At 35.1% G+C, this 121,941-nt stretch overlaps 6 protein-coding genes and 2 pseudogenes across 9 annotated transcripts; 6 read left to right on the forward strand and 2 right to left on the reverse strand.

Moving 5' to 3' along the window:
* Nucleotides 1-31,098: 31,098 nt before the first annotated feature.
* Nucleotides 31,099-35,646, reverse strand: LOC111409956 (common plant regulatory factor 1-like). 4 transcript variants are annotated; one of them, XM_023040091.1, is made up of 12 exons: nucleotides 35,498-35,646; nucleotides 34,108-34,240; nucleotides 33,950-33,994; nucleotides 33,744-33,839; nucleotides 33,550-33,630; nucleotides 33,279-33,445; nucleotides 33,089-33,137; nucleotides 32,920-32,968; nucleotides 32,402-32,565; nucleotides 32,088-32,165; nucleotides 31,781-31,906; nucleotides 31,099-31,694 (listed from the first exon to the last, which is right to left on the reverse strand). In XM_023040091.1, the coding sequence occupies exons 2-12, from the start codon at nucleotides 34,165-34,167 to the stop codon at nucleotides 31,476-31,478; spliced, it is 1,134 nt and encodes a 377-aa protein (XP_022895859.1). In that variant the 5' UTR covers nucleotides 34,168-34,240; nucleotides 35,498-35,646; the 3' UTR covers nucleotides 31,099-31,475. The 4 variants fall into 4 exon arrangements, with proteins under 4 accessions (XP_022895859.1, XP_022895857.1, XP_022895858.1 ...); XM_023040089.1 differs by having other exon boundaries at nucleotides 32,402-32,571; XM_023040090.1 differs by lacking the exon at nucleotides 35,498-35,646 and adding an exon at nucleotides 35,429-35,445 and having other exon boundaries at nucleotides 32,402-32,571.
* A 28,542-nt stretch (nucleotides 35,647-64,188) lies between these two features.
* On the forward strand, nucleotides 64,189-65,084 carry LOC111410951 (WW domain-binding protein 11-like). The gene has a single exon (XM_023041540.1). The coding sequence runs from the start codon at nucleotides 64,219-64,221 to the stop codon at nucleotides 64,957-64,959; it is 741 nt and encodes a 246-aa protein (XP_022897308.1). The 5' UTR covers nucleotides 64,189-64,218; the 3' UTR covers nucleotides 64,960-65,084.
* Nucleotides 65,085-76,202: 11,118 nt separating this feature from the next.
* Nucleotides 76,203-80,465, forward strand: LOC111411146 (annotated as a pseudogene).
* Nucleotides 80,466-88,158: 7,693 nt separating this feature from the next.
* LOC111411147 (protein FAR-RED IMPAIRED RESPONSE 1-like) lies at nucleotides 88,159-90,189 on the forward strand. The gene is made up of 4 exons (XM_023041707.1): nucleotides 88,159-88,335; nucleotides 88,456-89,160; nucleotides 89,290-89,431; nucleotides 89,993-90,189. The coding sequence occupies exons 1-4, from the start codon at nucleotides 88,159-88,161 to the stop codon at nucleotides 90,187-90,189; spliced, it is 1,221 nt and encodes a 406-aa protein (XP_022897475.1).
* A 2,404-nt stretch (nucleotides 90,190-92,593) lies between these two features.
* Nucleotides 92,594-96,569, forward strand: LOC111409959 (protein CURVATURE THYLAKOID 1A, chloroplastic-like). The gene is made up of 5 exons (XM_023040095.1): nucleotides 92,594-93,709; nucleotides 94,972-95,069; nucleotides 95,197-95,304; nucleotides 95,415-95,486; nucleotides 96,346-96,569. Exons 1-5 carry the CDS (start codon nucleotides 93,559-93,561, stop codon nucleotides 96,409-96,411), a joined length of 495 nt encoding a protein of 164 aa, XP_022895863.1. The 5' UTR covers nucleotides 92,594-93,558; the 3' UTR covers nucleotides 96,412-96,569.
* A 2,182-nt stretch (nucleotides 96,570-98,751) lies between these two features.
* On the forward strand, nucleotides 98,752-101,185 carry LOC111409957 (receptor homology region, transmembrane domain- and RING domain-containing protein 3-like). The gene is made up of 4 exons (XM_023040094.1): nucleotides 98,752-98,868; nucleotides 99,099-99,251; nucleotides 99,953-100,315; nucleotides 100,575-101,185. The coding sequence occupies exons 2-4, from the start codon at nucleotides 99,125-99,127 to the stop codon at nucleotides 101,093-101,095; spliced, it is 1,011 nt and encodes a 336-aa protein (XP_022895862.1). The 5' UTR covers nucleotides 98,752-98,868; nucleotides 99,099-99,124; the 3' UTR covers nucleotides 101,096-101,185.
* A 13,993-nt stretch (nucleotides 101,186-115,178) lies between these two features.
* Nucleotides 115,179-119,817, forward strand: LOC111409958 (annotated as a pseudogene).
* Nucleotides 119,818-120,329: 512 nt separating this feature from the next.
* LOC111409960 (eukaryotic translation initiation factor 1A-like) lies at nucleotides 120,330-121,853 on the reverse strand. Its single transcript, XM_023040096.1, has 2 exons — nucleotides 121,523-121,853; nucleotides 120,330-120,693 (listed from the first exon to the last, which is right to left on the reverse strand). Exons 1-2 carry the CDS (start codon nucleotides 121,775-121,777, stop codon nucleotides 120,511-120,513), a joined length of 438 nt encoding a protein of 145 aa, XP_022895864.1. The 5' UTR covers nucleotides 121,778-121,853; the 3' UTR covers nucleotides 120,330-120,510.
* Between the last annotated feature and the right edge of the window lie 88 nt (nucleotides 121,854-121,941).

Consider the following 121,941-nt stretch of genomic DNA (forward strand, 5'->3'; position numbering starts at 1 on the left):
CACAAGTTTTCATGCGGAGAATGGTTACACCTATTTTCCACGCCAGGAGAAAATCTAATATTGACCACAAAGGTTATTTAATTTATCCCAATGACAAAGTTGTGCATATCTAAATCTCAACTATAAAATAAATCAAGCAAGTGCAAAAATAGTCAATGTTATTAAAATCCGTGGTTGTCCAAATTTCCAAATATACGACATACTTTATTTACATATACTATCTATTTCGCCTTTCCCCAGAGGCGGATCCAGGATTGAATCCAAGATCGGGCAACAAAATTTCAAACCAGACTACTATGTTGAAAAAAAATTTTACACTTAAAAAACTGGTTTTTTTACCAAAAAAATAAAAAAAAAATACCTTAAAAAAAAGCTATTGAACCTGAGATGGGGGGGACTACAGCCTAGCCCAACCCAGCCCCCCAAATCCGCCTCTGCCTTTCCCTCGTTCAACAGTTGCACATAAGAAATCTCCTACCCCAACCCCAAAGGAAAAAAATAAATAAATAAAAAATCATACCTTTTCCATGGTTATAGTAATTATTTCTTTTGATTATATGTCAAACCTCAAATAATATCCAAGAAATCTAACAATCAACATTAAGCAAAACAAAAGAAGTCGTCTCTATCAAAATGGAAAATCCCACCTTACGCTTGTGGAATAGATGCACTTCACCCCATCATTCCCCACAAGATAGCTTGCTCACTGAGCAAAATAATCTAGATCATTATTCGACAATTCAATTTAAACAACTCGATATCATACCATTTGTTGAAATTCCCTTAAATTAATCAAAGAAACCAGAGGAAATCATAATGGCAAGTTAATACATGCAAAATATTACATAGATAGGATAAATCGTGGGATCTTACTCAAATTAATGCCCCTTCAGGTTTTTGAAGATTTCAAGTTTTTCTTGGAGGTTCAAAAGTCGGCCAGCAATGTTTGGCAGGTTCTTGGGAAAATTTAAATTGTTAGTTTTTATGAATCTCAAATTTCTTGAAGGTTGAAGAACAGCCAGCAACATATTTTCTTGAAGTTTCGGGCAGATTCAAAAGGGTTGTAAACCGGCAAGAAAAGGTGTTGCAATGTCCTTTAAGGAAGACTCAAGGCAGCTTCTTGGTTCAATCAAGTGCCAGCAGGTTGCTTTCTTGCAATGGTTGAGCTGCTTCATGGGATTACTTGGTTCCATGTTCAGTCAGCTATATTTATACTGTGAGTTTGGCCTGTTTATGTGCCATTCTAGTCAGTTTGTGGGCAGATTCTGGGTGTTTATCTGGCCAGCTGGGTGTTAGCTCTTGAAGATTTGAAATGGTTCTTGAAGTTCATAAGTAGGTAAATTAACAGGGTGGCAAGTTTTGATAAACCATTGGAATTTCAAGTTATTGTTAGGTTGTTTTTTACTTAATTGGGCAATAAATTTAAATTTTGAATTTTCTCAAACTGCCCTTGCATTAATGCAGCAAGGTTGATTGTTTTATGCAGTATTTTGTTGCCCAAATTGGCAAAAAACTTCATAAATGGGCAATGTTCTTCCCGCCAGCAGGCTGCTTGGTTTGATAGCTTTCAATATTTAAAACCTTTTTGAAGATTTGGAATCCGATCAACAGGCAAGTAGCTTGTGTAAAGGTCCAGATCGAATTAGCTTGTGTAAAGGTCCAGATCGAATTATTTTGTGGCTTTGTCGATTTAAAAATAAATTGCAGAAACAATAAAAGAACAACACGATATTTTTCGCTCCAAAGAGGGGCCCGGATGTTCAGCCTTTCGACCTAATCACCCGTTGAGCATCTGTAGACAGATATAGCTCAAGATCCACTAAGAAGAACTAAGAAAATGTTATAACATGTACGAAGAAACAGAAAGTTTCTTCAATATATCTCTCTAGCCTCTTTACTATAGGAAATCACAAAGATCGGCCTCTACAATGAAAGCACTCAACTCTCATTTACACGACATACAAAAGATTCACCACTAAGATGAATTTTTGGATTTACAAAGAAAGAAATCAGCAAACCCTAACTACACTCAGAGAAAGGGAAAAGGCAGAGAGAGGGAGTCACGAAGCATCTAGAGAATGATGGGCCAAACCAAGTTAAATATCTGGTCAACAAAGAATCAAGATACAAGGGATGAGTATTAGCCACGTGTACGGCTGATACTCAATCCTTAAGAGGTAGATAAAAAACGTGTTTGCATAAGGACGTTTTCTTTAAAATCTTCAACAGTTGAAAACTAATCAGCCCAAATACAAATGACCCGGTCCATGCTAAAAAATATGGCCCAAAAGTTGTGAGGCAGCCCAAAATTCAGTTTAACATTCTCCACCTTGCTGAACAATTCTTTTGGCGCTAGATAGTGGATCTTGTAATCTACATATGATTACTTCCTTTGCTCTAAGTTCCTTAAAAAAAAAAATAAAAAAATAAAAAAATCAGTTAGTACATATACTACAAAGTTGTACTTGAAAATCTGAATATCACTACTTCAAGTGATATTTAGGATCTTCAATCAATTTTTAAATTTATTCAAAGGTAATACCTTTGTCTCCAAATATGAAGGATTATATTTTGAAAGTATTTTTATTAGTTTAATCATACTCTTTTCTGCCATATTTCTTACATAATGATACTTTATATCTATATGCTTGGTCCTATCATGATATACAGGATTCCTACTTAAATGTATGGCACTCTGAATATCAGTATAAATCCTTACAGAATTATTATGAAACCTATTTCATTTAATAAGCCTCTTAGCCAAATGTCTTCTTTCACAGCATCACGTGCAGCTATATATTCAGCTTTAGTAGAGGACAAGGCAATCAATTTTTGTAACTGTGACTTCCAACTAATGCAGCCATCACACAAAGTGAAAATGTATGCAAATGTGGATCTTCTTTTATCTAAGTCACCAGCAAAATCAGAATCAGTGTAACCCTTTAATATTACCCCTTCTTTGCACCTTTTAAACACTAAAGCAAGATCAGTTGAGCCGTTTAAATATCTCAACATCCATTTCATGGCTAACCAATGTGTCTCACTTGGATTTGCCATGAATCTACGAAGTATACTAATTTCATGTGCTAGATCAGGTCTAGTGCAGACCATAAGGTACATTATTGATCCCATAGCATTAGCATAAGGAATTTTCTCCATTCTTTTAAATTCTTCATCTATTTTTGGTGAAAATTCATTTGAAAGTTTGAAATGATTTGCAATGGTTAAAGTAGCAGGTTTGCACTCAAGCATAGAAAATTTTTCAAGAATTTTCTTCACATAAGAGTTTTGTTTCAAAAACAAGATACAGTTATGCCTATCTCTTTCTATTTCCATTCCAAGTATCCTTTTAGCTTGCCCTAAGTCTTTCATCTCAAATTCAGACTTCAATTTTGACTTAATAATGTCAATTTTAGATTTATCATAATAGGCAAGTAACATATCATCAACATATAATAGCAGATAAATGGATTCAGGCCCTTCAGAGCCTTTATAAAATAGGCAGGTATCATAATTGCTTTTTAAAAACCCCAATGTCTGCACATAGGAATTAAATTTCATGTACCATTGCCTACGGGCTTGTTTCAACCCATAAAGCGATTTTTTCAACAGACACACCTTTTCAGTTTTTTATCTTACTCCAAACCCCATGGGTTGCTTCATATATATAATCTCATCAATGTCACCATTTAGAAATGCTGTTTTGACATCAAGTTGTTCCGATTCCCAATTAAAATGGGCAATAAGAGCAAGTAGTATTCTGATTGAAGTATATTTTGCCACAGGTGAAAATATTTCATTATAATTAATCCCTTCTTTTTGAGTAAAACATTTGGCCACTAATCTGGCCTTATATCTTTTATCTTCAGAATTTATATCCCCTTGTTTAATTTTGAAAATCCATTTACAATCTGTTATCTTATGATTTTTTGGTTTATTAACAAGAATCCAGGTTCTATTTTTAATAAGGAGTTCCATTTCTTCATTCATAATCTTTTTCCACAAATCAGAATCTGGATGACTAATAGTTTCATCATAAGTAGTAGGTTCAGAATTTAAAGAATCAAGGGCAGAATATAGAGTAACGAACTCATCATTGTTAAATTTGGAAGAGGGAATTATTGTTCTCCTTTCTCCGTCTTTAGTTAACTGATAGTCATCTAGAGTAGGACCAGTAATTTCGTTTTCATTTTCATATTCATCTTGCTCATCATTATTATCAGATTGAGTGGACTCCACCTCAATTTGATCATCTTGATTATCAGCATTTTCAGTTTGACTTTGTAAAATGGTTTTCCTTATAGGTGCATTTTTAGTAACTTTTTCATCAGGTGATTCTTTACAAGGCATGTCTTCCTAATTAAAAATGACATTTCCACTAATAATCACCTTAAAACCACTCTGACTATTGACCCACAATCTGTACCCTTTAGTTTCCTCCATAGCCCAGAAAAACACATTTTAAGGACCTTGGTTCAAGTTTGCCTTCACTTTGATGTGAGTAGGCAGAACAGCCAAAAACTTTAAGTTTATTGTAATCAGGTGTATGTCTAGACCACAATTTCTCAGGGACTTGAAAATCAATAGCACTAGATGAACTTCTATCTATTAGATAGATTGCTGTTTTTATGGCTTTACCCCAGATAAACTTTGGAAGACCAGAACTGTATAACATACATTTCACCTTTTCCAATAGATATCTATTCATTCTCTCAGCAACTCCATTTTGCTGAGGAGTATGTGTAATAGTTCTATGTCTTAGAATACCAAATTCTTTGCAAAATGTGTCAAATTCATGGTTTCAAAATTCAAGTCCATTATCAGTTCTTAGTGCTTTAATTTTCTTATTGGTTTGACTTTCAATCATGAGTTTCCATTGTTTGAAGGTATGAAAGGTATCAGATTTTTGTTTTAATAAGAAAGTCCAGATTTTTCTTGAAAAATCATCAACAATGGGCAAGTAGTATTTAAATCCACTTAAAGTGCTTATTGATACTGGACCCCAAAGGTCAGCATGTAAATGTACCAGAATTGAAGTGGATTTATGGACTTCTGTTTTGAAAGGTAATCTTTTATGTTTTCCTAGAATACAGCTTTTACAAAATTCCAACCCTCCAATTTTATCATTTCCAAAACAACCTAGTCTTTTCAAAATAGTCAGTCTCTTCTCAGAAATATGGCCAAATCTTTTATGCCAAATTAAGGACTTATTTGTTTAAGAGTTTAAGGCTGCACTACAATAACTTGCAACAGGTTCTGCAAGAATGGTATATATACCATTTGTTTTTGGGGAGGATAACACACCTTTATTTCCTTGTTGCAGTTTTAAGAGGCCTTTATTAGTCATAATGCTGTATTTATCATCAAGCTCCCCCAAGGAAATAAGGTTTCTTTTAAGTTCAGGCACATATTTGGTGTTCTGTAATTCAAGTATATAGTTATTCTCTAACTTCAACTCATCCTTCCCAATACCCTTTATTTGACAACTCATATCATTTTCCATCCGAATTTACCCTCCACTAAGTTCAGAAAATTCAGAAAAACATTCTCTTTTGGGACACATGTGAAATGTACATCCAAAATCCAGAACCCACTTTTTTGGGTCTCCAGTGGTGGTGCTAACAAGAACTACACCCTGAATGTTAGGTTCATTTCTACAAACAACAGTTGCAGAACCATCAGGATTGTTTCTTTCTTTCGTATCAAAAATTTTCTTAAAACAGTTTTTTATAACATGTTCAGTCTTCCCACAGTAATAACACTTTCTAATATGATTCTTTTTCTTCACATGATTTTTATTCTTTTCTTTGGGTTTGGGATTTGGAGATTTCCAATTCTTATGGAAATTGGAGCTATGTTGATTTTGTTTCTTGATTTGATTCACCCTTTCTTTTATGTGCAACCCTTCACCATACTTAAAATCTTTTGATTCAACATTTAGTTCAAGTTCTCTATTTCTTAAGACTACAGTTATCTTATCTATGGTGAGTCCTTGGCCCTCATATTCCAGAGAATTTCTGATGTCTTTATACTTATCACTTAGAGAGTTTAATAGAGCAACAACTTGTTGATCATCAGAAATTTCCTCATCACACTTATCTAAGTTCTGAATCAATTTATTAAATCTGTCAAGGTGTTCTTTCAAATTGGATGAGGGGTCAAATCTAAAGTTATAGAATTGCCTTAGAAGATAACATTTATTAGGCATGGTTTTGGTGAGATACAATGTTTCTAGTTTAGTCCATAATGCAGTAGCAGAGATGGTTTTACCTACTTTTCTAATGACACTGTCAGATAAGTGCAAGAAAATTGTACTCCATGCAATATCATCTAATTCTTATCTCTTATAAGCACTTATTTATGCAGCCCATTGACCATCAAGGGCTGCAGCACATGTTTGTTGTAAAAGTAATGTCCTCATCTTCTGGCGCCAGAGATTGAAGTCTCCAGTGCCATTCCAAGTTTCAAGTTCAAATTTATGAGTAGTGGACATAATGACAGATACAAGCACATAGCTGTTATCATACAATACTCAGAGTATAATGATTCAAGCAAGTTATTATACTTAGGAAAAATGAACAGATAATAAGGCAGGATATAATAGAATTTATGCCTACTAATTATACAGTTCATGTAGTCAATATATGATGTTTCGAGAAAGGTTTAAGGACTGTTAATCCTTAATTCCACTACTCCCTCAGATTCCCAGATTCTCTCAAGAGATCTTGGACAAAGGAAAGTAATGGAGAATTACTTACCTTAACAACCAATCCCAAACACACCAAAAGAGTGATAGTTTATGAAGGGGGGTTTCAAGAAAAAATACCAAAGCCTGAAACTCGACAGTTTCAGATTAAGGGAAGCACCAAGAATATGCTAGATACGGATCAAGTTTAGGAATGCAGGTTCAAGAAACCAACGAGTCACCAAGACTCAGTAGTGACTTAGCAAGAAAGTGAAGAACTCAGTACAACACGAGGTGAGTTAGCACAACTCGTCAAACTCAGCACGAGTTGCCATGTCAAAGGTAGAAGAAAAGTCAATAACTCAAAAGAAGCTTCAGAAACTTAGTAAAAACAGTAAATCGGAACGAGTTCAAAATCGAGTTATAAGAGTTTCAAAGAAAGCAGTTTATGTTTTTTAAAAATAACTTCGATTTGTACCAAAAAAAATTTATTCTTGAAAAAATATATTCGAAATTTTTAAGATCTGCAATAAACAAAAAAATTTCAGAAACAAAAAAAAAATTCCACACAATAACTCGCTTTGATACCACTTGTAAAGGTGCAGATCGAATTATTTTGTGGCTTTGTCGACTTAAAAATAAATTGCAGAAACAATAAAAGAACAACACGATATTTTTCGCCCCAAAGAGGGGCTCGAATGTTCAGCCTTTCGACCTAATCAGCCGTTGAGCATCTATAGACAGATATAGCTCAAGATCCACTAAGAAGAACCAAGAAAATGTTACAACATGTACGAAGAAATAGAAAGTTTCTTTGATATATCGTTCTAGCCTCTTTACTATAGGAAATCACCAAGATCAGCCTCTACAATGAAAGCACTCAACTCTCATTTACACGACCTACAAAAGATTCCCCGCTAAGATGAATTTTTGGATTTACAGAGAAAGAAATCAGCAAACCCTAACTACACTTCGAGAAAGGGAAAAGGCAGAGAGAGCGAGTCATGAAGCATCTAGAGAATGATGGGCCAAACCAAGTTAAATATGTGGTCAACAAAGAGTCAGGATATAAGGAATGAGTATGAGCCACGTGTACGGCTAATACTTAATCCTTAAGAGGCAGATAAAAAAACGTGTTTGCATAAGGACCTTTTCTTTAAAATCTTCAACAATTGAAAACTAATAAGTTTTTTTTTTTTAGTTTGAGGTCAAACATAGTATCACTAAAAATGCACATATTCCTTCTCAACTTCTACTTTGATCATGGAAACCACAGAAACCATGTCATCTAATGTTTGAGACTTTTAGTATGACCACCCCATAGTAAATTCTGGCTCCACCATCCTAGACTACAGTTTTCTGAGGTAGAAATCTCGACTTGGCAATAAATGGTCCAATGAATACTTCAAACAGATGCGGAATAAAAAAAAAATGCCACATAGGAAACTGCATACCTTGTGTCTGAAACAGAAACATGTATAATATACAAATATGAAGCTTCAAATTTTCCCGTTTGTGTTCCTGAAGTGAGATGTCAAAGTCAGGTTTCCATCCAGTGCAAGAGAGACACAAAGGTGAAATTCATAACTGATAAAGCAGAAAAATTCTTGTTAAATGCAGAACATCGAGCTTTAAAAATCTTAAATATTTTGACAGGCAAGGGTGGATCCAAACAATTCGAACTGTGAGGTCAAATTATTTTTCAAACAACGTATCATGAAAAAAAAAGAAAAATCGATTGTTTGTTGTTCATATTTGGTGTTTGCACTTTGGGAAGAAATCGGTGGATTATATGATATATCTACGGACTAAATAATGGATATGGAACATGTGATATGGATATAGATTTAAAATTTGGACCTTTTGGGGCAGAAAATTAAGTTTTCAGCAAACACACACACAAAAAAAAAAAAAAAAAATTCCAGAAAGCTGTGGGGTCATTTGACCCCACATGACCCCAAGTGGGTCTGTCCCTGTTGACAGATACTTGTCAATAAAATATTCGATAAATTGAAGGAGACTTTTCAAGAGAAATTGAATGTGCAATCAATCAACTTTTCGATTTCAAATATACACATATTTTCTACTTTTTTATGAAACAGTTAAAACGTATAATGCAACCAAGTGTAACAAACTCAATTTTCAAATCCATCGAACAAAGAATTTAAGTCTTCTACTTATCAAACAAACCAGTAATTTCAAGAAGTCAATTTCCATGAATCCACTCTATCATCCATCATGCTAAATATTTAGTAAAAAATATAAAATAATTAAGTATTTAAAACTCAACTCAAGATTTCACTTATTAGAAAAGGACAGACCTCCAAACTGACCCAACTTGACCAAAGAGACGACATGAAAGCCCATGAACATATATGTACATGTATTTGTATGTATGTGTCTGAATTTTGAATATACACTTTTAATGAAAAAATGTTCCACCTCCCTAACATCTCAACCTTTTCGATGAGGTGGTTCTATATACTGGGGTTTAACTCTCACTCTCACCAATGTATAAAAATTCTGAACTTGTCCAATTCACGTGAGTGCGCATGTTGAAGACATCATTAACTAAATAAATATACAACAAGCTTTTAAATCACGTGTTTCAACATACACATACACATGCATAACTGCAAGCTGAATCTGCAATTTTTGACAAAGCGTGGAGGTGCAGCCACAAAAAAATTACACTTCATAGCATAGTTTCTACATTCCAGAGTAATTAAAAAGAAGCGGAATCTTAAAGCTCCATGGCATACGAGTCCATCCCCATGAGGCCAGTACTTCAGATCTTCTTCGGCTGGTTTAAGTAGTAAGTCAATGAATGAGTTGCCATGTCAATCATTTGGGGTGAAAAGGTGGAGGATTGTCTTCAACTGTCCAAATATTTTTTGTTCTTTGCAAATCCATTTTCTCGGGTGAAAAAACATTTTTTCAAATTGAAGCATCTCTAATATACATCAACAAAATTTGAATTATTAGTAGAATATTTTAAATTGTAATGAAATAATCAATCTCGTACTGGGGGGAAAACAGATAGAGACTCCTCCACACATTGCCTTCAGAGGCTTAAAGTTTAAAGAGTGAGGATCAATATAAAGGATTTCGTTTCCAAAAATAAGAAGGCAAATGAAGAATTCTCCACAAATAATAGCCGACATATATACAAAACATGCAAAGGACATGAGTTTCTAACTTTACCAAAATTAAAACATGCAGAGGATTAAATTGTACACAACACTATTAATAAAGAAATTTAAAATATTGTGTATTTTATTGTTGTTCATTATCTAGTATGCATACCAAACAAGCACTTATCAATTTGTCTATCTAGTAGTATGCACCAAATATGCACGAAGCGAGTCTTGCATATCTTAAAAGGCAATTTTCTAGAGCGCCTCAAACCGTGACTTTAGTTCAATGCCTGAAGGAGCTATTTTTAAAGCATTTATAATGTGGCACACGCCTCAAGGCACGCAAGATGGGCACTTAGTATTGCTGTCGAAGTACAAGTTTAAAAAGGCAATTTTTAGGAGCACCTCAAATCAAGGCGTTAGGTCACGCCTTAAGGCACTAATTTTAAAGCTTTTATATTAGGCCCCGTTTGGTACCTATTTTTGTAAGAATGAAAATGAAAAATATAGCCGTTACAGAACTCATACAAGAGATAGAAAGTCATACATAGTGATTTGATGTGATGGATAACGGTCATATTTTTTCATTTTTATAGTCAAAGAATGGAAATCAAATGGGGCTAAGGAAAATGCCTCAATACACGTGAGACGTGCGATTAGAATTGCCGTCAATTTATTTTTTATTTTTTTTGGTCCAAAATAGGGTTAAATGGTTATTCTAACAATGGAAAGTAGATTTTTAAGCGCACCCAATACGACCTTTTTCTTGTTTACAATAAAAAAGCTTCTTCAATCTTGCTGCTTCCTGCCTTGACTCGATCCCAAGGTAGAAACAAGATCTTTCCCACTCCAAGATCCTGGCAACTAGAGGTGTATATCAAACTCCAACATGCAAACTTTTGGTTTTACCTTTTTATTTTATTTTTCTGCAGTTCGTCTTATTTTTGGTTTTCATTTTTAAAATTTGTTTTATTTTATAATTTTTTGACTTAGGTTTTCAGTTCGTAGTGGTGAGGCCTCACAAAAGAAAAACGCATCAGTCACAGCTTACACCTTTTTAGACATTACCAAAATATATAGGATTTTGCCCCCTCATATTTGCACAGCACCACACTTCATCTATTAGTCATGCACAAAATCGCCTCGGATTCTGAAAATTTCTAGAATTACATTAGACACATTGAAGACAGTAAAAAAAGGTAATACACAATGTTCAAATAGATTTATTACTCCAATCACTTACATTTTCTAATTGAAGAATGCATTGACTACCAATTTTACTTTTTTGGTTACTCATCATATTTTCAATTTCTAACCACCGTTGAACATTCTTCTTTATTTATGTATTGTTTAATTTCATAAATGAGTATACGGTCACACATTTGCTATACAACTTTTCCTTCCAAACATCTATTTGCTTATAAGGCAATCCTGTCCAACTAATAAGTGAGGAATAGTCGAAGCCAAGAAATCATGAAGGCTCAACATCGTTCATTTTTGTGGTAACACACTGGAATAATAAGCAAATGACATTGCTTAATTTACATGTGTAGTTCAAGGCGTAAGAAATAAAGCTTTATGATAAGTTGAATTATGTGCAAGCATTGTGCACTCCACGTGCTACGAAAACATACAATGTGATGTTTAGACTCTTCAAAATAGGTGAAGTATCCAATTCAAAAAGACACGACATGGGTACAGTACAAGATAGGATCCGGCTCAGATACTTCAATGTGAAGGTGATGTGGCATGAAAATGGAAGTCATGTATGGAAGAGAAGTCAGAGGAAGAGAACCAGTAAATGATGCAGACAAATGAAGCCATAATTGCATTAGCTAATAATTGGTACAAAGTATAAGAAGTGGCTTTTAAACAAACTTGGCCCGCATTTTTTAAGTGCTATTTTAAAAGAAACCGGGCCATATGTGTGCGTGTATAATTCAATAGATAAAATTTAATTTTTATTTTTAGTCTACTCCATCTTTTATGCAGCATACCAAACATCCCATCAAAGTTTAGAATTTTAGGACATCTTTTCTCATTTTTATTTGGAATAATGTGATGCACATTGTTAAGAATCGAAGAATGAGGTTATATGGCTCGATATGAAGTATTGATCACAACAAGAAGAAAACAAAAAACAAGAATCTAATTTGACAAAATGAATTGGAGATTTTTATTCAACTATAATGAAGAGAGAAATTACAACAATATTGTGTTCCCACACTAATTTAACTTGTAGTAATAAATTAACTAGTAAAGAAGAGTACTATTTATAGGGGTATGTGTCAAATCTTAATAATAGCCCTAAAGATGGAAATTAGGTCAAAAAACGTGTGGAATAAACAAAATAAGAAAAACCCGGACAACAGAGCGCCGCTCAAGCGCCAATTGAGTGGTAGGCGGGAGGCACATGTCCTATTAAAAATTTCGTCTTGTTGCTTGAGCGTCCGGCTAACGATAGACTAGCGCCATCAATCCATTTTTCCTTCACAGAAATTATTTAGACGTCTTCAAGGTCCAATACACTAAATCACGCAACCCTAGATGAATTTGGATCACAAAACCCAACACACATAATCACCAAAATATGATACAATCTTCGGCAAGTGATGTTCGGGACTTATAGTATGACCACCCAACAGCAAATCCTGGCTCCACAATCCTAGACTATGAATTTTAGAAATAGAAATCTCGAGTTGGCAATATATGGTCAAATGAAAATCTCATACAGATGCAGGATCACAAAAATGCTGCATAGGAGACTGTGTACCTTATGTCTGAAACAGACAAATACTTATGAGCATATCATATGAAGCTGAAAGGTTTCCATTTGATGTTCCATAAGTGAGATGTCAGCCAGCCTTTCAAGAGAGACACCAAGGCGGAATTCAAAACTGATAAAAGAAGAACAACTCTTGGAAGATGCAGAATACGAAGCTTCAAAATAAATAAATAAATGAATTAGTATTTTGACAGAAACTTATCAATAAAATATTCAACAAATTGAAGGAGACTTTCAAGCAAATTGGATGTGGAACCAATCAATTTTTCGGTTACAAATTTACATTTTTTTTTCGAGCTTTCTTATGAAACAATTACAACATATCTTGGAACCAAGAGTAACGAACTTATTTTTCATATCGATTGAACAAAGAATCAAAGTTCTCTACTTACCAATGAAACCACTAATTCAAGAAATCAATTTTGAACAATTCTATTCTATTATCCATCATGCTAAATAGTTAATTAAAAATACAAAATAATTATTTGAAACACCACGACTCAAGATTTCCCTTATTAGTAAAAGACAACAGCAGCAGACCTCAGAACTTGACCGAATAGACGACACGAAAGCCTTACACACACGTGTATTTGTGTGCCTTTGTCTCTTTGTGTGTGTGTGTGTGTGCATTTTAAGACTGTTAATCAAAGAAGTCATTCACGATTAAACCAAAATTTACTCAAACCATTCAAAATTGAATTTTAAATGCAGAAAGTAAAGTGTAAACACAAGGATTTTTCGGCCGAAGCCCCAGAGGTTCAGCTTAAAGCCTAATCCCCTGTTGAGCATCCATTATAAAATGGATCTAGCTCGGTTGCACTAAAAACTCAAAATATGGAAGTCAAAATACAGAAGTACAGATCACAAGATAGTCACAGAGACTTATCTTTCTACACGAAGATGATTGAACTATGCTTCTCACAAGAATCACTCAGATCACTTAGATCTGTTACAAAGCACTACTGAACTCAAGAATCACTCAGATTCTAATCACTAATTACCGAACTCAAGAATCACTCAGATTCTTGTCACTAATCACTCAGAAAAGTTAAGCATTCATACAATCAGTAGTATTACAGTGAGATTACTGTATTTTCTCACTATTATCTCTCAAGAAACCATATCACAGAAGAGAAAACACGAAGAGTTTTCAAAGGGAGCGTATGAACTCAAACCGGCAGAGAGAAAACCCTAGAAGAAAAATGACGATTCAGCCGAGTGAAATGAGTCCAACCAGAGTAAATAATATCAGAAGCATCCAAAAGCCTGATCCAACGGCCACCATCATCACACGTGTCATGATCCAGTATAATGTTGTTATTTAAAAATGAAAGAAGTGTCAAACTTATTAAACACGATTTCAGCTTTAAAACTGTGGAAGCAATATGACCAAAGGTCCAGGGTTCAAACCCAACAATCTCCACCTTGCTTCCAACAGTTTTGAGTATAGTGCAACCAGGAGCTTAACCAACATTTTACAATTTCATTTGCTCTAGTTCCTGCACAGTTAGTGAAAAGAATCAATAGATAATATCTTTAAACAGTTCTGAAACTTATTTAAAGGTATTACTTTTGTTCCCATATTAGATGGATTATGTAAAGTAGCAACGTTTGCAATATTTAACAATCCTTTTGATATTACATCTCTTATAAAATGATATTTAACATCTATATGCTTAGTTCTATCATGAAACATGGGATTTTTACTCAAATGTATTGCACTTTGATTATCAGAATATAAAGTAGGACTAGTGTTCACAAAACCAAGCTCATTTAAAAGACCATTTAACCATATTCCTTCTTTGATTGCATCAGTAGCAGCAATGTATTCTGCTTCAGTAGAGGATAAAGCAACAATTTTTTGTAACTGAGATTTTCAACTAACAACAGTACCACAGAAGGTAAAAAAGTAAGATGAAGTGGATCTCTTGTTGTCTCTATCTCCAGCAAAATCAGAATCAGTAAATCCTTTTAGTATTACCCCTTCTTTATTCATTTTAAATATTAATCCTATATCAGATGTTCCCTTTAAGTATTTCATCAACCATTTTACAGCTTCCCAGTGACTTTCACCAGGGTTGGCCATAAATCTACTCAAGACACTGATACTGTAGGCTAAGTTAGGTCTAGTACATATCATCAAATACATTATTGATCCTATAGCATTAGCATAAGGAATTCTTGACATTCTAGACAATTCATCTTCAGTTTTAGGACAAGCATATGATGTAAGAATAAAACGATTTGCAAGAGGCAAAGATACTGATCTACATTCAAACATGTTAAATTTTTTCAAAACTTTATTCACATAGTTTTGTTGATTTAAGAACAGCAACCCTTTTTCTTTATTTCTAACAATTTGCTTACCAAGAATCTTCTTGGCAGGGCCAAGATCTTTCATCTCAAATTCAGATTTAAGCTTTTGTTTAATATTTTCAATTTCAGATTTGCAGCTACTGGCAAGAAGCATATCATCAACATAGAGAATCAAGTAAAGAGAATTATTATTATCATTACCTTTATGATACAAACATGTGTCATAGCTACTTCTATTAAAGCCAAGTTTTAACACAAATGAGTCAAAACGTTTAGACCACTGTCTAGGAGTTTGTTTTAGCCCATACAAAGACCTTTTTAATAAACACACAGTTTTATTTGGATCACCCTTTTCAAAACCTACAGGTTGTCTCATATAGATCAATTCATCTAAATCACCATACAAGAAGGCAGTTTTAACATCTAATTGATCTAATTCCCACTCAAATTGAGCAACCAAAGCAAGAATACATCTAATAGTGGTATATTTAGCTACTGGGGAAAAAATCTCATCATAGTCAACTCCTTGTTTTTGGGTAAACCCTTTGGCAACAAGTCTGGCCTTGTACCTAACATTATTGTTGCCCTCCTTCCCATCTTTAATTTTATATATCCACTTGCAATCAACTAATTTCTTTTCCTTAGGTTTGTCAACCAGATCCCAAGTCTTATTCTTATATAAGGAGTCCATTTCCTTCTCCATGGCAGCTAACCATTTCTTACTATCATTCGATTTTATAGCTTCATAATAAGAGTAAGGTTCAGTCTCAGTTTCATCTTGATAGGTGAAATAGGAAGCAAATTCATCAGTATTGTATCTAGCAGGTGGCCTAATTTGTCTCCTTTCCCTATCCCGAGATAATTGGTATCTATCAGGAGGTAAATCTGTGATATTAACAGGTTCAGTCTCACTCTGCTCAATATCATTTTCATTCAGATTTGAATCAGCATTTTCAGCTTCTAATGGTACATCATTGTTATTTCCAAATTTAATAGGCTCCATCTCAATCTGAGCATTATTATCAGAAACATTTTCTAAACATGGCATGCAAGACTCATTAAAGACAGCATCTCTTCTTATAATGACCCTATAACCTTTCTCACTATGTACCCACAGTCTATATCCCTTGACATTTTCAGCATATCCCAAAAACACACATTTTAGAGACCTAGGCTCAAGTTTCCCTATATTTTGATGTGCATATGCAGCACAACCAAAAGTTTTCAAATATGAGTAAATCACAGGTTTTTGAGACCACACAAATTCGGGCACATTATAATTCAAAGAACTTGTAGGACACTTATTAATTAAATAAGCAGCAGTTTTTACAGCCTCCCCCCACAATAATTTTGGTAGTCCTGAGCTTAAAAGCATGCATTTGACCTTATTTAATAATGTCCCATTCATCCTTTCAGCAGTGCCATTTTGTTAAGGTGTATAGGTGACAGTTTTATGCCTTAAAATGCCATGTTCTTTACAGAAATTATCAAAGTCATAATTGCAGAACTCTAGCCCATTGTCTGTTCTTAATGTTTTGATTTTTAAATCAGTCTGATTTTCAATTTGGGTTTTCCAATCTCTAAAAACAATAAAAGTTTCATCTTTAGTTTTCAAAAGAAAAACCCATATTTTCTTTGAAAAATCATCCACAATCAGCAAGTAATATTTAAACCCAGACAAGCTAGGTGTAGAAGCAGGCCCCCACAAATTAGCATTAACATACTCAAGAATTTTCTTTGATTTAAAGGTACTAAGTGAAAATGAGAGTTTAGTTTGTTTGCCAATCAAACACTCTTCACAATTTGAAACTTCACCAATGTTTGATTTTCCAAAAACACTTTAAGTTTTAAGAGCATTCAGACCTTTTGTACCAATGTGACCAAGTCTACCATGCCATAACTTTGCTAGATTAAAATCATCATTTAAAACTGCATTAGACAGACCCCTTTAACTTTGCAAGTCATGTTGTTCCCCATGACAACTTGTCCTCCATTAGACTTTCAAAATTTAGAAAGTAGTTTTTCTTAGGACACATGTGGAAAGAACATCCTGAATCTAGGATCCACTCTTGATTTAAGTTTCTTTCAACATTAACAAGGACTAAACCATTGTCAGATTGAAGTGTGTCACATGACATAACAGTATTTCCCTCACTGACTTTCTTCTCTTTAGAATCATTCTGTTTTTTATAGCAATCCTTAGCAAAGTGGCCTAGTTTACCACAATAATAGCACTTTTTACCTTTTGCCTTATTATGAGATCTTGTTTTATCAAAAAATTTCTTTTTAGGTTCATTAGAAAATTTTGAATGAAAGTTTGATCTACCAACAATTTTACTTTTTATCAGTAAATTTTCACCATATTGTTTATTGGTAGACTCAGATTTCAGTTCAAGTACCCTATTTCTTAAAGCAGTTATTATAATATCAGTGGTAAGTTTATCCCTACCATACTCTAAGGCATTTTTAAGGTCTTTGTGTTTGTCACTAATGGAGTTCAACAATACCACAACCAACTGATCTTCTGATAATTCTTCATCACAGTTGGTGAGGTCTTGGGTCAGTTTGGTAAACCTATCAAGATTTTCTTCCAAATCTACTGAAGGATCCATTTTAAATGAGAAAAATTGTTTTAGTAAAAAACATTTGTTTGTGACAGTTTTTGGTTCATATTTAGCCTTCAACTTAGTCCATAAGTCTTCTGCAGTTTTAGTTTCTCCTATAGACCTGATCACATTGTCAGAAAGGTATAAGAAGATAGTACTCCAGGCTATTTCTTCCAATTCAGTTTTCTTATCTTCTTCAATACCAGTAGGCCATGAATTATCAAGAGCTTTGGCACATTTTAATTGCATCAATATAACTCTCATTTTCTGACTCCACATACTAAAGTCTCCCCTCCCGTCATACAGTTTCAATTCAAACTTAGCAGTAGCCATACTGAGTATAACACTTAGTTAATACACAATATACAGTACTAAGTTCAAGAAACGCACAGGAACATACACAGTTGGAGACAACAGCAAACTCAAACTCCTTTTAGTGCCAATTTAATAATACACTTTAAACAAATTTCTCAAGACAGTAAACAGTTGATACTTATTACAGGAGGCAATATTATAACTGAACAGAGATTTCAAAAACACTGTGCCTCAACTGACTTCTCCTACAAGATCTTCCAATTGTACTACTCACAGAGTTGTTATCTCAGATTCCCAAGACTTCAAGAGTCTTTGGACAAAGACCAATCACTGGAGTTTTAATAGTACAAGGTACATCAAGGGAAAAATTCAGGAGTCAAGCAATATGAAATTACTAATTTCAAGATACAGGAAAGATCTCACCAAAGAGTTCGTTAGAACTCAGATTCCTCCATCAACTGAGTTGACTGTCATTTGAAGCAGGTTTCAGAAATCCAGATTAATCGAGAAGTAACAATGCTCTGATACCACTGTTAATCAAAGAAGTCATTCACGGTTAAACCAAAATTTACTCAAACCATTCAAAACTGAAATTTAAATGTAGAAAGTAAAGTGTAAACACAAGGATTTTTCGGCCGAAGCCTCAGAGGTTCAGCTTAAAGCCTAATCCCCTGTTGAGCATCCATTATAAAACGGATCTAGCTCGGTTGCACTAAAAACTCAAAATATAGAAGTCAAAATACAGAAGTACAGATCACAAGATAGTCACAGAGACTTATCTTTCTACACGAAGATGATTGAACTATGCTTCTCACAGGAATCACTCAGATCACTCAGATCTATTACAAAGCACTACTGAACTCAAGAATCACTTAGATTCTTGTCACTAATCACTCAGAAAAGTTAAGCATTCATACAATCAGTAGTATTACAGTGAGATTACTGTATTTTCTCACTATTATCTCTCAAGAAACCATATCACAGAAGAGAAAACACGAAGAGTTTTCAAAGGGAGCGTATGAACTCAAACCGGCAGAGAGAAAACCCTAGAAGAAAAATGACGATTCAGCTGAGTGAAATGAGTCCAACCAGAGTAAATAATATCAGAAGCATCCAGAAGCCTGATCCAACGACCACCATCATCACACGTGTCATGATCCAGTATAATGTTGTTATTTAAAAATGAAAGAAGTGTCAAACTTATTAAACACAATTTCAGCTTTAAAACTGTGGAAGCAATATGACCAAAGGTCCAGGGTTCGAACCCAACAAAGACAAACTATAAATAAATATAAAATGTCATCTCCCTAACGTCTTAAACTTTTAAAAGAGGTGGTTCGACATATTGAGGATTAAATCTCACTGTCACCAGTTTATAAATTTCTGCCCTTGACCTGCACGAGATGGTACATGTTGAAGACAGTCTTTAACTATATAAATATACAACAAACTTTTAGACCAGGTGTTTCGACATACACAACACAGGCTATAATCCAAGGATTGCTAACACTTCATGTAGCATAGTTTCATACACTCCAGAGTAATTAAAAAGAAGCATAATTTTAAAGCTCCACGGCACACGAGTTCATTACCATGAGGCCAGTGTTTTAGATCTTCTTCAGTTGGTTTAAGTAGTAAGTTAATGAAAAATTTACCATGCGAAATGTTTGAGGTGAAAAGGTGGAAGATTGTCTTCAACTATCCAAATTTTGTTCTTTGAAAATCCATTTTCTCGTGTGAACAACTTTTTTTAAAATTGAAGCATCACTAACACATAAATCAACAGAACTTGAATCATCGTGAGAATATTTTAAATTGTAACGAAATAATCAATCTCGAAGCTGGGGGGAAAACAAATAGCGATTCCTGCATGCATTGCCCTCAAAGGCTTAAAGATGGCCTTCAACTTTCCAAAAATAAGCCCACAAACGAAGAATTCTCCACCAAGTAATAGCTGACATATATACAAAACATGCAAAGGACATGTAGTTTCTTACTTTAACAAAATAAAAAACTTGCGAAGGATTGAATTGTACAGGACATTATGAAAGAAGAAAGTTAAAACATGCACTTAGCAATCTGTCTATCCAATAGTGTGCACCAAATATTCACAAAGCGATTCGTTCATATTTTAAAAGGTAATTTTCAGGATTGCCTCAAACCGAGGCCCTAGATCTGTGCCTCAAGGTGCAATTTTTAGAGCTTTTATATTGAGGCACGCTTCAAACAACGTGAGATGGGATATGGCTTAAAAAGGCAATTTTCAATAGCGCCTCAAATCGAGGTGTTAGGTCCATGCCTTAAGGTGCTATTATTAAAGCTTTTATATTGGGGCACATGCCTCAAGTAACATGGGATGTGAAATTAGAATTGTGATTTTTTATTTTTTATTTTTTGGTTGTAAACAGGGTTAAATGGTAATTCTAAACCTCAGAAAGTGGATTTTTAAGTGGACCCAATACTTCCTTTTTCTTGTTTACAATAAAAGATCTTCATGAACTTTGCTGCTTCATGCCTCAACCCAATCCCAAGGCAGATACAAGCTGCACCTCACCCCAAGATCCCGGCAACTAGCAGTGTATCTAACTCCAAAATGCAACTTTTGATTTTAGTTTTTCATTTTATATTTCTATAGTTAGTTTTATTTTTGGTTTTCATTTTTAAAATTTTTGTGTTATTTTGTGAGCCTCATGCCTCAAATGCCTCAAGGTTTATGCCTCCCCTCACCAAGGAAAAATGCATCAGTTGCCTTTTACACCTTTTTAACATTACCAAAATATATAGAATTTTGTCCCCTCATACTTGCAAAGTACCACACTTCATCTATATGTCATACACACAAAATCACCTCCCATTCTACTTTGACATTTTCTATAATTACAGTAGACGCACTGAAGATGGTAAAAAAGCTAATGCGCAATGTTCAAATAGATTTATTACTCCAATCTCTTACTTTTTCTAATTGAAGAGTGCATTGTCTACCTACTTTACTTTTTCGGTTACTCATCATATTTTCAATTTCTATCCACCGTTCAACATTTTTTTATTTGTCTATTGGTCAAATTCATAAATGAGTATACGGTCACACATTTGCTATACAACTTTTCCTTCTAAACATCTGTTTGCTTTATAAGGCAATCCTATCCAACTAATAAGTGAGGAAAAGTCGAAGCCAAGAAATCATGAAGGCTCAACATCGTTCATTTTCGTGGTAGCACACTGGAATAATAAGTAAATGACATTGGTTAATTTACATGTGTAGTTCAAGGCGAAGAACTAAAGCTTTAGGATAAGTTGAATTATGTGCAAGCATTGTGCACTTCACGTGCTACGTGAACTTACAATGTGATGTTTAGACTCTTCAAAATGGGTAAAGTACCCAATTCAAAAAAGACACGACACAGGTAAAGTACAAGATGTTCATACTCTACAAAATGCGTGATGTACACATTTCAAAAAGACACGACACGGGTACAATACAAGATAGGATCCGGCTTGTATACTTCAAATATGAAGGTGATGTGGCATGAAAAATGAAGTCATGTAAGAAGTTGGAGGAAGAGAACTAGTAAACAATGCAGACAAGTGAAGCCTTAATTGCATGAGCTAATAATTAATAAAAGTATAAGAAGTGGCTTTTAAAGAAGCCTGGCCTGCATTTTTTGAAGTGCTATTCTAAAAGAAACTGGACCATGATAATTCAAAGCATATCGATTTCTTAAGCCAAGAAACCTGCCCATTAATGGTACCACTAATGAATTCAATTAACACTTAATAGAATTCAATCAGCCAACAAGTAGCAACTTGCCAAAAAAATTACGCAATTCTATAATCTATCATGCAACTGAAGTATATATAGCTTCTTCACTTCTAGTTTGATAAGGAAAATCACATAAACTAAATCATCAAATGAAGGTTACAAATTCATTCAAGAGGAGGAAACTCATAAAATCGTAGTTTCTTATAGTTATTTTTGCCAATTAATCTTTAATATGCCAGTTTATGTGCATATATGGTATTCATTATTGGAAATTACTATAAAATACAAGATAAAATTTAATTTTTTTTCTTAAAGTTTAACCCATCTTTAATCCTTCATACTAAACATCCCATCAAAGTTTAGAATTTTAGGACGTTGTTGGACATATTGTTGTCAAATGACCTCCCGGGCGATGATGTAAACCGTTTATTAATTATGAGTCGACGATTGCGATATGACTAAGCCATAAATCAATACCAAATTGTAACGATTCGACACAAGAAGAGATTGGACCATTTGAAGCAACCAATTGAATTGTGTTGCTCATGAGCCATGTTTTAACATACTTGGATGGCTAGCTAGTTTTGAGGCCCACACTATTGTCCACTTATATGTTATTGGACCTTGATCCATTATCTAAAACCTAACTTACCATATTTTGTGAGTTGGCCCAATATATATTCTTTGGTCTCCATGCCACTTTGATAGAATAAGACTTGGTGTCTCTTTTCTCCTCCATGTGTGATCTCTCTCGGCCTCACCACCTCCATCTTCTGTCATTTTCTTTAGTGCATATATCTTGGTGATATTTCTCCCCTTTGTGGTGTTCTCTAAGTGACAAAAGGCTTAGCAACCATAGGTGAAACCTTTGTGGTGTTCTTGGGTCGTTTGCTTTGGTATTGATTCAGATTTTGGTAAACTGAGCCTGTATATCGCCTTGGTCGTTGATGATTTCTCTCCCTTACATCTAGTATCAGAGCCTAGGGCTTTAATTTCTATTAAAATAGTCCAAAATTGAGAGAGAGGTGGCATTTTTCCAAATTGACTAAACCATAAATCCTTCAATTACTCCCAAATTGGATCTCTTTTGGACAAACGGATTTCCAACCCATAACTAGCAGGTTGAGGAGCCCCCTGTGAGGTGGCGCGTGGTGGTGACAGCAGCAGCTAGCGGCGTCGCCCGATAGCGTGATTTTTTCTGCCATTTCGTTTATTTCATTCTTCTGAACGTTTTGATGTGTTTGGTTTAGTGTTTCAGGTTGCACAAGAAAAATTGGACAATTTTGCCCCGCCTTCAATCTGCATTTATTGCTAATCAGACTTGTTATATTTGCTAAATCTTTAGGGCGAATAGTGGTGGCCCTAAAGCAGTAAATTTGCATCTCTCCACGTTACGGATTCAGATAGGTCTGCTCTGGTAAATTGGCTGAAACCTTTTATATTTTTGCACTAGTAGATAGTTGTGTGGGGTGATCATTAGGTTTGGGGGTTGCCATTGCTTGTGTTAGAAATTAGGGTTACGTGCTCTTAATTATTTGATTGAGTATTTGTTTTTTAGTTAAATCAGTATTTAATTCTTAGTGATATAATTGCCGTGAAACTAATATCTGTTAGACGTAGTTTTCTGTTGCATCGTTATTTCCGCTGCTTATTAATTCCGTTAGAATTACCATGACCTTACCCTTTAGAATTTCAATTATCGTTTTTTGTTTTATTTAAGTTTTACTCTCTGATGCCAATCATATCCTTCTCAACATTATTACCCAGCATTGTGCATCCACTGATTTCTTACCTTCGTAGTTGCTTCATTCCAGAGTAGCCTCGAACAGACATGATATTAGTTTGTTATATCCATATTGTCTAGTGTTGTATATTTCATCTTATCGAACTTGCAATCATAATACCTTGTGAGCAAAACTATCATATTCAAAATTTGTTCATGAATACAACACAAATGGTTATTAAAGAAACGTTGAGACTATACCCTCCTGTCCTTTGTTAGGCCCCAAAATAAGCAAGGAAAAATGCACGATTGGTGGATATGATATCCTGAATAATACAATAGCTGTAATAAATGGTTGGGCAATAGGAAGAGATACAGAATTCTGGGATAATCCTGATGTTTTTGAACCTGAGAGATTTAGCAATATTTCGACTAGTTAATGACTGAATGTGCTCGATATATGTTTCATCCAACTATTGTTATGTTTCATTATGTAGCATATTTTTAATAGTTGCTCGATATATTTTTAACATGTACTTAATGATTGAATGTGCTCTTTCTACCTTGTTTTTCCAAGGAAAAAGATAGACTCGAGGATAATCCAGAAAAGGAATCTTCACAAGCTGGATGTGAACATGATTCTGAAGCCAAGCAAATTGAGAATTGGTGGAGCAGATTCTAAGGGTAATCAGCCTGGTGATCTTTATGTTATAATCAAGGTTACTTGATTTGTCCCTTCGTCTCCACTGCCAATGTTTCAGTGCAATTTGTAGTTTGGATAGTTTATTGTAGTTTCGAGCTTTATAGAGGATGCAACAGAAACTCTTCAATCCCTACTCCTTTTTATTTAGATGGTATTGTATCACATTCTAACATTCAAGTGTATTGATTCAAAAATTTGTAATGAAATTATCAATTTTCATGCAATTCCAAAATTTGTTCACAGAGTGTCATTTTCAATTTTTCCTGTAAATTTACATAAATTGTTGTAAAAAAAAAGGAAAAAAAAAGAAAGAAGAAGAAGAATGTATCTATAGCAACGGTAAAAAAAAAAAAAAAAACGTTGCAAAAGCCACTTTACGCACATTTTTTAGATATTGCCAAAAGTCACTTGCAACGTTTAGAAAACGTTGTGAAAAATGGCCTTTGCAACAAGTAAACGTAGCGAAACTTGGCATTTTACAACACTTTTTGCAACGTTTTTTAGACATTACGAAAATCTAAAAAACTCTGCAAAAAGTGACTTTTGCAACGGTGAAAAAATGTTGCCATATCTCTTCCCTCAACGACAACATCAACACTCGTAACACACACTAAAACACTGCAAATAACATTTTGCAGCATTTTTTGAACGCTACAAAAACCTTTTTTTGGTGTAGTAACTTAGCAATTGGTCTATCCAATATTGTACAACAAATATGCACGGAGTGATTCATGCATATTTTTTAAGGCAATTTTTAAGAGTGCCTCAAACCGAGGCTTTAGGTCTGTGCCTCAAGACTATTTTTAAAGTTTTTATATAGAGGCAAATGCCTCAATGAACATGAGATGTGCGATTTATTTATTTTATTTGGAAACAAGGTTTGATGGTTATCTAAACGTCAAAAAGTGGATTTTAAGTGGCCCAATACTTCCTTTTTCTTGTTTTCAATTAAAAAGCTTCTTCAACCTTGCTGCTTCATGCCTCGACCCAATCCTAAGGTAGAAACAAACTCTCACCCCTCAAGATCCCGACAACCAGCGGTATATCAAACTCCAACACGCAACTTTTGATTTTACGTTTCTATTTTATACTTCTGTAGTTTGTCTTATTCCTGGTTTACATTTTCAAAATTTTGATGTTATTTTGAGAGGCTTAAGCCTCAACTTGTCTCAAGCTTTATTCCTTCCCTCACGAAGGAAAGATGCATCAGTTGCCGTTTACACCCTTCTAAACATTACCAAAATATATAAAATTTTGTCCCCTCGTGTTTGCAAAGCACCACACTTGAACTATGTTTCATACACACAAAATCACCTTGGATTCTACTTAGAAAATTTCTAGAGTTACAGCAGACACATTGAAGATGGTGAAAAAGCTAACGCGCAATCTTCAAATAGATTTATTGCTCAAATTACTTGCCTTTTCAAATTGAAGAATACATGGTCTACCAATTTTTCTTTTTCGGTTACACATCCTATTTTCAATTTCTAACCTCCGTTCAACATTCTTTTTAAATTTTCTGTTGGTCAGTTTCATAAATGAGTATATGGTCACACATTTGCTATGGAATTTTTCCTTCTAAACATCTATTTGCTTTATAAGGCAATTCTGTCCGACTAATAAGTAATGAATAGTTGAGGCCATGTAATCATGAAGGCTCAACATCGTTCATGGTAGCACACTGGAATAATATGTAAATGAAATTGCTTAAATTACATTTGTAGTTCTAGGCATAAGAACTAAAGCTTTAGGATAAGTTGAATTATGTGCAAGCATTGTGCACTCCCCATGCTACGTGTAATTACAATATGTTCAGACTCTTCAAAATTAGCGAAGTACCCATGTCAAAAAAGGACGATATGGGTACAGGATAAGATCCGGTTCGGATACCTCAAATATGAAGGTTATCTGGCATGAAAATGGAAGTCATGTATAGAAGAGAAAGTTGGAGGAACGGAACCAGTAAACGGTGCAAACAAGTGTAGCTTTAATCGCATGAGCTAATAATTGATAACAGTACAAGAAGTGACTTTTAAAGAAGCCTGACCCGAATATTTTAAAGGCTATTTTAAAATAAACTAGACCGTGATATTTCAAGGGAAAACATCACAAATACCCCACACATATATAAATATTCAATTTTTACTACTTTACTAAAATGAAAATTGGAATTACTACATTACTACAAAAGAACACCACAATTACTGTAATCAAATCTTTCTATATTTTCAACCGTAACTGTAACCACAATTACGCTGCACAATAGAAATGGATGGTTCTATTTGAGAAAGCTGAAAACGTGGAAATTTATATTCAAACCAGGAAAGTAATGGTGCAGTAAGGGCGTCAATGGTGACAGTGACGAATCCATCTTCGCAAATGTGGAAAATTCGCCTCTGGTCGATATTCATCCTCTGTTAAATCTAGATTAGGTACTTCAATAGAACTGATTCATTAGTTTTTGCTTCATAACGAGAAAGAAATTTAGTTTTTTGTTTCGGATGGATGCAGGTATGAAAAGCTTGAATGTCTTCATAACATGCAATGCAATGACGTTTGGTATTCTATTACCAAGTGGATGCAAGTACAGGATCTAGTTCTCATGATATCCGTCGAGATGAAAGTAGATAAAAGGAGTTATTGCTTGAAGATAGATTACGATGTAGGTGATAACATGGCCCCAGTGAGTATAACAAATGACAATTCACTCTTGTTCTATATGGAGATAAAGAAGGATCGTCGAATAAACGTGTGTGCACTACGTGTTGTAGTATGTAGAACCAAAATGCAGTTGATTTATGAAGAAGTACAGAATTCGATTTCAGCAGACTATCCTCAATCGAAACCTTTTCAACTGTGTATATATAAGTATCATTCATCTACCACAGTTCCAAAAATGAAGGACTTTGCAACACCAATGTAGATTTCAAATCAAACACCAGTTGAAGAAGATTTTAAGGATAATAACGTTCTGATTACGAGACCTAGTGGAAGCACAAGTATCTTACATTTTCATAATCAGATGCCAATGAAACAAGCACAAGTAATTTTTGCCAAAAAATTTCCTAGTTTACCCGTATTTATATTTGTCAATATCAAGATTAAGTGAGAAAAATGGTTATAACAAGGCAAATTAAATGAGGGTATAATAGTAAACAAACAAAATAAAACATTCTTAATAAAGAAACAGGACTATATAATTGAGACAAGAAAATAATGAAAGTCAACCTATAGAAATGGGACGGAGGAGTATATATTTTTTCACAATTCTGAAATCTAGTATCCAAATTAAGTATATATAACTTCTTAACTTAGTTTGACAAGGGAAATCACTTAAACTAAATCCTCAAATGGAGGTTACAAATTCAGTTCAAGAGGGTCTTAGTGCTCATGGTTATTTTTGCCAATTAATCTTCCAATGTGACAGTTTGTACGCATGTTTGGTATACATTATTGAAAAATATTATTCCTACAAAATCATTCCTAGCAGCCCGGCACTTATTTTTTTTTATTGAAACTTGACATAGATGCTCTAGCGGCAAAGAAGATATCCTACATGCTTTGAGAGATTGCCAACGATTGAAGGATATTTGAAGCAGACTGCTACCTAGCAACAGAGGTAACTTCTTTATATTGCCTTTGAATGCTTGGCTAATGATAAATATCACAAGCTATGCAAATTTAAATGGCGTCCCTTGGTCCATTATATTTATGATTACCATCTGGCTATTAGGGTATTGGCGCAATCGTGATATTCATGAGGACAACTTTTAGCGGCCACTTAGCCCGACAAAAATTGTAATAGGGAAAGCTAAGGAAGCATGGGATGTGATGGGGAAGTTTCAAACAAGACTCAAGTTTGAAGCCCTTATTGGTTGGACTAGACCTCGTGTACATTTTGCGAAGGTTAATGTGGATGGAAGTGCAAGGGGTCAACCAGGTCAAGCAGCTACCAGAGGTGTCTTAAGGGATGATGGTGGTTCATGGATTAATGGTTTTACTTTTAGAGTTGGAATATTATGCATCTTATCAGCAGAGCTTTGGATCATGGTTTCGTACTTTGTTGGGAGCAGGGTTACAAATTGGTTGAGCTAGAGACAGATTCTCTAGTTACGATTCAAAAGATCAATCATCATACATTTGGTCAAATCCTCATTTACATTTGATCGATGTAATTAAAGACCTTCAACATCGTAATTGGTCTACACCATAAGACATATTCATAGGGAGGCAAACTACTGCGCGGATGGGATGGCCAATTAATCTTTCAATGTGCCAGTTTATGTGCATATTTGGTATTCATTATTGGAAACTACTACAAAATACAATAGCTAAAATTTAATTATTTTTTTCTTAAAGTCTACCCCATCTTTAATCCTGCATACCAAACATCCCATCGAAGTTTAGAATTTTAGGATGTGTTTTCTCATTTTTATTTGGAATAATGTAATGCGCATAATCACCAAAATATGTTAGAATCTTCTGCAAGTGATGTTCAAGACTTGTAGTACGACCACCCAACATCGAATCCTGGCTCCACAATCCTAGACTACAAGTTTTAGAAGTAGAAATTTCAAACTGGGAATAAATGGTCAAATATATACCTCATACAGATGCAGAATCACAAAAATGTTGTAGAGACTGTGTTCCTTGTGTTCGAAGCAGACAAATGCGTGTGAGCATAACCTATGAAGCAAAAAGGTTTCCCTCTTATGTTCCAAAAGCAAGATGTTAACATTAAGTTGCCAACCAGTGCAAGAGAGACACCACGGCGAAATTCAAAACTGATAAAAGAAGAATAATTCTTCTAAGATGCGAAGCTTCAAAATTTAAAGTAAAAATCTTAGTATTTTGACAGACATTTGTCAATAAAATATTCAACAAATTGAAGGAGGCTTTCAAGCAAGAAGGATGTGGAACCAATCTAATTTTCCGTTTCAAATATACGTTTCTTTTCTAGCATTTTTATGAAACAATTACACAAATCTTGTAACCAAGAGTAACAAACCTAATTATCATATCCATTGAGCAGAGAATCAAAGTCCTCTACTTATCAAATAAATCACTAATTTCAAGAAAACAATTTTGAACAATTCTATTCTATTATCCATAATGCTAAATAGTTAGTAAAATATATAAAATAATTATTTAAAACTCCACGACTCAAGATTTCACTTATTAGTAAAAAACAAAAGCAGAGACCTCCAAACTCACCAAGGATTGCTAACACTTACACAGCATCTTTCATACACTCCAGAGTAATTAGAAAGAAGTAGAATTATAAAGCTCCATGGCACATGAGTGTAAAATACACTCAATGATATTTAATAAGACTCGATAATGTTCTATCATTATGTAAAATCAAAATCACAACTAAATATGGTATCTATCAATTACAATATTCATTAATAATAATCTATTAAATATGGTAGCTTTCCTTATATTCCACTGCCATTCTCTCAAATTGATGATGGTAAAAATATGTCCTCTCGATAACCATCTGGTCGCGATGGGTACTGTTGCCATTATGACCAACATGACCGTCAGTCTCTTTGCAGATAGAAGCGACAACCTCACTATAATCATCCAAAGAAATCTCCAAAGATTTTAAAGTTCGTGTGAGGTAAGGTTTAAGCTTGACTGAACACTTCTCAAATACTCACACTTCTCAATTGCTCTCTCCCCCAATTTCATTGCAACTGGCAGAAGCTTCTCGTTGTTCCTTTTCGCTCTAGCCAAAATGACGGAAAGCGGTTCTGGAGAAATATCTTCACTCTCTTCTAATACGAGAGTCATATTAGACTCCATGGAAGAGAAGATATTTCTGGATGATACTCTCTTATGGCACTAAAAAATAATATTTCACTCAAATCGAAAACATTTCATTTTTTTATAATCATCTATTTTTCACAAAAAAAAAAAAAAAAAAAACCTATTTGCCCACCATTATAAATCTAAATATTGGGGGCCAAACGAGGGCTAATAATTTGAAACTTTCTTGTTTAAAATTTTAAATTTATCATGCTCTGAAATTGTATTGTAAACTGCTCCCCCGTCCCAATTATATAGGTCGAGTTTTCTTTTTTTCTTGTCCCAAATAAATAGGTCTGTTTTCTAATTTAGAATAATTAGTTTTATTTTTCTTTACCAATATACTCATTACTCTTATTCAATTTTCTCCACTTAATATGCCAACTTCTTACACATTCCCACTTCTTGGAAACATGGAACAACTCTCATTTCTTTTTCTTAAAATTAAATCATTCAAATTTTTTGTCAATTTCAACAATAATTTACTATTACATACTAAAAGTTCAAAGGGATTTGATTAAATACATAGTAATAATTTTTTGTCCCCTAATAATGAACATAGATGATGGTTCTAGATCTAGAATGTGAACTTCGATCTAATAGTTCTTTTTTGACAAATTATTATTAATACTTTTAACTAATAAAAAAATCATTAGCTATTATACGTGAAGTTTGCTACATGTACATAATATTTTGTACATAATTGGTGCCTCCACTCACATGGTGGGGGCCATATTCATGTGAGCCCCCCACCATGTGAGTGGAGGCACCCATTATGTACAACAAGTTTAATCCTTTCAACAAAAGTCCACACAAATTACAAGAAGATCGATGGTGACAGACCTCGTACTTTCTTGTTCAGATTTTTTACTCGAAATCAAAATCTTGTTAACATTTGAAGCTTAAAGTAGACATAGCGATAGAGGAAGGAGACTTCTTCTTTGGCGTCGGATTAATCTGCGGAAATCTCAAAGGTGTTACGTTTGCTGCCCTTTCCAAATCCATTGCTGATTGCATTGATTCGCATGCGGGCGAATTCTTGGCTATTTGGAAAGTGTGAAATTTGTACCGCGTACGGCCTTGTCATCACGATAAATTATCGTAATGCAAGTGTAGTTGGATAGACGACATTCGATCCTTTACCATCTCGTCCTATCCATTCCAGCAAAAACTGGGAAAAATGTACCAATATGTACGTTTATGCCGTTGAGGCACATAACAAATGCTGCACACAATAACAGCCAAGAAAAACCCGAAAGAAATTAACCTTAACCTACTTCCACACTTTAAAATGGTCAAAGTACAACAAACGCCCGGCTACTAGATTGCCGTGGATGTAACATGGTACAGTAGTATAAGCTGCTTGTACAATTACACAATCCACACACTAAATACAGTTCCTATGTTACTCCCGTATACATTTAACTATCCGTAGCATCCCGACACGCTGAACTTAAAAATGCATTTCAGGTTCATCGAGGTGTACAGATAATGAGAGTGAAATCAGACTCGTGAGTTTTTTTAAGTACTTTGCGATCAAGATCAAAGACACTACTGTTGCACGTAATTTTGGACATAATTACACCAAAATTACATGATTAACTAGTCGAGGATTATTCGGTATACAGATTCTATCAGCTTGCAGCCACAGCATCAGTCCTGGGGCTAGTATCAAGAAGCTGACGAAGCTTTGTTCCCGAGCCTTTATTCTTGCAAGTATCATCTTCATTCTCCCCGTCGCGGTTATTAACTCTTGCGAGTAAATTAGCCGTGCCAATTGGTTTCAGCCTTGGATCATCAATTTCGTGTAGACTTATCTCTGTTTGGCCTAGTTGTCCATCTTTAAGTTTCTCCTGGGAATTTTAAGCCTTTTTATTATGCGAAAGCTATTAAACATAAGACAAAAGAAAGAAGAGATGAACAAGTGAAATATCAGTACCATTAACGTAGTGTTCTCGATCTTCAGTTTATCCGAGTTTTCCATTAATTTAGTAATCTCGGATTTGAGCATAAAATTCTCATTAGTTAGCGTTTGAACCTTCATAGCTAGTTCCCCAGCCTCAGCCTGAGCAAGGAAGAGTAAGCTACGGATTAGAGAAAAATAAGCCGAAGGAAAAATGCAAATAAAGTCGTCTATTTTCAACTTTGACCATTAAAAGTATTACATTTATTTAAAACTAATTAATTTATTTATAAGCTAATATTTTAAGCTTAGCCAAACATGATTACACGGATACTACTCATACCTGCTTCCTCAACCTTGATCTTCTAGCAGATTCTCGATTAGACTGTTTCCTTCGCTCTCGCTTCAGATCCCGGTCATTCTGCACAGGCAAATTGAAAAGGCATGTCAAGAATCAAGATTAAAATTCTATATCCATTTTGAAACTAATTATTCAGGCACCCCTAACTGAGAGATTACAGTATGTACATCACAAAGCCAAATCAACTCTAGCCAGGTTTTTGAGCAGAGCCAGCAAATGACCTCCTTTGGTTTGCCAAAAATCTACTGATCGCGCACATAATGGAAACAGAGTAATGAGAGATATTCAGAACTTACATGCAGCCAGGCTTCATTAGTCTTGAGTGGTTGTGGCAATTTAGTTGCAACAGACTTCACTTTTGTGTTAGAAAGATCTTTGAGTTCTAGTGCCATGGAGACGTTTTCTGTAGCCTTTTTAGGCACCATGTCCATTGTACTGTTATGTGAATGAGAATTGCCCTCTACAGCTATCAGAAGGTTAAAACACAAGACTAAATTAGCACACACGTGTGGGAATGTGAGTAACATCTCCGTTTTTTTGAGAACTTCAAATAACAGGTCACAAATCAAGGCGACGAGTGCATTTAGATTGATCTTATCTTCAATAGATCATCAACTATGGTAGCATACAACCTGACTTAGACAAAATCAAATCTAGCTGTGAGGACTAACAAACTAAGAAATTTTTTAAAGGAAAACCAAAATTGTAAGGTAAGTTCACCACAAAAAACACACAACACAATTTCAGAAGTAATGATCATAATTTGGCATGAAAGTTTTCTAATTATGATTCTCAGACAAGAAAGAAAGCTTACCATTGTTAGGAGTTCCCTCCCGACTTCTTTTCTTCCCTTTCTGACCAACCTAGGAAATGATACAAGAATAATGGTATAGTTAAATATCTTTGAACTAGTACAAACACAAACACAAACCAAAATGAGAACTCATTTACCAGATGATTTAGTACATCAAAGAGATCCTTACCCCTGCAGTAATCCCATTACTTCCATCACTAGAATCTTCAGTTTCCCCGCTGTTCATAAGCAATAAAATCGACAATCAGTCAATAACATCGAAAAAAGCATGAACCAGGAGGAGTTCGTTTCTTCTACTAAAAGGACAGACGATCAGTTAATCATGAAAGCAATTGCCAAGTCAATACATATCAACAAACCTTTTGGAAAATCTAGGGTTAGATACACCTTCAGCACCGTCAGAGTCAGCATTGCTATTGCCTATTGACATTGCAAGCCCATTAAATTCTTTCAACTTCTTTACCATACTTCCATCTGTATTCTCAGATGACTTGGCTTGTGCAGCCATGCTCAAAGGAGTGCCACACTATAGAAGAACATAACTGTCGATGAGATCTTGTTCTTAAGAATGATACTGCCTGAGTTAAAATATCAAGGAACTGATTGAAGTTTGATAAAGGTGGAACTTACTAGAGGAACTCCAGGATGTGGATAAATGCTGCCATGTGCATAGAATGCCGCATATGGAGGCCCGTAAGTTGGCATCATAGCCTGGAAAAGATGGCTTTTTCTATGATTAAACATTTCGAAATTGGGCAGCCTATTTATCCAGGATGAAGAATCAAACAGAAACCCAGATGCTACCATAACAGATTGGGTAATACCTGTGGTGGTCCCCACATATAGGGGGGAGGGGAGTGACCAGGAGTAACGGCTGAGTTTAGATACGGCGGTACAGCAAGTCGAGGACCATAGTAAGCCTGGATATTAAACTAGCCAATAATTAGTATCGACGAGCCGTGAATATTAATGAGAACTCTATTTTCACTTCTTGACTATAGGAAGAAAGCATTGAAACAGAGTGAATAACCTGCATCTTTGCCCAATCAGGGAATGCGTGTATATTATGCTGGTCCTATCAAAGAGATAAGCATTTTACACCAACTCAGAAAAGACCTTATAAATTATTTTTGCAAACTATGTGCTCAAATTACTGTGCAGTTTTTTTATTTTTTATTTTTTGCCTACCATTACAGGCGGGGATGATTTCTCAGGCTCGGAAGGCTTCCCATCTTTACTGTTTCCCATTATAATGTACAAAGTGCAGTCCTTTATTCAATTAGTAACTCAAAAAAGATCTTTTGACCTTCCACTCAAAACACTGCATAAAAAAAATGTCAATGTAGCCTAGATCAAATATTTGGAATATGTAGAAACATTTTTGCACGCATCGATAACTAAAGACGAAGTACAAGAAAGCCAAAGTGGGAAAAGACGCAGGCTGATAATGAAATAGCTACGTGAGTTGTAAACGAAAAAAATTCCGCAAGTAGCCACTTCAAACCAACTTAAAATTGATCATGTTGAAAATTCGATACGATGAGATAAACAAAACTTCAGCTATTACGTTCAATCCACTATAAATTATATGTTCAGTCCTTCATTATGATTTTTCTCTCAAAAAACAAAATATGGTTCTTCATGTGAAAGTCTTGTAAGTATAAAGGAAAAGAGACAATCTTGATATTAAACATCGGACACACCCATTATTAACTGCTATATCCATTTCCGGCCCATCCCAAGAGCAAGGATTGTTATTAGAAAAAATATCAAATATAGTTGCTCTAAACAACAGACAACAACCAGAAACATTAAGATCAACAATCCATAGAGGATTAAAATCAAATTTTTTGTATATTTTAATAAAAGTTAATGAAATGTGTGGTTAAAAGTTGTGGACCCAAAAAATATGTGGTTCAAATTAGTTGTTGCCTTTAACTTAGATTACAATCTAATTTTAACTTCTACCAAACTGGGGCTAAGTCTTATTCTTGTTAAATTCAAGATCAGCCATCTAAATTAAGCCTTATTCTGGAAAAATTCTAGATCAGCTACGTAATTAAATATGATTAACTTCATTTACATTTAATTTCAAGATAAGTTAAAATTAATTCCACCTTTCATCCACCAAATCAAAAGGGCACAGAAGGATGAGGGCACTTTAATCTTTTCACATCCCCCCCCCAACACCGAAGAATGTAATACCCAACTACTTTTACTGTAGTAAATCAAGACATCCTAGTATGAAATGACAGAATAATCCTTTTTACAATCTAAAATTCCAAAACTAAACAGACATAAAAACAAACGAAGAAATTTTAAATCAACCAAAAATAACGTTAAATGTAAACTTAAAAAACAAGAAAATTTACAGTGATAAAAATAAATAAAATAAAAAATAAAAATTCACTCATTTAAATAAGAAAAAACCCAGAAAAGTTTAACCACAATTCAGAATTCAGCAAGAAAATATGAAACAGAATGTAAAACTAGTCAAATTTCATCGTACCTTAAATAATTCGAAGCCCAAAAACCTAATTATGAAGAAAAGTTAATAAGTCCAGAATTCAGAAAGTACCTTTACTTCTAAACTCGCATTTCTCTCTCAGAAAATAACAGAAAACGAGAGAGCTTTTTTTCCCAGTTTTCAGACTGTGATTTGAGGGAGAAGGGAGTAACGATCCTAGTCATAGAACACGTGGTCGTATAAATAAGGGCTCACATGATCGGTGTAAACATGTTGAAATTTATGACCTGTTTGTTATTAATTTTTTTAAGAATTTATAATTTGGTAATTTTGGAGCGATTTTATGAAAATTATTTTCTTTTAAAATATGTAATTTAAGGTAAACGAAAAGTTATAAATTCTCATAGAAATTTATTTTATTAGAAGAATGCACGAATAAAAAATAAATTTGAGAAAAAATAAGTCTAAAAAAAAAAATCAAACCAAGGCGACGATACTAATACGCAACTAAGATTCCTTAATAACATACATTACTCAACTAAAGTAATTCAAGACATCATAGTTAATTTTGATAGTGGGTCTTGTAAGTGACAAGGGTTTCATTATAATATTCTCTCTTCGTTCATAAAGATGGATTTACTAGTTTAATTGTAACAAATTATAGGTCAATTTCCTTATTAGGAATATAATTGATTTCTTAGTATATATCCTACGCCCCTGTTTGATCCCCATAAAATTAAATTACATTACATTTTATTTTTCTCTTTCCCATTTTCAACCACACAATCTTCCATAAAATAATATTACACGTAAATCGAAAACTTTTCCTTCTTTTTCAACCATTTATTTTTTAAAAAAATACTATTCCCTCCATTTCATTTTCAGGTAATGTGGGTCAAACGAGAGCTACATATAGAATGAAATCTGTCGAGCTTCAATAGCGACACCTTCAATTAAAGAACTAAAGACCTTATTCTTTTGATGTTGTCTTGTTATATTTATGAATTACTCCCATTTAAAAATATATATATTCAATATAGGGGTATCTTAGAAAAAATATAAATAAAAATTCAATTTTATTGATTATATTTTTAATTTGTATGAAAATAAAGACAAATATATTTTTATGGGACAGATAAAATATTAAATTATTAAGGGTTAAGGCAATAGCCAATAGGTAAGCTGGCTCATGAAATGCGTAACAGATATATTTATTTATTTATTCGTATGCAAACCCTTTACCGTACACGTGTCTGTTGATGGCTCGATCTACGCGGATTCTTGTTGGCCAACTAATAGACCAGTGCGTCATGTGGCTGACGTGTTCTTTGTTTTGAAAATTAAATGGAATTGATTAGTCTTTCAAATCCAGAATGGACCCACGGTTCTGCTCTTTTAAAGGTCTGTTTGGTGAGTCAGTTTGCAAAAAAATTTGCAATCAATCACACGATACGGTCAAGCTTAAAAAATTAGCAAATATATACTTTTTAAAATATGTTTAAATAGGTTAAAGTAAGGAGTGGAGGGTTTGGTTTGGGTCTATTCTACGAGTTAAGATTTATTGTTGAAAATTGACTGTTCAACTTGCTGTCATCATTGACAAATTAACACATTATTGAACACCTATTTTTAAGAACAAGTTGTGGTGAGAAAAAAGTTGGACAAATTAATTTAAAGTGATGGATCAATTAATTATTGGGTGAATGGCAAGTTGAATAGCAAATCTCAATTCCTGATCTACTGAAGTTTTAATCGATTTTTAGTACTAGAGCCTAGAAACATAGGGTGCATTTGATTTCCCGTTTTCAAGCCATTTTCTGTTTTTAGTTTTCGAAAATGTCTAAAACGTGTTTAGTCTGTTGTTTTTGAAAATGTATTCCGAAAATAAGGAAAAATTTATAAATAAAAATTCAAAAAGATTTTTTTCCGTTTTAAGTGTTTTCAGTTAAAAAACTCAAAACGCGGAAAATACTCAAAACATGTCAATTTTTTTTTTTTTTTTTAACTCAGGGAATGTATAGCAGTACTTTTAAAAATAAAATGTTGTAATCTGATACAATTTAGTGAAGCATAATAATTTTAAAATCCACAAAACATTTTTCAATTTCCATTATTGTTTTTTGTTGTTGATCAAAATTTGAAAGAACTATTATTTCTTTTTTTATTGTTCAAGTAACGGCAAAATACATCTAGAAGGATGAAAAGACGGACTAGCTATTTTCTTTACAACGATTCTTATTTTTGATCTATAAATTTATTATTTTATTTTTATAGCAAGAAAAAATAGTAAATTAACCAAGTTTAAAATATATATTATCCAGTAATATATTAGCATAAAATTATTATTAGATTAATTGTATAAATGTCAGAAAACAATTTCTAAAAATTTTAAACCAAACATATTTTCTGTAATTCGAAAATAGTCTCTAAAAAAAAAAAAAAATACGAATTCAAAACTGAAAATAGAAAATGGAAACGCAAATCAAACGCACCCTTAGTTTCTTAATCAGTTCTCAATATTGGCACCAAAATTAAAAACGAATAACCAAAATGACCCGATCAATTCCTTCTTTCTTTTTTCCTTCTCTTTATTTTTTTGGAACACATTAAGGTAGGTGCATTCATGCATTTAATCCATTTTCTTACGAAACATTTAAACCATTTTAAAATGTTTTAATTTGCATCACTACTTTGAAAATTTTAGATATGAAATCGACCTAAACCAAGTCGAAACAATTCGACTCGATTCAGGCTCGGTTGCATAATACAAATAGGTCATTTATAAGATACATATTAGTTCTAGATTTGGCTTTGAATTGAACTGTATCCACCCATACTTTGATGTAAATATTACTTATTTTGAAATTACGTAAACTCAAGATTTAATTTCAACTTTTTATTGATCAAAAAACTAATTATTTTAAGTTTTTTTATTTAGAGATGTTTGAGTAAGCTAAAAAGCATCTTAGCTAATGTAAATTTTTTAACTGATGGTTGAATGGCAGCAGACACGCCTAAGTTAATAACCTAATCAATTTTCTACCATTCTAATCGCTATGAATTAAGTATAATTTAGAAAAGTAATGATTTTTTATTTTATTTTTTTAATTAGACATAAGGTAAATAAATTGGGCCAAAAGATATTAGAATATTTTACTTGATAGGTTAATCTTTTTGAAATGAAACTCTAAATACAAAGAAATGGTATCCAGCTCCAAAGTGACACTGAGCCCCTGTTTGGTTCTCATTCTTTTCTCATTAGAATGAAAAATATGACCGTTATCCATCACATCAAGCCTCCAAATTTGAATTTATATTTCTTATATATGGTCCGTAATGACTATATTTTTCATCCTCATTCTTCAAAAAATGAAAAACAAACGAGAACTGAATGAATTTGAAGTTACAATGGAAAAAAGTTGGTGCGGCTCGAGTTGAATGACTATGAGTGGGAAAAAAAGTCGTAGTTGACTTTCACGACATTTGTACCATGTAATGAATGGTCCATGATACAATAGTAGAGTTAGACCTTAACTGAAGCCCATCAAACAATTAAACGTGTATCGAAATGACGTCTAACTTTAATTACACATAGGTTCATTATATTCACATTACTATTGTTATTTCTTGCATCAAATTTTAATTATAATAATTCTTCTTAATCTTTATTCGTTATAATATATATGTTCCTATTGATATTTCATAGCATTCTTACATTCAAACTTTTTATTAGTTAACATATTTTGTATTTAATAATAATTTATATTCAAAAAATTTGTTGAAATTTTCAATAACAACTTATTTTCTCATCATATTTGTTTAAAAAAATAAATAAATTTACAAAAATATTTTCCCCTCATTTCAAAGTATGGAAAAAAAAATATTTTAACATAAATCATCATCGGGACGAGATGTACTAATTAATGGATGGTTGAAGATAAAAAAAATTGACTAATTTCGAGCAAAGATCAAAGAATTTAACTGCAGTTAAAATATGACGTAACAAATAAAATTTGTGCTACTAATATAATCACCCTTTTCAGTTTTCACATGTATGGTAGATGATATTTTGTAAGAAACTAACATACTTAGTCTATCCTTTTCACCTTTTGAGGTAAAAATACCAAACATTAAAAATAAGGTTTTTACATTGTTACGCATCGAATCGATTGGTGAAACTCAAAGTATAAATCTATTTAGTTTATGTTCGTCAAGCTAAAAAATTAATTAAAATTTAATTCAAAATTAAAATTAATTTTAATTATACATTTCAAAATATTCAGAACTTTTCAATCTTTTATTTAATTATTTTTAATATTATTAAAATCAATTGTCAAGAAACTATAATTGTAGCATAATTGAATTTAAAAAGCATTTCAAGACATTTTCAAATCCCTTAAAGTAATCACCCCACAGATTCAACGACTTTGATGCATTTTGAAGTTTTCGCCAACGCTTTCTGACGCGGAAAAGCACACTCTCTATCCTCGCCACGTCATTTCTCCACCCTTTCTTGTCTACTCCTTGTTTTCAAACATTTTCCTATTCGCTCTTACCCAATAGGACACGTGTCCTCTTAGGGCCTACTCACTCTAACTAAAAGATATGCTAAACTAATCAAACCCGGGGCCACTTCTGACTCGATGATAAGGAGCTGTTTAATAAGAAGGACCAGCCTTATGAGGAATAGCAAAAACAACAAATAGAGATATGTTAAATTTGTGATTGCTTTATTATCAAACGGTTTCAACACTTAAATAGAACTGGGTACTGTTTTTACATCCAATAAAGTAGGAAATTGATAACAAACTAACCGATCAACTTATTCAATTTGAGAAAGAACATAAAATATTTTCATAGATACTCCACAATTGCCTTGACTTGAAGTCGTATCAAATCCCTCCTCAAGCAACACCCTTGTCCTCAAGAGTGAGTTCTGGAAAATGTTCTTGGATAACTTGAGGATCCTCCCAAGTTGCTTCTGCTGGCAATAGTCCTTGCCATACAACTAACACTTCAGATTTTTCCTTCCCGACTCTAGAGTTAATTACTGATTGAGGATGATGTTCGAAAATTTCTCCTACTGATGGTATATCTTTAAAAATTGTATGTTGTTCCCCAACCTTCAATTATGAAAGGTTGAAAAATCCGAAAGAGATAGCACTGGAGTTTGTGTCATGGCGATTTTCAGTTTCTCAAATGCATATTCTGATTAAGCAATCCACCTAAAAGAATCCTCTTTGAGCATGTTAGTAAGAGGAGCTGCAATTATTTCGATACCTCTTTTTGATGCACAACTGGAGAGGCTACAATTTCTTCAAGTTTTGTCAATCTTCTTGAAGATCCATCCTGGGCTCTGATATAAAAAATGATAGGAGCTCAAGAATTAACCATTACGAATAGCAAAAACAACAAATAATTTTGGCTTATATGAGGAACCAACACCTCCCAGATTCTCTCAAGAGATGTGCTAAATTTGTGCATCTTTATTATCAAACAGCTCCAATACCTAAATAAAATTGGGCACAATGTTTACATCATATAGAGTAGAAAATTGATAACAAACTAACTTATTCAATTTGAGAAAGAACAGAAAGTATATTACCAGATACTCCACAACTACCTTGACTTGAAGTCGCATCATAAACATTATTTGGACTACATTTTCATTTTAATACATTTTTGTCTTTCTTTTTTTCAATAATACATTCTCCAATAAAATAATATTACACATAAAATCCAAAATCTTTCATTTTTTCTTAACCACACATTCTTCGAAAAATCATTATTTTAAAATACATTTTTTCTCTAAAACCTTATCAAATGGAGCTCAAACAAGGGCTTAATTTTCAATGTGCTGTTCACACGCATAAATGACAGTGCTACCACTCTTTATTATTGTTATAAATGTATGAATAAAGCCCCCTGTCCCAGCTTGAGGATAGGATTGAAAACCGGGGACGGGGGAGGGATAAGGAGCAGGGTTGTATTGCCATTCAACTTACTCTTAATTATGTATTTTAAGCACGAAACATAGTGAGACAAATTATCATTTTGTCTGTCAAAACATTCTTATAGTTAAATTTATTTTCATTTTAATTTTGACCAATCAGTAGATATCTTCATTAGAGCTCTTTCTACCGAACATTTTTGAGATCATACTTGCGACTCCAGGTTGTCTCTACTGCTTCCTCTTGAGTTTGAGGAGAATGTTATGATTCAAGAGATATTTTGCAATATTTCATTTCCATATTTTCGATATTGATATTTGCTACATAATAATTATGCCCTTGTTTGTCATCCATTTTCTCACATTATTTCCCATTATTTTTTCTATAATACTCATTTTCAAACACACATTTTTCATTAAAGTAATATTACAAGTAAAAAAAATTTCCGTATTTTTTAACCACACATTTCAACATCGATCACTATTCCATAATATATTCTTCCCAAATAATGGGTGACAAACACACCCAATTTTCAATACATGTACTAGTGATTCGATGGAATATACACAAAATTCATTCTTCCTTCACGTTTTATCAAAAACAACACAAGTTTCTAATACAAAAGTTGGTCGAAAAATTAATCCTCATTCATAGTAGAGATTCAAATTGTGTTCAAACTAAATTAGTGGAAAAATATAAAATTTAAGGTTTGTTTGAGCTCCATTTTTTGGCATAATAGATTTTGTAATAATGATTTTTTGAATAATGTATATTTAAACAATAGTAAAAAATTTTGAGTTTACGTTTATTAAAAAATGTGTGGTCAAAAATAATTTTATAAAAAACTAAACTTTTACCTATTGGATCTCAAATATGGGCTTAATTGACTAAATGCAAGTTGTGGTTGTAAGAGTAATGTTATTAATAATCACTTATTGAGATAGTCACTCATTACAATAATCGCTCTACGTGACATTGTACGTGACGATTTGTGATCTGATGTATTAATGTGATCATTTTTTTATTATTTTATATATCAAATCATTAATCGTCACATGTATGATACGAGAACAAATGGAAAAGTGCATTATTTGTGATTGTAGTGAACAAATGGACACTAATTTTGCCACCAAAGACGGGATTCAACACGAACCTCAAAAGCGGACCCCATATCGGCCTTTTATTATCACGCCACTAGAATGATTCCGCACATGTGGGCCTCATTGTATTTGGTGAACCGACCTTCTAGAAGAAATAATTGCAATATTGCCATCCAAAATAATTGCTTTAGTAGTATGTTAGTCCTCAAACTTCAGAAATATCAAATTAATCTCCAAATTTTCATTATTATTTAAAAATCAGTCCCTACTTATGAATAAAATCTGTATCCATGTTAAATTTATAAATTGTCCTATGGTCCTAAATATGACAAACTTTATGAAGCTTTTAACGCAGACTTTGAAGTTTAAAAGGTCAAAGCGAAAAAGTTTTGATAGGGTCACATTGCAATTCAACGAAAGTGTGAACAATTTTTGTAATTGGACAATGATTTTACAACTATTTGCTTCCTTTTAAAGAATTAAGAGTCAATTTGCTAATACCATGGATTCTGGTACCCATAAATTTGAAATGGTATGAGATCTTATGAGGGTCATGTGACAAATTTAGTAAGAGCTAAGGATGTCAAACGGACGAAACGGCTCGTCGCCTTGTTGAAACTCGGTTTGTGGGCAGCTATTTGACGAGCTCGAGCTGAGCAGAGCAAGGGGCTCAATCCCACCTCATGGGCACACCCAAAGTACAGCTCGTGGGCTCTTAAAAAATGTGCAAATTTACAAAAAAAAAAAAAAAAAAAAAAAATTTAAAAATCACAAATTCAAGTGTGGCTTATGGGCTCGGCTTGACCCACGAGCTAGTGGGCCGAGCCGAGCTCACCCCCGAGCAACGAGCTTAGCTCGAGCTTGTGGATTAAAGGGTCAAGCATGCTCGACTCGGCCCATTGTCATCCTAGTAAGAGCACTAACAATTAATAAAATATATGGTTGAAAATTTATAAAAATTATGAATCCTATAAAATATATGATTAAAATGAGTTTGCAAGCAAATAAATTTTTAAAAAATGAAGTTCAAACGAGAACTAAACATCAAGAACTCTTTCCTAATATAACAACAGGTTAGAAGTAATATACAAATTTTCCCTTTATTTTTTTGTAAAACCCAATTTTATTCTTTTTAGAATCTATACATAGGGTAATTACATTCACACCACAATTTTTATTTCTTGCACTACATTTTAATTGCACTTAAGGTTCTTAATCTTTGTTCATTATATCACTAGCGTTTTTTATGTCATTCTTATCTTCAGACTTTTTATTAATTTACACATTTTATATTTGATAACAATTTTATGTTCAAAAGTTTGTTGAACGAGCATAAAGCAACTTATTTTTTTATCATATTTTAAAAAAATAAAAAGTGCGAAAAAAAATTTCCCCCTCGTTTCAAATCATGAAAAATAAAATATTTTAATATAAATTATCACCAAGGATGAGACATACTAATTAATAGAAAGTTAAAGATAAGAATTCAACGAAAAAATTAAGAAAATAATTCCTACAACGAATAAAAATTGAAAAATTTAGCTGATGTATTAGATAAAATTATGGCGGTAATCTAACCACCTATATGCATATTGGAGCAGCCCACCTGACATCAATGTGGATCACAGAACGTGTTAATCATTTATTGGCTATATTGAGGATTGAAGCTTTGCCTCTGCACGTGACAAGTGATGCATGACGTCAGACTAAGAATTTTCCCCGTTGTTTTGATTTTTAGCCGTGGGTTGTGCTATACGTACGCAACACCTGTATACACACTCTTTACAAGAGGGGGAGTCCGCACATTTTTTATTAGGAATGGGCCTCTCTCATGTGAGGGGAGAATACACAGACGTGTCAATCATTTCGTGTACAAATAGCAAAATTCAATTGGGATTAATTGATTGAATTGATGGAGTTGCTGTACACAGAGAAAGTGCATAGTGACATTGTATGTGGTTACAGACAAGGGTGAAGTGTCTTGTAAGCTCATGGTTTTACTATATAATTTTCGAGGTGATATTATATGTACATTAAGGTGTTCATCTCTTCACATGGAATGAGCAATAGAAGTGGACCTCTCTCCATGTAAAAGTGATGTACACTACATTATGTATAAGTAGGATATTCTAATTTTGGTTCCCACTTGGTGTGTACTACAAGGGAACGTTATGATTGGATCTAGATATTTTTCTTTCTTCTATTTTATTTTTTTCTTGTAAATGGAGTCATGTTTGCGAGCTTGAATCTAGTTCTTTCAACTTATTTTTAAATAGATAAAATATATATTACTAGTTGATCTTTATATTTGAAGTTTTATCCATTTAAATTTTACATTCACGAAATTTTTATTAAGCCAATCAAATTTGAAATTATTTTTCAAATTAAGAAGTGAACTAGCTCGAAAATCGAGAACCCATATGTGTGTTGTGTTTATTGAGGTACTGATAACACATCTCAATTAACGGTTATCTGTTATTCGTTTACAATCTTTAACTCTGTTAAATATCCAACAATTCAATAATATGCTAAATGAAGGAAAATTAGCGAAGATAAATTAAAATAGGGAAAATTTCCTAAGTAAGAGATTAAGTATGACATATTTTAAAATTAAGAAAACAAGTTTCAAATTTCAAAAATTAAATTTTTATTAAAATATATTTATGATTTAATTAATTAATTAATTAATTTATTAATTAAATATATTCAGGTCACATATCTATAAAATGTGGTCACAAATTAATAATTTAATTAGTCACTTATTATTCTTTGGTCACAAATCAGAAATTTTATGTCACAAATTATTTTACGATCACAATTCAAAAAGTTTGTATGTCACAATTTGTTCATTAGTCATAAATCAAAAAATTAATTAGTGACAGATTAATTTTTAGTCACAACTTATCAAATAATTGATAACAACTTATTTTTCGATCACAAATCGAAAATTTTATAGGCCACATTATTTTTCGGTCACGAATAAAAAAATTTATGGGTCACAGATCACAAATATTATATATCACAACCTATTAGACAGTTACAAATTATTAATTTTTTAGGTAACACATTATTTATTGGTCATAATTTATTTTTGTCATTGGTCACATACAGTTTATTGGTTACAGATTAACCAATTCTGGTCACAATCAACCAAATAATCTATGACCATCACCAACACTTACAACCACCACTTCAATGCTGCCTCCAACAGCACCACTACCATTGTCACCGCCAAAACCACCACCACATTGGTCTCAAATTAACCAATTTGTTGATCACAACTTTCAGTCTCCCAATAAAATGGTCACATACACCCACACCCACCACCAACAACGTTGCCTACAGCCACCGCCGTCCACATCACCACCACTACAACACCAATAGCATCCAAGCCTCATCCCACCACTCCAAAGCACCGCATTACTACCAACAACCACCAGCGACGCCGTCCACCATCACCATCACCACGACCACCACCGTCGATATAACCACCACTACAACACCAACAGTAAAACCAACACCATCGCAACGAGTGTCGCATCAGTGACCAATAAGCAGTGGAACTGAGGCACCACCATCACACACTAAACTCCAAAAACCATCGTCTCTTATGCACCACATGTGACCACCACCCTTACCACCACAAAACCACAAAAATACCACAAGAACCACCACAAACCCATCACAAAAAAAGGCCACAAACCATAAATCTATCTTCATCGCCTCCATCTAGGCTCATCGCTGCACACAGTCGAATTTTTGATCGTCTGTGTATGCAACAAACTTAAGCGTTGTAAGTGATGGGTTCGCCGTTCACAGTGATTGATAGCGACGATGGATAACAGCACCTTCAGTCCGGTGGCTTTGAGTAGCTTCAGTTTGGCGGCGACGCTCTCAGGTTGAGAGGTGAGGGATAGGGAGAGATGAGCGACGGAGAGGGATGAGATGCGGTTGTCGTCGTCGGAGAGTGAAGGATAGAGAGAGATGAGCGAAGGAGAGGGAATATATGGGGGTTGCGTTTGGGTTGTGGGTAGGGTTTTTTTATTTAGGTAATTAGTTTATTTAAATAATTTAAAAAAAATCTGAGTTTTGAAATGTCAAACTTCCCATCTAATTTAGGAATTTTGGATAGTTAAAATATGGTTTTGTGTAATTTCCACATTAAAATATATGCAACTTAGTCTTGTTGGATTGCAATCTTCTTTGTTAAAGTGCATTTGGTCTGAGCCCATACTAGACATGTTATCAGTTATTAACTGGCATTTAAAATTTTAAAGTGGTGGTTCTGTCGAAAGATCTTGAGAATTGAATAGAAACATTTTGACAGAGAATTGTGATAAATAGAAATATTGGTTCTGTGGAATTAAATTGAGAAGGCTGAATATGTGGGAATTTGAATTCAAATTCAAATCGAGAAATTGATGATATGGTAAAAGCAACAATGGTGAAATTGACAAATTCAACTTTGTGTCTGTGATAAAATTGATACCTGTAGATTTTCATCTTGTGTTACATCTATATTGGTGATTCTCTCTACCCATTTCTCATACTGAAATTATTTGAGAAAATTAGTATCCAATAAGCATAGGTAATTTCTTCAAACTTCAAATCCCTACATTGTGTTTGTCTTTGTTTATGTAATCTTTTCCAATGACTTGTTTTAATTGATGTTGTTGAATTCCTCATCAGTCAATTTTAGTTTACAAAGATGTTTTATCTTTTCGAGGTTGGCTTCCTAAACAAAAGAAAAATTTAGCTTTATGTTGATGATGAATGGATATTCTGGAAATACGAAATCTATATTATTAATTATTAGCCAGTTATATAAAATTATGTGATCTTGTACCTCTTCCAAGAAATATAATCCTCCTCGCCCCCTGGGGCATAGCCTAGTGGTGCAAATGACAAGAGTGAGGTTATCATACGCCTTGCTGGCAGCCGCAGTGTGGGAGTTCGATTCCTGAGACATGAAATTGGACTCCTTGTAGGCGCAGTGTACATACAGCTCTTGTTCCTTGGCCTGTTGGGCACATCCCGCGATTTACCTCCCTCACAAAACTCTAGGGGCAGGACAGTGGGAGCCCTCAAGGTTGGGGTTCAACCTTTATAATCCTCCATGAAAAGTTCTTCGGAACTTACATATGAACTTCCAAAATCACAATCGTCAGAGTAGTGATTGATGTCTCAACTTTGTGGAATTTTTTATTTTTATTTTTGTATCATTACATGCTTGAATTTGCAACTAGATCAAAGTAACACACATTGAATCATGTTCAATACTGTATACATAATATAAGAAATATTTCTATTACAAGATGATGATGGTTTCATAGATTATATAAGAAATACGTCTAAAATCACAATTTTCATAGAATGATTGATATCTCAAATAAAATATTTCTATTACAGGATGGCGATGGTTTCAAAATTTTGTTAGGATTTATATAGATGCAAAATAATTCTCAAAATGTCTATATTGGAGATTGTAAAATGGATTTTCGAACCTAAATTGTGGAGAAAAGAGGAGAATGTAGTATCAAGAAGTCCGATCTAAAAATGGACGATGATTTCTTGAGATCGATTTGGTGGGGTTTGGATATCTTTGGTGTTGAAATATAAATCAATTGAGCACACGTCAGAATCAACAATTTGATAGCTATACATGGACACTCCTATTGTGATTCAAATCAACAGTAGAGAGTCCATCTCTTGGCATGAGTTGCAATTTGTACTTATGACCTATGAAAGCAAGATTGAACATCTTAATGCTGTGAAAAACAACATGGCCTCAGTAAATTTGAGCTAAGTCTCAGCATGGCCTCAGTAAATTTGAGCTAAATCTTAGCAAACTTTGTGCACAAGTCGAACACAAGTAGAGAAGGTAGATCTAACTTTGGTGATAGAAATAGCAACTACTGGGTAAGAAGCAGAGACAGAGGAGGTAGGCAAACTGGAGAAAAAGGCCATTGTCAAATCTGTGGAATGAGTAATTGTTCAACAGAAAGATACTTCAATTGCTATGATGAAAGGTCCATGGGTACCAAACTTGACCGCTAATATCAGAACAATCTCTTAGGACCAGCTGCCTTTGTGGCTTTACCAAGCACTATTATGGATCAAACCTTTTATGCTGATTCAAGAGCAAATAATCATGTTATTGCTGAGAAAGAAAATCTAACTGAAGCACGTGAGTATGGTGGTAAGGAAAGTCTTATGTTGGTAATGGAAATGAACTTCTCATCTCACATATTGGCACCAAACACTAGAAAACATTAAATGACAAGCCATTAATTCCTAGTAACACATTGCTGGTGCCATCAATTAAGAAAAATCTGGTTAGCGTTTCACAGTTAACTTCTGATAATAGTGTTTATATGGAATTTTACTCTGGTTCTTGTGTTGTCAAGGACAAACAAACCCAGGAAATATTGCTGCGATGAAAGCTTAAGGATGGAATGTATCAGATTGAGCACCAAAATGATCAAGCAAAAAAGGCCTTCCTACCAAATGTCAATCTATCCAAATAAGTCAAGTTTTTCAGCTTTTGTAGCTACATCTAAAGTGTCTGATGTTCCCAAAAGTTCCAAAGAGTATGAGTCTAGTTTTAAATTGTGGCATATGAGACTTGGACATCCTACCAATCATGTGATGTCACAAGTGCTCAAGTATTGTAATACAATATTTCATGACAATGAGATTGATAATTTATGTGATGTTTGCCAGTTTGGCAAATCACATTCTCTGCCATTTAAATTGTCTACCTCATGTGCCTTAGCTCCATTGGACTTAATACATATAGATGTCTGGGTCCCACACCCCTAAATTCTGTAAGTGGTTTTAAATACTATATCCTTTTCATTGATGACTACAATAGGTATACCTGGGTATAGCCTATGAGAAACAAATCAGATGCCCTAAGTGTGTTCACCAAATTCAAAAACTTATTCGAAAATAAGCTTGACAGGAATATAAAGGCACTTCAATCAGATTGGGGAGGTGAGTTTAGAGCATTTACTGACATAGCTCTCCAATCTGGTGTTGACATGAGACTTTTATATCATCACACCTTAGCCCAAAATGGTAAAGTAGAAAGAAAACACAAACATATAACATAAATTGGACGGACACTTCTTGCCCAGGCTAGTATGCCTTTACACTATTGGTGGGAGTCTTTTCAAACTACTACTTATTTAATTAACAGATTGCCAACACTAGTTCTCAAAATGAAATCACCTTGTTAAGTGCTATACAATGAGCAAGTTGACTATAATTTCCTAAAAAATTTTGGATGTGCATGTTTTTCCTGCCTTAGACCATACCAAAAACACAAATTCAGTTTTCATTTCGTAAAATGTGTATTTCTTGGATTTAGTAACTCACATAAAAGGTACAAGTTTCTCGGTCCAACAGGTAGAATCTACCTATCTAGACATGTAGTCTTCAATGAAAAGGAATTTCCATTCAAATCTGGCTTTCTCAACAAAACTGAAAATTCTCAAAAGTCTGAAACCATAATTTAGTATCTGCCTTTCATACTTCCTTGAACAACAACACAATATACTCAACTGATGCAGCTCATCTTGGACCAACCTCTGCAGCAACAACTTACAACACTAATCAGTTAGAAAAATCTGATGATATGGTACCATAAGTTAATGAAAATGGAGGTTTAGAAATATGTGATGAGCAGGCTCCTAGTGAACATCGAGATAAAATGGAAAATGGTGAGGCAGATGATGATTTGAGAATGGTAGAATTGGGTAAACAAATCGTAGAACATCCTATGAATACCAGAGGTAAAGTTGGTATCTTCAAGCCAAAAGTCTACTCTACTCAATGTAAAGAATATCAACTGAACAAAGAAGAACACAACAATGTATCTGAAGCTTTGTTAAGTAAAAATTGGAGAGGAGCAATGGAGGATGAATACAAGGTATTAATGAGAAATGGGACTTGGAAACTAGTACCACCACTAGCTAATCAAAAGGTGATAAGAAACAAATGGGTACTTAGAACCAAAAAAGACATTGAACGGAAGGTAATGAAGTACAAAGCCAGACTTTTGGAAAGAGGATTATTGCAAACCCCAAGTGTTGATATTTATGAGACTTTTAGCCCAGTAATCAAAGCTTTTAGTTTAACAATAATACTTGCATTGGCAATTTGAAAAGGATGGAGTATTAGATAAGTTGACATAAATAATACTTTTCTAAATGGGAAGTTAGAAGAAGAAATATACATGAGCCAACCAGAAGGCTTTGTTGACAAGGCAAATCCCACGTTTCTGTATATACTTGAGAAAACTCTTTATAGGCTCAAACAAGTACCTAGAGCATGGTATGAGAAACTAAAGAAAACACTTCTAGAATGGAAGTTTATGAAGTCTAATGATAAGTGTGTTTTTGCATACTTACTTAGGTCACAAACATAACTGAATAAGGAGCAAAATGATTGAATTGTGACTTAATATTGTTACATTTGTGAATTGTGAACATGGTGAAATTCAGGAGAAAAAAGTGAAAAAGGACTAAAATGACACAAAATGAAAGTTCAGGGACCAAGGTGCAATTATCCAAAAGTTGACCCGATGAACAAATCGAGAAATTGATTAAGCCAATTGCCAATTGATGATATCTTGGGATGATGGAATGGAAAGAATGAAGAAAAGATGCCAAGAAGTGAAGGATTCAAGTAGAATGACCAAAATGAACATCTTCCATAGTTGATAGCAACCGCATAGTGCTACCCTCTATGCGGTCACATAGAGGCAAACGGAAAGTAAAATGTCACAAAAAAATTGCTCTATGCGACCGCATAGAGATGCTCTATGCGGTCGCATAGAGCATTTCTGGGCCAAAACAAGTTTCCTTTTTCCGTCGAAACTCTTATAAAAACAATATTTTTAGGGTCCTATATAAATAAAAACTAGACCAGAACGAGAGGGATCCCATTTTTACAAGTTTTTGAGAGATTTTGAAGGAGAAACGAAGAGAGAATAAAAGGAAAATATCGCACCAAGTGAAGATTCGATTGAAGCTTGATTCGGGTGATGATGTTTCTTCAACTATTTTTATATTTTCTTCTTTTTAACATGTTAGGCTAGATTTTTCATTGCTAGGAGATCAATGAACCCTGTAATACTATGTTTGATTTTTGATTTGGATATTTGACATATTTAAACGCATGTTCCGGAATTGAATGATTTATTACGTTTTTATTTCCATATGATTATTGTGCACTTAATTATATGATTGTAGTGGTTTGTTTTATGCATTCGAAAGAAGGAAAATAGGTTCGACATAGTATAAATCATCATAGGGTTCGATAGGGGATAAAAATATACCTCTATGCCTTGTGTGAATTATTGGATATTCATGAATTTATAATGCATTTTGGTATATTAGTATTCGTCATAGAAATATAGTCGAATCATATATTGGGATAAGTTTGGCATTGCTCGAGAGAGATTGCTAAATTAAAATAGGAATATTGATTCATCTTTTGTGGAACTGCGTGTCAAATTTGCACGATTAAAAATTGAACGGGTATTGCTTGGGGATTCGTGATCCTAATGCGTTAGTAAATTCATTAATTCCATAAATTCTAATAAATTATGACCAAGTTATTTTGCATTTAATATAATTTTTCATTCGTAATTGCATCATAGTTTACATCTTCTTAGCTAAATTACAATATATCAATTTTACTTTCGTGTTTCGATTAAGGTCATAATAGGTTGATTTGAACTAATTCAATCCTTGTGTGATCGATACTTGGACTCATAGTCCATTTTACTACTTGTTAACGAACCGTACACTTGTGATGAATTTTAAATCGAAACAAATAATTTCGTGAACAAGTTTTTGGCGCCGTTGCCGGGGATTTAAATTTAGTTTAATTTTACCCATTGTGACACTAATTCGGACTTATCTAGATTAGTAGTAGTTAGCTTACTAGGTTTTGTTTATTATTTACTTTAATTTAATTTTGTGTTAATTTTGCTATCTCAGGGCTTGTATGCAAGGAGCACCTAATCGATACTTCGTTCCCGTAGATCCAGAGATCAAACGCACATTTCGTCACAGGCAAAGAGAGGCAAGAGCAACACAACGATGGCTAACGAACAAAATCGACCGGTAATTTCCCTCAACGAAGGCGTGGCGATTGAAGATGACAGGAATACGGTACTTGGGGACTTTATGGCACCGTTGGTGGTCCAAAGTTAATTTAGCATTATGTATCCTCCATTTGGGGAACTGAACTTTCAGCTGAAAACAAATGTGATTCAACTGTTTCAGAATGGGCATCAATACCACGGGATGGCTAGTGAGAACCCACGTATACACATATCCGATTTCTGGACATGTACCAACACTTCAGGTACAGGGTATCTCAGACGATGCTATAAGACTGCATTTGTTTCCACACACTTTGCGGGATAAAGCACTTGAATGGCTGAATTCACTTCCCGTCGCAAGCATCACCACTTGAAACGAGCTAGCCCACAAATTCTGCACCAAGTTCTTCTCACTAGCTAAGGTAGCCAAAATGCGGCATGACATCTCTATATTCAACCAAGGCGAATCCGAATCATTTGAAGAGGCATGGAATCATTTCAAAAATATGTTAAGGAAGTGTCCTCAACATGGCTTTGATAAGAAGACAGATCTAATTTTTCTACACTGGACTACTTCCATCCTTTAAGAGTATGGTGGACTCATCATCCGACGGGTCTATCTCCACAAGAACAATTGACGAAGCATGGGAACTGTTTGAGAGAATGGCTACAACTTCAGCCATGTGGTCTACAGATCGAGTGGTTCAGAAGAGAACGCTGGGGGTTTATAAAGTAGATACTTACTCTGCATTGTCCGCAAAAATAGACTCCTTGTTCCATAAGGTTGAGAGCATTTCACAAACCGCCACTGCAAAACAAGTCAAGAAGCTAAGCTGTGAAGAATGTGGGGCAGACCACAATATTGTCAATTGTCCAGTTCTCACACAGGGGGTCGAACATGCAGATTTTGTACAATGGGGTCAATGCCAACAGAACAACCCACATTCGGAAACCTTCAATTAGGGTTGGAGAAAATACCCAAACTTCTCGTGGAGTAATCAGAATCAAAACAGACCATAAGGTCAATTTTAGCAGCAGGATAAAAAGCCACCGTTGAAAGAGATGTTTGAGAAGTTCACGGCAACAACTAATCAGTAAATGGAAGTCAACAACCAGTTTATGTGAAAGGCAGATGTAACTCTTCAAGACCAAAGTGCAGCAATCAAAAAATTTGGAGATACAAATGGGATAGATGACAATCTCCATGACAGGTAGAGCACCAGGAAACCTACCCAGCAACACTGAAATCAACCCTAAGGAGCACGCAAAGGCTATAACAACCAAAAGTGGAGTACAACTACCGAAGATACATGTAAAAAGATCGGTAGCTAGCAAGGAATCAGCACCAACCTCAAATGACGAGATTGTGAAACAGACTGAACGAACAACAGGGGATGTTGTCAAGAAGAATTCCAATACATCACGGGGTACAGTTACCAATCCTATCAACCCTCATGAGTCGCCTATTCCATTTTCGCAGAGGTTGAAAAAGTACAAATTGGATCAGCAATATAGTAAATTTCTTGAAGTCTTCAAGAAATTACACATCAACATCCCATTTGCTGATACACTTGTTCAGATGTCGAGTTATGCAAAATTTCTAAATGACATTCTATCTAACAAGCAAAAGATAGAAGAAAACGAAACAGTGATGCTAACTGAGGAATGCAGTGCCAGAATCCAGAAAAAGCTGCCTCCAAAACTAAATGATCCAAAGAGTTTTACTGTAACTTGCACTATTGGAAATTGTCATTATGATAAAGTTTTGTGTGATTTAGGTGCAAGTATTAATTTGATGCCTCTCTCTATTTTCAGGAAGTTTTTTTAGGTCATCGTTCATACATGCATGTTATAGGATCCAATTATCGTCCCCATAATTTCCTAGGCATTACACACATGGTTGGTGAGTTTGAAATGATTTTGGGTGATTGGGAGTAACATTCACGTATTTCTAGACAAAAGGAAGTTTTCTAAAATTTAAAGGGGAAATGTGTGCCAGAGAGTTCAAAGAGGGAAATATAAATTTTTAGTATTCCAGTATGTTTTGTTTTTTTTAAAAAAAAATTGGTCTATGCGATCGCATAGACACTATCCGAGCACAAAATTGGGGGAAGTTTTAATACTATGCGACTGCATAGTTTAGTACTATGCGGCCGCATAGTAGGACCTCGGTCATGGTTTTAAACCATGATTGAGCCACTCTCCCTCGTTTCCTCCTCTTCGCCTCTCACTCTCCCCACTTCACACAACACACTCCCACACGAATCACACCCATATTTCACTGAACTCCTTCCCCCATTGACACCATAAATCGATACTCCACACACCCATTACGAATTCAAGGTATGTTCTTTTTCGTTTTTCCTCTATGATTTCTTTCTTTAATTTGGTTCGTGATGAACCAAGAACTTTTGAGCTTGATTGTGGAGAATGGGCAATAGGTAGTCGATGGATTTGTATATTTTGAACTTGGATTGTGTTGTGAATTGGTGGGACATTATCAAATTGGTATTTTGTAGGGTTTATAAGGAATGCATGCTACGTGTTCGATAAATTGCTTAAGTGAAGGTTGTGGTGCATTTTGTGCATTCTCGCATTAGACAATCTGAATTTACACATTCCCATACACGTGGTGATCAAAATGCCATAGAAATAGAGCTTGAAACACTCACTCACCAACCACACACATGTAGGCACACGTGTTAGGTTCACGTCACTTCACAGCACCAACTTCGTCCTTGCGTTAAATACCTGTACGACATCCAATGGGCATGAAATTTGAATATGTGTCACTCCACACTACATACTTTCATATGCTCAGAGGTTGTTCGGGAAAAATTCGAGTTTTCTCGATGATGCCCGGGGTGAAAGTGCGCACTTAATCACGAGTCACTTGACACAATTTGGATGTTTTGAGCTCCATTTGTGTGTAAATTGTTATTTTACCTTCCTTATACGTTCTTGAGTATGTTTTCTTGCAATTTACATATTACCACATTCATAAACACATGTAAAACATCACATCCATTTTGCAACATGTAGGCACATGGCTAGGTCACGGCATGTCACGGCACCCTACGTCCCCTATTTTACACCATTATATGACACAGCAAACGAAGTCCATTTGCTTTGAAATTTGAGTATATGGTAGATCTCATTGAATATTTTCATATGCCCGGAGATTGCCCTAGAAAATTTTGATATTTTTCGATGATGTCCGGGGCCGAACATGTGCACTCGATCATGGGTCCAATTTTTCAAAGGTGCATGTTTCGGCCTAATTTTCCAGTTTTTCATCTTGGCACACTATTTACACTACCTTGAATGTCATGTTTTGATGAGTGCACACCAAGGAGTTCTATATGCATGTTGAGGCAAGTTGGAGGTATTTGTGACATAATTGTCTTGCTAATCTCATTCCCCCTCTCGTTTTTCAAAATGAAGTTTAATGAATATTATTTATATACCTTTGCAGGATGCCTCCAAAAAGAACATCAAAAGGAAAATAGAAAGTTGGTTCCACATCTGGTACAACCCGGACTAGGGAGCCCGAAAGAGGTGTTAGGTGGTTTCTATCTTCAGACAAAGTAGCCCGTTACGACAATGCTATCCATGAGTGGGCACTCCTTCCCGAAAGACCAGTTCAGTTGGATGATTTCTCAGATTTTGAATTAGTTTATTTAATCCAAAACTCTGGTTGGGAGAAAGTGATTGAAAGACCACACCCAGTCTATGAAAATTTGGTGAGGGAGTTCTATGCCAACTTCAATACCGAAATAGACACACCTAGATCCGATCATTTGCATCAAACATAGGTTCAGGGCAAATGGATTATGTTTTCACCTGAAGTAATTCATGACTACTATCAGCTCACCTGGACTAATGTAGTCCCAGTCTTGCATGATTTCAACTAGATTGAGATTGCAGAAGTTTTATTGGGACGTGAAAATGCTTGGCCTCTCCCTAATCAGATCGACCTCACCCCTTCTATAGCCATCCTATGATTGTTCATATGCTACAACATCGAGCCCATCTCCCATAGGACGACATTTAAAAATCAGAAGGCGGGGTTCATCTATCACTTAGATTGGGGCAACAAGATTGACTTGACCACTTACATTTACAACCAGATACACATTACAGGTGCATGGGGAGACAGGCACACCTCCCTGATTTTCTCGAGCTTGATAAGTGGGGTTTGTAGAGCTACAGGCCTACAAGTTCAGCCTGGGGAGGCACCGGAGAAACCAAGTCCATATATCAAGTGCCTCACACTCGAGGCCTAGGACCGAGCTAAAATTAAATATTAACAGAAGTTGGAAAATGAGCACCGTCGACAGCAACATGCTAAAGAAGGGCAAGCAGCTGAGGACTTGAAAATGCCACAAGCTCCGCCACCACCGGCTGACATGGATACCCAGTTATTGAGGCAAATGTTTGCCACTATGACTGGACATAACCGAAACATGCAGCATCTTTAGCACTCATTTGGAGCATTGAGTGCCACCATCCAGCAGGTGTAGACCGATATGTCAACCACGCGAAACTTTGTTTCCACTGCCAGCAGTGAGTCCCTTGCGGTATGATGACAGATGAGTACCTTTGACGGGCGATTGGGCATGTACGTTGGCAGGATGGATGGTATACAGTGGCGGGTAAACGAGACTTTGGACCATCTAGGGAGTTTGGAGACAAGGGTCAGGTGGAGCAGACCCAGCAGTCTACCATGTTGAGAGAGATCTCGTCCCGCCTTCCTCCCCCTCTTGGAGATGATGATGCCAGACCCAACCTTCCGTCACAGCCACCATTTTGATTAGGGGAGTACTATTTACCCCATTTTGATTTTTTTCTTCATTTTGTCCTTAAAATTATGTCTTTAATCTTTTGTTAATCTTACATTGAGGACAATGTATTAACTAAATTTGGGGAGGATGACATAATTTTAAATCTCTATCTGTGTTCATCATTATCTATTTTCCACTATTTTTCATTATTGCATAATGTATGCATGATGAGTGTCAAACAAAAAAATTTGCATTTTATTCAGTTTATTTTAATTCTCTTCATGTATGCTTGTGTGAGTTTGATAACCTTGTTAGCTATGATGATATTATCGGACTAGTTTAAACTGTAAAACTTTGGATCTAGTGCTAATTAGACTAACTGATACTTGTTGATGCAACACTTGACATTATCTATGCACGCTATCCATACTTGACATATTAGGTGAATGACTGAATTTTGAGTATAAAGTAGGAAAAGAATGATAACCCTCTATTGAATTAACCCATAAACTACCTTAAGATAGTTTAGTGATAGTTGAGCTGTTATAGGAAAGCATTGAGATGAGCGGGGGTTCCGTGCATGAACTTTATTGTGTGGATTGTCTAGACCAGTGGGATGAAAAGTAGGTGAAAATCTTAAATTAGGGGTTGGTTTTGGAAACAAAATGTCTAGAAAAATAAAAAAGGGCATAAAATTAATATGTGAGAATAAAACACTTCTTTTCATGCCTTTATGACTTGAGCAAGTAAGCCTGTAAGTATATCTCAAAAATCTGGTGCCCTAAAGCCAACTGGCATGGGAGTCACCGGCCCAAAGCTCGATACATGGGTCATATAGAAAGCAAGAGAGAAAGAGGTTAATAAAAAGTCATCTGATCGAGCCTTTATAACTCTAGTGAATAAGTCTGCAAGGGTTTAAAACCCGGTGCCCTAAAGCCAACTGGTTTGAGAATCACCGACCTAAAGCTCGTTACATGGGTTATATAGAAAGCAAATGAGAAGATGATAATCAATCAGAAATTAGAGAAAGGTGAAAAAAAAAAGCAAAAGAGAGACAATAACATGACGAAAAGTCCTTGGACATTTGGTTGAAGAGACTATACCTCTGAAGCGAGGCAAGTAACATAGTTTAATCTTGAGTGTCAAAGCAATCGAACTTAGGAGAGCCTTCACTTGTTGATATGTAAACTTGTGATAGTAAGACTAATCCAAACTACGAGAAGTTGAGGACTACAGCTATGAAAATTCTTAATCTTAAAACACAACCCCAGGATAATTGAGTGAAAAGAATAAGTTTGGAGGGTTTTGTATCTCTCGAGCGAGTAAAGATACATTTAACCACTTGGGGTCGGGACTAAATTCATCATGAACCTGATATGTTGGTATGAATTCACACACACACGTCAATTTGCATTTAACAAGTAAAGATTGATGTCATGTTTGCACTGATAAATTTTTATAAAGTTAAATACTTAGTCCAATCCTGAGCTACAACAGGATATTAAGTCAAGTTTGTTCAAAATTAAGTCACTATCTTGTTTGAGGACAAATAATAGTTCAAGTTTGTGGAGTTTGATAAGTGTGTTTTTGCACACTTATTTAGGTCTCAAACATGACTGAATAACGAGCAAAATGATTGCATTGTGACTTAATCTCGCTACATTTGTGAATTGTAGGGAACAACGATGAACGTGGTGAAATTCAAGAGAAAAGACTCGAAAAAGGACTAAAATTAGCAAAATGAAAGTTCAGGGACCAAGGTGCAATTATCCAAAAGTTGACCTGATGAACAAATCGAGAAACTGATTAAGCCAATTGCCAATTGATGATATCTTGGGATGATGGAATGGAAAAAAATGAAGAAAAGATGCTAAGATGTGAATGATTCAAGTAGAATGACTAAAATGAACATCTTCCATAGTCGCATAGTGCTACCTCTATGCGGTCGAATAGAGGCAAACCGAAAGTAAAATATCACAAAAAAATTACTCTATGCGACCGCATAGAGATGCTCTATGCGGTCGCATAGAGCATTTCTGGGCCAAAACAAGTTTCATTTTTCCGTCGAAACTCTTATGGAAACAATATTTTTAGGGTTCTATATAAACAAAAACTCGACCAGAACGAGAGGGACGCTATTTTTACAAGTTTTTGAGAGATTTTGAAGGAGAAACGAAGAGAGAACAAGTGAAGATTCGATTGAAACTTGATTCGGGTGATGACGTTTCTTCAACTATTTTTATATTTTCTTCTTTTTAGCATGTTAGGCTAGATTTTTCATTGCTAGGAGATCGATGAACCTTGTAATACTATGTTTGATTTTTGATTTGGATATTTGATATATTTAAACGCATGTTCCGAAATTGAATGATTTATTACGTTTTTATTTTCATATGATTATTGTGCACATAATTATATGATTGTAGTGGCCCGTTTTATGCATTCGAAAGAAAAAAATAGTTTCGATATAGTATAAGTCATCATAGGATCCGATAGGGGATATAAATATACATCTATGCCTTGTGTGAATTATTGGATATTTATGAATTTATAATGCATTTCGGTATGTTAGTATTCGTTATAAAAATATAGTCGAATCATATATTGTGATAGGTTTGGCATTGCTCGAGAGAGATTGCTAAATTAAAATAGGAATATTATTCATCTTTTATGGAACTGCGTGTCAAATTTGCACGATTAAAAATTGAACGGGTATTGTTTGAGAATTCGTGATCCTAGTACGTTAGTAAATTCATTAATTCCATAAATTCTAATAAATTGTTTCCAAGTTATTTTGCATTTAATATAATTTTTCATTCGTATTTGCATCATAGTTTACATCTTCTTAGCTAAATTACAATACATCAATTTTACTTTCGTGTTTCGGTTAAAATCATAATACGTTGATTTTAACCAATTCAATCCTTGTGGGATCAATACTTGGACTCATAGTCCATTTTACTACTTGTTAACGAACCGTACACTTGCGGTAGATTTTAAATCGAAACAAATAATTTCGTGAACATCTAAATCAGGCAACTCCTTTATTTTTTTATTTTTTTTCATATGAATCAGAAACAAGCCATTTTTGCTTTAGTATATGTTGATGACATAGTAATCACTAGAAATGATCATAACTTGTTGCAATGCTTCATTGACAAATCAAACACCCGGTTTGTGCTAAAAGACATGGGTGAGTTACATTAATTTCTGGGAATTGAAGTTACATTATTCGGTTGATATTACGGTTTTCCTCCGCCTTAAGTGAGGGTTATTATGAATAAATGCCTGATGGGCTTTTTTTTTTTTTTTTTTTTTTAAAGCGGGCTTGAATCAGGCATGCATCTTACTCAGATCAAGTACACAAAGGACTTGCTAAAAAGGTTCAGTTTTGAGAACCTCAAACCCCATGCAATTTCTATGACAGCAGGCAAGTACATCTCCAAAAATGAGGGTGAGAAGATGGTAAATCCTTCTCTATATAGAAGTGCAATCGGAAGATTACAAGACCTAGAACATACAAGACCTGACAGCCTTTGCGATGAACAAAATGAGCCAGTGTCTTCATGTACCTTCAGATATACACTAGAAGGCAGTAAAAAGGATCTTCAGGTACCTAAAAGGAACAATTGAGCAATGCTTATAGATTCAAAGAAATGACAGAATACAGATCACTGGATTTGCTGATGCAAACTGGCATCGTGTCCTGATGATTGGAGGTCGACTTCAGGATACTGTGTTTACTTGGGAGATATATTAGTGGCTTGGTCATTCAAAAATCAATAAGTTGTGGCCAGGTCCAACACTCAATCAGAAGACAGAGCTCTAGCACATGCAACTGCCGAGATAGTTTGAATTGAATCACTGCTCAAGGAAATCAAACTGCATCCTGGATGAGTTCCCATATTATGGCATCACAATATCAGTGCAAGTGCATTAGTCTCAAATCCTGTCTATCATGCACGAACAAAGCAAATTGAGTTTGATATATATTTTGTCAGGGACAAGTTTCTTGAAAAGAAGTTGAGTATACAATATGTTCCATCTTTAGATCAAATTGCAAATTTGTCAACTAAGCCTCTTACACAAACCGGAATTTTGTTTCTCAAAGACAAGCTTGGAATAAAGTAGTAAACTTCAGATCGAGGAAGGATGTTGAAATATAAATCAATTGAGCACACGTGACAGAATCAGCAATCTGGTAGCTGCACATGGATACTGTTAGCTGGTAGTATGAAACTTTGGGGACCATAGCGACTTGTTGTAACAATATTGACCAAGTTTCTTGAAAAGAAGTTGAGTATACAATATGTTCCATCTTTAGATCAAATTGCAAATTTGTCAACTAAGCCTCTTACACAAACCGGAATTTTGTTTCTTAAAGACAAGCTTGGAATAAAGTAGTAAACTTCAGATCGAGAAAGGATGTTGAAATATAAATCAATTGAGCACACGTGACAGAATCAGCAATCTGGTAGCTGCACATGGATACTGTTAGCTGGTAGTATGAAACTTTGGGGACCATAGCGACTTGTTGTAACAATATTGATTCTTGCGTGTATAATCAAATGTTGGATAAGTTAGTTATTTTTTCTTGCCCACCACTCCAAGAATGTATATAAATATTGTACTCTGTACACTCTAAATTATTGGAAAAACTTTATACATTCACAAGTCCATTGCAATTTTATCTTTTGGAAGGTTGAAGAAGCTAGAGATTGAGATTTTTGTTGATATTTGGATTATTAGTGAAGAGGTAAATTGGGGATTAATGAAGTGATTTTGGGTTAGATATTGGGTGAGTGATAAGGCTTGTTTGGTGGAGTAATGATAGCATGATTATTGATTAATTTTGAAGAGTAAAGTAATTTTTAGGTTGTTAAAATTACTGCATAAATTAAAGTATTTCTGGATTAAAATAATATGAAATGTAAAATATGAATATGTCTTTTTTTTAAAAAAAAAAAGTGGTATTGGGTGGAATTTCCTCAAAAAAGCTGGTCAAATCAATATTATTTTCAATGGAACCATTTATTTAGTTAGATTTTGAGGCTTCAAAAATAAATTTTAATGCATACCATTGTATAAAATTCACTTTCACTTAATTAATAAAGCTCTATAATATTTTGAATAAATATGAATGTAAATAAATTAGATTTTATTGAGGTACACTTTAAAATATGTTTAGAATCAAATCAAAATTTGGTCCTGTATCGAGAACTAAGAACCAGAATACAACTATTTGGTTTTCGAGTTTGAGATCCAGAATGGAATCAATTTCAATTGAGATAGAACTATTTGGTTTGGTCCAATTCAGATTCATGTCATCGGGCGGTTCTGAGTAAATATACTCACCCGTAATATTCAGTGTCTCAAGTGAATTGGGACCAAGAATATAACAAACATATATATTATTTGAATAAGTGATATTTAAAAGGGGAATAATAAAATAAAAGAATTTTTTAGATAGAAAAGCTAGTCCATTTCCACTGCTCTTGTTCATGTAAATATATTAACATATATTGAATTATTGAAATAAATTAAAAAATTAAAACATAAAGATCACACATTGTTAAAGTGGATTATACAACACTTGAGACAACATTAATAGTACTTAAGACATGATATTAGAACAATCTAATAGGCAACATTCAAACATTTGTTTTAAAATATTACTGAGTAGTGTACAATATCTCCCAAGCGAATTCAAAGAATTATTCCGTCTTCAAGTCCGTTTAATATGATATCGCATACGAAATCTACCTTAATGAATTGATATAATTGAAAGTTGTCATCAATATGATGACATCATATAAAATGAATGATGGGAGAATCATCGAAGTAAATAACATGTAGTTGAATTTAGTTATTAATAAAATGACTATGGAGCATGTATATGCGCATACTTTTATAAATCACACAATAGTTATTTTTTTTATTAAAAAAAAAAAAAAAAAAAAAAACCCCCCCCCCTCCCCAAAAGAAAAAAATCCTAGGCAACCTCCGTTCCATGTAGTAACAACCACTATCCCATTATTCTCTTGAATTTCACTAACTTAATTGTCTGTAGTATATAACATTCAAATCCACCTTTCCGATTGGTAGATATTCAAACAAATATACACGTATATGATTCCATACCCTACAAATTATTAAATTTCTTTCCAATTTTAGAGTTCTCAACTATCTGTATATGAGAATTTGAGAATTGGGTCACCGCGCAGAGTTTCAATCGAAAATAGTGTATCAATTCACTTCTACACGCTTCCTTAAATTCTTTGTTTATTTTTAGGAGTAATATATTAGCATTTTAAAGATTAGTCTAGTGAAATTTAAACGAACTGAGAGAATATTTTGTTTAATGACAAATTTTGTCGACCAAATTTAATTTTATTACTTCATATTGATTTATTTTGGTTAGTAAATTAAATCTATTAAAATAATTTTTTTGGGGCAATAAAAAATATTATAAATTTTATAAACAGAATATTTATTCAAAGATTCTGCTTGTAGGCTATTAATTTGTAATGAGATTATCAAATACGTCGTAGTTCTATCGGTAGATTCATCATTGATATCTTAATTATTTTAAGAGTGTTTTAAAATGATTCAATAATATAATAACAATCAAGTTTAGTAGTAACTCATAATAGAGGATAATAGCAGAACTATTCTTAATCAATGGGATGATTACCTTATCTACAAACTTGTATTTCTCAAAAATCATAACCAATTACCAATAAAGATAACAAAAAAATCAGGAAATCTCATTTCAAAATATATTCTATCCTCCTTAAACCAGCCATTAAACACTATAAATAGATCATTTACTAGTAACTATTCCATAAGCTTGAAGCTAAGTACTCTGAAATTAGCAAATATGGCGAACAAAATTTGCTTTACTCCTCCATTCCTTCTTCTTTGTATTGCTTTATTCCTGTGTCAAAGTCTAGCCGCCGACAAAAATGTCGTCGATAATAATGATCAAACATCATTTTTAAATGCGAATGTGCAAGCCGAATACAATAAAATGTCAAGCAAGCAAGCCGACTGGTGGTTGGGTCGACCCATGTTTCCTTGGCCTTTTGTTCATCCTCCACTACCATCTGGCATCCCCAAGTTTCCTTGGCCATTTGTTCATCCGCCACTACCTTCCGGCATCCCCAAGTTTAACTGGCCTTTCGTTCATCCCCCATTACCATCTGGCTTCCCCAAGTTTCCTTGGCCTTTTGTTCATCCGCCACTACCAGCAGGCTTCCCAAAGATTCAGTGGCCTTTTGTGCCTCCGCCTATTCCGTCTGGCGGTTTGAAATTCCCACCAAATTTCCCGTGGTTCCATTTTCCTTCGATTCCACCTTATATGCAGCATCCCCATGGAAACAATGCAGGTGTCGCAGATGAAATTAGCACAGCAAGCACTAATCCAAAATGTTCGTCTACTAATGAAATTGTGGAAAGTTGCATGCGAGCGTCTGGAATGTCACACAGCTGGGGTTACATATTTAGCCCGGATTGTTGCAAGGCTATTGCAGAAGTTAGCGATGAATGCCATCCCACGTTTGTGACCATGATTAAGGATCAGTGTTCAAACAAAGCTACCGCGCCTCCTCCCACGGCTTAAATATTTAATGTTCATTAGGACAGTTATTTTATTATTATTTTTTCTTTCTTGTTATTTAATGATGCTTTTCTTAGATGCTTATGTGGTAGGATTCGGAATATAATAAATTAGAAAAATCTTAACTATAATTGCTTTTTCTAAATTCTTTTAGCATTTTATTTATTTTTTCTATGGCAATGCATTTTTCGAATCTTAAGGGAATATATTAAGTCGTGACATTTCTTGAATGTCAATTGACCCTGATAAAATAGTTAATTTTTTGGTGAATATTTCAGCAGTTTCTACTAAAAATGTGTGTAGTTTTGCCGTAACCATTAATACAAGAGAAGTAAAAATAAATAAAAAATGAATAAATAACTATTATAATGAAACCAATTGACTAAGATATAACGATTGCAAATAAATAACAAACCTGTTAAATATGAAAAATTTAAGGCATTACGCTTCAATTTATTATAATAAATTAATCTATTAACAAACACCGGATAAATTTTCAGTTTTAATGGGTAAATGTAGGCATTGTCTTCAATTTTTTTTGAATGCGTAAATGAAGGCAATTCACCAAGTTTTTTTTGTGAGAATGATCGATTCGATAATGTTTGACCCTGTCTTGGCAAAAAGCAAATATGTATTTCTTGTTTTACCCATTAATTTGTTTCTATACTATTTTGAAGTCGTTGTTAATTTGTATTTTATATATATATATTTTTTTCTTTCTTATTATTTCTTAAGATGTACTATTTTTATGATATTTGATATATAATAAAATAAGATCCATTCCTTAAAAATTTATATATTTTGTAAATACAATTGACAAATGATAAAGAAAACAACTTAATATATTGCAATAAAAAAAGATTATAGCCCGAGTAGAACATGAAATGAAAACGTTTACGAGCCTCATGCCGCTAGTAAATAATCCACTTTATAGAAAAAGGATATAGATGTCTCATATATTATTTTCAATTTATCCCATAAAACAAAAATAAAAATAAATTCATCTACCGTCACTTCTACGATTGTACCAAAATTGCTCTACAGTTCAGTGTAAGAATTCCATTCTCATTTTTGTAGGAAAACAAGTCACTAGTAGATGAAACCAATTGTATAAGTTTTATTCTATTGCAATAGCCGACTATTGAAATTAATAACCACAAGACAAACAATTTCAATTTATCAAAAAAAAATTCCGTTTCAGAATTTTCCAACGGCTGAAAAAAAAATGTTTAGCAACACAAAATCAGAAATATAAGTTAACTGCAGGCTAAAACTGTAAACGATGAATCTGAAAGCTGCACACTATGGAACTACAAACTGCATGAATTAAATAGTAATGAAAAAATAATCTGTAGAAAGAAAACACAAACTGCAGTAGATTTCAAACCGAGGTCTGTGTGTGTACAGTTTTTTTAAGACAGTTTTGCCCCCTCACCGTAGGTATTGGAGGTACAGTTTGAATGGCTGTCTCCCAGGATACAACGGTAATAAGTAGAATCTGAGCACCGCGGTCCTACTCCGACGAACTGATCTAATATCTGAACAATGTCACCACAAGAATAAAACCTTACTGGACAAGGAATGCAGAAAAGAATAAACTTTGTATGCAGGAATGTGTGTGAGATTTTCGAGTGTGTTAGATTGCTGGAGAATGAGCCTTTTTATAGGCATACTCCCATTAATATTGTGACCATTGGGAGTCCATTGGAGTTACTTCTCATTAACACTGTGACCATTAGGAGTCCATTGGAGTTTTTTCAGTTTAGAAACTCAAAAGTCATTGGAAAAAGACAAAAAAAAAATAAAAAAAAATTGGCAAAATGTGGGCTCACCGATGGGGCCATTTTTGCCTTGTTCGGTTCGACATTCGTGTGCGCAGGTCGCGCCAGCACCCAAGTTCAAGGTCCGAAGGCCATTTCGGTTCGTGATTTGCACCCTCCCCTGTGCGCGCACGTGGAGAGAGCCTCTATGCTGCACATGATTACACATCTCCAAAGCATAGCCATATATAAAGTGGTTTAAGTTTCCTTGGTTTTTCTATATGGGATAAATGCATTTTTCCCACAAAATCGACTTCCAATGACCAACTTTGAGCTTCAATTTCTCATTCACCCGAACTTCATTTTTGGCAAATAAATACATGAAATCGATGTTCTCGCGGAGGAGAACACATATCAACTTTGATATTCCACATTGGACCAACGGGTCCCATCGAAAATTGTACCAAAAGTGAGCCGCTCACTCAATTTTTTCCAACAATCCCCCACATGAATGAAAATTGGGAGAGACACGAAACGTGAGGCACAAGACTAGGTGATAAAGTTCAGTGGTTGAATCCTGCATAGGATAGGTAGGTGTTACCCTTTGAACCTTCCCTTGTGAAAGCATATTTACTTTATTGGCTGACTAGTAGACGCGATGTCCTTGAACTGTTCTGCCGTTTGTGGAAACGATGATATACCTCACACAGGATTCTTCCTAACATAATCCAGTTCTTATTGTTATGTTTGTTATGGCCATGAACATATGCCTGATTCTGTGAGAGTTCTTAAGAATTGAGCCCCACCCAATTTTCTTAGAAGCGGCCCCACTTCTCTCTTACATAGGTGATTTCTTATTACAAGTAACCCGCATTATTTGGCTCGATTTATGACGCATAAGAACCATTAAAAGCCTATTGCTTAACTTTCAACCTTACGGGCATCACTGTTACATCATAGGAATGGACAGGAGGTAATACCTCCACAGTGATTTTATCAAGTCTTTACAGTTAAGTTTTCCCATTGAACCTAGATCTTGGGATCTCCAGTCAACTAGATTGGGTTTCCTTTGTAATGACTTATTCTTTCAAGGGTTTAAGTCCCATTTCTTTCGATGATTTCATAACTAACTCTCTATTTAACCCTTTGGTTAGCGGATCCGCAATGTTATCTTTTGACCTTATATAGTCAATAGTGATAACTCCAGTTGAGAGTAGTTTTCTTATGGTATTGTGTCTACTACATATATGTCTAGACTTACTATTATATATGTTACTCTATGCCATTCCTATTGCCGATTAACTGTCACAATATATGCAAATTGCTGGCACATGTTTTGATCATCTTGAAATATCCTCTAAGAAGTTGCGCAACCATTCAGCATCTTCACCATATTTATCTAGAGCTATAAACTCAGATTCCATCGTAGATCTGGCTATAACCATTTGCTTAGAAGATTTCCAAGATATGGCAGTACCACCCAATGTGAACACATATCCACTGGTTGATTTTGAATCTTTTATATTAGATATCCAATTAGCATCACTGTATCCTTCAATGACTGCTGGATATCTAGTATAATGTAGTCCATAGTCACGAGTATATCTTAAGTACCTTAGTACTCTTACAATTCCTTTCCAGTGATCAGCTCCTGGATTACTCGTGTATCTTCTCGATTTACTAACTGTGTAGGCTATGTCTGGTCTAGTACAACTCATTAAGTACATAAGACTTCCGATAACTCTCGAGTATTCTACTTGAGAGATACTTTCTCCTCTGTTTTTAGACAGATTTTGACTCGTATCTATTCGTGTTTTAGCCAAGCCAGTATCATCCTTATGGAATTTTCCTAAAATTTTGTCCACATAATGTGACTGACTTAGAACAAGCCCATTTGATGTTCTTGAGATTTTCACTCCAAGTATAACATCAGCTAAACCCATGTCTTTCATGTCAAATCTCGAGTTTAACATATTTTTTTGTGAATTCAATCATCTTATTGTCACTACCAACAATAAGCAGGTCATAAACGTAAAGATATAAGATGACATGTCCATCTTTAGTATCTTTGACGTAAACACATTTGTCACATTCATTGATTTTAAATCCACTCTCAATCATGACACTGTCAAATTTTTCATACCATTGTTTTGGTGCTTGTTTCAAGCCATATAGTGATTTCACCAATTTAGAGACTTTCTTTTCCTGTCCTGGTGACAAAAACCCCTCAGGTTGTTCCATGTAAATTTCTTTTTCTAAATCTCCATTTAGAAAGGCAATTTTAACATCCATTTGATATACTTCAAGATTTCGCAAAGCGACAATCGTAAGTATTATCCTAATAGATGTTATTCTAGTCACTGGAGAATACGTATCAAAGTGATCAAAGCTTTCCATTTGTTTGTAGCCTTTAATTACTAATCTGGCCTTATACTTCTCGATAGTTTCATCTGCTTTCATTTTCCTTTTGAAAATCCATTTGTAGCCTAGTGGTTTGCTTCCTGGAGGAAGATCCACTAGCTCCCATGTATGATTTTGTAGTATGGAATCTATTTCACTTTCAATGGCTTCTTTCCATTGAGGTCCTTCCGAGGAATTCACTGCTTCTTGATAACTTTGAGGTTTACTTTCTAGCATATAGGTCAGAAAATCAGGACCATAAGATTTTTTTGTCCTTTCCAATTTGTTGTGTCTAACCTCAGTCTCCTCTTCTAATTCTTCGTTCTGACTATTTTCAATCATTGTCTCATATGTTCGTTTAGAGGAGCTTGCTTCCTCTTTGGATCTATATGGAAATACTTCTTCAAAGAATGTAGCATTCCTTGATTCCATTATCGTGTTTTTGTGTATGTCTGAAATTTTTGAATTATACACAAGAAAGTGATACGCACTGCTATTATGTACATAGCCAATGAAGACATAATCTATAGTTTTCGGGCCTATCCTTACCTTCTTTGGTGGTGGAACAGCCACTTTAGCAAGACACCTCCACACTCTCAAGTGTTTATAGGTAGACATTCTTCCTTTCTATAACTTATAAAGGGTCTTTTTCGATTTCTTTCCGGGGACCTTATTTGAAAGGTGATTTGTTGATAACACAGCTTCCTCCCACATGTGCTGAGGTAACCCAGAACTTATGAGCATTGCATTCATCATCTCTTTTAAGGTACAATTTTTCCGTTCAACAACACCATTTTGTTGCGGTGAATAAGGGGTGGTGGTTTCATGTATGATTTCATGTTGTGCATAGAATTCAGCAAATGGTGCTTCATACTCACCACCTCGATCACTTCGCAATACCTTAATTTTCTTATTAAGTTGATTCTCAACTTCATTCTTATAGAGAACAAATTTCTCTATAACTCATCCTTGCTTTTAAGCAGATATATAGAGCAGTATTTTGTGATATCGTCAACAAAAGTAATAAAATACTTGTTGCCACCTCTTGTTTTTACAAGTTTTAGATCACACACGTCACTGTGAACTAAATCTAGTGGTTCTGTGTTCCGTTCAATTGATTTAAATGATGACCTTGTTAATTTTGTTTCAACACAAGTTTCACATTTATGTTTGGAATCGTTATTGAACTTAGGTATGCAGTTAGAGTTAACTAGTCTTCGTAAAGTATCATAGTTAACGTGTTCTAGTCTACCATGTTCAAGCAAATAAGCAGAAGAACTTGTTTTATTTATTTTTGGTTTCACAACCATTACATTGAGTTTAAACATACCGTCAGAAATATAACCTTTTCTGACAAACATTTCACTTTTTGATAGAATGACTTTGTTTGACTAAAAAACAATGCGAAAACCATGCTTATTCAAAAGCGACCCGGACACTAAATTCTTGCGAATTTTCGGCACATAAAGCACGTTGTTGAGAATTAGCTCCTTTCCCGAGATCATCTTCAGAACCACTTTTTCTTAACCCTTGATTTCAGAAGTTGCTGAATTTTCCATGAACAATTTCTCCCCATTCTCAACAGCTTCGAACGTATCAAACATCTCTTTATCATAGCACACATGCCTTGTAGCACCGGTGTCAATCCACCACTCTTTAGGGTTTGAACCCACCATGTTTACTTCAGAAATGACTGCTGCGAGATTCAGCTTCGACACATCTTGTGCCATGTAGTCAACCACGTTCGCTTCTTTCTTCTTCTTCGGTAATCTGCACTCCGAAGACTTGTGACCCACTTTTTCACAATTGAAGCATTTCCCTTGAAATTTCTTCTTGACAATTCCATCTTTCGGTCCTTGCTTGGTTCTTTTGCCACCAGATGGCCCAGACTTGTTTTTGTAGTTCTTACTACTTTGACCAAGCTCCACAACATTGGCTTTGGCCACACCAGGATTGAACTACTTCTTCTCGAAACTCTTGTTGTCTTCTTTGAGTTGAAGTCTAACAACGAGTTCTTCGACGTTCATTTCCTTTCGTTTGCGTTTCAAATAGTTCTTGAAATTTTTCCACGCGGGGGGCAATTTTTCTATAATTGCAGCCATCTGAAAAGTTTCACTCAACATCATTCCTTCGGCATAAATTTCGTGAAGGATCACTTGGAGTTCTTGCACTTGACTTATAACAATTTTGGAGTCCACCATCTTATAGTCTAGGAATTTGCCGACTATAAACTTTTTAGCCTCGACATTCTCAGTTTTGTATTTTCGGTCCAAGGACTCCCACAATACCTTAACAGTTTTCATGGTGCTATACACATTGTACAGCGCATTTGCTAGGCTGTTCAAGATATAATTTCGGCACAGAAAGTCCGAATATTTCCAAGCATCAAGTGCACTCAATGCTTGCACATCTCCCTCGCCCTCATTAAGCTTTGGAGTAGTTTCAGTAAAAAATCTTGCAAGATTCAAGGTGGTCAAGTAAAAAAGCATTTTCTGTTGCCACCTTTTGAAATTCAAGCCATTGAATTTCTCTGATTTTTCTCCATAATTAGCCGAAACAGTTACAATTTGGCCAATTTGGCTCACAACATGACTTGGCATTCTAGCCATAACGGAGCTTGGCCCTTGAGCCACATTAGAACCCACAGCTTAATTTTCAGCGGGAACATTTTGGGTCACATCCATGTTGTTCGATTCGGTTGCCATTTCTGAAAACAAACCAAATATTAGTTCCAAGAAACCAGAATTTAGTTAAACCAAAAACTAACTCTTGTTTTCCGAATTCACAAAACTGTCTTAAGCTTGTAGGAAAACAAGTCGCTAGTGGATGAAACCAATTGTATAAGTTTTATTCAATTGCAAGGAAATAATCGAGTTAGAGCTGTAGCTATGAGTGCTATAGATGGTCTCATGAGAGGAATGGAAGTGATTGACACAGCCGACTATTGAAATTAATAACTACAAAGCAAACGATTTCAATTTATCCAAAAAAATTCCGTTTTAGAATTTTCCAACGGTTGAAAAAAAAATGTTTAGCAACACAAAATCAGAAATATAAGTTAACTGCAGGCTAAAACTGTAAACGATGAATCTAGAAGCTGCACACTATGAAACTACAAACTGCATGAATTAAATAATAATGGGAAAATAATATGTAGAAAGAAAACACAAACTGCAACAGATTTCAAACCGAGGCCTGTGCGTGTACAGTTTCCTTAAGACAGTTTTGCTCCCTCACCGTAGGTGCTGGAGGTTCAATTCGAGCGGCTGTCTCCCAGGATACAACGGTAATAAGCAGAATCCGAGCACCGTGGTCCTACTTCGGCGAACTGATCTAGTATCTGAACAATATTACCACAAAAACAAGACTTTACTGGACAAGGAATGCAGAAAAGAAGAAAATTTGTATGCAGGAATGTAGGTGAGATTTTCGAGTGTGTTAGATTGCTAGAGAATGAGCCTTTTTATAGGCATACTGCCCATTAATATTGTGATCATTGGGAGTCCATTTGAGTTACTTCCCATTAACGCTGTGACCATTGGGAGTCATTGGAGTTTTTTCAGTTTAAAAATTCAAAAGTCATTGGAGAAAGCAAAAAAAAAAAAAAAAAGGTAAAATGTTGCTCACCGAAGGGGCCATTTTTGCTTTGTTCGGTCTGACATTCGTGTGCACAGGTCACGCCCGCATCCAAGTTCAAGGTCCGAAAGTCATTTCGGTTCGTGATTTGCACCCCTCATGCACGCGCACATGGAGAGAGCCTTTATACTACACATGATTACAATCTTCAAAGCATAGCCATATATAAAGTGATTTAAGTTTCATTGGTTTTTTTATGTGGGATAAATACATTTTTTCCCACAAAACAAACTTCCAATGACCAACTTTGAGTTTCAATTTCTCATTCACCCGAGTTTCATTTTTGGCAAATAAATACATGAAATCGATGTTCTTGCGGAGGAGAACACATATCAACTTTGATATTCCACATTGGACCAACAGGTCCCATCAAAAATTGTGCCAAAAGTGAGCCGCTTACTCAATTTTTTCCAACATTTTTCATACTAAGGTGCAACTTATATATGTGTGGATTCAACTTAGCATAGAAAGCAATATCTTCAAACTTTTGAAGAACGAAGGTTTCCTGTGAAAACCATAGACAAGTCTTCCCCTTTCTTTCTTTCAAAAACGTGTGCTGCACTTTCTTAAAGTTCAAGCCTCCAATACAATTCACTGATTAATTTTTTGTGCAGCACTAAAACCTGTCGAAACCATCCCTCCCGATTTTGTTTTTTGCTTTCTTTCACAAGAAAATTGTCTTTAATTTATTTCCTAATAGAGACACAAGATCCTCCAAGAAATATAATACTTGAAAAGGTATGAAAACTGAAAAGTTTGTCCAATCAAACCAATTCTCTATACCAAAACTCACATTACACAATGTAGGTGTTCATACGAAGACAGAATCTACACCTAATTGATACGGTAATATTGTAAGTCAAACTAGTTCTAATCAATGCACGAACTCAATGAGTTAACTAGTGCAACAAACAAAATTCACTTAAATTTCTCAAGATTACTCACTAATAAAAATTCAAATTTGTTTAATTAATAAAGCCAAATATTAATTAAAAAAAATGTTTTTGAATACATATTTTGCCAAATCGTCAATACGAAAAGATCTATAAATTAATGAATCGATGTCAAACACATTACCAATACACTCAACTAGGTCAAATTGAAGAGCTCACCAAGATAAACATACACAAAGGCCAACGCACCAAAAAGATGTCTAGTTCAGCACAAAGGGTGACACATAGTCGAGCATGACATGGTTCTCCCAAAGATCTTGTTACATTGTTGACGTTAGTCTCCCGGCGAATTTCGACCTTAACATTCAGGAAACAACCGGTGCGAGAATTTCACACTGTTGTAGGAATAAATTAAATGAATTGAAATTCCCTTTTATGACAACAATTTGCCCACTTTTCACTGCTTTGAACAATCAGTTTCTAAGTTTCTAATGTTTTTCTTTTTGTAAGTTAATGGGATAAAATCTTTGTAGAGTTTAAAGTGTAGTATACAAAAGATTATTACAACTACAATGCGGAATAATAAACTCGCAAAGTGTAAAACCGAACCAAAAACGACCCAAAGCTTCTTCAACACCACCTCTTGATGTTGAGCTCAGATTTGTACCACACCGGATCATACACCGTCGTCCACGGCAATGGCAATGTATATACCGAGAAAGGATCCGCCAGAAGCCACAAAGAAGTTCGCCGGAGTTATGGAAAGCTCCTACTTGGTTACCTCTCTATGCTCTCTCTCAAATGTCATGCCAAGTTCAAGTAGAGATAATGAAGAGGTCTTGAAATTATAGAGCTAATTCATTTGAATTCAAAATTCAAATATTGTACTATAGTCTAGAGAATTGACCACAAGATTAAATCCAACCATTAGATTTAATCTATGGTCCATATTACTCCATAACTAGCACAATCCAAATCATATTTTCTAGACCAATCAACTTGCACCAATACTATGATGTGATCCACCTTACAATCTTGTTGCCTTTTTGGAATGTCTATTTCATGACAATTGCAAATAAGACAGAATATCCAGTCAACAGTAATATTCTTGCCCTATAAAACAGTAACACGATCAGTCTCTTGAATATTGCTTCTTACCGAGCCTTCCAGTGGTATCAGCTTTGCATTTTGGAATTATTTTTTGATTCATTTTTCCCTTTTTAATTTCTTACCGTTAGAGAATTTGTATATAAGTTGTATCTTCTCCAAAAACTGCTATGTGTAGATATTGTACTGTATTGCATAACTTAATTCCTACTACAGAATTCTCATTCATCATTCTTCTAATCTTCCTTAATTACCTAAGCTCTTTATTTCTATCTTCATAGTGAAATTCAAGATTTAGCTTGCAGAACTGTTTTTCTCCGTTCTTGCAGCCATGTTGGACCATTCACATGATCTCAAACCATAACGCTTGTATCCAATGGCAAGTGGCAAGAGAATAATCAATATATAACTAATGTTATATATCTTTTATTTTGGAAAAAATTAAATGAACGATTTTATTTCGAAAATTATAAATAAAAAGCAGGCCCACAAGATTGTTGGCCTACTATTTTATAAATAGTTCTCGCATGATCAGTCGCGTCATATTATATTATTCATTCAATCTAACGTATAAGCGATTAACACCGGTTTCCTTTTTGGACATGTCTATCCACAGTTATTGTTGAACTAATCCCACCTACAATTGAACAAATCAACCAAGTGAGCGAAGGAATTAACTTGAAAACTTGAGGAACTCAAAATGAAAAAGAAGAACTAAAGAACAATGTTTTCCCCTTTCTGATTCGGCTCAAAAATAATCAATCCAACACCACAAAGGCAACACCAATTGGAGATTTTTCAATCATAGAGACAGAGGCACACAAAGGCAGAGGTTGTTTTTTTACTATGCACAAAGCAGAGACTGATTTTTGGTGTGTAGAGAAAGTGAGGTCAAGAGTCCAATTTATAGGCAAAGGAAAACAAATTTCCTAGAAAGAACCGGCAGGATAGAGTAGAAGAAAACTGAAAATGGTTATCAAAGATAAGGATAGTATAACCATTGCAACCATCTAAATCTCACGTGGTTTAGAATTATCTCTAAATTTGGATATTGAGCACCTAGGCCAATGTGTTGATTTCCTCTAAATACCCAACAAAATTGGGTTACATCAATTGTGGTGTGGTTTATAATTCTTCAATCTTGGGCTTAAAGCCTATGAAGTTAAACGGGCCTCGATTTTTCATTATTGCTTAGGGGATTTGGCCATCATTTACGAAAATGCCTAACAATTATTTTTGATTTTTGATAGCTCCACCGACAAATTATGTCATGGCAGTTTCAAAATCAAACAAAACAGTCTGTTTCAGATTTTGAAGTCATTCACAGTATCCTAGTATTAATCATTCTAGCAATGTTTTTGCTCTATAAAAAGATAGTATATTAATTGTGATAATAATTGGGAGTATACTTGTTGGAGAATGAATATGAGTCTCAAATCATACTTAATCTGTCATGATGAGGCAAATCCTTTTTTCTTGGATGGCTATCAAGGCAATGTTGATGTCTAATACTAATGCAAAATGTGCTTTTGAAGCCATATTCAATTTTGGTGACTTGAATTCTGATACAAATTGTTTTTACGCAGCGTTCCCACCTTAGCTGCCGCCCAATGGCATTGACCTACTTCAAGAAACCAACTGGTTGACCCATAGTTGGGCGACTCTTGTTAAGATTTGTGGTTCTATTTTAAAAGGTCAATCTTGTTAAGAGGAGTAGTCCAAAATCTTATAAGTTGGTCTATATTTTCATCTTTAATCGATGTGAAATTTTATCCTTTAACATGCCCCCTCAAGATGGTTGCTCGTTTGAGTAGATCAATCTTAAAACCCGTATACTCATTTATTGAGTTTTAATCGGATCGAATCGCTCGGATCCGCCAGAAGCCACAAAGAAGTTCGCCGGAGTTATGGAAAGCTCCTACTTGGTTACCTCTCTATGCTCTCTCTCAAATGTTATGCCAAGTTCAAGTAGAGATAATGAAGAGGTCTTGAAATTATAGAGCTAATTCATTTGAATTCAAAATTCAAATATTGTACTATAGTCTAGAGAGTGACAACACTAGTATAGGTAATTGACCACAAGATTAAATCCAACCATTAGATTTAATCTATGGTCCATATTACTCCATAACTAGCACAATCCAAATCATATTTTCTAGACCAATCAACTTGCACCAATACTATGATGTGATCCACCTTACAATCTTGTTGCCTTTTTGGAATGTCTATTTCATGACAATTGCAAATAAGACAGAATATCCAGTCAACAGTAATATTCTTGCCCTATAAAACAGTAACACGATCAGTCTCTTGAATATTGCTTCTTACCGAGCCTTCCAGTGGTATCAGCTTTGCATTTTGGAATTATTTTTTGATTCATTTTTCCCTTTTTAATTTCTTACCGTTAGAGAATTTGTATATAAGTTGTATCTTCTCCAAAAACTGCTATGTGTAGATATTGTACTGTATTGCATAACTTAATTCCTACTACAGAATTCTCATTCATCATTCTTCTAATCTTCCTTAATTACCTAAGCTCTTTATTTCTATCTTCATAGTGAAATTCAAGATTTAGCTTGCAGAACTGTTTTTCTCCGTTCTTGCAGCCATGTTGGACCATTCACATGATCTCAAACCATAACGCTTGTATCCAATGGCAAGTGGCAAGAGAATAATCAATATATAACTAATGTTATATATCTTTTATTTTGGAAAAAATTAAATGAACGATTTTATTTCGAAAATTATGAATAAAAGGCAGGCCCACAAGATTGTTGACCTACTATTTTATAAATAGTACTCGCATGATCAGTCGCATCATATTATATTATTCATTCAATCTAACGTATAAGAGATTAACACCGGTTTCCTTTTTGGACATATCTATCCACAGATATTGTTGAACTAATCCCTCCTACAATTGAACAAATCAACCAAGTGAGCGAAGGAATTAACTTGAAAACTTGAGGAACTCAAAATGAAAAAGAAGAACTAAAGAACAATGTTTTCCCCTTTTTGATTCGGCTCAAAAATAATCAATCCAACACCACAAGGGCAACACCAATTGGAGATTTTTCAGTCATAGAGATAGAGGCACACAAAGGCAGAGGTTGTTTTTCTACTACGCACAAAGCAGAGACTGATTTTTGGTGTGTAGAGAAAGTGAGGTCAAGAGTCCAATTTATAGGCAAACGAAAACAAATTTCCTAGAAAGAACCGGCAGGATAGAGTAGAAGAAAACTGAAAATGGTTATCAAAGATAAGGATAGTATAACCATTGCAACCATCTAAATCTCACGTGGTTTAGAATTATCTCTAAATTTGGATATTGAGCACCTAGGCCAATGTGTTGATTTCCTCTAAATACCCAACAAAATTGGGTTACATCAATTGTGGTGTGGTTTATAATTCTTCAATCTTGGGCTTAAAGCCTATGAAGTTAAACGGGCCTCGATTTTTCATTATTGCTTAGGGGATTTGGCCATCATTTACGAAAATGCCTAACAATTATTTTTGATTTTTGATAGCTCCACCGACAAATTATGTCATGGCAGTTTCAAAATCAAACAAAACAGTCTGTTTCAGATTTTGAAGTCATTCACAGTATCCTAGTATTAATCATTCTAGCAATGTTTTTGCTCTATAAAAAGATAGTATATTAATTGTGATAATAATTGGGAGTATACTTGTTGGAGAATGAATATGAGTCTCAAATCATACTTAATCTGTCATGATGAGGCAAATCCCTTTTTCTTGGATGGCTATCAAGGCAATGTTGATGTCTAATACTAATGCAAAATGTGCTTTTGAAGCCATATTCAATTTTGGTGACTTGAATTCTGATACAAATTGTTTTTACGCAGCGTTCCCACCTTAGCTGCCGCCCAATGGCATTGACCTACTTCAAGAAACCAACTGGTTGACCCAGAGTTGGGCGACTCTTGTTAAGATTTGTGGTTCTATTTTAAAAGGTCAATCTTGTTAAGAGGAGTAGTCCAAAATCTTATAAGTTGGTCTATATTTTCATCTTTAGTCGATGTGAAATTTTATCCCTTAACATGCCCCCTCAAGATGGTTGCTCGTTTGAGTAGATCAATCTTGAAACCCGTATACTCATTTATTGAGTTTTAATCGGATCGAATCGCTAGTTGAAATTTAATGGGCTTTGATACCATATTAAAACTTGGAGTTCCATCTTAAAAGACCAACCTTATTAAGAAGAGTAGTCCAAAACCTCATAAGTTGGTCTATATTTCCATCTTTAGTCGATATAAGGTTTTATCCCTTGACAACTCCACATTGATTTCTTGGGTAACATTTCTTATTCTTACCATGAGTCAATCAACTAAGAAAGTGTCCGAATACTTCATTACAAACATTTTTGTAAATAAGTCGTTTTTTCTTTCGTTCAATTTGAATGCACCTCAAGCTTTAGGATTGCCATTTCTGAGCCCTTATCTTCAATCAAATGAATCTGATTATAGACACGGTGCAACTTTGCCACATCAGGTTCTGCTGTACTTCAGTATTTGTAAGTAGAACTAGTCCATTCTCTTTGGCCATTCAGCAAAATCAAATGAAGTAATTCAAGTCTAGAGTTGATGAACTCAACTCCGCAGGTAACAGAGTTGTTCTTCGACATGAAACTTTTTATTCCGAATGAGGACCTATGTAAACGTTGAGGACTCATTTTGTTGATTTTAACAATAATTTGGAAAAAAATCTCCCTCTTCCGGACATATTTGGAAAATCCCTCTACACAAATACATTGGCCAAAATAACTTCACCTCAAGCTTAGCAGCTATTGGTATAAGTAGAGTTAAGAAATTTCTACCACAAGTAATTTCCCAAATTGCTAGCACCATCAAGGTTAGAGCTCTAAAATTAGTCTTATGATACCATCTTCTACCCCGATATTCTACCACTAGTTGTTTTGTACGTAGTAATAATTGGTTATAGTCTATAATATTAATCAGGAACTTTACTGGTTAGGAGGGTTTGTGGTGCTCAATCTTGCTCCAACAGGTTTTTATCCCTATGTTTTTGGTCGAGCTGCCTCACAACAGTTGTGATATGGATGCATTTGGGTGCATGACGTCTTACAACAATGCAGTGAATGAATACAAAATTATACTAAAGGAAACACTTCAACAAATTAGAATAGATATTCCAAAGGCAAATGTAATTTACATGGACACTCACGCGGTCTCGTCCATCCCATGGTAAGAACTTTTAAGCCTAACATATTTGGGGTAGGGAGTTTTGGGAGTTGGTTTGCACTTTGTCAGGCAGATTGTGGCCCTGAGCAACTAGGAAAATCAACCAAGTGGATTGGAGCCTCATAATAAATAGTCGCTTATGGCTCAAAATTTTGAGGGCCGGCCTTGTAACATAATCATTGTGAAACAATATAACTCGAATTAATCTTGTAACACTAAATGTGGAGGAATGCAGCATAGATCTAGAGCATATTGTGGACATGGAGGGGTTCCTACAATTTTGGCCCTCTAATTTTCTGTGGATATAGCACAGTAATCAATGGAAAAAAGTCACTACTACTGCTTGTAAAGACCCTCAAAATTATGTGAGTTGGGATGGTCTACACACCACAGAAGCTGCTAAAATTCTACTCACAAATGCCATTCTCGATGGCTCATATTTTGATCCTCCTTTTGAGATTAATCAGTTTAGTGAAATTCAACCTGTTGGTTAAAATGATCCTATACAACTCAATGTTGTAATGAACAAGGAACCGATGAGGAAAATAAACAAAAACATTAACAGGCTTTGTAATTGAGTTTTCGATGTGTTTGTTTTATCTTGAATTCTCGAACTGTGAGTGTTGATGTCAAAAATCTATTGACACTTGAAAATGTGTGAGAATCTTTGCTATCATTTTGTGACTTTGGTAGATGATGGTCGTGCAAAATAGTACACGTCTAAGACAGTGTTGAGGTGTCTAGTACGGAGGTTCTCAGACGTTAATATTAATCGGATATGAGAAGAAAATGCACAGATTAATTAAATATGGTCCATGACTCACACACTTGCACTTCAAATGACATGATTTCATGGCCAACACTTATGATCTTTGACTATTCTCGCCTTGCATTCTTGTTCGATGTAAAAAGAGAAATTCGAACTCAAAATATTGTCTACTCCATTACTATACATGTGAACTGAGAACCTTCGGTCCTTCGCTGAAAGTTTTATTACTAAATAGAGAAAACAAAATTATTTATTTCTATTTATATCTTCGTATAAGTTTGGTACAATTATGGCACACGTCATTCTCAAAAATTCTTATTCTAATCCTTCTTTCTCACTTCATAATTTGTCATATTCAGCCAAATTTGGTTGACATGTCTTTTCTTTGAGCCAATTACGGCACAGTTCATTCATAACAATTCTTAAGATAGACATTTTTATTCAGCAAGACTACATCAAAAGTATCAAATTTTGTCGCCGAGTAGCATTTGTTGGATCAAGTGAAGTCAAATCATGCTGTACACTTATCTCTCGGAATTAAACTACTTTGCCCGAAGTTTTTTGACATAATGATTGACATCCTTTCACATACGCGTGGGTCTCGCGTAAATGAAAAAGTCCAAAAAAGAATTGGACCTCCTCCTATTGTGAGTGTCAATCAGTCATTATGTCAAAAAATTTCAGACAAAATAGCATGATTGTATCTCTCGACTGTGAACCTCCTATAGACAAAATTTTTAAGGGTATATTTGGTATTTCGTACATATTAGATTACCACAATATTCCTACTAGATGAAATTTATCTTCTTGATTATAATTAATTATGGAGAATGATCAAATGTTGATTGTTCTGTTCACATTGATCATTCACTCACATAGTTTATATTCACACAGAAGAAGAATAAACTAACATCTGAAAAAAAAGACCCCCCTTGTACCATCATTCGAATAAATTTAGCATCGGACCAATTCTTATTTTCGATAAATTTGAAGTTAGCTCCACGACTACTTTTTCTCTGTTCCCAACTATTCATTTCTACTCAAAACAATAAATTCTTTGCGACACATTTTATGGCATGAATTCTTTCACTACAAATATAATCTCTACCAGTATTTTTATAGTCAATTAATCCCAATCTAGAATGAAGATTGAGGGTTGCAATATTCGATGGTCAGTGCAAAATTTTGTCACATTTAACATGCATCTTATACTAAAGAATATGAACTTCACAGATGTTTTCATAGTTGGTCCATTCTCGAATAAAAGGATAAGAGTTTTGATGACTATCGGCATACAACATTTTATCCTTCTATGACGTGAATGTTTATACTAACGTATCTAAACTGCACTTATATTTTCATAGTCTATCCCAAGTTTGAGAAAAAAGGTGAATGGACAGCCAGCGTAAATTATATCAAATCACGAATCGAGAATATGTATTACTATAATAAGATCGATACATTGTTGGTAGGTTTCATCCAATTATTGAAGAAAAAACCTTTAAACATAAAGTAATTGGTAGGTCAAATAGGAATCTTTCCTATGTAATTATATGCACATTATTTTTTCAAGAAAGCAATATCTTAACCAACCAATCGGCCTACTGACTTTCTTGAGGTTGATCATTTAATTTTTTATCTACTTTTTGCGGTTAAGGTTTCTCGTCAGTCAATATAGATTATTGTGTATTAACAGGCTTGCAACTTCTGTTGTTTTCCACTGGACAAAGTTTATTCAAGTTGGATTCCAAAAGCAAAAGAGCCAACTGGCTGCCTTTAAATTATCCTTAAATTATTCTTGCAATGCACGTTTGGTAGACAGTATTAAACTATACTAGAAAAAGAGGATCTATTGATCAGTGGGATCAGTGGAAAGTAAAAGGAAATCCTATATGACCCAATATATCTGGCAAGTTGCACTTTTGTGCATAATCCTTTCTAACCTTGAATTTTATCACTTTCGACTAACATTTTAACATATATTCTTATTTAACCCTTTGTATGCAATCTAAACCACAACAATCGTACGTGTTCGGTTTAATCAACAAATGAATTCACGCAGTTAGAACGTATGATATTTTCTCTCAACTCTTTTTGCATTTTACAGTCTTAGATAGTAGCCCTGTGCTTCGAATCCACCTACTAAGCATCTGTGCTTTCTAATCCACCGACTAAGCATCTTTGCTTTCTAAGCATGACACTAAGAAAAGCAACGAAACAACATAATTTTTTCTTAACAATTCAGAGAGTATGCAATCCTAATAACCCAATAAATACATGAATTTGGCACGTGTGATATATATATTCATTTTTTCTATTGCAACCTACATACGCCGTCTTAAATCATAGTCCCTTTTTGTCTAATACACCTATCAAACATATGTTGTTATGAAAAAGAAATAAACAAGATAATCTTTGCTTAAACAATTCACAGATTATGTAATCCTAATAATCAAATAGTTAAACGAAGTTTAAAATGGGTATATACGACCAAAATATGTTTAGTTTTTCATTAAAATGAATCAAGAAACATTAAAAATATGAAAAAAAATAATAAATAAAATACATGAAGTCCAGGCTATGGAACATAAGAACTTTCAAATTCTGGTTGAGTTCTGATACCTGAAGCTGAAGGCATTTTACTTCTCCCAATCCAAAATGTATTCAACACCTCACTTCTTTCAGATTGTCTCTCCATTTTCTTTATTTTTTCCCCGTTAATCAATTTGTATACCATAATCACAACGACAAGAAGCAAGATCATCCCCACAATTCCTCCGGTAAATCCAATCACCCTCCACTTCCAAATGCGTTCTTTCGTTGTTTTATCTGATAGTCGAGATGGAACGACAATAGAGAAATGCCCTTGTCCACGTGCCATACACGAATTTATGCCTGTTACTCTGCTTAATTCCACCGTTTCATTAGTACTAAAGCGAACACATTTCATCCCCACACTCAATGAAACATTTGGAAATCGAACCACAATCGGATTATTCCCCATGAGATTAAGCTCAACGAGTCCATAATGTGGTGAAATAGTACTCGAATCATAAGCCAACAAGCCAATCACAGAAGCAACAAAAGTATAATTCGACATGTTATAGTACAAAGTCGACCAGTTGCCTAGATTTTGATAGACTAAATCAACTCTCCTAGAAAATGGCCATGGTAATATCATTGAAGGGATATCAAAAAAACTGAAATTAGCCCCCTTCATCCATAAACTGTGAGTTCTTATACGAAGAATCGAAACTTCCATGCCCGAATAATTCGAAGGAAGTGAAATATCATTCAATTTTCCAGTACGAGACCTTGAAATATTCTTGAATGCATAATCATAAACAAACGAATTCAATGAATCCCTGCTATAAACTTTTGATCCTTGCACATCTTCCAATAAACAAGAATAACAAAACATCATTAAAATGATGTCCCAAATTCTTCGAGAACCCATCAAAGACTTACAGTATTGCCTCTTCTTCCTTTCATTCCACCTCAAAGATCTTGTGCATTAAGATCTGATTTTCAAAACTGTTAGATAGTTGGAATTGATCTTCTCAAAAAAAAAAAAAAAACCCTTTTGAGTTCTTGATTACTCAGCAATGCCACGGGATTGAATGACAGTGTTTTCCTAATTATTATGCAAGCTCATAAATTGGGATATCCTTAAAAACGAGATTGCAACAATGATTGATTCAAAATTTACACGATTTGTCGTTGTGATCCCATTGGCATTGTACAGAATTTGAAGGGATATGAACTGGAGAGACAGCAAAATAGAAGAATATATTTGGTCATGTGAGGGGTGTTTCGGTGGTTGTAGATTATATTTTATAGGATGACAGGGCGCCACCTTAACCTGGCACAACAAACTCTTTTAGTCGTACTAAGTTTGTGTTAAAAGACTTGGTGTTCCATCTTAAAAGGTCAATCTTATTAAATTGGTCTATGTTATCGTCTTTATTTTATTTGGGATAATATCCTTTAACATACCCCTGCAAGATGGTGGATCATTGAGCAAACCAATCTTGAAATTCGTGTGCTCATTTTTTGAGTTTTAATCGAATTGAATTGCATGTTAGATCTTAATGGACTCTGATACAATGTTAAGACTTGAGATTCCATTTTAAAAAGTCAACCTTATTAAAAAGAGTAGTCCAAGATCTTATAAGCTAGTCTATGTTATAGTCTTTATTCGATGTGGGATAATATGCTTTAACAGTTTGTTTAATATAGCCTATGTTGGATTTGTTATTTTATTAAATATATGTATGTATAAGAAATGATATAATAAGCACCGATTATGTTAAGCACCGATAATGTATAATGCAAATTCATGGGTGGATTTTAAACATAATTCCCATGTCGAGGCCCACAATTTGTTTATCTATTAATGGACTTATAAAACATGTCATCAATACTTAATATAAAATGAGCATCGATACTCATTATATCATTCATAAATATGTATATATGTGTTTATGAATGTGTATTTGTGTTTACGTATGTATGTATGTGTATGCATGCGTAGCATATTATAACAATATCTTAGTAGCGATTTAGATTCTTGAAAAAATGCCATGAAAATAGGCTCGTGAATACAGTTCTTAACCAATCATTACTATATGTATGTATGCACGCATGCGTGTATACAACATAATGTAACAAGATTGAGGGGATTTTTAGTTGTAAACTAGATTCTTGAATAAATGCCATAAAAGTAGGCTTTTCAATAGGCCGAGTTTAAAATCTAACCTCGACATGGTCCATCGAAGAAAATCAAGCAAAATGCAACTGAAAGCAAGGGCAATGACAGATCAATTGAAGGCGTCAAGCTCACGCAGGAGCCTCCATAAATGATGAACAATGATTGGATTTGGTGCAATCACATACACTGACAAATCGAAGTGCTTAAGCCCCTTTAAAGCAGATATAGAGGAGGTCCATTGAAGAAAAATCAACCAAATGCAGCTGAAATCAAGGGTGATGATAGATCAATTGAAGGTGTCGGGTTCACACTGGAGAAGCTCTAACTCATGTCAATGAAAGCAGAAAAAATGGATGATCATGCCCATTTGCCTATCTGACCTTCAAATTTGGTACGTTTAGGCATTAATATCGACTACTTCATCCACTTATTATTCTTATAATTATTTCTCTCCATCCAGACTGAGTTCTGACAATTTCTTATCATATTCTATTAGATTAAATTGACTCTCTAGTTAGATTGAGTTTGCGTGAACATTTGGCATGTATCACTCTCAAGTGTTGAAGATAAACACTCATCACTTACTCGATTAAGTCGATCCTACTTGTGCTGTGTTAAAAAGTGATTTTTTTCCCTTTTTTTTTTGAAAATTTTATGGTTAAATATGAGTGTGAGGAAAGATAATTATCAAATAATCACTTTCAAAAAGGACCTAGTAAAATTATCTTAATCCAATCCAGTTAGTATCATGGAATCAATTTGCTGTCAAACTTGGCGCATACCTCCAAAACTAGTTAAAAAGCGGCCAGTGTTCTTGTGGTTTAACCCTTTTTGTTCAAAAACTTTTATAAATTCTAGGACTTAAAAGGTTCAAAACAATGACGTCCAAATTGTATTGACATCCTTTTCCTATTAGGTTCCTTATATTAGTTACTTATAATCTTAGCCTACTAGTTATATTACACACAAAAAAGAAAATAATAATAATAATAATAAATAATTAAATAAATAATTTAAAAAAAATTGTAAAAATAAGAGCCTATTTGGGCCCCCATTATAATTTAAGAATGTATTTTTGAATAGTAGAATGTGGAGAATATGTGGTTAAAAAAGAAGAAAAATTTTTGTATTTGTGCGTAATATTGTTTTATTGAATAATGTGTAATTGAAAATAAGAAAGAGGAAAATATATTTTGAAAATAATGTAGATCAACCCAGGGATAAATATCTACCCAGTATTAGTTTTTAGAATTATTAATTATAATCACATATTAAGAAATATTTATTAATAAATTCTCTAATTTCAATAGCCATAATGTTGATCATGATAATATTAAAGAGAGAAAAAAAAAATCTTAATAGGACATATATCAATATCTTTTTATTTAAAATTTTATTTTGTTATATATTTTGACTCCCAATTAACAGATTGTTTGGTACAGCTTAAAAGTCAATTAAAATAAAAATTTTTACTGTTATTTTACTATTTCAATCGTCATTTTTGAAATTTTTTTCTCACAAGTAGGACCACTTTATCTCTAACGATCAAAAAATCAATTATCAAAATCTTGATCAAATAAGCACTTAATCACTTCCTTTCAATCAAATAATAAGCGCTCATTTGGCAAGACCTCTAAAAAGTCAAAAAGATTTTGAAAATTTGTCTGACTAAAAAGTTTTTAAAAGAAACTTGACATTATTTAGCTTCTTCTACAGAAATTAAAAGCTAAAGTAAAAATTCCGTTAAACAAGCTTTAAGTATAATTGAACGTGCTAAAAGCCTAAAACAGAGATGTTGAGAAAAAAAATAGATTACAAAGATAGAAAATCAACCAATAAGGAATCTCCAAATTTCCACATGTCGACAATGAAATCATTTGTGCCCTGTAAAAAAGAAAAGGAATAAGTTTGGCATAAAGATTCAACCTTACAGGCTTCTTACAGGGATAATTTAAAAATGTCTCTTGATGGCCCACTTGCTGCTAATAAAAAATAAGAAAAAACATAATGGAGGGAAATGAGATGTATCCCACATGAATACACTTTAATTCCCCCCAAAATAGCAAATGGTTGCTCGTGGTTCTCTTTTCCTTCCAAGCTTGAAATCCGGCAGAACTTCCCTGCTCCACTACCGTCCAACCAGTAGAAATATTTTCCACCTCCGGCAGATTTCGACGTGAGCTGAACGAGCGACAACGGTCCGTCATTGCACCCATTTTCTCCACCTTGAACGAGCGACATGAGCTGAACGAGAAATCCACAAATTGGGGACGGTTGCCGGAATTTCTTCTCCACCTCGAACTCTCTCTCACATCCCACATGAGCTAAACTTCCGGCAGTGCTTCAAAATGCCCAAAACCCTCCTTCCATTTGCTCGTTTTTTCACACAAGCTGTGACTTATTCTTGAGTGCACTATTGTCTGTCTTTGTGTTTGTCATTTGCCCATTTTCATATGACAATATTATTGATATTCTCGTTTAGTATTGGCAATGTGAATAAGTTTTGTGATAAATTTGTTGTAATATAAATATGTTATTACTTGGCAGCAATGTGAATAAATTTTGTGATAAATTTGTTATTACTTGGCAGCAATGTGTAGTGGGTGAATATGTATATAGAAACTGAATTTATTTTGATGTGTTTATTGTAGTATATTTGATTTATGTGACATAACGTTACCAGTTATATTATTGCAGAAAGTAAATTATGGAAGACATGGTCGATAATTCTTTGGCAAACTCTGAAAATGAGAATGTTATTGAAAATACGAATTTAGGGGAAGAAGAAGGTTTAGGAGATGGGGACTCGATTGTGCTGGAGGTGGGTATGCAGTTCAACAATGAAAAAGCAATGTTTGAGTTCTACAAAAGATATGCCTACGATGTAGGTTTTCCCATTTGGAAGAGGAATTCAAAAAAAGGAGATGATGGACTTTTAAGATATGTAACCTTTACATGTAGTCGTGAAGGTTGAAGGAGTACTAATGTCGTTGGTTCATTGAAGCCTCAACCAACGACGCAGACGGATTGTAAAGCTAGGATCTCTGCTTCTTCAGATGTTAATGGAACCTGGAGAATCAACATAGTCAATCTCGAGCACAATCATACATGCAGCCCTTCAAAGTCCAGATTTTATCGTTGCAATCGAAAATTGCCAGCACATGTGAAAAGGAAGCTTGAAGTGAATGACATGGCAGGAATACCGTTGCTTAAAAGTTTCAACTCTACAGTCGTTGAAACTAGTGGATATGAGAATTTGCCTTGTGTGGAAAAGGACTATCGAAATTATATTGAGCAAGTAAGAAGATTACTACTTGGAGAAGGTGATGCAGCCACAATACAATCTTACTTTTCCAAAATGCAAGCACGATGCCTCGGATTTTATTTCAGTATTGATTTAGATGATGAGTCGCGACTGAAAAATGTATTTTGGACTGATAATAGATGCAAACACGCATGTAGGGAGTTCGATGATGTTGTCACCTTCAACTCCACTTACCTGACTAATAAGTACGACATGCCTTTCGCTCCTTTTGTTGGAGTTAACTATCACGATCAATCTACATTGCTCGGTTGTGGTCTATTGTCGAACGAGGACACATATACATTTTTTTGGCTGTTTAAAACATGGCTTGAGTATATGCATGGTCAAGCACCCCATGGAATCGTTACAGACCAAGACAGGGCCATGCAAAATGCTATTCAGATCGTCTTTCCGAACACAATGTATAGATGGTGTTTATGACACATTTTGAAAAAATTGCCGGAGAAGTTTGGGTACCATGTTGACAAGGGAAACATATTTTCGACTATATATAGATTGGTGTATGATTCGCAGGCTGGTACAGAATTTGAAGGAGGTTGGGGATTGATGATTGATGAGTATGAGTATAAGTTGCATGATAATGATTGGTTGGCTGGACTGTATAACAACATAGCTTGTTGGGTTCCTTGCTTCTTAAAAACAACATTCTGGGCTGGTATGTCTACGACTTAGCGAAGTGAAAGTATGAATGCCTTCTTCCATGGGTATGTGCATTCGAAGACCTCGATTAAGTAGTTCATTGAACAATATAAACGAGCACTGAGAAATAAGGTTGAGAAGGAGTACCAAGCTGACTTCAAGTCATACTCGCAGACGGTACCACGTACAACAAATTATGAAATGAAAAAATAATTTCAGTTGGTGTACACAATGTCGAAGTTTCGAGAAGTGCAAGATGAGTTCACAGGGAAGGTGTATTGTGATCTCCTAGCTACCTCGAAGGGAAGTTTGGGGACCACGTACGAAATTTTAGAGGATGTACTAATCGAATACATACGAAAGAAAAAAAAGTGGTTCGTCTCTTTTCGGAGGGATAGTAGTGAAATTGTTTGTAATTGCCACTTGTTCGAGTTTCGAGGGATAATATGCAGGCATGCAATCGCAGTCTTGATCCGTAACAATGTGACATCAATGCCAAAAAGGTATATACTACGAAGGTGGAGAAAAGATGTTAGTTAAGTGCACACAAGAGTGGCAATGAACTATGCTGGCTTAGTTACTACTCCTGCACAGTTGAGATATAACGATATGTGTCATGCTTTTTCGCAATTGGCGGACCTCACTACAGATGACGAAGGGCAATCACGTGCAATAATGGGCTGGATAAAATGCCAATATAAAGAGCTTACGCTGACTAAGTCGAGTAATGGAAGTAATGCTATGTCGCAGCCTGCTGTTCACTTACCCTCTTAGAACATTGATTCTCAAAAATATGCATGCGAGAGTGTGAGGGATCCTATATTGGTGAAGAGAAAAGGTGCACCGAAGAAACTTCGAATGAAAGGCCTGTTGGAGTCGACATCAAAGGAAAAAAAAAGGTATTTTTGTTTGTTGGCATTGTAATAGAAAAGCACCACATTTTTGAATTCCCATTTAAGTTTGATATAAATGGAGGGAAATTCGACTTCAAGCAAGGGGAACACATCGAGGGAGATACCTACTAACATCCTGGAGGTTGCACCCGAAGTTCAAGTATCTCAACTAAACTATTCCCTACCGACCACGTTTTCCTATTCACAAATGTTGATGGTTAGTATTTTCATTTCTCTATTGCAATGGATGTTTACGTTTTATTTACATTATTGCTGCATATAGGGTGATGCCGAAAATCATATGTTTACCCAACAATGCCTGTCTTCGAACGTTATGCCTCCATCGTCACTTGATATTATATTTCATTCGCAAGGTAAATAAATGTTCAAATCATTATAATTCATTCTTGTATCATTTCATTACATGTTTTAATGTTAGTTGCATACGGCAGGTCATGGAATGCCCCACTACTATCCAAATTTACCAGAACAAGGTGGCATCGGCTTGTGAAAAGGTTAAGCGTCCACCATTGACTTCGCATATAGAAATGGGAAAATTTAACATGAATGACTTAGTTGTTCCTTTTGCAGGGGTGGAAACATTATATGCAGTGGTCGAAGGGATCTCAACCAAGTTGTCGGAAGGATTGAGGGACCACTTTGATAGGATAATCATGGCTGGACCGTAGGCTGTGTTTTTATTTTTTGTAAAGCATTTTGCTTGGCAAACACTTTTTATTTTGGGATAGTTGGAAATCATTGTAATGTTTTGATATAGGGCCATGGATAGAGGTCAAAAGTGTCCATAGTAATATTTATAACTTTTCTGGTAGTGTTAATGGGTACAAATGTTGAATGCATTATTGATTCTTTTGTTGGTGTATGTTTTGTTTGCATTTATGATAGAGGGACCACTTATAATTTAATGTTTCATACAAGTATATTAATTCATGTTTCAAACTTTGGAAGATGACTTAAGCTTCTTCGCAAGGCCAGATCATCTCTATATCAATCCCTGTAAATTGATTTCTTCTCCAAGCGACTGCGTTGGATTGCAGATTGTTGTTGCAATTTAGCTAGACAGTATCGACTCTCTTGGTTTTGAATTAGCACTAATTAGAATGGATTTAGATGTTGAAACCTATTTATCTTCCTTGCTGGTAACATTTGTTGCAAAGAATTGTTCCACTTGACAGATAATTATCTACTAAAACTAGTAATGCTTGTGAGTTAAATTAGAACTCCTTTTGTTCTGTACTAGGAACAAGGTTGTGTACAGTCAAGTGTGTTATGTGAGTAATGGGATGTGAAATGCAAGAGCCATTGAATTATATTGGATACACAAACACAAGGAAAATGTTAGTTGGTCACAATTTTATTGGATGTGTAATTTGTCGATGATACCTTCACTAGTGATATCAAAATGAGTCGAACAGTACATTTACTGTTTGAAATCACAACAAAATATATAAAAATTAAAGGACAGAAACACTGAATTATCTGGGCTAGAGCACTCAACATACAAATAGGCATTTTTATTTATCTGGGCTAGAGCTACAATTGCTAACCAAACTACAGCAATGTAACAAAATTACAACCTGCAAAGCACTCAACATACAAGTAGATTGGGTCACATACTTCACAAGTCGCAAAACAATTAAAATAATTGTGACCTATTATCACAAAGCAAATATAAAGTTTCCTCTTAGTATTCGTACGTCGACAAACATAACCCAAATTAACCCATTCGAACAACGACGCCAATTAAGCCAGCCTCTTCCCTTTTGCATTCCCAAATGCACCACATTTTTCTTTACGGATTGTCACTTTCACAGCGATATGGAGCGCTTCGTCATCATTTAACCGCACTTGAGATTGGAACGTGCGGGTCATAGCTTCAATTGCTTCCATTACCATTGGGGTAGTCAAGGTAGCACTAACGCTACTACATTCACCTCGTGCTTGACCTTCTTCGTACCATACCCAAAATCCACTTTTTTTACTTCAACACTTGAATAATCTGCCTTTGTTAGAGGTCTCTTTCTCCACCTCAAAGCACTTCTGATATCCATGCTCACACAATGGGCATCGCACTTTGATAGGGCATTGGGCAAATAAGTGTGCCTTGCTTCTACAACTATGGCACACACCTGAATTCTTCCTTGGCATTCTAGGAAGCAAATCAACCAACCATCACCAATCAATCGGCAATATGAATTACATAAATAATGTATAAATTACAAAAGATGCACCACCATGACATAACAATTGGCCCAACTTGCTTGGACATTATAAACAACTACATGCAGGGAATATTGGATTTTTTGCTTCACACTTGCTCTTCCTATTTGAAGAAAATAAATTTAGATTCCATAATAGGACTCCAATAAGTCTAGATTTTGCATAACGTTATACATCAGACGAGGAATGACACGGTTACATTAACAATAACGACAAAGCACTACTTAAGGTATTATGCATTCACATTTGTCCCTTCCTATTTTTGTTTGCTATTTGTCTTTCATGCCAATCAATTAGCACTTTTTCAGAAGAACCATGTAAATGACAACAGTAAGGGAAATTAAACTAGTACTTGAATGAGAGTAGATAGTCGTGGTCGTATTTTATTTTTGGTCACCAAACTCGTTCAGCAGCAGAGAGAGTTCAGGGGTCGTCAAGTTGTTCAATACCTTTCAAAGACTAGGAAAGTGCTTGGGGATTATAGGAGAGAAACAATTCTTTTGCCTACAGCCTGTGAGGAAGAACACAGTGATGGTGGCAAATTCGGCTTAATCGAGGTCGTTCAACACCGGCTTCTAAGATGCACTCATTTGGGAGAAGACAACCTCATGACCACAAAACGTTGATAGGCTGCCGGAGATGGAGGCAAATTAGCCGATGCTCAATTGTGGATGTGAAGTGAAGAGGGGAGACAATCGCGCTTGGTCAAGTGAGGTGTAGGGTTTCAAATTGGGGATTATGGGAGAGAGAGTGAAAGACCAGGCTTAATAATTGATTGATTTTTCCCTGCTCGTTTTTTCTTTCTTTTTTCTGAGAATTAAGTGAATTTCCATGCAAGCCCTATAAAATGCCTGTAGGATCACCTCTGTACACCAAGCGCGGTTGAAAAAAAAAAAAAAGTAACGTTGTGGATAACAAGAATTTGCCAAAAAATCTTTGCAGCAAATGGGATTTTTGCATCAAAAGAGATAGAAAAAGAGGGGCTAAGCAAAAGGTCATCAGCCACCAAATGACAGTGGCAGCTTCCACTTCCATGGCAGCAACGGTCATCTTGCTCCACCGTCTACCCACCAAAACCACTGTCCACTGCTCCACATTGCCGTCTCTACCACCCCGTTTCTCCCCTTCAGCTTTGTCCACTTCCTTCATGCCCTTGCCGGGTAAAGTTCAATTTTTTTTTTCCTTCTTTTTGTTTTTTTTTTCCTGTTAATAGCACTGTGTAGGTCCAGGATAATCCTTTTATTCGACAGTGCTTTGTTATTTAATGTATGCATTTTAATTAGGCTAGTGTCTATTGCTACAATTCTACCATATGTCTTTTTCATTTTGTATTTCTTATGACAAATCTAGAGTCTTCTCAGTAAATATGATGGAGACAAATTGATTTCTTGAATACTGCCTTTATACTGGATTATGATCCTTAAGTTTCTATTTACTAATTGTAGGAATTAGTTCTATTGTTTTGACTTATGAACTATTGTACTGTTTCTTGGCATTCTCATATAAGTATCAGCAAGAACTAACAACCCAAAACCATAATTCTTTATGATTTATGAGTATTTTCGAATATTCTCTTCTATGAACTAAATTTTTTATTATGTTTTACTCGGATTTGCTAAAGGGGTTGTGGATGCTTAGAGCATGGACTTTCTTGGAAGGCTTTAGTTATGTATTATATTGCAGGAACTAATAAAATCTTGGAATTGTTAATGTGGGAGTCCAAAGGCCACATTGCTTAGGTTCTGAAACTGTGTTGTTCTGCATAAGCCTCATCACTTAGTTTTCAACCTTTTTGGGAATATCATAGCGGATGAATTGGTAGTTTTTGTTCTTGTTTCTTTAGTGCATTCATTTTTTTTTTTTTTTTTTAAATCTCTGTCAATATCAGTGAAGAACCTTGAGGTTGAGACCCGTTGAAGTGTCCATTTTTCTTGTGTATCCTGAATAAACCAGCATTTATAATTGTAATGCTTTCAGTAATGTGAAAGGGCTGGTACGTTGTCATATGGACTTGTCATTTGAAACCAATGAGACATGCCTACAATAATTATAGGGAGAATGTGGGAGTTAACGTACAAAAAGTTAGTGCTCATAACATTCGTCTTGATAGTGAGAATTACAAAAACGAATGATATTCACTGGCATTGGAGAGAAATGAAGATTACTCTCGGGATTGAGTTGTTTTGCTATGATAATTAGCTATTTCTACAAGAGTTTTCTTTGTAAGTCAAATCACAATATGTAATTTTGATTGGAGAAATTGAAATTTTAAATACTATTCCAAGTTATTTGATTACACGTAGATGTTGATTCGGTTGTCCAATGATAATTCCCAAGTCAGAGATTTTTGTGCCTTGAGTACAAATTTTGATATTTTTCAATATTTCTATGGCTATGTTGCTTAGTTTTTATTTTTAAACAGGGTCGAGGCGGTATTCTTTACTGCAGGTCAAAGCCTCATCATCAGATGAGACATCTGCGGTTGATACTAGTGAATTACTATCAGACTTAAAAGAAAAGGTAACTACACAAAATGTCATCTGCAGAACCTGTTTTTGGCTCCATGTTACGTTTGTACTGCTGAGTTATTCTTGTATTTATGTTTACCATTGTTCAGTGATTTGACTCTTCTCATTGTGTTTTGAGGTGGGATGCAGTTGAAAAAAAGTCTACGGTACTTCTCTATGGAGGAGGGGCAATTGTGGCAACTTGGTTAGCTTCCAATATTGTTGGCGCAGTTAATTCGGTTCCTTTGGTTGGTTCTTTCTCCTACGTGTCCATTTAGTGAAACAAATCGAGTTAGTTTTAGTTGTTTCTTCATTTACCAATCTGAGATATCATATTGTCCATTAAAATTTATCTCAGCTTCCAAAGATTACGGAATTGGTTGGTCTCGGATACACTGGATGGTTTGTTTACCGTTACCTACTTTTCAAGGTACGATTTCAAGGTCATTCTCTGGTGATATTTGTAAACTATTATACATAAAAAATGCTGTTTTTGTTGGGATTAATGGCCTTAAACTTTCTGCAGACTTATCGGCTTCCATAAATACAAAATGAAAACAGATATCTCTCTTGTCTCACTCATGTATCTCGAATTTGAGCGTAACATAAAAAATATATAGTTCATGTTTGACTAAGCCTGAAAGAATAGAAGTGTGTGGAAAGTAACAAAGACTCTGCTTTAAAAGAGCAAGTTTCCCAAATAAGTGACTTCTGGGAAAGCTCAAACACGTTTGATTCTTATTAGGCTTTGGCCATGTTTGGTTAAGCTTACAATTTCAGTATACCCAAATTTACTTATCCCAGTTCTGCGTCCCCCTGCCCTGCATCTGCTTGCCTTTCCCCACCCTTGTTTCACCTCTCCTGTACCCCCCCCCCCCCCCCCCCCCCCCCCCCTCTTCCCCCCCCCCCCCCCGCCCCGAACCCGCCCTCAATTGTTGCCTTAACTGGGAGCTCTCGAGTATCTTGGTCTCGTAGTAAGGCGGGGAAGGAGTTGTTGGAGGACGATAAACTTGACTTTTTAGTGTAGAAAAAGGCTGTTTGGACGAAAGATAACTAGTGGATGTATTTCACCTTGACAATTATAAGAACCCTCTATAGACAAATTGAGTTTTTGTAGTCTAAAGAATTTCTAGTGGCTAACAGTGTATTTCTATTACCAATTTCTCCACACAATGTTCCCAAGGATATTCATTCTTATTTAGTAAATGCCTCTCTTCATTGGATCCGAGTCCCATGATTTGGAAATGCATAAAATTCTCATGCTAATTCGTCATATTTTATTCTTTCAGTCAAGTAGAAAAGAACTGGCAGAAGAAATTAAGAGGTTGAAGAAGAAGATTGCTGGTACTGAGTAAATTTATGCAATATGGTGGCATATTCCTCGTATAATCATCATTCCAACGTCGGATCAAACTGATTTACATATTTTGTATAAGAGGTGGCCTATGTATTTATATTACACTTCACTTTGTTTATATTCAAAGAATATTTCAGCAATTTATTTTCACGTTTATTTGTGTTGTGTATCGTGAGCCTTCAAAAGTTCTCATGTTTCCTGTAAGAAACCTGCATTTAAAAAAAAAAAAGGTTGAACCCCAACCTTAAGGGATCCCACCGACCCTGCTCTGGGCCATCGTGGAGGAGGTAAATCGCAGGATGTGCCTCCCAGGAGTCAGGGTGGAGAGTACATAGATAGCCCAAGGCTGTTAACCCATATGGTAACTCCCGCTTGCAACAAAGCCAATTCCACCTTGCGGGGAATCGAATTCTGCACACTGCCGCGCTGAGCCCTATCCGCCCTCCCCTTTGCCACTAGAGATATGCCCTGGGTTAAAATCATAGAGAAGGAAGAAAAAGGCTCAGAAATTTTATGCTACCGAATACTTCCAACTTTAAGCTTTCAATCAATTGACAAATGGCCACTCTTAACAATTACCTTTGTTATGAACAAATGTGAGATCAATTCCATTTACGGTGACTATACTTTTACTTATCATCAACCAGGTCATTATATTTCAATTTTGTTTTGTCAATCCAATTACATTTTTATTTTATTTCCATAGAGTAATTTCACTTTGATTTAATTCCACTCGAATAATCCTACTTTTATTAATTTCAATAAACTAATTTTGTGACAGAAATTAATGACACGACAGTCGATAAATGATAATTATTACACGTAATCATTAGTCATTAGCTTGTGAAATAAACGATGACCATCATTTTTAGACTATTTTGTAATTGATCCTCATCAATCTAAGCAGTAGAAATTGGACAGAGTTATTCAATTAGAATCAAATAAAAGTATACTTATCTAATTGAATACATTGAAGTAAAATTACTCGATTTATATTAAGTGAAGTATAATTACCGTAAACGAGAATCGTCAAAAAATGTCATATACACAAGGTCCGGTAGGTGTATAAATTTTGAACTAAAAGCGTAAGCTTCAAGAACGTTCTATTATTCACATAATTAAATTTATACAAAAATTAATCAAAATTTTTTGCATTATTTTAGTTGAAAGAGATTGACGTAATGTTGATAATGTTGGAATACAGAAGCAGAATTATCTTGAAATTAATTTTTTTTAATTTTAATAAACTTATTTAAGTGGTCACTTGTATGTTATATAAAAAATAAAGGATTCAAATCTTTATCTAAATCCGATTATTAATTTTTGAATAAATTTTGAATCACGAACTTCTAACTTTTAATTGCAAGAATTTGATGGTTTAAATCTCCAAACCTTTTATGGTATTCTCCAAAGTCGAGATTATATCGGTGGATGGGCACCTTCTTTTAATCAAATCAAGAATCTAATTCTTCATATAATCATCATTCCAACATCACATCAAACTGATATACGTATTCTGTGCAAGAGGCATAAGTCCTATGTATTTCTATTACACTTCATTTTGTTTTATATTCGAAGAATATTTGAGCAATTTTATTTTCACGTATATTTATTTGTGTAATCATAAGCCTTCAAATGTTGTTCTCTTTGTAACAAGTTTCTTGTAAGAAACCTGGATTTAAAATCATAAGAAAGTAGAAAAAGGGCTCAGAATTTTTATGCTACCAAATACTTCCAATTTTTATTCAATCAATTGACAAAATGGCCACTCTAACATGTCGATGTTAACTTTAACCCTGTTTTTGTGGAAAAAAAAAATGTCGGTCAATTTCACTTACGATTTTCCACTTAGCGTCAATTAGATAATTGTATTTCAATTTTGTTTAATCAATTTAACTACACTTTATAATTTTATTTCAATTAGATAATTTCATTCAAATAAACACTCTTTGATTTGATTTCAATTACGGAAATTTTGTGCCCAATTTCACTAATAGAAATTGATAACGTGGCAATCAATAAATGATAGTTATAACATATAGTCATTAGTTGCTAGCTCGTGAAATAAATGATGATCATCATTTTTTGATTACTTCATCATCAATCCTCACCAGTCTAAATGGTGGAATTGAACGGAACTATCCAATTAAAATCATAGTTACCCAATTGAATAAAATTAAAATATTAGTTACATGATACAGTTCATGTCACTGTTTAAGAACTGTCTCTATAGGATTCAACCAAAAGCAAATAGTTCAAATAAATAACTAATTGAATTCTAACTATTTACAACAAACTAACTAATTACAGTGTGTGTGTGTGTGTGTGTGTGTAGCTTCTATCATACAGCTCGAGCTCTCTCCTCTCAAATCCCGCCATTTTCATGTCAAATTCCATTCTCTTGAACAAACCACTTCCATTTTCCGACAGCTTCAAGTTACTCTTCTCTCTTTGTGTACGTCAATCATTCTGTGACTGTATGCTGTTTCCATACATGATTATGAGGATGTGATGATCTTTATAAAAATTTCGGCTAATTTTCTGTTTTTGTTTTTACCTAAAATCAGTATTTTCTAGTATTATTTTTATTAATTTTTGGGCTTTGGAGATGAGTTTTTGCTGTTAAAATTGGGGAAAATAATAATCAAGAATCACTATCTTTACTTGTCTTCATTTGTTCTACAGGAGAAGAAAAAACCCCAACAGAAAATATGGTTAAGTTTTGGGTATTGCTTTTCTACTGTCTTGTCTCTTTGATGAGTGCTTTTACAGCCTTTCGCATTGTTGTTTCGATTCGAAACACCACTTTATCCTCGGAAGGTATTGAATCTAATTCTGGTAAGTTAAAATTTAAGTTCTTGCAGTTTTTCTCTTTTCTTGTTAATTCTTAGAATGGTATAACCTTCTATTGTGAGATAAAGCACATATTGCATATAGATAGGGGCTTTGTTGGGGCGTGAGAAGAAGACTATTTTTTCAAGGGGCTTTGTTGGGGCGTGAGAAGAAGACTATTTTTTCAAGGGGCTTTGTTGGGGCGTGAGAAGAAGACTATTTTTTCAAGGGGCTTTGTTGGGGCGTGAGAAGAAGACTATTTTTTCAAGGGGCTTTGTTGGGGCGTGAGAAGAAGACTATTTTTTCAAGGGGCTTTGTTGGGGCGTGAGAAGAAGACTATTTTTTCAAGGGGCTTTGTTGGGGCGTGAGAAGAAGACTATTTTTTCAACAATGTTGACGAGATTTTGGAAAGCAAATTGTGAAAAAGAACAGAATTCACATAAAATGCCAAGTAGAAAACGTTGAAGATAGAAGTGGAAAAGGAGTCGAACGTTGAACTGTAGGTGTAATCTATTGTTAGAAATATAATTAAAATACTAGGATTATCTGGTTTTGTAAATTTGACAGTGTAGATTTCGTAATCTTGAATCAAGATGGTTAACTTTGTCTCGCCCATTATCATGTTTAATTGCTTTTTGCTTTTCTTTTCGAAGAATTCTTTTTAGTCTGTATTGGGTACTGATAAATTATCTCTCTGGTTATTTCAGCTCCACGGGTGAATGTGTTTGGTAAACGTGGCTCATTGTATATAGAACCTTCGGATGTAAAACAGAATGGCACAGTGGGGCTTGTTAGTTTTATACCTTCAAGAAAAGAATCGGCAGGGACAATTCATTTTCATTTTCTATTCTTCTTATCTACAACTGTCTGTGCTGTATCAGCATTGTTAGCTATAGGTTACTATCTCGACAAATGGAGAGAACAGTCTCAACATGCTTGGATGGAAAATGCCATGCCAAGTCCAAAATTTTCAGAGGTTATGCATGATGTTTCTGCCTCAAGTACTTGTCATATATGTCTTGAAGACTATAATGTTGCAGATAAGCTTAGAGTTCTGCCATGCCACCACAGTAAGTCTTCCATTAATTTTATAGGATTTGTTTACTGTTATTCAGTATGAAAGCATTTCTTCCGGTACTGACACATGGCTTTGGAATTAAAACTGCTTGGGTATAATTCTTTATGCAATATGAATTTCGATTCCATATGCTTAATATTCTTCTGTTCTGTCGTTTACCCTAAGGAAAACGCATTAACTGTAGTCTTCTAATCATTCTATATGTAACTTTATTTTCTGTTGAGTGATTTTTAATCTTGGATTTTTGACAGGGTTTCATGCATATTGTGTTGATCCATGGCTGGCATTATTTCAAACAACCTGTCCTGTTTGCAGAGTTGATGTCTCACAAGTCAGAGTGACTATTGAGCGAATCAGAAGGATTGAGAATGCTACAGCTGATCTTCGGAGAAATGCTAATCGTTTGGTGAATCGCTTTTTTCTCTTCCAAGCAGGGATCTTCTTTTTCGCACAATGGGACCTCCCGTCAGAGCATAACATTTTTGTACTCAGTCTCTCCCTCATTGCAAGCTTTCGACTTGCTTATGCTTTCCCTTTAATTTCACTGGATTTACAGCATATGTATAATGAGATCGATTCAATCAAGGCTATCGATTATAGAGTTGCACGGTATTTCAGGATATGGCGCCTTTGTTTGGTGACATGTTTTATCAGTCTTGCCGTTGGTTTTGCCGTTGTCTTGCCAATTGCATTGGTGACTAAAACCTCCCCTGCTTTCTATTGTAAAATTTGTTTTGCGGTGATGCTAGGCACGTATACAATGCAATCGTGAACTTTCTGTCTAGCGAAAACAAACAAGCGATGTGGGTTTTTCTCATCCTATGAAGATGACTGGATTTTTCCGTCTTATTATCATTATCATTATTTTTATTTTTTTTTCACATTTCATACTTTTTCGTATGAGAATTAATCTGGTTCTTACTTTCTTATTTCATATATATATAAATTTTTTTTTCCAAATGAACAAAATGTTATAATATTTTGTGCGAATTAGTATAATTATGATCGATTTACTCACAAGGCTTAAGTTAAAGCATTTTTTTGGACAATTATTTTATTATAATAATGTTCATGTAGACCATTAGATATCGAACTGTAATGAAATAGATACATATTATATATAGGAATGATTTAGCAGGTTCCCTAGAAAAAATCGTATGAGAATTAATCCATTGATGTATGAGAACAATTTCTTCTTTTAAATCTATCCCCGCACTATAGATAGAGTTATTTTCTTGTTAAAAACAATGATTCATGGCATTAGCAATTGAAACTTTCGCAATTTTTTGGTATACGTTGCAGTAGTAGGAAGAAATATTTAACGTATGTTGTGACTCTTATTATAGAGAATGTGAATTCCATAATATGTCACCTTTGTTGTACTTGATGGGATGTTTAACAAAAGTAAAACTTATTTTTATATCATATAATTGTGACCAACACGCGAGATGCGACAAACAATTGTGACTCTGACTACTGCTATCTCAAACAATTTCAACAATTTTGCGACTGTTGTTCATCAAATGATTGCCAATTTATGACCATTGTGACATTTGACGAAAAAGTAATTTGTTCTTGTTATCATGTGGCAAGTTGGGGTTCACGTGGAAGGTGACGATGGCACGCAGTAGTGAGGGATTGGTTGAGGTTGGGTTGCATACTTCAGTGTTATTTTTTTTTTTTTAAGTAGTGTTTTATGTGAAAAAATGTGACTTTACAATTTTATCCTATTATAACTGGTCTAATAGGGTTGTTCTCAAGCAAGAGTTTAATGAATTTTAAATGATTATAAATTCTAATGAATTTGGTGGATTTAAATAGATCCTTACAAATTTCACAAGAATCTCATTAAATATAGTGAAATTTCAAAAGATTTACTTATTTGTATTTTTAAACTTGAAATCCATTCAAATCTTTTAAAATCATTCTATTAATGAAATCTTTATAAATCCACTAATTATTGAGGATACTTAAATTTTAAAAGATTTCATTAAAATTTCAATTGGGGACACCTAAATTTTAATGAATTTAATTAAAATTCAATAAAATCTCAATTTAAGATACGTAAGTTTATAATGACTTTTAAACTCCATTGCAATCTCAATTGAACACATCTCCCTAAATTTGGTCGAAATACATTTTTCAGGTCAACTAAAGATCAAATTCATCCATTTATCTTTGTTTTCTAATAAAATGAAATGTTTGAAATTGTGAATGGCACGAAGTGAATGATGAAATAAAATTCTGCAAAAAAGAGAATGATTTGGGACTGCACCTCTCTCTCTCAATGTATTAATCACTTGATTGGGGTCCATTTAAAAATGACTGGATTCGAATCGAAAAAAGGAAAAGGCCCTTATACAGGGGCCCTGTAATACGGGGGGTCGAGCTGCCCCTGTGATAGGTTAGGGGCCTGTACGTGAAGTAGGTCCCAAAAAGGAAAAAAAATCCTGTAAAGCCCAATTAGAAGTCACGTATAGGAACTATTACCCATGTTCATATCTTCTTCCGTTATTCATGGAGGGAAGTGAGACAAGTGGCTAAAATTTTCTTCCTCGATATTACGCTAAAAATTGGGAGAGACTCAAAAAGGGGGGATATATTCATGACCACTTGGCACCAGTTTATCTTGTGTTGCAGTGATTTCTACTCAAATTCTTCATCAACGAAATTGGAAGGTATTATCGGATTTTATTACTGTAAAAGCAGGCTTTATATGTTGAAATCACACTAGATCTAATTGTTGAATGATTTAATTTCAATTCAACTCATAATTTATTTATTTTCCAAAATTGTTGTTTCTTGATGGTAATCTTCCTCTTATGGTTTTTCGACAAAATTCCTCTTGAATTTTTCATTCGGTTGTATACGGGTTTCTCCTTTCCTTAAAAAGTGGCTGCCCTTCGAAATACCCAGGACCAAAATCCTGTGGGGGCAGTTTCCCACACTAGACCCCAGGTGTCTCCGTCCCTGCATTTATATGAAATTGTTGACACCCTAAAAGTAAAGCCCAATTCGAATAGCCCAAAGAATGAAGCCCAACTCGGCAATTCAGGATGAAGGCCCAAATAGGGTTATTAATGAATGCAGTGAAAGCCCACGAACGCGGTAACACCATCGCCCAAACTTACAAGACGCCCAAGATTTGAGTAAATGAAGTGCCTTGCAGTCGCCCAAAGTTATAACCCCGTTCTCGCCCAAACCTTCGAATCGCCCAGGATCTTAGCAAACATAAGTTATTATGGTTATCCAAAAGTACAGTTATCGAAGCAGTTATTGGGTAATCTTATCACGTTCCGCGATTCAAGAAGTTCAGTTGAAGACGGTTGAACGACAAAGAGTAGTGATAACATTTAGAGACGGCAGTTCCACGATAAGTTGGCCACCATGAAGAAAGTGGGCAGTTATAAAGTAATTGAGCTGTTTCTAAGTGGTTGATCACAAAGAAAGCATCAGGGGAATATAAAAGGGAGAAAAGACATAGAGCAAAAGACTCCGAATCAAACACTCTCAAACAGAGAATATATAATTTCAATTTCTTAGTTTAAACTTAAAATATTTTTTTCAGTACTCGTGTGCTTGCGCCCCTTGGAGGCATTTCTGTTTAACTTCCAATTGTAAAGTCATTGCCAATAAAACACTTCTTTTTGGGACTTTGTCTCAAGACATTTGTCCCTTACACAATCGTCTGACCCCTTTTAAATTGTTAGCGACTACCCGCGCAAAACAATTTAACACGCCCAGTGGGACCTTGGTGTTTGGTGTTGAAGATACAAAAGAAAAAACAAATATGCCTCAGAAATCTGATAAGGAAGCAGCAAGTCAGGGAAGAGTCCAGTCTATGATCGAGCGATATGAGGAGTAGCATAGCTCTCCACGAACAGATGGAAAGAATCAGAGCAATCATAGTCGTTACGAACCAATGACAGAGTTGAGTCCTCGAACCATGCGTGCATTATTCGGAGAATTCACACAAGATGTTGTTGAACAGGTAAATCTACGAAATATTCATAATATGGAAAGATTTACCCAAAATGGGAATGCACATTATGACAACATGGCCAAACAACTGAACACTTTGAACGAAATAATGAATAAGTTAGTAGGCCAAATTTGTCAGCCAGTTGTGTCTCTTACAAAACACTTTCAAACTGGGACAATTGTGGGACATAATCCCCCAGTCCTAAGTTTAAATCAAGGGGTAGAACCACCTTTTGATTCCTCTACTTCAAACCAAGGGAGTGGTGCAATACCAAATCAGAATAGTGGCATTGGTACGTCTAACTTGGGGGGATAATCCAAATGTAAGAGATAATATCCTAAATAATGGGCAGAATACCCCACGTGTTAATGAGAGAATAAATGTTCAGGCTAATGGTAACAATGGCCCAAATCATGGTAACTTTGTTGCCAATCAAGGACCAAACATCAAGCCTCAAGCAAATCAACCGATCAACCAACCTGTAGGAATTCCATATGACCCCAACATTATGTTGAGGAATCAGATTATGGAAATCGTATAGGACCAGATGGCTTTTGGAGTACGTCCTATCATTAGGCCGACTTACACAAAGCCATATCCTGATTGGGTAGATCAAGCACAGCCATGGCCTAGAGAGTATAAAGTGCCAGAATTCTCACTGTTTACCGGTTTAGGAGAGGTGTCTACTCTAGAACACATAGGGCGATTCACACTGCAAAGTGGTGACGTAACTAATTACCATAAAATGAGGCTGTTCCCTAGTTCATTAACGGAGTAGCCTTCTCCTGGTTCATCAATTTGCCAGCAAACTCTGCACGCTCAGTTTTATAAGACTGAGTCTGAAGTTACTTTGGCCGATTTGGCGAATTTACGTCAAATGTCAAACGAATGGGCAGAAGGTTTCCTTCAAAGGTTCAAAATAGCAAGAAGTAAATATTTTGTACCTTTTCCTGAAAAGGAGTTTGTCAAAATCGCTCAAGGTTGTCTAAGTTTTGATCTAAAAAGAAGTTCCAAGACAAGGAATTTCCTGATCTTTTCCAATTGAGCGCGAACGTGATTAGGTATGAACGATTAATAAGAGAGGAAGAACAAATGAAAAATTCTAGCAAAGGGACTTATTATAGAGACCCAAATTTTGATGTTCATACCATTAACGACGAGTATTACGATCAAACCGAAATGTGTTTGGCTGAATTAGTTAAAGGAGACACATATACTTGTCCTATAATGGCTAAACTTAGACCGTCAGGCAAGGATGAGCTTATAAAAGATGAAAACATAAAGGTTAGAACGTTCTCGTTCGATGTAACCAAAACTGACCTTATAGTTGATAAATTATATAAGGATAAGCAGATAAAGCTGAGCGATGAGCAAAAATTGCCAAGCCCTGAGCAAATTAAGGGTAAAAAATATTGTAAGTGGCATAATGCATGGTCACATTTGACTAACAACTGTTTGGTTTTTCGCCATGTGTTACAGGATGCCATTGAATCAAGACGAATTACATTTGAGGATAAAAGGAAGATGGCAATAGATGAAAATCCTTTTCCACAGCCACTTGGGATGAACATGGTGACATCTGGTTTCAAAAACAAATTGCCAAAATTCAAGTTGGTTATAGATGATGGAGAAGAAGACCCTGGACCACATTCCAGTGTCTTTGAACATATCAAAGGGAAGGAGCTCAAAAAGGATGAAGATGTCCTACGTGCAAGATGCAAAAAAGAAGTGAGTGCAAATGCAGAGAAATCAGGATATGGCCGCATCACCATCGCCCTAATTTTTTCCCAAACGCTCAGTCTGGTAGAAGGCAGGGTACATCGTTCTATAAGGGACCGCCTTTTGAGAGGCAGTTCGGGCCAGTAAATAATGGGAGAACATTCAGACCACAACCTAGCCAACCAAATGTATGGCATTCTTTCCAGTATGAGGCTGGAAGGGCGATACCTTTCAATGAGATGACTAGAACCCAACAAAGGCATTTTCAACGGAACTACGGGCGAATGATGAGGCAACAACAGGAAATGTTGCGTCCTAAGGCACCTAGACTACTCGAAGCGGCTAATCAGAATGTTCTCAAAGATAGTGAAGAGACTATTACAGGCAAACCTATGGAAGAATTGCCAGAGACTTCTTCTGGGAGGTCGAAGTTTGAGCGAAACAGAAGGGATAGAGAAGATCCAGATCAGCCCCTTACTATCCAATTTGGTACGTTACCTCCTGTCGTGGCTAATAACTATTTACTAGCCAATGAGTTCAAGAATAAAAAGAAAGGAGAAGAAGAAAATAAGGATAATGAAGAGGAAGCATGCATGTTGGAATATGAAGAAGGCCAAACTTCTAGAGAGGCCTACAATGGTGAAGAAGATGATGATATGACAGACATCGAGGATGAAATCGATCTGGAAGCGAAAAGAAGAAGAAGAGGAGTATCGTACAATACTCTGTTGAAGTAATTATATCGAGAGGGAGTTCGTGAAGTAGATTTATTGGGAGAACCATCTGGGCGTTCTTTCGATTTTTATGTACTGTACGGGATGCCCAAAAGGAAGAAGAGAGTGCCTCGCTCTGAAAAGTATGGATCACCTCCAAGAATAATGTCTCCTCCCACAGGTTGGGTAACTGAACAAGAAGTATTAGAAAATAGTAAAAAGGAAATTCAGGAGACAGAGGTTCAGTGCGATATGCTGCACGTTGACTTATCACAAAAGGGTAACTCGACGGAGGACAAGCAAGAAGTGGAAATAGATGCTGCCGAAAAAGTTATTTTTAAGCGACCAGCCATGAAATTGACCAAACACTTGAGACCATTGTACGTTAAACTCTAGTTAACGATATACCCGTGGCAAAAGTGCTTGTCGATAATGGAGCAGCTATAAACACCATTCCATCTAGGATGATGAGGAAATTCGCAAAGACAGAATGTGATATGATCTCGACAGAAGTCATCCTGACAAGTTTCAATGGAGAGGCAACTTCAGTTAAAGGGTTTATGCCATTCGACATAACTATAGAAACAACTACTAGGACCACGGTCTTCTTTGTGATAGATGGTCCCACTAGTTACAATGTGTTATTAAGAAGAGATTGGATACACAGAAGTCGCTGTACACCTTCATCGCTCAATCAGTGCCTAGTTTTTTGGAATGATAAGGGCGAAGCAGAGGTGGTGGAGGCCGATCATAGGCCTTTTGTCGCAGAAGCAAACTCAGTAGAAAGGTTCATGTACGAAGGAAATTATGGAACTGTCAGAGTAGTCCAAGATGGAGAAGAAACTCAGATTGTCGCGCAGAGTGAAGATCCTTTTTCGGTGGATGCACTCACTGAAATGTTCAGTCAAATGAGGCCAAACATAGTGGCCCTGGAGGAGCCAGTAATTGGCAAAAGAATAATCAAGGAGTTTTAAATGAGTTGTAAGCAACAAAGACAAATGACCGATATTCAGGCCTTCAAAGCCAAATTAATGGTTTTCAATAAAGAATGCAAGGACGAGACGAAAGGAGCAGCAGCCTTGAAAGCATTGAGAGACAAATTGGCAGTGTTTGAGTTGGAACAAAGTATTGGCCAAGAAGTCAACAAGGTGGATTGTTTAGAAGGAGAAGTGCCTACAAGGGAACTGGATGACGAAGTGATAGGGATTGCCAAGCCAAGCCTGGATACGCTCAAGTACAAGACCCTCTGATTAGAGTAAATATTAGCAATGAAGGAGAAGATCGCCCAAATGCTCAATCAAGAGGACGAACTAAAGCTTTTTCGCCACTTTTAAAATTGAAAAATCAGGACGAATTTGTCTGGAAAGAAGAGCATCAAAAGGCTTTTGAAAGACTAAAGACATACTTATCAAGTCCACCAGTATTGGTGTCACCAATTCAAGGACGACCAATGAAAGTGTATGTATCGGATGAAGAAGAATCAATAGCTGGAATGGTCGCGCAAGAAGACCAATTTAGTGAAGAAAGGGCGATTTACTACTTGAGTAGAAGGTTAACAAAATGTGAATGTAATTATTCTGCCATTGAAAAATTATGTCTTGCATTGTATTTCACATGTACAAAATTAAGGGCTTATTTACGGCCCGTAACCGTTTATTTAATTTCTAAAGTAAATTTGGTTAAGTATATGTTCTCTCGCCCTATTTTGCACCAAAGGGTAGGCCTTTGGACATTAGCCTTATTAGAATTCGAAATACAATACATACCCCAAAAGGCAGTAAAAAATCAGGCTTTGGCTAATTTTCTGGCCGATCATCCATGCCTTGATATGCCTGAAGAAATTGAGTTAGAGATCAATTTATTTGAATTAAAACCTTGGGTTTTATATTTCGATGGATCGAAAACCTCTAAAGGTGCAGAAGTAGGGATAGCATTGATAAACCCTTTAGGGATTTGTTACAAGTTTCACATTCACTTTGGACAGAATGTGCACCAACAATCAGGCCGAATTCGAAGTCTTAATCGTGGGCCTAGAATTAATGATAGATATGGGAATAAAGAATGTGATCATTAGAGGCGGTTTTCAATTGGTAATTCACCAATTGATTGGTGATTTTAAATGCCAAAGTGATTCCATTATAAATCAATATGAAATCACCCAAGAGTTGTTGGAAGAATTCGACCAAATAGAGCTTCAATGTGTTAATAGGATATATAATGACGTAGCAAACGAATTGGCCTAGATGGCCTCAGGGTACTCAAAGGTTTTAAATTGAAAGTCCACTTGTGAGTATGGAACAATATTGCCCGTGATCCAAAGAAGGGCGAGAACGATTGAAATTCATTGCATACAAGATGGAGATGCAATAGATTGGAGAGTAGAGATTAAAAGGTTTTTTATAGAACCTAATAAAGGAGATAGTAGAAAAATGAAATTGCGTTTGCTAAACTATACACTGATAGATGAAGAGTTGTTTAAGAAACGCTCTGATGGTATATTGCTAAATGTGTAAGTTTGCAAGAAGCTAGGACGATCATGACTGAAGTGCACGAAGGGATATGTGGAGCACATCAAGCTGGTCAAAGGATAAGATGGTTAATTATTAGGAATGGATATTTTTGACCAAAGATGGGAGAATCATGCGTTCAGTATGCAAAGAGTTGTCTAGCATGCCAAAAGCATGGTCCAATACAAAGGGTGCCAGCACGAGAGATGGCCCCTATTATCAAACCTTGGTCGTTTAAGGGTTGGGCGATAGACCTGATAGGGAAGATTTATCCCCCATCGTCCAAGCAACATACCTTTGTTATTGTTGCAACTGATTATTTCACTAAGTGGGTAGAAGCGATACCTTTAAAGGAAATCACCTAAAAGAATGTCATAGAATTTATCCGTGACCACATCATTTATAGATTTGGAATTCCACAAACTTTGGTGGTAGATCACGGAACATCTTTAAATGGGGATCAAGTGAATAAATTCTTGGGCGAGTTTAGAGTTAAATTAGTGAACTCCACACCATATTACGCTCAATTCAACGGACAAGCAGACTCTTCTAATAAGATTCTAAAAAATATCACAAGGAAAATGATAGATGAAAATGTCAGAAATTGGCACGAATGCCTAAACAAGGCCTTATGAGCTTATAGGGCGTCGCCTCGGTCAAATACAAAAATTACTCATTTCCAACTTACTTATGGACAAGAGGCCGTTTTCCCTATGGAAATCAACGTGCAATCAATTATAGTATGTTTGCAACATAAGTTAAGTGGTGATGAGTATACCGAATCACTAGTTCAAAACTTATTGGAGTTGGACGAATTAAAGTTGGACGTCCTAGATAGATTGCAAGTTCAAAAACGAAGAATGACTAAATTTTATAATAAAAAAGTTATAGCTAAGTCATTCAGTCTGGGCGAATTGGTTTGGAAAGCAATACTCCCTTTGGATAGCAAAGATCCAAAGTATAGCAAGTGGTCGCCCAATTGGGAAGGACCATATAAAGTAAATAATATGTTGCCTAACGGAGCCTATCATTCGGAAGATTTAGACGGTACCAAGCACATGAAGTTCATTAATGGTAAATATTTAAAAAAATATATTCCTTTCTTATGGGAAAGTGAACAAATAAAAGTGTAATTAAATCGCATTGAACGATCGTAGAGTAAAAAGGGCCAGAGCAAAATACTTTCAAATAAATTCCTTTATTATCAAACGTTCATTACAAAGTTGCAAAATACAAAATGTTAAATGCTCTATAAACTACAATTAAGAACAAATTAATCTCCCGGTCGATCGCCGAGTAAGAGGGTGTATTGGTCTTGATTGCCATCCTGATCATACTGCTACAAAGGCAAGCAGAGAGGCCGAGAAGCACTCTCAGCAAGTAGAAAAGAAGAAGAAGTACCCTCACATCGCCTTCCTAAATGCATCGCTGCAATGACGGGTAAGGAGACTGAGAAGCACTCTCAGCAATCAAGATGGCTTGCAGACGTCCTCAAAAACTGTCTTTCATCATCGAACTCCTTGTAAGGAACATGAAGACAATGGAAAGAACTTTGCTGGCCAAAGAATATTTTTTATATCTTCCATACCAAAGGTGACATCAAGAAAGATGACAAAATGCGCGGATCAAATGATCCATTTCCATGGAAGATGAAGGTTTTGGATCGATTGTCAAAATGCCAAACAATGGCAGCAAATTGGTTTTGAAGAAGAAAATGGAAGTGAAAACGACAAGTGTGGAATATAAGTGCATTTATAGAGACGTGAAGGTGAAGAGACAGAATATGAACAGCCACATTCGTGCCTAGTAACTAGAATCAAATGGCCCGAAATCTTGGGAAAAGAGACAGAAATACCAAGAAAAAATGTGTGTGAATCTTAGCATAAAGCAGTTAAATGTTTGGGGGGTTGACGATTAAAGACAACGTCAATAAATACACAAGAAGACAAGTTAATCGTTCATTAATGATAATGGTTGCTGGTATGTTCAGAATTCAGTACAAGGTTACAAGAGGAAAATTAATATGAAATTACAAAAAGAAAAGTTAAGGCATTAGATGTCTTAATTACAAATCGCCCCAGACTGAACGAATCTTTTTCCTAAGTCTCCCCCAATTCTCGCTTTGCTGAGAAGAAGTGACATTCAATTCAGCCACAAAATCATCATCAACCTCCAACTTCTTGTACTGTTCGACCAAAGACTTGGTTCTCTCAATTCCTTAGGAGGCATTGCATTTTTTGGCAGCCATTCTCGCCTTGCAGTTGTCCATCTTTGCTTGAAACTCCTTCATCTGTGTAGCCAAAGTGGTCATCAAAGAGTCTTCAATCATGACTTCAGAAGAGATTTCTTTCAATTCGTCCTCAACTTTGTTGATCTCCAGAAGCAAAGATTCTCTTTCAGATACAGCGTGAAGATATTGAGTACTTTTGGCCTTCAGTTCAACATTTTTGGCCAGCAAGGAGAGAACCTCGGAATGGACAACTTTCAACGTCGCTTTAAAATTAGCAGAAAGATTGAGTGACGGAAGAGTCAGTGCTTGCTCCAACTTCGCACTCAAATGCTCAAGCTTATTCTTATATTTGGCAGCACTAGCCCGACCGATGTCCATATCCATAAAGGACACATACTCAAATATCGACTGCTTGAAGAACTTCATATCTTCCTCTGAAGAAGCAGAAGGACGACTCGTTGAAGCAGGGTGAGACGTCTTGACTTGCCCCCAAGAAGTGAACAAGTCTTGGATGAAACGCACAATCTTATCAGCATCCTGCAAAGAAAGTTGCCTACATTGAAGGTTTTCATTACAATGAAAAAAGTGGAAGTAAAAGTGAATCAGAGATTACCTCATCAGCAATCTTGAGAGGTGGCATATCCCCAGCCAAATCTACCACCTGTGGCTCCACCACTTGTGAGGACTTCCCCTTGTCTGAGCGAGAAGACTTTGCCACAACGGGCAAACCCATGGGAGCATCTGTAAAACTCAAAAAGCAACAAATCAAAAACCAATAGTGCAAACAAAGGTAAAACATCAAAAAATGTATTACCTTCTGGTTCAACGTTTGGGGGGTTGACGCCCTGAGAAGAAGGTGGCTCATCCATTGGTTGTGATGAGGATTCTGGAACTGAAGGTTTCTCTTTAAGCGTAGTCCCTTCATCAGTTGGTTTGGATGAAGCAGCCTCAGTAGAGGGTGATGGAACAGGAGTGTCATCATCATCATCCTCCAAAACGGGAGATGCTAAGGCTGGCCATTTGCGGCTTGGGGCACTCTTAGCTACAGTAGGCTTGGCAAAAAGAGAAGTAGATGGATGAACATACTGTTTAGCACGAGCGGAAGAGGAGGGACTCCTAATGGACACAGGGGTGACCAAAACAGGATAAGTGGAAGAAATGTCCGGCTGATCCAGTGAATGGAAAGCGCGATTGGCATCAGTTGCAAACAATCTGCACTGCACTGATAGTCAGAGTTGTTCAAAAAGGGGATGGATGGCATGGCAAGGATGGAAGGGGGCTAATGAAAAGTTACTCGTCAAAAGAATATTGCGAGCATCTATAGCTTCTGCCTCTGCCTTATTAATGGTGTGGAAGTGATCTATCAAATTTCTAGAATAATAAGGGGGAACAGGCCAAGTTTGGTCAAAACCAAGTTGACGAGCAAAAAATTGGGAAGCATATATTTCAACCCCAGCTTTAGCATTGGTTCCAGTCAAAATATCATGGAACAACTCCCTTCCGGTCAAAAACTGAACCCAAACGAGCAGAGAGGTGCTCGCACTGTCTAGAGTGAATGGGGGTTGCACATAATCTGGAGTTAAAAAGGGAGGAGAAGAAAAGAAAGAAGGAATTGAATTCAAAGTATAAAAAATTGAAAAATGTCCCTTCTGGACATATTTACAGGGCTCAGTGGGCCAATAGCTAGCGCATAGCAGCTAGCGAAAAGAAGGGAAAAGGATAGAGCACCAAGTGAGGGAAAATAGGCTCTCAACCACATTTGAGTGAACCAAAGAGGCCCACTGTTGGCGGGAGATGCACCATTCTTCAATTGGAATTGGAGAGAAGTCATGCCTCTATAAAGGGCAGCCAAAAAGAAAGAACACAAATTCAGGAGCCTGCCATGCGTCAATTCGTGCGCTATAGGTAAACAGCTCATAGAAGGCTTCATACTTGGCATACACAGAACATATTTACAAAGCCAAATCTGAATAAAGGCCACACACTTAGCATGGGAAGGCTCAGCGCTCGAGTGATTATAACAGCTTTACAGGCTTGAATAGGACTCGGTGAGTTTTCTGTCAAATTTTGGAGCGACATCAGAAATCAAAATACCAGGGAAAATGGTATCGCCCAAAGGTGGCAAATTTACTAAGGCCCTAACATCCCTTAAAGTAATGGACATGAGACCAAGAGGGAAAACAAAAGTATTATACTCAGAGGACCAAAAACTTAATGCAATAAGGAAAAGCGCTGAATAAAAAATAGGGGGTTGAAGAGAGATTTCTAACAAATCAGAAATCCTAGCACTATCAAAAATTGCCTTGGTAGGACCATGGTCTACAAGAGGAGCATGTCATCTACGGAAAACGACATCAGATTTAGGCCAAATGCGAATACCTCTTTCGCGAAGCGGCCTCAGCGGCAAAGAGTTTAGAAACGGAGGGTCTTGAGTACAAGGAAACAGCTGGCCCACCGCCACTTGTTCGACGGTCTCGGCATTTTTAAATGAAGGACCTAGATAGAACTCATTGAGTTCGACATTGGTTGGTGCGAGGAAGTTCGGAGTTATATATGGCCGAGTGAGGATCTTCTGGAAGTCTTCAAAACTGAAAGAGTCACCAGATTGAGATTATAAAGCAGCCATTAGGAACGAAATAAAGTTTTGTTGAGATTTGCTTGAGAAATGTAGCAGAGAAGCAAGAAGATGAACAGCAATATTGCGAGAGAGAAGCGTAGAATAATGAGGCGTGATTTAGTAGTGTGATAAAATGGCGTGTATTTGGGGGTTATAAAGGTTTGCAACGTCGCACCTTTTCAGGCTATGGAAGAAAATAATGATTGAAATTCTTGGGAATTTCAAATGTTGTTGGGAAACACAAAGTGAATATGGCAACAATTAATAATTGGTATTAATTTTGCCATATTGGGGGGTAATTGTTGACACGTTAAAAGTGCAGCCCAATTCGAATAGCCCAAAGAATGAAGTCCAACTCGACAATTCAGGATGAAGACCCAAATATGATTATTAATGAATGCAGTGGAAGCCCACGAACGGGGTAACACCATCACCCAAACTTACAAGACGCCCAAGATTTGAGCGAATGAAGTGCCTTGCAGTCTCCCAAAATTATAACTTCGTTCTCGCCCAAACCTTCGAATTACCCAGGATCTTAGCAAACATAAGGTATTATGGTTATCCAAAAATACAGTTATCGAAGCAGTTATTGGGTAATCTTATCACGTTCCACGATTCAAGAAGTTCAGTTGAAGACGGTTGAACGACAAAGAGTAGTGAGCATTTAGAGACGGCAGTTCCACGATAAGTTGGCCACCATTAAGAAGTGGGCGGTTATAAAATAATTGAGCAGTTTCTAAGCAGTTGATCACAAAGAGAGTATCAAGGGAATATAAAAAGGAGAAAAGACAGAGAGCAAAAGACTCCGAATCAAACACTCTCAAACAGAGAATATGTAATTTCAATTTATTAGTTTAGATTTAAAATATTTTTTTCGGTACTCGTGTGCTTGCGCTCCTTGGAGGCATTTCTGTTTAAGTTCCAATTGTAAGGTCATTGCCAATAAAACATCACTTTTTGAGACTTTGTATCCAGAGATTTGTCCCTTACACAATCGTCTGACCCTTTTTTAATTGTTAGCGATTACCATCGCGAAAAACAAATAAATCTGTTCGTGTCCAATTGGAACTGGGTTCAAAATTAAACCTTTTATGTTGTTACCAACATAAGTTTGACTATGCATTGTTTTCTGCAGAGAAGCTAAAAGAGGGTTTCTTGGATTGGGACGATTTAGTGAAAGATGATGCGAATTACTGAAATCAAGAAGTTAAAGCTCTTGCAATCATCTTTGGAGTTATTAAGCTATCAATATTTACAAAGATGCTCCGTCAGTGGAACAGCTAAGGGGAAGGGAAAAATCAAAGCAGGACAGACGTTGAAGCGGTCAAAAGTCACTACAAAAAAAGGGTCAGCAGTTTCTTCTCAACCAGAAGGACCTAGAAGGGGAAGTGAATTCGATGAAATGGTTGATAAATGCTTGAGTGCAACTTCCCCAATCAGATTCTTGAAGGCTAAAGAAAAGGCGAGGGAAGCTGAGAGAGAGAAAATGGGACTCATAAGCAAAGCCCGCGAGCAAGAGATTCAGAAACTGAAGAAGAAAGGAGAGGATTTTGATTCACCAATGATAATTGGAACTCCAGGCACGGATTTAATCACTTTAGGTGTGGTCGATGCAGATAAAATTCCAAAGTATGAGCTGACTGTTGAGGATGGGCGGAGGCTTGCAAAAGAGTATAGTAGAATTTTGATGAGGAAGCACAGAGCGAGGCAGCGGAGTCGACACTCTTGAGGTTGAAGAAGGAAGCAATTGAGGCATTGCCCGAGAACATGAAGGCTGCTGCTTTGGTACCGAATTTGACTCCTTTTCCCATGAACAGATTTATGGCAACATTGACGCCACCAATTGAAGGCTATATTGAGAAGATTAACGAGGCAGCTAGGAAGAGTGCTGGGAAAGAGAAGCTCAGATAATGAGAGGTAAGGATTTCTATTTAACTTTCTTTATGCATTGAGTCATTTTCTCATAATGGATATCCTATTTGTGTCAAATTCAATTGCTTTAGACTATGGTACCAGAATATGGATACATCATTAGATTTTCCCATTTTAACACTGGTTTATTGAATGTAGTATGTCAGTCAGATCCTAAATTTATGGCATTATTTCATTAGTTAATGGTATTGTGCTCATTGATACGCTGAGACACGATTGAGTAACAATTTTCTATGTGATTTGAAGCCTAACTCTGTCATTTTTCTCTTTGCAGCGTGCATGTAAGCCATGCTAACTATAGTATCTCGAACTATTTTATTCTTTTTTATGGTATGACATAGAAACTGCCAAATTTAGAAGATACATGGACTACAACAAGACAAACCATAAAGTCTCATTTGGGTCTAAGTTATTAAGGGCCTGTTCGGTAGTGATAATGAGAATTGATTTTTTGACCGTTAAAGAGAAAAGTGGATCCCACCTATGAGTGAAGAAGTAAAAAATGACGGCTGGAATAGTGAAACAACGGTAAAAAAATTGATTTTTTGGAGTTGAAAAATTACTACCAAACGGGGGCTAAATGTGGTGTGTAAATCTGCAATTTAAAATTCATTTAGTGCTAGCCCAAGTGCCGAGCAGACTTGAAGCTCATACTTGACTTGATAATGTTCGAAGTTGAGCATGTAGGTTCTTCCTCAGTCGTTTTGAGCCCCGAGTTTGTACCTAAATTAAAAGCTTTACCAAGGATAGGCTTGGATTCAATCAGGTTTATCAGTGTTTTGGCATGAGGTGCATACCTTAAGGCATACTTGAGGGCCAGGCTCTAATCAGGATCTCATAGCGCAAGCTTTGATTCCCATTTTGCAAGGAGTAAGCCTTGAGGGCACTTTATCACTCATGATCCAAGGCTGTCGAGTTGTGCACTCCTTAGTTGCTAATTTTTACTCCAAAGACGTGGCACTAAATTTCAGTGTAGTGATTTATAAGCCCTCTCAGGATATTTCTCTGTTGCTTCAATTAGATGCAATGGGTGTAAACCTATTTTTTATGTAGAGGGCTAATATTATTAGCATTTCTTTGTGAATTGACAAATTAGGAACATGAGTTAGGAAATTGCTAGTGGTAGTGTCTGCCAGTTATGTCCATTTTTGTGGTAGTTCTGCGCATGGTAGCTCCTGTGCAACACCAGAAAATCTTCACACTGCTATTAATTGATTTGTGATATGATGATATTGCAAACCACTTAGAAGTCCTGATTGAGAAGTGCCAGTGACTGCTTGAAATATGCATATGCGCAATATGACTTTATACTAATCATCCATATTGGTCTAGTAACTTTATGTATCGGAAGTCAATTTTATAGATATAGTAGTTGTTTATTATACTATTAGAGCCAATTCCTTTTTGTAAGAGTCCAACAAAATCTCTAAATTTAAAATTTAAAAATAGTGTGTGGATTTGAGTCCATAAGTGTAGAGAGCAGTGTTCTGAAAACCGCTCCTAGGCGCCTCGTGGATGAAATGCCACGCCTTGATAGTTAGTGTGAAACTGATAGTTGATCACTTAATGTACGACTAGGTGCCTAGGCACGCGTTATTAATTTTTTCTATTTTTCAAATTATTTTAAGAGTCTTTTATTTGATGTTAATTTATTTATTTTTTTAAATGTCTTTTGTTTACATTAGTTTCAAGTTTTTAAACGATTTTATCTTAACAAAAGTAAAGAATGACTTTATTCGATAAAGAGTTGGATAAGATTTAAGCTACTGTGCTATTTATATTATGTAATTATAATTTTGAGACTTAACCTTTCGTTGAAAACTTCAAAAGTATGTATAAAGTTTCTATAAATCTATTAAGTAGGTACTTATAAAAAAAAAAAAAAAAAAAAAAAAAAAAAAAAAAAAAATTCTGTTAAGTAGCAGCCTGTTTGGGAGGAATTTTTTACCGTAAAAAATTGATTTTTTAACCTTTATTTCACTTTGTCAGCCGTAATTTTTGACTTCTTCTCTCACAGGTGGACCACACTTTTCTTTTAATGGTCAAAAAATCAATTTTCAGAATCCCTTCCAAACGGGGTCTAGGACTTATTTGATTGAAATGTAAAACTATAAAAATTAGTCTAGCTTTTGCATTTTGAAAACTTGAAAATTGTATAATTAAATTAATTATAGGAATTATTAAGTAAATATAATAATTTATAATTTTAGATGTTTGTTATGTATTATTTTAATTATTGAATGATTTTTAGAAGGATTAAAAATTTTAAATAATATGAAAAATTAGAAAACACTTTTTTCTACCTACGTTCGTGAATCTTGAGGTTTGACCCCATGACTAGTCATAGCGGACCCCATGCCTAGTCATACTTTACGCTTTTTAAAACACTTGTAGAGAGCCAAACCTGCTCTTTTTATATAATAATTTTGTTGCTTTTGTTAATTATTTCATGACTTTCTATATACTTATTTTAAAATAAAGGATAAATGACAGTATAAAAAGGGAAGCAAGTAAAAAAGGGAAGGAAAGTGTTTTGAGTCATAATTGCTTATGGAAAAAAATCATGAAACAAACACAGTGTTGCTAAGAGCACGTTAAAGAATATTTTTAAATAAAGAACAGGCTGAAGAACTGGACATATTTTGTTATTTATTTTACTTTTTTCATCTTTTCTTATCATTTTCCTTCTATTTTCCTTTATAATATAAAGAAAAGAGGTGCATAGAAAGTTGAAAATAAAAAAGGCATTAGAAATATTATTTATAGAGTTTGTTGGACTTTTCTAGTGAAGGCTGACTCTCTAGAATAAAGAATATGGAGCTAGTAAAGAGCTTTATGGGAGATGCTCTATGAAACTATGATCACCCATTTATGAATAATAATATCTTGAGCAATGTGTTAGACATGTGGAGCTGAAAGCATTGCTGATCCTACTCGTTCGATGCTTGAAGACGAGTAGTGTTGATGTGGGGAAGCATGAATGGAAATGTAAAAACACGGAATTCATAAACAAACTTCTAGTTTTTGTCGATTCACTGACAAATAGACATAAAAAACACTCGAGTCACATGGTATATGAGAATATGGACTCGTTGATTGACGTGGAATACCATTCCAAGGTTTGGAAAACAATTGAGATAGAGTCAAAATTATTTTTATTCCACAAGCGTCCATCTCATAAGACAATCAAAGCTCAAAATTCCTGTTCCTATATACATGGCATAAGTGAAATCTAGGATCCCACGTTGGAGCAAGTTTGTTAGAAATGCTTGGACCTCCGGCTCTCTTGTTGTACTTATTGACATGATGACATTGAATTGTAGTTATCATACTGACATCTAGACTTTTATAGCATTATACTGACATGCAGTGCGGACCCCAAAGGTAGATTTTCTATGATAATTTTTGTCTCTCGATTGTTTTTTTGTGCAAAGAACATGATTAATTACAGTCTTGACGATCGTATGAAGTTTAGTTTATTGATGAAGTTCGATAGTGGCAATGCAGATTATCTCCTTTTCTGGTGGTGCTTTGTGCCTCTGAAGAACTTGTAATCTTTCCTGGGTAGTGAGATCCAATCTCGTTCTTTGACTTAACACTTCAAGCTGAGACGGGCTAATTAAACTCAGTTTTACTGAATAATGTTTTCAGCTCTGTAGAATGCTTCTGCCCAGATTTATATTCTTCAGGTTGGTTTGATGACCATCGCTTGTGCATTTGCTTAATCTTCTGCTATAAATTATTTAACCAGAAAGTTTCCCAAGCAGTATCAGACTGCATTAGAAATTAATTTATTTTCTGTTCTTTAATTTAATGATGTCTTGTGTAGTTGAAATCGCCTTAGCTAGTGTATATTCATGCGTGTGTTAGCATCACGAGACATGGTTCTAGTTCAACGAAGTTTATTTGGAAGGACGTGCTTTGGCTAATTTGTTAGACATCTCAAGTTAACCGTGTCATTGAGCGGTAAACAATTATCCCGCTTACCACGATACCACTAGGGACCAGTGCCGATTGTCCTAATGATAGCACGTCAATCCTGTGCCGCTTCAAGGTCAGTCGGCCCATAATGATTGCTGTGATATTAGACTTTAATGAAGCCACAGGCCTTCGTGCAAATGCTATTTATCGATATTTTCTAACAATCTGCTGCAAAGGCCAATGAGTTACCAAATTCTCACTAGTCAAGACAGCAACCTTTCTAATTCTATTCCCCCAGTCACCACCATGTTTTACAAAGCCAGGAACACCAAATGCAAGCTGACACACAAAAGTTTCCTATAGTCGACAATTCAAAAAACTAAACTTGGATAAAAAGAAAGTAACTTCATATTATTGCATCCATGTCACATAAATGGTCAAGCATAAAAACCCACAAAAGAATTCATAACAACACTTAAAAAGTTGCACACGATATGTATATCCCTCCTGCTTCTGTATTCGAATATTTAATATCGAAAGGTATTATAAATTGGAAAGGCAACAAACTAGATTTTATCAATGTCTTCGTCCTCAAACTCGATGTAATCATCACCACCACCATCGTCCTCCTCATCAAGTCCACCGGCAATACCTTCATTAAGCCTCGTGCTCTCTGGCAGCTCACCATAGGCCTTCAACAACCGGGCTTCATCAGGCATGTACTTCAGGATTACATCAGCCTTATCGTCCTATGGTAATCAAAGAGGCGGTTAAATGGAGCACAATACTCAATTCACGCATAACGTAACATACAATCCTCAAAAATTAGATTCAGACAAGATGCAATATCATAAATTTTGACAAAAACATAGTTGAAATTCAATCAAGGAAACACAAGCTGAGATATTCAGCCACTTCCTTCCAACATTTACTTTTATGTGCATAAAGTTTCTCAGGTATCCCTTGATCGTTGACGAATTTACTAAAAAGAATAGTTGGAGCATATAAAATAAAAAAATAAAATCACAAACTTTCGAAATCTGAAAACTATTACTTTTTTTTTACCTTTTTTTTTTTAACCTTAAAATATTATTGGGTCTGGCTGTCTGCAAATTCATATAATATTACTTTTGTTAATTCATTTTGCAAAATGGATAAAAAAAGGTTGGAAAACATACTTTTGAACTCAGTAAACAATAATCAAAAGATTGATAAAGATGAAAGATTCCAATAAGCATAGAGCATTTATACGATTTAAAGAGAGGAATTTCCTGCTACAACTTCAATTGTTAAGCTCTAGAGAAGTAAAAAACTCAATTTAAAACTGCAAAAAGAATTACAAATATATATAATAACAAAAATTAAACAACAAATTAAAAAGAAACTAATGGAAAACAACAAACAAGCAGCTAAAATATTTCCCCCTATAACCACCAACTGGTCGATAAAAGTCATCAAACACTACCCATGAAGCCAAAATAAAATTAATCTAAGATCTCAATTTCTAAAAATAGAAATATGAAAACAATTATTCACACAATAAGTCCAATAAAGAGATAGTTATAAATAAATTACTACCTGGTAGTCACGGAGACCGACAAGTATGATATCACCGGCAGCGATCCAGACCTTTTTATGCATTTTACCACGTATATGGCAGAGACGCTTGATGCCATCGATGCACATGGCTTCACAGCGGCCATTTCCCAACATCCTCAATACCTGAGCGTATTCCTGCCCATCTTCTTTGAATACGAGTTCTCGCTTCTCATCATCGGCCTCGTTCTTCCCTCTCTTGCGATTCTTACCTCCCTTACCCTTGTTCTTCGGCATCTCGTATGAACCCTAGATCCTACGGCTCTGGTTTCACTTCGCTTGCGTATGATGATCGAGAGAGTTCAGACACGTGCATTTCACCTTTTATAGCTTCGGATTTACGTGATTTGTACGGCTTTGGATTTATGGGCTCAATTGGGCCTTCGTGGACCATTTTAACC

The sequence above is a fragment of the Olea europaea genome, chromosome 15, assembly GCF_002742605.1.
Source record: "Olea europaea var. sylvestris chromosome 15, O_europaea_v1, whole genome shotgun sequence".
Lineage (NCBI taxonomy): Eukaryota > Viridiplantae > Streptophyta > Magnoliopsida > Lamiales > Oleaceae > Olea > Olea europaea.

What these genes read in the sequence shown, in the direction of transcription:
- LOC111411147 (XM_023041707.1), top strand. Translation starts at nt 88,159, where the DNA reads ATGGAAGACATGGTCGATAATTCTTTGGCAAACTCTGAAAATGAGAAT. An exon ending in TGCAAAATGCTATTCAGATC is followed by an intron (nt 89,161 to 89,289) that starts GTCTTTCCGAAC and finishes TATGATTCGCAG; the next exon opens with GCTGGTACAGAATTTGAAGG. An exon ending in AAAAACAACATTCTGGGCTG is followed by an intron (nt 89,432 to 89,992) that starts GTATGTCTACGA and finishes ATGCTGGCTTAG; the next exon opens with TTACTACTCCTGCACAGTTG.
- LOC111409960 (XM_023040096.1), bottom strand. Translation starts at nt 121,777, where the DNA reads ATGCCGAAGAACAAGGGTAAGGGAGGTAAGAATCGCAAGAGAGGGAAG. An exon ending in TCGGTCTCCGTGACTACCAG is followed by an intron (nt 120,694 to 121,522) that starts GTAGTAATTTAT and finishes TGATTACCATAG; the next exon opens with GACGATAAGGCTGATGTAAT.
- LOC111409957 (XM_023040094.1), top strand. Translation starts at nt 99,125, where the DNA reads ATGGTTAAGTTTTGGGTATTGCTTTTCTACTGTCTTGTCTCTTTGATG. An exon ending in AGGTATTGAATCTAATTCTG is followed by an intron (nt 99,252 to 99,952) that starts GTAAGTTAAAAT and finishes TGGTTATTTCAG; the next exon opens with CTCCACGGGTGAATGTGTTT. An exon ending in AGTTCTGCCATGCCACCACA is followed by an intron (nt 100,316 to 100,574) that starts GTAAGTCTTCCA and finishes GATTTTTGACAG; the next exon opens with GGTTTCATGCATATTGTGTT.
- LOC111409959 (XM_023040095.1), top strand. Translation starts at nt 93,559, where the DNA reads ATGACAGTGGCAGCTTCCACTTCCATGGCAGCAACGGTCATCTTGCTC. An exon ending in CAGTTAATTCGGTTCCTTTG is followed by an intron (nt 95,305 to 95,414) that starts GTTGGTTCTTTC and finishes AATTTATCTCAG; the next exon opens with CTTCCAAAGATTACGGAATT. An exon ending in ACCGTTACCTACTTTTCAAG is followed by an intron (nt 95,487 to 96,345) that starts GTACGATTTCAA and finishes TTATTCTTTCAG; the next exon opens with TCAAGTAGAAAAGAACTGGC.
- LOC111410951 (XM_023041540.1), top strand. Translation starts at nt 64,219, where the DNA reads ATGGCGAACAAAATTTGCTTTACTCCTCCATTCCTTCTTCTTTGTATT.
- LOC111409956 (XM_023040089.1), bottom strand. Translation starts at nt 34,167, where the DNA reads ATGGGAAACAGTAAAGATGGGAAGCCTTCCGAGCCTGAGAAATCATCC. An exon ending in CACATCCTGGAGTTCCTCTA is followed by an intron (nt 33,446 to 33,549) that starts GTAAGTTCCACC and finishes GTTCTTCTATAG; the next exon opens with TGTGGCACTCCTTTGAGCAT. An exon ending in TCGAGAACACTACGTTAATG is followed by an intron (nt 31,695 to 31,780) that starts GTACTGATATTT and finishes TAAAATTCCCAG; the next exon opens with GAGAAACTTAAAGATGGACA.